Here is a 130,178-nt window from a genome sequence, read left to right on the forward strand (position 1 = left end):
GCGGCTGCTCCCCTTCCTGCCGGGCTCCGCACCCCTGCGTCCAGGCCTCGCCGGGCCGGGCGGCAGGGACGCGCTGCAGAGCGCTGGCCTTTGCCCTGCTGCTGTGGGGCCGGCAGGGCTCGTCAGAGCGGGCTCAGGTGCCTTCAGGCCGGGGGGGCCTCCAGGGGGTTGCAGGTCCCTGAGCTCGGCTCCCGAGCCCATAGGCTGGCTATGAAGGTTCGGCTTCGCTCTCGGGCAGGCCCCACTGTGAGCGTGGGGGACACGTTCCACACAGCCAGGCTTTGCACGGTCTGTCCCCCCAGCCAGCGGCACAGGGTCCGGGTGTGGGGCCCTGATTGCACTGTCTGCCGGGACGGGCACCATCGCTTGGCGCAGGGGCGTGTCCACGCCACGTGCCTGTCGGCCGCGATGTCTTCTCCTTGCCTCGGATTTCAGGGCAGTGGCAGCCCCCAGGGGTCTGCGTAGATCTTCGGAGCTAGGTTCAGGTGTCACGTTACTGGATTGTGAGGGAGCAGCCGGGTCACTGCTGCACCCATGGGGGTGTTGGCCCCAAAACTGGCACAAAGGGGGCCCGTGAGGGGTCAAACAAAAGCTACTTTCTACTGATTCTGTATCTGCTCTTCATAGACCTGTACAATGTCTGGGTGTGGAGTTAGGGATCTGTGATCTGTGTGGAGACTGGGAGTCTCTGCATGTGGCTGAGCAGTGGGCAGAGCCCGGCCTGTGGACATGCTAATCAGCAAGGCCCTGTGGGACAATTGCTCTCAATGGGCCAAGGACACACCTAAGAATGAGGCTGACACCTGAGGGCTGCCAGCAGGGAGCACAGGGATAGGCCGCTGGCCAGGTGACCTGCTGCAGCCAAGAAGAGACCAGGAAGGAGGGATAAATAGGCCATGTGGCTGACTCCATCTTGGTTCTCAGCTCAGCTCTTCATCCCAGAGGCAGCAGTGCAGGGATCCAAGGGCCAGAAAGACCTGTGGACCCATCCTGATCCTAGGATGCGCAACAAGGACTTTTAAACCAGCAGCTGTGACATCTCTGCTAGAGCCTGCAGCGAGAACTGGGAGATTCGGTGCATGTAACGTACTATCCTTTAACAACCTCACTCTCAGGCTTTTCTTTCTTGTGGTAATAAACCTTTAGTTGTTAGATGCTAAAGGATTGGCCCAGCGTGGTTTGTGGGTAAGGTCCAGAGGGTAAATTGACCAGGGATCTGTGGCTGGTTTCTTGGAACCGGACAGAACTTGTTCGGGGTAGGTGGGATTGGGTTCTAAGACCCCCCACCTGTGTATAGGCCCGGGGCCATCTGGGGCACGGATATTGCTGGGGTGCCGGAGGGGTTTTGCTCGGGAGGCTTCAGGCAGGCAGCTGCAGCGCTCTGGGGGCCTGGTGTGTGGCCTGTTTGGAGAGGTCGCCAGTCTGGGGGCTGTAAGGAGCCCCGGATTCGAGCGATTCGCCCTGAGCGGACGCCCTCAGCTGTGCCCAGACTCGGCCTGGTCGGTCACATCAGGCTTTTCAGGTGGCTCCTGCCTTTTGCTCTGGTGCATAACTCGTGCTGGGTGCTTTGCCTGCTGCACAGCCGTGTACTAGGGTGAAATCTGGCTGCCGCTGACGTCGTCTGTTAGCCGAGAATCCAGCCTGTCTCTGATATTTTGGGTTTTGCATCCCAAGTGGGCAGTTTTCAGTCCATGCATGCGGAGCCTTATAACACATTCAGCACCCCCTTGCCTCTTGCAGTCTCTGCTGAAAATTGGCTCTTTCACAACCCACATTTCTCAGAGGTACAAGGCGAAGCCAGAGCCCTCTCCTTGTGCTCTGTGACTGGCGCGCGGCGCTGCCTGCTCCCTGCAGCACACACGAAGGAGGATACCTGTATGTCTTTGCGGGTTTGTTTGCATGCGGAACTCGGGCAAGTCCTGCTCCCAGGCTGTCCGCAGGAGAGCTGCTCTGTGCTGCCCTTGTCTGGGGCATTGAAGAGGGGCGTGCTGAAGAGATACCGCTGGGATGGGCTGGATCACAGGGCTGTCTCTTGGTGGGCTGATCAAATCACGGAGCTCTGATCTCTCCCAGCCAAGGCCCTGGCTTGTGGTAACATCCCCCCCTGAGTCACACAGACACTGAACCAGCTCGGCTCTCGGGACTGGGCTGCACCAGGCACAGAGCCCTCTAAGGGGACCAAACCCCTGGAAATCTCTTACTCTGTAGCAAAGTCTTCCACGGAGAGAGCTCATAAGGAGGCTCCCCCTTTGCCAGTGAGGATGGTTGCTCCCCAGGTAACAGTTATGGACTCTGGGTTTGGCACTAAACAGAAGTGTTTGATTAGGTATAAAAAGCAGGGTGGAGGTGAGTGTGCGAGATAGCAGACAGATCAAAGTCAGTGCAGAAATAACGGAGCCCACACCCGCTAATTCCATCCTCGGACGCTTGCTCCAGGGAAATTCTTACCCTGCTGCGGCTCTGCTCATCTTTTCCCTCCTCGCTGGGGCCCCTCCTCCCGATCGGGGTTAGATCTTTCCAGCTGGCATCTTGGGGGAGGGCTGTTCCTGGCATCTAGCGACTGCCCCATGGTTTGGTTCCCCCTTGCCGAAGGCAGGAATTCTTTGTGCTCCGTTCACGGTTTTCTCACCCTGAGTGGAAAAGTTCCGGAGCCACGTGGGTTTCAGCGTCCGGTGGCCTGGCCACGCATCCTGGCAGGACCAAGCCCAGTTCCCGCTTGCAGGAGAAACAAGACTCTTCATGTGCTTGACTTGAGCCCTGGGCCAGTTTGTTCCCGGCGTATCACAGCTGGAGTTCTGACGGGGCCGCCCTGCGTGTGTCGAACTCCCCGGACACCGTGGTCCAGGCCCAGAAATCGAACGGACGCGCGCAGCAGATCGGAACTTCCCCGTTGATTTGTCACATGATGCATTTGGCCTGAAGGCCCCGCGGGCCAACGTTCAGACAGCGGGGCGGGGCACCAGGCGCGCTCCTCCGCGGTCCTCTCTGTGCCCGGCTCCGAGCCAGGCCCCGCTCCGGCCGGACCCCAGCGGTGTTCATCACGAGGGCTGATGGCTCCCTGGGCATGGGTGAGGGCGGCTCCCTCGTAGTGCCCCCAGTGGAACCAGCTCTGCATTGCATTATGGGATGTCCTGGGGAACCCCCCCCGCACTGCAGACGGGCCCCTGCCTCGTCCTGCTCCCTGGGGAATGGACCCGCCGTAAGACTCGACGTGCTGAGTTTGAGGGGGGACGTCCAGGAACTCTGGGCTTGCTCCAGCAGGGCTGGGCGTGGGGGCGCAGCACGTGGCCCCCGGCGGGCAGGGCTGCCTCTCCCCTGAGCGGCGAGGCGGGAGTGGGACACGGGGAGGGTGGGGCACCAGGATGGGGGCCCCCACTGGTACAGGTTCCCCTGTGGTGCAGGGACTGGCTCTGGCTGGTGGGACGAGGCACCTCGGGCAGCGCTGGGCTTGGCAGAAGCGCGGTGTCCCCGCGCCGGATCCCCGCAGGCCATGGCAGGGAGACGGTGCCGCTGCAGCGCTGGGCACAGCTGCCGGGGAGGCTGCAAGCTGGGGCTGGTGCCTGAGCCAGGGCCAACGGCATCGTGGCAGCCTGCTGCCCCTCGCAGTGCCAGCCCTGCTGGTGAGCATCGTTAGCCCGTAATTAGCCAGCAGGAAACCCAGCCCTGGCAGCTCTGAGCTGCTTGTGCTTCCCCGCCAGGCACGTCGGGGCTGGTGCCACTGGCAGAGCCTGGCGCTCGCTGGCACCTGATATCTGCCCTGGGACATAAACCCAGGGGCAGCGCCCAGCCGGCTCCTGCCTGCACCCCACATCCGGGCGTGCCAGTCCAGGGCCCAGCCGGCTCCTGCCTGCACCCCACATCCGGGCGCGCCAGTCCAGGGCCCAGCCGGCTCCTGCCTGCACCCCACATCCGGGCGCGCCAGTCCAGGGCCCAGCCGGCTCCTGCCTGCACCCCACATCCGGGCGCGCCAGTCCAGGGCCCAGCCGGCTCCTGCCTGCACCCCACATCCGGGCGCGCCAGTCCAGGGCCCAGCCGGCTCCTGCCTGCACCCCACATCCGGGCGCGCCAGTCCAGGGCCCAGCCGGCTCCTGCCTGCACCCCACATCCGGGCGCGCCAGTCCAGGGCCCAGCCGGCTCCTGCCTGCACCCCACATCCGGGCGCGCCAGTCCAGGGCCCAGCCGGCTCCTGCCTCCACCCCACATCCGGGCGCGCCAGTCCAGGGCCCAGCCGGCTCCTGCCTCCACCCCACATCCGGGCGCGCCAGTCCAGGGCCCAGCCGGCTCCTGCCTCCACCCCACATCCGGGCGCGCCAGTCCAGGGCCCAGCCGGCTCCTGCCTGCACCCCACATCCGGGCGCGCCAGTCCAGGGCCCAGCCGGCTCCTGCCTGCACCCCACATCCGGGCGCGCCAGTCCAGGGCCCAGCCGGCTCCTGCCTGCACCCCACATCCGGGCGCGCCAGTCCAGGGCCCAGCCGGCTCCTGCCTGCACCCCACATCCGGGCGCGCCAGTCCAGGGCCCAGCCGGCTCCTGCCTGCACCCCACATCCGGGCGCGCCAGTCCAGGGCCCAGCCGGCTCCTGCCTGCACCCCAAATCCGGGCGCGCCAGTCCCTGGAGCAGTGCCCAGTTGCACCGGGAGGGGTGTGTGTGCGGTGGCTGTCCAATCTGGGCTCGGCCCCTGGGTGCCCCCGCACCAGCATGGTGGCAGGAGGACCCAGCCTGCCCCCTGCCCCTCCCCTCAGGCCAAATGGGGAGCCAGGCTCTGGGCTCACAGGGTAGGGTGGGGGGGCAGAGGAAGATGCAAACCTGATGGCAGGTTGCCAAGGCCTGTGCTGCAAAGCATTCTGGGACACAGCCGTGCCGTGCAGCATCCAGATGGCTGGGACGTGTCAGCAGGAACAAACGAAAGACGACGCCAACGCGCCGCTCGCTCCAAGAGCTCTGAGGCTGGCACCCTCCCCAGCCGGCCCCTCGGGGCACACGACCCAGCTCCCTGCACCCTCCCCAGCCGGCCCCTCGGGGCGCACGACCCAGCTCCCTGCACCCTCCCCAGCCGGCCCCTCGGGGCGCACGACCCAGCTCCCTGCACCCTCCCCAGCCGGCCCCTCGGGGCGCACGACCCAGCTCCCTGCACCCTCCCCAGCCGGCCCCTCGGGGCGCACGACCCAGCTCCCTGCACCCTCCCCAGCCGGCCCCTCGGGGCGCACGACCCAGCTCCCTGCACCCTCCCCAGCCGGCCCCTCGGGGCGCACGACCCAGCTCCCTGCACCCTCCCCAGCCGGCCCCTCGGGGCGCACGACCCAGCTCCCTGCACCCTCCCCAGCCGGCCCCTCGGGGCGCACGACCCAGCTCCCTGCACCCTCCCCAGCCGGCCCCTCGGGGCCCACGACCCAGCTCCCTGCACCCTCCCCAGCCGGCCCCTCGGGGCGCACGACCCAGCTCCCTGCACCCTCCCCAGCCGGCCCCTCGGGGCGCACGACCCAGCTCCCTGCACCCTCCCCAGCCGGCCCCTCGGGGCGCACGACCCAGCTCCCTGCACCCTCCCCAGCCGGCCCCTCGGGGCGCACGACCCAGCTCCCTGCACCCTCCCCAGCCGGCCCCTCGGGGCGCACGACCCAGCTCCCTGCACCCTCCCCAGCCGGCCCCTCGGGGCGCACGACCCAGCTCCCTGCACCCTCCCCAGCCGGCCTCTCGGGGCGCACGACCCAGCTCCCTGCACCCTCCCCAGCCGGCCTCTCGGGGCGCACGACCCAGCTCCCTGCACCCTCCCCAGCCGGCCCCTCGGGGCGCACGACCCAGCTCCCTGCACCCTCCCCAGCCGGCCCCTCGGGGCCCACGACCCAGCTCCCTGCACCCTCCCCAGCCGGCCGCTCGGGGCGCACGACCCAGCTCCCTGCACCCTCCCCAGCCGGCCCCTCGGGGCGCACGACCCAGCTCCCTGCACCCTCCCCAGCCGGCCCCTCGGGGCGCACGACCCAGCTCCCTGCACCCTCCCCAGCCGGCCCCTCGGGGCGCACGACCCAGCTCCCTGCACCCTCCCCAGCCGGCCTCTCGGGGCGCACGACCCAGCTCCCTGCACCCTCCCCAGCCGGCCTCTCGGGGCGCACGACCCAGCTCCCTGCACCCTCCCCAGCCGGCCTCTCGGGGCGCACGACCCAGCTCCCTGCACCCTCCCCAGCCGGCCCCTTGGGGCGCACGACCCAGCTCCCTGCACCCTCCCCAGCCCCTCGGGGTGCACGACCCAGCTCCCTGCACCCTCCCCAGCTGGCCCCTCGGGGCGCACGACCCAGCTCCCTGCACCCTCCCCAGCCACTCGGGGTGCACGACCCAGCTCCCTGCACCCTCCCCAGCCCCAGCCAGCCCCTTGGGGTGCACGACCCAGCTCCCTGCACCCTCCCTGGCCCCAGCTGGCCCCTCGAGGCGCACGACCCAGCTCCCTGCATCTGCCCCGGCCCCAGCCGGCTCTTTGTGGTGCATGACCCAGCGCTGCACCCCTGAGCCCCTGTCTTTGCCAGATCATCTTGACACCAGCCCCCCACTCGCAGCCAAGACGGGCGCGGGGGCGGTGCACGGTGTCAGGGTGGTGCACAGTGCCAGGCCTCTGTGAGTGCCAGGGCAGTGCACGATGCCAGGGCGGTGCCAGGGCGGTGCACGGTGCCAGGGCGGTGCACGGTGCCAGGGCGGTGCCAGGGCTCTGTGAGTGCCAGGGCAGTGCACGGTGCCAGGGCAGTGCCAGGGTGGTGCATGGTGCCAGGGCGGTCCACGGTGCCAGGGCGGTGCCAGGGCGGTCCACGGTGCCAGGGCGGTGCCAGGGCGGTCCACGGTGCCAGGGCAGTGCCAGGGCAGTGCACGGTGCCAGGGCGGTGCCAGGGCGGTGCACGGTGCCAGGGTGGTGCACGGTGCCAGGGCTCTGTGAGTGCCAGGGCAGTGCACGATGCCAGGGCGGTGCATGGTGCCAGGTCGGTGCCAGGGCTCTGTGAGTGCCAGGGCGGTGCATGGTGCCAGGGCGGTGCATGGTGCCAGGGCGGTGCCAGGGTGGTGCATGGTGCCAGGGCGGTGCCAGGGCGGTGCACGGTGCCAGGGCGGTGCACGGTGCCAGGGCTCTGTGAGTGCATGCCCCAGGCCCCTGGGTTAATCGACTCATAAATGGCTCGTTTGGAAAAGCCTCTTAGCAGCATTAGGGTGAAGCAGGCTCATTTCTGCCTCTCACTTCCCGGGCTGCGCGTCCGCGTTGGCTTCCCACGGGCTGGCTCCGTCCCCAGGCACCTCGCAGCGCTAGGCCTGGTGAGGTCGCACCAGCAAGGAGAGGGAGAGAACGCTCGGCCATGCCAGGCTTGCCTGCAGGGCACGCCAGCCGTGAGTCATCTCTGCTGGCTGCCCAATACTCTGTGACACGGGGTGGGCACGTTTTCCTCCCTGCTCCCTCACACACATGCTTGAGTCACTCCCTGCATGACCAGGCCTCAAGGATATTCCAGCCCTTCCCTGGAGCCCTTGGGCATTGTCTTAGTGGCCAGGAATCCTGCAGCAGGGAGTTCCAGGGGTCTGAGGCATTGTCTGTCACCAGTTCTGCAGCTCAGAGCTGAGCAAGGCGGGCCCCTCCCAGCGAGATGCCTGGGCTGGCTGGTTCCCCATGCGTGGCCGGCGTCACTCAGAGGCCGCACCACGCCGCTTAGCCCTGCGCCGCGACCGCTCGCAGGGACGAATTAATTTTTAATTCCATCTTAATTACTCCGAGCAACAATCCCTGGCCAGCCGCCATGGTCACATGACCAACGCCCACGGAGGGCTGTGGGTCCGGGGAGGGCGCCGTGCCGGCCTGCGCAGCCCGTCCCCTCCTCCCCGGTTCGCCTGCGCCGCTCCAGCACCAAGGCCAGCGCAGGAAACGCCAGCCAGGCCTGGGCCTGGGGGCATCGGGGCCCGTGGCAGGGCTCCCCATAGACACACAGCTCTGTGGGGCCCCTCCGTCCTGACCCACAGCCCTGAGCAGCTCTTGCCATGTGTCTCCGCGCTGGACTGAACAGGAAATGCAGCGCCCCAGATTCTGTGCGGAGGGGCCAAGCGAGGTGCCCAGGGAAGCTGCTGCCTGTCTGGGCTGCCCGGGCTCGCGGGGTGGGCGACGTGCCAAGGATGGGCCCTGGCCTGGGTTTGACGCGTTCTCCGGCTGGGGCCCAGCGCCCACCCCATTGGGGGCAGTGCCCCAGGGCTGGCGGCGCTAACACCTCGCAGGGACGCCGGACACGCCCGAGGGACACGGCTGGGACCCGCCGGCCAGCCAGCGCCCAGGGCCCCTGTCCAAAGGGATGTGGGCAGCATAGTGAGCGTGCGACCGGCTCGCTTGGGAGGGAGCACAATGGGATTGGGAGGTGGGGGATGGGTTAGAACCTCTCCCCTGTGTAAGGGGGGGCTGGGGGGCACAGGGAGCACTGGGGTGTCTGAGGGAAGGTGGGGGATGGGTTATAACCTCTCCCCTGTATAAGGGGGGCTGGGGGGCACAGGGAGCACTGGGGTGTGTGAGGGAAGGTGGGGGATGGGTTAGAACCTCTCCCCTGTGTGAGGGGGGGCTGGGGGGCACAGGGAGCACTGGGGTGTGTGAGGGAAGGTGGGGGATGGGTTATAACCTCTCCCCTGTATAAGGGGGGCTGGGGGGCACAGGGAGCACTGGGGTGTGTGAGGGAAGGTGGGGGATGGGTTAGAACCTCTCCCCTGTGTAAGGGGGGCTGGGGGGCACAGGGAGCACTGGGGTGTGTGAGGGAAGGTGGGGGATGGGTTAGAACCTCTCCCCTGTGTAAGGGGGGCTGGGGGGCACAGGGAGCACTGGGGTGTGTGAGGGAAGGTGGGGGATGGGTTATAACCTTTCCCCTGTGTGGGGGGGCTGGGGGCACAGGGAGCACTGGGGTGTGTGAGGGGAGGTGGGGGATGGGTTATAACCTCTCCCCTGTGTAAGGGGGGCTGGTTGGGGTGCAGGGAGCACTGGGGGGGGGTCTGAGGGGAGGTGGGGGATTGGTTATAACCTCTCCCCTGTGTAAGGGGGGCTGGGTGGGGTGCAGAGAGCACTGGGGTGTGTGAGGGGAGGTGGGGGAGGGGTTATAAACTCTCCCCTGTGTAAGGGAGGAGCTGGGGGGCACAGAGAGCACTGGGGGGTCTGAGGGGAGGTGGGGGATGGGTTAGAACCTCTCCACTGTGTAAGGGGGGCTGGTCGGGGTGCAGGGAGCACTGGGGGGTCTGAGGGGAGGTGGGGGATGGGTTATAACCTCTCCCCTGTGTAAGGGAGGCTGGTCGGGGTGCAGGGAGCACTGGGGGGGGGGTCTGAGGGGATTTGTTTGTGCCACTTCTTGCTCTCCAGACGGCCGCTGACGTGCTCGGTGTGGGGTTGGTGCCTAAGGGTGTGTCCGCACTGGCTCCCTGGTTCGGACTAGGGTGGCTAATGTCGGCATTCGAACTTGCCAATGAAGCCTGGGATTGAAATATCCCGGGCTTCATTTGCATGTTCCCGGGCGCCGCCGTGTTTAAATGCCCTGGAGTTCGGACTCCCTGCCCACGGCTCCACGCGGCTCCACGCGGCTCCACGCGGCACGGGCTAGGGAGTTCGAACTAAAGCCCCTAATTCGGACTAGCCTTACTGCTCCTGCAAGGAGTATGGGCTTTAGTTCAAACTCCCTAGCCCGTGCCACGCTCCCCCCGGCCCCCCCGACCAGCCCTGCTTCCCGACGGCCGCCCATCCCCAATCTCCCCTGGCACTCCTCCCCCCGCCAGCCCTGCTCCCCCCAACCCCTCCATGCAGTCCTGCTTCCCGCCGGCCAGTCCTCCTCCTCCCGATCTCCCCCCGCCAGCCCCGCTCCCCCCAACCCCTCCATGCAGTCCTGCTTCCCGCCGGCCAGTCCTCCTCCTCCCGATCTCCCCCCGCCAGCCCCGCTCCCCCGAACCCCTCCATGCGGTCCTGCTTCCCGCCGGCCAGTCCTCCTCCTCCCGATCTCCCCCCGCCAGCCCCGCTCCCCCGAACCCCTCCATGCGGTCCTGCTTCCCGCCGGCCAGTCCTCCTCCTCCCGATCTCCCCCCGCCAGCCCCGCTCCCCCCAACCCCTCCATGCAGTCCTGCTTCCCGCCGGCCAGTCCTCCTCCTCCCGATCTCCCCCCGCCAGCCCCGCTCCCCCCAACCCCTCCATGCAGTCCTGCTTCCCGCCGGCCAGTCCTCCTCCTCCCAATCTCCCCCAGACAGCCCCGCTCCCCCCAACCCCTCCATGTGGTCCTGCTTCCCGACGGCCGCCCATCCCCAATCTCCCCTGGCACTCCTCCCCCCGCCAGCCCTGCTCCCCTCCCAGCCGGGCCCCCCCCCCCATCAAGTGTGTCTGGTATTTTTTCTGAGGCTCCCTGGTACCCGTGGGCGGGGGCTCTGGCGCTGCCGCGATGCACTTGCTAAACGCTAACAGGAACGCGGCGCTTAGCAGGAAGCAGGAGGGATCAGCCGGCTCTTGGCGCTGGGTGGCAAGAACATTCAGGCTGACAGCGAAAGGCTCAGGCTAATCCCAGCTCTAAGCTGCTGCTGCACAGCTCCCGGTGCTGCCTGGGCCAGGGGAACCCCCCGGGATTGTTCCGGGCCTTATTGGGCCTTCCTGTGCCGGCCCGGCCCTCCCGTTCCTCCTGTGCCGGCCCGGCCCTCCCGATCCTCCTGTGCCGGCCCCCGGCCCTCCCGATCCTCCTGTGCCGGCCCCCGGCCCTCCCGATCCTCCTGTGCCGGCCCCCGGCCCTCCCGATCCTCCTGTGCCGGCCCCCGGCCCTCCCGTTCCTCCTGTGCCGGCCCCCGGCCCTCCCGTTCCTCCTGTGCCGGCCCCGGCCCTCCCGTTCCTCCTGTGCCCCTGGGGCAGGGGCTGGGGGGAGCGACGCTGGGGATAGAGGGGCTCAGCTGTGGCGTCGGGAGACGCCAGGCGAGTTTCAGAGTCTTGCTCAGCAGAGCACCTGGGGTCCCCTGGGCTGGCGGGAAGGGCCAAGGGCCTCGGCACGGAGCCAGCACCAGCTAGTTCAGCCCGTGAAGCATCCAGGCACCGCGCCAGAGGCAGGGTGGGCGGCTGGGCGAGGCCTGCAGGGAGGCTGCCGGAAGGGAGGCACGAGTCTGGGTCCTGAGTGCCAAAGCCAGGCCAGGGGGCCCACGGCTGGCCGGTGCCTTGCCGCCTAACGGGAACGCTACGCAGGCCGCCCGCGCTCTCCGGCCACAGCGGCTCCCTGCCGGCTGCGCCCCTGCAGCGGGGAGCCCGTCGGTGCCCGTGGGGCGGGCGCCAGCTGCTGCACGGCGAGAGCCAGCTCCCCCACCCCGCAGCTCCTCAGCGAGAGGGAGAGGCAGCGCAATTGAAAGTGATCTCCCCAATCTGTATTAATTAGGCTCTATTAACTCGTCAGTGCGCCGGCCCCGCCGCCGGCTGCTTCCTGGCCAGGCACCTGGCAGCGCGGCTGCAGGGCGCAGCGAGAGGCAGGGCCATGCTGAGTGGTCTGGGTGGCACAGCCCCTTGCAAGGCCGCCCCCGCCCCGGCACTGCAGCCTGCAGGGTGGGCAGCGCCCCCCACCCGGCTCCCCCCTTCCTTCCACCAAGGGCTCAGCTGGTCCTGGCCTGCTCCATGCAAGAGCTGCAGCCAGGGCGGCGCTGGGGCAGGGTCCTCACGTGGGCACAGCAGTGTGGGTCTGCCGGGCAGGGGGAGGGGTTGGCTCAGAGGGGCAGGAAATTGCAGGGACCCAGCTGTCCCTACAGGGCCAGTGCCCGGCGCTAGTCCAGGGGGTGGGGGCTACTCCAGGGGCCAGCAGGCGGCCCAGCAGCCCCGTGGGGCTCAGGCCAGCGGTGGCTTTGCGGGTCTGGGGGTCGCAGTGTCAGAAGCTGGAGCTAGAACCCGGCGCCGGAGGAGAGAAAATTAAACTGGCGCAGGAAGCAGGTGAGTTTCCATCGCTCGGCAGCTGTAGCCCCTCCTGCCAGCCCCCCCAAACCCTGAGCAGCCGTAGCCCTGCCTGCCAGCCCCCCAAAACCCTGAGCAGCCGTAGCCCCGCCTGCCAGCCCCCCAAAACCCTGAGCAGCCGTAGCCCTGCCTGCCAGCCCCCCAAAACCCTGAGCAGCCGTAGCCCCGCCTGCCAGCCCCCCAAAACCCTGAGCAGCCGTAGCCCCTCCTGCCAGCCCCCCAAAACCCTGAGCAGCCGTAGCCCCGCCTGCCAGCCACCCAAACCCTGAGCAGCCGTAGCCCCGCCTGCCAGCCCCCCAAAACCCTGAGCAGCCGTAGCCCCGCCTGCCAGCCACCCAAAACCCTGAGCAGCCGTAGCCCCGCCTGCCAGCCCCCCAAAACCCTGAGCAGCCGTAGCCCCGCCTGCCAGCCCCCCAAAACCCTGAGCAGCCGTAGCCCCTCCTGCCAGCCCCCCAAAACCCTTAGCAACTGGAGCCCTGGCTGCCAGCCCCCCAAAACACTGAGCAGCCGTAGCCCCGCCTGCCAGCCCCCCAAAACACTGAGCAGCCGTAGCCTCTCCTGCCAGCCCCCCAAAACACTGAGCAACCGGAGCCCCACCTACCAGCCCCCCAAACCCTGAGCAGCCGTAGCCCCTCCTGCCAGCCCCCCAAAACCCTGAGCAGCCGTAGCCCCTCCTGCCATCCCCCCAAAACCCTGAGCAGCCGTAGCCCCTCCTGCCATCCCCCCAAAACCCTGAGCAGCCGTAGCCCCGCCTGCCATCCCCCCAAAACCCTGAGCAGCCGTAGCCCCTCCTGCCAACCCCCCAAAACCCTGAGCAGCCAGAGCCCCGCCTGCCAGCCCCCCAAAACCCTGAACTCTCTGGAGCCAGGCTGCGGTCACTGACCTCCCTGCCCCCACAGTGCTCCTGTGCCTGCATGGCCCCAAGGGGCACCACGGGGCCGGGGCAGAGGCAAACAGGGGGCAGGGGGCCTGGGCAGGGTAGAGCCCCTACCCCACGGTGCAGGCAGCTCTGGCTCCTTTCCCCAGGGGGCTGCTGGGGGCTGCCATTCGGCTGGAGGTCGGGCTAGAGCCAGGCTGGCTGCTCCGGACACCTCTCCCCTTCGCTGAGTGGACACTGGGGGGCACAGGCCGGGTGTGACGGCGCGTCGGGCTCCCCCGACCCTGCACCCCGGAGCAGCCAGAGCAGATTGCGCCAGCAGTAGAACAGGGGGGTTATTGCTCCTCCAGGATACAGCCCAGACGTGGGGTGATTACAGGGTTCGGGGCCAGGGTGGTTCAGACCCCTTGGGTTAGGGCCCATCACCCCTAGCCCCGGCCTCAGCAACTTCAGTCTGTCTCCCTCCTGGTTCCAGCCCCAGACTGCCCCTTCCCCCACCACACTCTTCCTTTGTCCAGCTTCTTCCCTTAACTTGTGGAACTGGTTTTAGCCACCGCCCTGGGGTGGTAGGGCGCCCCCTGCTGGGCCGTGCTACAGACAGCTGCCAGCGGGGGTCCCCCACAGCCCACGCATAGCGACCAGCAAGGTACTAACACTACACCGCACCTGGCTCCCTCAACACTGGCTGGCGGGCGCTGCAGGGTCCCCTGGGCGCAGTGGCTGGGTGGGACTGACTGGTGGGCACTGCAGGGTCCCCTGGTGTGACGTAGTGGGGGTACCTGGCTGGTTTCTATGCTGCTGGCTCTGGGGTAACCCCCACTGGCTGCCGTGGGTACCACGACCCAGCAAAACAGGATGAGTCACTATGCAAACCAGTATGGCCAGACACCCCCCATGGAGAGGAACAAAGGAAGGGGGATGCTGCCCTGGCTGGGGGGCAGGGCTGGAAGAGGGTTAGTGAGTGGTTGGCTGGAAGCATGGAGGAGACAGCCTAGGGAAGGGGCTGGAGTTTAGGGGCCCAGTCTCCCCCATCTCAAGGGGGCCTGAGGCATCCTAGCCCAGCTCTGTGACCAGATTCCATCTGTGCTGTGCTGTATCCTGGAGAGGCAATAAACTTCCTCTATTCCACCGGCTGGTGCAGTCTGTTTGTGCCATTTCGGGGTGCAGGAGACGGGGGACCCCAACGCGCCGTCACACCTGGGCGCAGTGGCTGGGTGGGGCTGGCTGGGAGGTGCTGCAGGGTCCCCTGGGCGCAGTGGATGGGTGGGGCTGGCTGGCGGGCGCTGCAGGGTCCCCTGGGCGCAGTGCATGGGTGGGGCTGGCTGGCGGGCGCTGCAGGGTCCCCTGGGCGCAGTGGCTGGGTGGGGCTGGCTGGGAGGTGCTGCAGGGTCCCCTGGGCGCAGTGGATGGGTGGGGCTGGCTGGCGGGCGCTGCAGGGTCCCCTGGGCGCAGTGTATGGGTGGGGCTGGCTGGCGGGCGCTGCAGGGTCCCCTGGGCGCAGTGCATGGGTGGGGCTGGCTGGGAGGTGCTGCAGGGTCCCCTGGGCGCAGTGGATGGGTGGGGCTGGCTGGCGGGCGCTGCAGGGTCCCCTGGGCGCAGTGGCTGGGTGGGGCTGGCTGGCGGGCGCTGCAGGGTCCCCTGGGCGCAGTGTATGGGTGGGGCTGGCTGGCGGGCGCTGCAGGGTCTCCTGGGCGCAGTGGCTGGGTGGGGCTGGCTGGCGGGCGCTGCAGGGTCCCCTGGGCGCAGTGTATGGGTGGGGCTGGCTGGCGGGCGCTGCAGGGTCTCCTGGGCGCAGTGGCTGGGTGGGGCTGGCTGGGAGGTGCTGCAGGGTCCCCTGGGCGCAGTGGATGGGTGGGGCTGGCTGGCGGGCGCTGCAGGGTCCCCTGGGCGCAGTGGCTGGGTGGGGCTGGCTGGCGGGCGCTGCAGGGTCCCCTGGGCGCAGTGGATGGGTGGGGCTGGCTGGGAGGTGCTGCAGGGTCCCCTGGGCGCAGTGGATGGGTGGGGCTGGCTGGCGGGCGCTGCAGGGTCCCCTGGGCGCAGTGTATGGGTGGGGCTGGCTGGCGGGCGCTGCAGGGTCCCCTGGGCGCAGTGGATGGGTGGGGCTGGCTGGCGGGCGCTGCAGGGTCTCCTGGGCGCAGTGGATGGGTGGGGCTGGCTGGCGGGCGCTGCAGGGTCCCCTGGGCGCAGTGGATGGGTGGGGCTGGCTGGCGGGCGCTGCAGGGTCTCCTGGGCGCAGTGGATGGGTGGGGCTGGCTGGCGGGCGCTGCAGGGTCTCCTGGGCGCAGTGGATGGGTGGGGCTGGCTGGCGGGCGCTGCAGGGTCTCCTGGGCGCAGTGGCTGGGTGGGGCTGGCTGGGAGGTGCTGCAGGGTCCCCTGGGCGCAGTGGATGGGTGGGGCTGGCTGGGAGGTGCTGCAGGGTCCCCTGGGCGCAGTGGATGGGTGGGGCTGGCTGGCGGGCGCTGCAGGGTCCCCTGGGCGCAGTGGCTGGGTGGGGCTGGCTGGCGGGCGCTGCAGGGTCCCCTGGGCGCAGTGGATGGGTGGGGCTGGCTGGCGGGCGCTGCAGGGTCCCCTGGGCGCAGTGGCTGGGTGGGGCTGGCTGGTGGGCGCTGCAGGGTCCCCTGGGCGCAGTGGCTGGGTGGGGCTGGCTGGCGGGCGCTGCAGGGTCTCCTGGGCGCAGTGTATGGGTGGGGCTGGCTGGCGGGCGCTGCAGGGTCTCCTGGGCGCAGTGTATGGGTGGGGCTGGCTGGCGGGCGCTGCAGGGTCTCCTGGGCGCAGTGTATGGGTGGGGCTGGCTGGCGGGCGCTGCAGGGTCTCCTGGGCGCAGTGGATGGGTGGGGCTGGCTGGGAGGTGCTGCAGGGTCCCCTGGGCGCAGTGGATGGGTGGGGCTGGCTGGCGGGCGCTGCAGGGTGCCCTGGGCGCAGTGGATGGGTGGGGCTGGCTGGCGGGCGCTGCAGGGTCCCCTGGGCGCAGTGGATGGGTGGGGCTGGCTGGCGGGCGCTGCAGGGTCCCTTGGGCGCAGTGGATGGGTGGGGCTGGCTGGCGGGCGCTGCAGGGTCCCCTGGGCGCAGTGGCTGGGTGGGGCTGGCTGGCGGGCGCTGCAGGGTCCCCTGGGCGCAGTGGCTGGGTGGGGCTGGCTGGCGGGTGCTGCAGGGTCCCCTGGGCGCAGTGGATGGGTGGGGCTGGCTGGCGGGCGCTGCAGGGTCCCCTGGGCGCAGTGGATGGGTGGGGCTGGCTGGCGGGCGCTGCAGGGTCCCCTGGGCGCAGTGGATGGGTGGGGCTGGCTGGCGGGTGCTGCAGGGTCCCCTGGGCGCAGTGGATGGGTGGGGCTGGCTGGCGGGCGCTGCAGGGTCCCCTGGGCGCAGTGGATGGGTGGGGCTGGCTGGCGGGCGCTGCAGGGTCCCCTGGGCGCAGTGGCTGGGTGGGGCTGGCTGGCGGGCGCTGCAGGGTCTCCTGGGCGCAGTGGATGGGTGGGGCTGGCTGGCGGGCGCTGCAGGGTCCCCTGGGCGCAGTGGATGGGTGGGGCTGGCTGGCGGGCGCTGCAGGGTCTCCTGGGCGCAGTGGATGGGTGGGGCTGGCTGGCGGGCGCTGCAGGGTCTCCTGGGCGCAGTGGATGGGTGGGGCTGGCTGGCGGGCGCTGCAGGGTCCCCTGGGCGCAGTGGATGGGTGGGGCTGGCTGGCGGGCGCTGCAGGGTCCCCTGGGCGCAGTGGCTGGGTGGGGCTGGCTGGCGGGCGCTGCAGGGTCCCCTGGGCGCAGTGGCTGGGTGGGGCTGGCTGGCGGGCGCTGCAGGGTCCCCTGGGCGCAGTGGATGGGTGGGGCTGGCTGGCGGGCGCTGCAGGGTCCCCTGGGCGCAGTGGATGGGTGGGGCTGGCTGGCGGGCGCTGCAGGGTCTCCTGGGCGCAGTGGATGGGTGGGGCTGGCTGGCGGGCGCTGCAGGGTGCCCTGGGCGCAGTGGATGGGTGGGGCTGGCTGGCGGGCGCTGCAGGGTCCCCTGGGCGCAGTGGATGGGTGGGGCTGGCTGGCGGGCGCTGCAGGGTCTCCTGGGCGCAGTGGATGGGTGGGGCTGGCTGGCGGGCGCTGCAGGGTCCCCTGGGCGCAGTGGATGGGTGGGGCTGGCTGGCGGGCGCTGCAGGGTCTCCTGGGCGCAGTGGATGGGTGGGGCTGGCTGGCGGGCGCTGCAGGGTCTCCTGGGCGCAGTGGATGGGTGGGGCTGGCTGGCGGGCGCTGCAGGGTCTCCTGGGCGCAGTGGATGGGTGGGGCTGGCTGGCGGGCGCTGCAGGGTCTCCTGGGCGCAGTGGATGGGTGGGGCTGGCTGGAGGGCGCTGCAGGGTCTCCTGGGCGCAGTGGATGGGTGGGGCTGGCTGGCGGGCGCTGCAGGGTCTCCTGGGCGCAGTGGCTGGGTGGGGCTGGCTGGCGGGCGCTGCAGGGTCTCCTGGGCGCAGTGGATGGGTGGGGCTGGCTGGCGGGCGCTGCAGGGTCTCCTGGGCGCAGTGGCTGGGTGGGGCTGGCTGGCGGGCGCTGCAGGGTCCCCTGGGCGCAGTGGATGGGTGGGGCTGGCTGGCGGGCGCTGCAGGGTCTCCTGGGCGCAGTGGATGGGTGGGGCTGGCTGGCGGGCGCTGCAGGGTGCCCTGGGCGCAGTGGATGGGTGGGGCTGGCTGGCGGGCGCTGCAGGGTCTCCTGGGCGCAGTGGATGGGTGGGGCTGGCTGGCGGGCGCTGCAGGGTCCCCTGGGCGCAGTGGATGGGTGGGGCTGGCTGGCGGGCGCTGCAGGGTCTCCTGGGCGCAGTGGATGGGTGGGGCTGGCTGGCGGGCGCTGCAGGGTCTCCTGGGCGCAGTGGATGGGTGGGGCTGGCTGGCGGGCGCTGCAGGGTCTCCTGGGCGCAGTGGATGGGTGGGGCTGGCTGGAGGGCGCTGCAGGGTCTCCTGGGCGCAGTGGATGGGTGGGGCTGGCTGGCGGGCGCTGCAGGGTCTCCTGGGCGCAGTGGGTTTTCCAGACCCGGAGCAGGCTGCAGCTGTTGGCACCTTGGCCAGGAGAGGCTGGTGAACAGCATGTGGGCAGGGCGCTGGGGGGGCTAGGAGCAGCTTTGTCTCATGCCAGCCTGTGCCGGGTGCTCCAGTCACTGTGCCGGGTTCCCCAGCTGCCAGGGCCCTGCCTGGACTCAGGCGCCGCTGTGAGGTCACACTGCTCACTAGTGAGCTCATTGGGGTTTCCACGGCAACCCTGGTGAGCTCACGCGCGGCACTTGTGACTTCAACAGGAGCAGATGGAGCCAAGAGAAGCAAAAACATCCTGTTTGTGCCAATGCTGATCAGTGCGGCAGGCACCCTCCCTCCCGCCGCCCACCCTGGCCTGCAGCAGAGGGGGGGGCTCCCGCGCCGGGGTCCAGCGCCCGGCCCCGCCGCCCACCCTGGCCTGCAGCAGAGGGGGGAGCTCCCGCGCCGGGGTCCAGCGCCCGGCCCCGCCGCCCACCCTGGCCTGCAGCAGAGTGGGGAGCTCCCGCGCCGGGGTCCAGCGCCCGGCCCCGCCGCCCACCCTGGCCTGCAGCAGAGGGGGGAGCTCCCGCGCCGGGGTCCAGCGCCCGGCCCCGCCGCCCACCCTGGCCTGCAGCAGAGGGGGGAGCTCCCGCGCCGGGGTCCAGCGCCCGGCCCCGCCGCCCACCCTGGCCTGCAGCAGAGGGGGGAGCTCCCGCGCCGGGGTCCAGCGCCCGGCCCCGCCGCCCACCCTGGCCTGCAGCAGAGGGGGGAGCTCCCGCGCCGGGGTCCAGCGCCCGGCCCCGCCGCCCACCCTGGCCTGCAGCAGAGGGGGGAGCTCCCGCGCCGGGGTCCAGCGCCCGGCCCCGCCGCCCACCCTGGCCTGCAGCAGAGGGGGGAGCTCCCGCGCCGGGGTCCAGCGCCCGGCCCCGCCGCCCACCCTGGCCTGTAGCAGAGCGGGGAGCTCCCGCGCCGGGGTCCAGCGCCCGGCCCCGCCGCCCACCCTGGCCTGCAGCAGAGGGGGGAGCTCCCGCGCCGGGGTCCAGCGCCCGGCCCCGCCGCCCACCCTGGCCTGCAGCAGAGGGGGGAGCTCCCGCGCCGGGGTCCAGCGCCCGGCCCCGCCGCCCACCCTGGCCTGCAGCAGAGGGGGGAGCTCCCGCGCCGGGGTCCAGCGCCCGGCCCCGCCGCCCACCCTGGCCTGCAGCAGAGCGGGGAGCTCCCGCGCCGGGGTCCAGCGCCCGGCCCCGCCGCCCACCCTGGCCTGCAGCAGAGGGGGGAGCTCCCGCGCCGGGGTCCAGCGCCCGGCCCCGCCGCCCACCCTGGCCTGCAGCAGAGGGGGGAGCTCCCGCGCCGGGGTCCAGCGCCCGGCCCCGCCGCCCACCCTGGCCTGCAGCAGAGGGGGGAGCTCCCGCGCCGGGGTCCAGCGCCCGGCCCCGCCGCCCACCCTGGCCTGCAGCAGAGGGGGGAGCTCCCGCGCCGGGGTCCAGCGCCCGGCCCCGCCGCCCACCCTGGCCTGCAGCAGAGCGGGGAGCTCCCGCGCCGGGGTCCAGCGCCCGGCCCCGCCGCCCACCCTGGCCTGCAGCAGAGGGGGGAGCTCCCGCGCCGGGGTCCAGCGCCCGGCCCCGCCGCCCACCCTGGCCTGCAGCAGAGGGGGGAGCTCCCGCGCCGGGGTCCAGCGCCCGGCCCCGCCGCCCACCCTGGCCTGCAGCAGAGGGGGGAGCTCCCGCGCCGGGGTCCAGCGCCCGGCCCCGCCGCCCACCCTGGCCTGCAGCAGAGGGGGGAGCTCCCGCGCCGGGGTCCAGCGCCCGGCTCCGCCGCCCACCCTGGCCTGCAGCAGAAGGGGGAGCTCCCACGCCGGGGTCCAGCGCCTGGTGCCTCGTTTACTTTCAAGGGCTCAGGGCAGCTGAGCCGCCTGCTGCTTCTGTGAGATTCTACTCAGATCCCGGTGTTACTACAGTCAGATACAGCCCGCCCGGCTCGGCGCGTCTGCTGCCCACCCAGCTCGGCCTGTCTCCTGGGGCTCAGGGGCTGCGGCGTTACCCGGCGGGGGCGGGGGCAGGGGGCGGGAGGCAGCTGGCAGCGCCCGCGAACACAGACTTTACTTCTCCCACTTAAGCTCTTCAAGGCATCGGAGCAGCTCGTTAATTGTTCATCCCCTGGCGCCACTAATGAAATTAACTCTGCCCAGCTCACAACAGGCTCCGCGGGGAGCACATCACAGCCTCTGCCCTCCCCCCAGTGCCCCGCCACGCGCACCCCTCCCCCCACAGTGCCCCCACCATGCGCACCCCTCCCCCCCAGTGCCCCGCCACGCGCACCCCTCCCCCCACAGTGCCCCCACCATGCGCACCCCTCCCCCCACAGTGCCCCCACCATGCGCACCCCTCCCCCGTGCCCCCTCCATGTGTGCCCCTCCCCCCAGTGCCTCCACCACGTGTGCCCCTCCCCCCACAGTGCCCCCACCACGCGCGCCTCTCCCCCCACAGTGCCCCCACCATGCGCACCCCTCCCCCGTGCCGCCTCCATGTGCGCCCCTCCCCCCACAGTGCCCCCACCACGCGCGCCTCTCCCCCCACAGTGCCCCCACCATGCGCACCCCTCCCCCCGTGCCCTCTCCATGTGCGCCCCTCCCCCCAGTGCCTCCACCACGTGTGCCCCTCCCCCCACAGTGCCCCCACCATGCGCACCCCTCCCCCACAGTGCCCCCACCACGCGTGCCTCTCCCCCACAGTGCCCCCACCATGTGTACCCCTCCCCCCACAGTGCCCCACCACACGCGCCCCTCCCCCCATGTACACCGCTCCCCCCAGAGTGCTCCACCACATGCACCCCTCCCCCCACAGTGCTCCCAGACTCACACATTGTCCATCCCTCCCCACAACCCTACACCCCCTGCCCCTCCTGTGCAGCACCCGCCCCCATCTCCACCGGCCCGAGCCTGTCCCATGCCCGCGCCCCCCATTCCTGCGTTGGCCAGCCCCCGGGCCCTGCTCCTCGGCGGGAGCCAGCCCAGGCAGGTGTCAGCGTCACCCCGACGGGACTGCCTGGCAGCAGCACCCCGGAACAAGCGCCAGCCCCCTGCGGCAGGGCGATCCCGGCACGTGCCCGGCTGCGGGGGGGGCTGGGGTACCAGGGGCTGCGGGGCACCAGTCCCAGCACAGGGCGGGGCTGGCAGTCAGAGGCTGCCACAGGCCAATGCCAGGTCAGGGGTCCCCTCCTGCACAGGGCCTGGCAGTGGGGCCCGCATGTGGGGAGCTCAGCTGCCCTGCCCCAGGAGACCAGGCCGGGGCCCAGCACCGCCCCATGGAGCAGGGAGCTGAGACCCAGTCCTGGGGTATCCCTTCCGGGTCGGGCGGCGGGGGGCTGCTGAACCCCCGCTCGGGTCATGGGGGCCAGGAAATGGGGGTTTCTATGGAAACCCCGACTTGGCTGACATCAGTGTTGCAGGCCCGCTGGCATGCCAAGTGGCCAGGTGAGGGACAGCCATGAGCAAGAGGAGGCAGCTGGGGGGCAGGAGGGGGCAGCCATGAGCAGGAGGGGGTAGCTGGGGGACAGCCAGGGGCAGGAGAGAGGCAACCAGGGGGCAGCTGGGGCAGGAGGGGATAGCTGGGGGCAGGAAGGGGCAGCCAGGGGCAGCTGGGGCAGGAGGGGGTAGCCAGGTGCAGCTGGGGCAGGAGGGGGTAGCTGGGGGCAGGAGGGGGCAGCCAGGGGCAGCTGGGGCAGGAGGGGGTAGCCGGGGGCAGGAAGGGGCAGCCAGGGGCAGCTGGGGCAGGAGGGGGTAGCTGGGGGCAGGAGGGGGTAGCCGGGGGCAGGAGGGGGCAGCTGGGGCAGGAGGGGGTAGCTGGGGGCAGGAGGGGGCAGCCAGGGACTGCTGGGGCAGGAGGGGGTAGCCAGGGGCAGGAAGGGGCAGCCAGGGGCAGCTGGGGCAGGAGGGGGTAGCCGGGGGCAGGAGGGGGCAGCTGGGGCAGGAGGGGGTAGCTGGGGGCAGGAGGGGGCAGCCAGGGGCAGCTGGGGCAGGAGGGGGTATCCGGGGGCAGGAGGGGGTAGCCGGGGGCAGCCAGGGGCAGCTGGGGCAGGAGGGGGCAGCTGGGGCAGGAGGGGGTATCCGGGGGCAGGAGGGGGCAGGAGGGGGTAGCCGGAGGCAGGAGGGGGCAGCTGGGGCCGGAGGGGGTAGCTGGGGGCCGGAGGGGGCAGCCAGGGGCAGCTGGGGCAGGAGGGGGTATCCGGGGGCAGGAGGGGGTAGCCGGGGGCAGCCAGGGGCAGCTGGGGCAGGAGGGGGCAGCTGGGGCAGGAGGGGGTATCCGGGGGCAGGAGGGGGCAGCCAGGGGCAGCTGGGGGCAGGAGGGGGTAGCCGGGGGCAGCTGGGGCAGGAGGGGGCAGGAGAGGCGCCTGCGGCTGGTGCTGGCGAGCAGGGCACCTGGCGTGTGGGTCCCTTCCTGCCACTGGCCGGTCCCCCTGACGCTCACAGAGCAGTGGCCTTGCCTTTCCTCTTTATGGCTGCTCCAGCAGGGCGGGAGAGCCTAGGGCTGGGGGCTCTCTCTGCCACAGGGGCCTGGCCTGGGGCCGCGAGGGGTGTCCCTGGGGGACCCCTGTGGGGCGGCTCATGGGGAAAGGGGCAGTGTGCTGTAGTGGGGGGTGTCTGCTCTGTGACCCGGGGCCCCCTGCGCTGGGCTGTGCGATTCCCACGGACTCACCCACATGTGGATCGGCCCAGACACCCCGTCCCGGCCTGGGCAGGGAACAAGGCTCTTCCCAGGGGGAGACAAAGGGGGAAGTGGGGACACCACCTGGCTGGGGGCAGGGGCAGTTGCTGGCTGGGAACCATGGAGGAAACAGCCTAAGCTGAGGGCCTAGGGGGCGATGGACCCCCCACCCCAGGGGGCTGAGGCTGCCTGGCCCTGACTCCTGTAGCCACACACACCTGTGCTGGGCTGTACCCGGAGCAGCAATAAACCCCCCTGTTCTACCGGCTGGTGGGGTCTGTTCTGGCTGCCCGGGGCTGCAGGACCGGGGGACCCCGACTCGCCGTCACAGGGAGCAGCAACCCCAAGGCAGGGATCTAGTGGCCTGAAAGGGAGCACATGGCGGGGGGGGGGGCTGTGTGTCTGTACCTGGGGGGTCTGTGTCTGTGTGATGTAGTGGGAGTGCTGTTACAGTCACTGCTGTAGTGTGTGTGTACCTCAGTTTCCCCCCTGCAGCGCTCTCTGTATGGGTCTGTCTACACTACAGCGCTAATTCAAACTAACTTAATTCGAATTAGTTAATTTGAACTAAGCTAATTTGAATTAGCACATCTAGACTTAAAACTAGTTCAAATTAGCATTTTGCTAATTCGAACTAGCATGTCCACATTGCGTGGACCCTGAACCGAGGTTAAGGATGGCCGGAAGCAGTGCTGGCAGGGCATCAGATTAGGACTTAGAGCGTGGAGCTGCTCTCTCAGGCTAGCCGAGGGCTGTGCTTAAAGGGACCCGACCCCCACCCCGGACAGACAGTTCTCAGGGGTTCCCCGCTCACTTGTCTATCAAAATGAGGGACAGCAAAGCAGTCGTGGCTTGGAGTGCCCTGAGTGGGCACGTGTGGTCAAAAATAGAAACTCTCTTTATTGAACAAAACTTGGGGAGACTGGGAAAAGGAGGTGGGAGAGGGGAAGAGAGAGGGTGGGAGAGGGGAGGGCAACTAACATGATCAGGGGTTGGGAACAGGTCCCATATGAAGAGAGGCTAAAGAGACTGGGACTGTTCAGCTTAGAAAAGAGGAGATGGAGGGGGGACAGGATAGAGGTCTCTAAAAGCAGGAGTTGGGTGGAGAGGGTGCATACAGAAAAGTTCTTCATTAGTTCCCATAAAGAAGGACTAGAGGGCACCAAAGGAGAGGAATGGGTAGCAGATTTCTAACTAATAACAGAAAATTGTTCTTCACAAAGCGAAGAGTCAACCTGTGGAACTCCTTGCTGCAGGAGACTGTGAAGGCTAGAACTAGAACAGAGTTTAAAGGGAAGTCATGGAGGTTGGGTCCATAGAGTGGTATTAGCCAGGGGGTAGGAGTGGTGTCCCTGCCCAGGTTTGTGGAAGGCTGGAGAGGGATGGCACGAGACAAATGGCTTGGTCACTGTCTTCGGTCCATCCCCTCCAGGGTCCCTAGGGTTGGCCGCTGTTGGCAGACAGGCTACTGGGCTAGATGGACCTTTGGTTTGACCCAGGACGGCCATTGTAAGCTCAGGGCTCAGGGTCGGGGGTCTCAGTGGACCCCCTTGATTTTCATGCACACCAGCTCCTGGGTGGCCAGGCTGGCAGCTCTCCTGTCCTAGCCGGCCACCTTCTTGTGCCTAGTGCGGAGGTCGTGGACGAGGTCCACGATGTCCGCACTAGCCCAGGCGGGTGCCCGCCTCTTGCGGTCCCGGGCAAGCTCCCGGGAGCCGCCAGCCTGGTCCCGGGAAGAGGGGGAGGGCTGGGGGGCATTCGGTGGGTGGCTCGATCCGTGCCAGGTGCAGGGTCTGCTAGCTGGGTGCTGGCAGGCTTGCACCTGGCACGGGCACCGTAGCCAGCCCGTGCCCCTTTAAGGGCTCCGGGGCCGGGAGGGGACAGACGAGTTTCCCTGGTGTTGGCCAGAGTGGCCACCAGGGAAAGCTGGGGAGGGCTAGCCTCCCACTAGTTCGAATTAAGGGGCTACACAGCCCTTAATTCGAACTAGTAAATTCGAACTAGGCTTAGTCCTCGTGGAATGAGGATTACCTAGTTCGAACTAAGCGCTCCGTTAGTTCGAATTAAATTCAAACTAGCGGAGCGCTAGTGTAGCGCCTAGGAAAGTTAGTTCGAACTAACTTTGTAGTGTAGACAGACCCTATGAGAGGGGAGAGGCCAGGCACGACTCCCTGTGGAAGCATGTGAGTGTCTCACCTCCTGGAGACCGGGTGACAAGATACACCCTGGCTACGTCTACATTGCAGACTTTTTGCACAAGAACGTGCAGAGCGTCTACACACGTTCTTGCACAAGTACATTGACAGTAAAGCGTGAGAACAGAGGGCTTCTTGCACAAGAGTGACTCCTCTCCCCGCGAGGAATAAGCCCTCTTGCACAAGCGGGCAGTGTGGACGGGCAGCAGGGGTTTCCAGTGCAAGCCTGTGCCGCAGTGGGGGGGAACTTGCTGGTTTCTATGGGTCTGGGGTAACCCCACTGGCTGCCGTGGGGACCGCGACCCAGGAGCACAGGCCATGAGTCATTATGCAAAGAGGGTCTCTCAACCTGTCTGACCCCCCCCATGGAGAGGGACAAAGGAAGGGGGATGCTGCCCTGGCTGGGGGCAGGGCTGGAGGAGAGTTAGCTAGTCTCTGTCTGGGAGCATGGAGGAAGGAGCCTCAGCAACAGGCTGGGGGGTTTAGAAGCCGAGACCCCCCCCATCTCAAGGGGGCTGAGGCATCCTAGGCCTGGCCTGTAACCAGATTCCATCTGTGCTGGGCTGTATCCTGGAGAGGCAATAAACTCCCTCGGTTCTACTGGCTGGGGGAGTCTGTTCGTGCCATTTTGGGGGTGCAGGAGGCGGGGGACCCCAACACGCCGTCACAAAGCCCTATGGCTAAAATGGCCAGCAGAGCTTTCTTGTGCAAGAGAGCACCCCCGCTGCCACGGACGCTCTTGTGCAAAAGCCCATGGCCGTGTGGACGTGCACTTGTGCAAAAAGCCTGCAGTGTAGACGTAGGGGAGCAGGACAGGGCAGCAGGCGGAGCTGCCGGGGGGCTCAGGGACCAGTTGCTGGGAGCTGGGGCAGGCTTGGCTGGGGGAAGCATGAAGGGAGCAGGACAGGGGGGCTCAGGGGCCTGTGAGCCCCCCCAGGAGGACTAAGGCTCTGCCCCGGCTCCGGTGTTAACATGGAGCCTGCGCTGCCCCGTGTCGGAGACCCAAGAAACCTTCCACTCGACTGGCCGCGGAGTCGCCTCTGGCTGCGGACGGGCCCGACGCGCCGTCAGTCTGTACGGGGTCTGTGCATCTGTACCGGGGAGCTGCGTAGGTGGCGTGAGGCTCTCTGCACCGTCTGTCAGGCGGGGAGCGGCCCCCCCGAGCCCGTCTGCCGGAGCAGCACCTGGGCACCTGCAGGGTTATGAACGTGCTGTCTGGGTGCAGGGCACTGGAGCAGGCAGGCCGGGGGCAGCGCTGCTGGGAGCAACGGCTCCGTCACCCCCAGGACAGAGAGTCGGCTCCGGGCCTCCCTCCACCCTGGCCGGCTCAGGTCTGTGCTATCCCTCTGGAGGGCCGGGCCAGGGATCAGTCCTGGCCCTCGGTTGCCCTTGGCAGCGCCGTCTGCCCAGCGGGTGCCAGGGCCTGGCAGGAGCTGTGACGGGGGCAATTCTGGCCCTGTGCACTCCTGGGAACCAGGCTGGGTGGGCCTAGGGCCCGGATCCAGAGGGCGGGGAGACCGGTGCCTGGCAGGGCAGTAGTGGGGAGGGGGAACAGTCCTGTTGCCCTGTGGGGCAGTAGCGGGGGGGGGCGGGCCCGTTGCCTGGCGGGGGGGGGGGCCTGTTGCCCAGATGGGGGTATGTGGTGCAGGGGACGGGCGGTTGCTGCTGGAGAGGTGGTAGAAGGGGGGGACGTTGCCGGGCTGGGGGGGTGGGCCCGTTGCGCGGCGGGGGGGGGGGTGGATACGGGCCCGTTGCACGGCGGGGGGATGGTGGCGGGGACGGGCCCGTTGCCCGGCGGGGGGGGAGGGACGCGGCGGCGCTGGGTTCGCCCCGCACCAGCTGTTGCTCGCTCCGCTCCGCGGCGGATCCAGTCCGCGTTTTGCGGCGCTGCCGGGCTCCCCTGCGCTGCGCCGGCACCGGGCTGGGCCAGTCGCTCCCGGCAGCTGGGGGCGCCGGGACCCGCCGCCGCCGCCGAGCCCGGCCATGGGCGCCCGCTGCGCGCCGGCCCCGCGCAGCCTGGGGCGCTGAGAGGGGCGGGGATGGCCGCGGCCGCGCTGTGCCGGGTCCTGCTGGCCGGATCGCTGCTCGCCAGCCGCCCGCCCGCCGGTGAGTGGAGCTAGACCCGCGCCAGATGCGCACCCGGGAGCGCAGCGCGGCCGGCTCTGCGCGCAACCGCCCCCGCGCAGCCCCCGGGCACCTCTGCGCGCCCTCCCCCCCCCCTCCTCCGCGTAACCCCCGGCCACCTCTGCGCGCCCTCCCCCCCCTCCTCCTCCGCGTAACCCCCGGCCACCTCTGCGCGCCCTCCCCCCTCCTCCTCCTCCGCGTAGCCCCCGGCCACCTCTGCGCGCAACCTCCCCTGGGCAGGCTCCGGACAGCTCTGCGCGTCCTCTCCCGCGCATCCGCCGACTAGATCTCCGCGCACTCCCCCCCCCCCCCCGGTCAGCTCTACGCCTCCCCCACCCCGCTCTGAGCCTCGCCTCCTCCAAGTAGCCCCCCTTCCCCCGGCGCAGCACCTGGCCAGCTTTCCAGCTTTGTTCTCCCCCACCTATGCGCGCAGCTCCCGGCCAGCTTTCCTCGTCCCCCCCGCCCCGGCCAGCTCTGCCCCCCCCCCCCCCCGCCCCGGCCAACTCTGCCCCCCCCCGCCCCGGCCAGCTCTGCCAGCCCCCCTCTCGGCGCAGGCCCCAGCCAGCTCTGCGCCCACCTTCCCCACTGCAGCTGCCAGTCCATCCCGGGGCACCAGGCTGGCAGCTGCACTCGGGTTTCTAGCCGGGTTGGTGCCCGGTTCTGGTCCGTGGTGCTGGGTCAGGTTCAGTTACTCTGTGGGGCCTGCCCATGGGGGCGGTGGGCTGGCACCGCGGCTGGCAGGGAGGAGCAGGGCCCCGTGTGTCCGTCCTGCAGGGCAGCCTGGAGCTGTCTGGCTTGGCCCCAAGCCCCACGGGGCAGGGCAGGGCAGGGCAGCCACGCACCTGGGAAGTCACAGGCTCTGCGGAATGGCCACGTGTGCCCCAGCCCAGGGACCCTGAACCCCCAGAACCGAGCTTCCGGCGCCTGCCCCCTGCCCAGCCAGAGCGGGGCACCTGGGGGCAGAACCCAGGGTCTGTACGGTCCATCCAGCCGCGTCCCTGCCCCTCGGCCGCTGCCGCGCCTGGGACCCATGGGTGGGAGTAAAGCAACCTTCCCCCAAACTGCTCTGCTGGTGCCCCTCACCCCCGACCCACAGCCCCTCCCCCAGCCCTGTCGGTGCCCCTCACCCCCGACCCACAGCCCCTACCCCCAGCCCTGTCGGTGCCCCTCACCCCCGACCCACAGCCCCTACCCCCAGCCCTGTCGGTGCCCCTCACCCCCGACCCACAGCCCCTACCCCCAGCCCTGTTGGTGCCCCTCACCCCCGACCCACAGCCCCTACCCCCAGCCCTGCCCCCCAGCCCTGTCGGTGCCCCTCACCCCGACCCACAGCCCCTACCCCCAGCCCTGCCCCCCAGCCCTGTCGGTGCCCCTCACCCCGACCCACAGCCCCTACCCCCAGCCCTGCCCCCCAGCCCTGTCGGTGCCCCTCACCCCCGACCCACAGCCCCTACCCCCAGCCCTGTCGGTGCCCCTCACCCCCGACCCACAGCCCCTACCCCCAGCCCTGCCCCCCAGCCCTGTCGGTGCCCCTCACCCCCGACCCACAGCCCCTACCCCCAGCCCTGTCAGTGCCCCTCACCCCTGACCCACAGCCCCTACCCCCAGCCCTGTCGGTGCCCCTCACCCCCGACCCACAGCCCCTACCCCCAGCCCTGTCGGTGCCCCTCACCCCCGACCCACAGCCCCTACCCCCAGCCCTGCCCCCCAGCCCTGTCGGTGCCCCTCACTCCCGACCCACAGTCCCCCTGCCCCCCAGCCCTGCCAGTGTCCCGCACCCCCGACCCTCAGTCCTGCCCCCCAGCCTTGCCCGTGCCCCTCACCTCAACCGCTCTGCCAGCCCAGCCTGCCCCCCAGCCCACTGGTGCCCCTCACCCCCGCCCCGCAGCCCCTGCTCTCTCACGTCCCCGGGGCTGTGCTGGTCCTGTGGATGGGAGGCGGGTGCGTCCCCAGGCCCAGAGCCAGGTGAGCGTGAGCCGTGGAGTCAGGGCTGGGCTGGGCTGGGGAAGGTCTCGACGGAGGCTACAGAGGCCTTTGCTCGGCCCGTTCAGTTCTGCTCAGGCTGGGCTGGACCTGGGTTCCCACGTGCGGTGGCCGCGCCGGAGCCTTTGCTGGCTGCTTGCTCAGCTGGCAGCGCCCACCTGCCTGGCACCGCAGGGAGCCGCAGCTCCGCCGCCCCCGCCCGAGCGGCCCGCAGTGCAGGGGGTGGGCGTGGGCGTGGGGGCGGGGGCGGGGGCGGGGGTAGCCCGCCCTGAGCACAGTAGCTGGGGGGGAGACTCCTCCGCCCGCCTGGCCGGGGCTGCCCCGCAGGCTGGCTTGGTGCAGGGCGGCACTTGGAGGCATCAGCTTCATCCAGCTACCTTGAGAGTTGCCCAGGCCTTAGGTGGGACCCAGGTGGGTCTCCCGGCGCCTGCGCTCGGTTCTCCCAGCCTGCTGCCCTCACCCCTCTGCCAGCGGGGAAACCGAGGCACCGAGCGGCCTGGCCGAGCCAGCCCAGGGAGTCAGTGGGGACAGGCCCAGGAGTCTGGCTCCGGTGCAGCCCTTCCAGCCCCAGGTCCATGCTGGCCCAGCTTGGTGGGAGGGAACGGCCCGTGGCCTGCGGGTGTTCGGGCCGGTGGCGCCTGGGCTGGAGCAGGCTCTGAGCCCCGGGGTGCTCGGGGCAGGGCGGGGGCCGGATCCCACTTGGGGAGCGAGCTGGCCGTGTGCGGAAGGGCTTGGCGGGACCATGCAGGCTCTTGCTGCTGCCCAGGCAGCGTGGTGCTCGCCAGGAGGGGAAGCTGCCGTCAGTGCGCGGGCTGTTTGTTCTGGAGCCGTGCCCGCGGGGCTGGCTCTGACCCAAAGCGCCGCGCTGGCAGGGGCTGGGGCACGGGGCCCTGCTGGCGCTGCCTGCCTGGCCCAGGACAGAGCCGCTCCCCCTGTGCCCAGCTGTGCCCACCCTGGCACCCTGCCCCGCCCGGCGGCTCCTTGGCTTGGTTCTGACCCTTGCAGCTCGGTCTGTCTCTGCTCCTGTTTGCTGTGGCCCCTCGCCTGCCTGGGGCCCCAGTGCCAAGCCACACACCCTGCTGCCAGCCAAGACCCCCCAGGGCGTCTTTGGAGTGCCACACCCCGAGTTTGCGGGAGGCTGCGCTGGGGGTGGGCCCTTGTGCTTGGGAAGGGCAGGAATAGGGGCACCGGGGGGCCCTGGTCCCAGAGCCGTGTGGGGAGGCCCCAGCCCCCTGCCCCCCTGTGACAGCGCATCAGGGAGCCCCCAACCCTGCCCCCGGCCGCAGCCAGCTGGGACTGTCGGGCAGCCCGTAGAGCAGGTTTACTGGGTCTCCGGGACGCGGGCGATGGCAGCAGGATGCCCTGGGGGTGGACAGCCCGATCCCTCCTGGGGGAGGGGTTCAAGGGCCCCTGACCCCCCCCCCCCCCCCGGCTTTAGTCTGCCCAGCTCATCCTCCTCCCCCAGCCCCACCCCTTCCGTTGTCCAAACGCCTTCCCGGGCCAGGTGTGACGCGCCGGGCCAGTGCCTACGAGTCTTGGCTCAGGGGCCCGCCCCCCGCTGGGCCCTGCACAGACACACACACACAGACAGACAGACACACACAGACACATGCACACAGACAGACACACAGACAGACACAGATACAGACACACAGACAGACACACACACAGACACAGAGACACACAGATAGACACATAGACAGACACACACACAGAGAGACACACAGACACACAGACACACACACAGACACACAGACACACAGATAGACACATAGACAGACACACACACACACAGAGACACAGACACACACAGACAGACACACACAGACACACACACAGACACACAGACACACAGATAGACACATAGACAGACACACACACACAGAGACACAGAGACACACAGACACACACACAGACAGACACACAGACACACAGATAGACACATAGACAGACACACACACACACAGAGACACAGACACACACAGACAGACACACACAGACACACAGACAGACACACAGACACACAGACAGACACAGACACACAGACACACAGATAGACAGAAACACACACACACACACACACACACACACACACACAGCCGCGAAGGCTCACAAAAGCAGACCCCCCCCCCTGCGTCACACCCCCTTGGAGCAGAGCCCAGCCCCACGGACAGGGCTGCCCCTTGGAAGCTGACCGGGTTGGGTTGGCACAAAGCTGGAGGCTCGGAGCTGGGGGCGGGGGGCTCGGGGCCCAGCAGGAGGCTGGCAGGCGGGTGCCAGCGCAGGGGTGAGGACAGGCCCTTGCCAGGGGCCCCGGGCTGGCCCCGCTGTGCATGCCCTGTCCAGGGCTCAGCCTGTCCCACGTGCAGCAGCGCCCCTCGCCCAGCCTGTGCCATCAGGAGCGCCCATCGGCAGGGGCCAGAGACTTCCACCTGGCCCCCCCCACCCCCATGCCCTGCTGCTCCGGGCGCTGCCCCCTGCAGGCCAGTTCTGGGAATACTTAATGTCTCCCCAGCTCTGAGCTGCTGCTCCCTGACCCTGCACCCCCAAGCCGGGCCCAGGTGCTGTAGCTGTGAGTGCTCCTGCCTGGGCGCATCAGGAGCCGGCCGAGGACAGGAGCTGGTCGGACGCTGGGCTGGGCACAGCCTGGGCAGGGTCGTACGGGCGCTGGGCTGGGCTGGGCTGGCAGGGCACAGGCTGGGCAGGGGGCCGTACGGGCGCTGGGCTGGGCTGGGCTGGGCTGGCAGGGCCGGGCACAGGCTGGGCAGGGGCCGTACAGGCTCTGGTCTGGGCTGGGCTGGCTGGGCTGGGCTGGCAGGGCCGGGCACAGGCTGGGCAGGGGCCGTACGGGCTCTGGTCTGGGCTGGGCTGGGCACAGCCTGGGCAGGGTCGTACGGGCGCTGGGCTGGGCTGGGCACAGCCTGGGCAGGGTCGTACGGGCGCTGGGCTGGGCTGGGCTGGGCTGGGCTGGGCACAGCCTGGGCAGGGTCGTACGGGCGCTGGGCTGGGCTGGGCTGGGCACAGCCTGGGCAGGGTCGTACGGGCGCTGGGCTGGGCTGGGCAGGGTCGTACGGGCTCTGGGCTGGGCTGGGCTGGGCACAGCCTGGGCAGGGTCGTACGGGCGCTGGGCTGGGCTGGGCAGGGTCGTACGGGCGCTGGGCTGGGCTGGGCAGGGTCGTACGGGCTCTGGGCTGGGCTGGGCTGGGCACAGCCTGGGCAGGGTCGTACGGGCGCTGGGCTGGGCTGGGCTGGCTGGGCTGGGCTGGGCTGGGCTGGGCACAGCCTGGGCAGGGTCGTACGGGCGCTGGGCTGGGCTGGGCTGGGCACAGCCTGGGCAGGGTCGTACGGGCGCTGGGCTGGGCTGGGCTGGGCAGGGTCGTACGGGCGCTGGGCTGGGCTGGGCTGGGCAGGGTCGTACGGGCTCTGGGCTGGGCTGGGCTGGGCACAGCCTCGGCAGGGTCGTATGGGCGCTGTAGCCAGCCCCACGCTGCAGCCGGTGGTGCCCAGCGGAGTCGGGCGCTGAGAGCTCCAGGCTGGGAGGGGCTGGGCCTGGCCCAGGATGGAAGCCCCGGTGGGGAGAGAGGGCTTCCCGGTGGGCTGCCTGCGGAGGCTCCTCCCCACTCTGCAGCCAAGGCCCCAGGGCTCAGGGTGACCTTGAGGCTTGGCAGGAGAGAGCTGGATCTTCGCTGTCAGTGACAGGACTCAGAATTCCTCCGCTTCCCACAGCCACAGCGCTGGGCCTGGCACGGGTGGGGGGGTGGCTGAGAGTCGGGGGGGCACTGTTGGGTGTTCTCGGTGCCCTAGGCTGGGGGTCGGGGGGGCACCGTTGGGTGTTCTAGGTGCCCTAGGCTGCGGGTCGGGGGCACCGTTGGGTGTTCTAGGTGCCCTGGGCTGGGGGTCGGGGGGGCACCGTTGGGTGTTCTAGGTGCCCTGGGCTGAGAGTCGGGGGGCAACGTTGGGTGTTCTAGGTGCCCTGGGCTCGGGGTCGGGGGGCACCGTTGGGTGTTCTAGGTGCCCTGGGCTGCGGGTCGGGGGGCACCGTTGGGTGTTCTAGGTGCCCTGGGCTGCGGGTCGGGGGGCACCGTTTGGTGTTCTAGGTGCCCTGGGCTGGGGGTCGGGGGCACCGTTGGGTGTTCTAGGTGCCCTGCGCCGCGGGTCGGGGGGCACCGTTGGGTGTTCTAGGTGCCCTGGGCTGCGGGTCGGGGGGCACCGTTGGGTGTTCTAGGTGCCCTGGGCTGCGGGTCGGGGGGCACCGTTGGGTGTTCTAGGTGCCCTGGGCTGAGAGTCGGGGGGCACCGTTGGGTGTTCTAGGTGCCCTGGGCTGCGGGTCGGGGGGCACCGTTGGGTGTTCTAGGTGCCCTGGGCTGCGGGTCGGGGGCACCGTTGGGTGTTCTAGGTGCCCTGGGTTGCGGGTTGGGGGGCACTGTTGGGTGTTCTAGGTGCCCTGGGCTGTGGGTTGGGGGGCACCGTTGGGGTGTTCTAGGTGCCCTGAGCTGGGGGTCAGGGGGGCACCGTTGGGTGTTCTAGGTGCCCTTGGCTGGGGGTCGGGGGCACCGTTGGGTGTTCTAGGTTCCCTGGGCTGGGGATCGGGGGGCACCATTGGGTGTTCTAGGTGCCCTAGGCTGGGGGTTGGGGGGCACCATTTGGGTGTTCTAGGTGCCCTAAGCTGGGGGTCGGGGGCACCGTTGGGTGTTCTAGGTGCCCTGGGCTGCGGGTCGGGGGCACCGTTGGGTGTTCTAGGTGCCCTGGGCTGCGGGTCGGGGGGCACCGTTGGGTGTTCTAGGTGCCCTGGGCTGGGGCTGCAGGTCGGGGGGCACCGTTGGGTGTTCTAGGTGCCCTGGGCTGGGGCTGCGGGTCGGGGGGGCACCGTTGGGTGTTCTAGGTGCCCTGGGCTGGGGCTGCGGGTCGGGGGGCACCGTTGGATGTTCTAGGTGCCCTGGGCTGCGGGTCGGGGGGCACCGTTGGGTGTTCTAGGTGCCCTGGGCTGCGGGTCGGGGGGCACCGTTGGGTGTTCTAGGTGCCCTGGGCTGGGGGTTGGGGGCACCGTTGAGGTGTTCTAGGTGCCCTGGGCTGCGGGTGGGGGGGCACTGTTGGGTGTTCTAGGTGCCCTGGGCTGCGGGTCGGGGGGCACCGTTGGGGTGTTCTAGGTGCCCTGGGCTGCGGGTCGGGGGCACCGTTGGGGTGTTCTAGGTGCCCTGGGCTGGGGGTCGGGGGGCACCGTTGGGTGTTCTAGGTGCCCTGGGCTGCGGGTGGGGGGGCACCGTTGGGTGTTCTGGGTGCCCTGGGCTGCGGGTGGGGGGGCACCGTTGGGTGTTCTAGGTGCCCTGGGCTGCGGGTCGGGGGGCACCGTTGGGGTGTTCTAGGTGCCCTGGGCTGCGGGTCGGGGGGCACCGTTGGGGTGTTCTAGGTGCCCTGGGCTGGGGGTCGGGGGGCACCGTTGGGGTGTTCTAGGTGCCCTGGGCTGCGGGTCGGGGGGCACCGTTGGGGTGTTCTAGGTGCCCTGGGCTGCGGGTCGGGGGGCACCGTTGGGTGTTCTAGGTGCCCTAGGCTGGGGGTCGGGGGGCACCGTTGGGTGTTCTAGGTGCCCTGGGCTGGGGCTGCGGGTCGGGGGGCACCGTTGGGTGTTCTAGGTGCCCGGGGCTGCGGGTCGGGGGGCACCGTTGGGTGTTCTAGGTGCCCTGGGCTGCGGGTCGGGGGCACCGTTGGGTGTTCTAGGTGCCCTGGGCTGCGGGTCGGGGGGCACCGTTGGGTGTTCTAGGTGCCCCGGGCTGAGAGTCGGGGGGCACCGTTGGGTGTTCTAGGTGCCCTGGGCTGGGGCTGCGGGTCAGGGGGCACCGTTGGGTGTTCTAGGTGCCCTGGGCTGGGGGTCAGGGGCACCGTTGGGGTGTTCTAGGTGCCCTGGGCTGCGGGTTGGGGGGCACCGTTGGGGTGTTCTAGGTGCCCTGGGCTGCGGGTCGGGGGCACCGTTGGGGTGTTCTAGGTGCCCTGGGCTGGGGGTCGGGGGGCACCGTTGGGTGTTCTAGGTGCCCTGGGCTGCGGGTGGGGGGGCACCGTTGGGTGTTCTAGGTGCCCTGGGCTGCGGGTGGGGGGGCACCGTTGGGTGTTCTAGGTGCCCTGGGCTGGGGCAGTGAGTGGGGCGTGGGGGGCACCAGCCTGTGGTCTTTGTCCTGGGTCAGTATTTGTGACTCTGCTCCCTGTGGGAGAGGGTGAGCTGGCTCCCCGTGGAGCAGGGGGACCCCGTGGTCCCAGTCTGGGGGACGCTGGGCGGGGGCAGCGGTTGTGGGGCTGGGGAGGTGGCTGGCGGGGCCCTGCTGGCAGCTCAGGGTCCCTGCCCTGCTCTCAGCTTTGCTAGGGCTCTTAGCGAGCGGGCGGGTGCCCGGAGGGGAGCCCCACGTCTGCCTCTTAGCCCCAGTGCCCCTCAGAGCCTGCTCTGCCCAGCGCCGGGGGCTGAGGGGGCCTGGGGCATTGGCTCTCCCCAGGGAGCGTCGGCCGAGAGGTGCTGGGGGCTGCGACCGGCCTGGCCCGCGGCAGGCGCTGCTGGGCGCTCCCTCGCCTCCCCCCGCCCTGCAGCGGGGGCGCCCTCCTCCCCCCAGCCGGGAGCCGTGCCAGCACATGCTAATTGGCTGTAATGGGGGAAGCGTTATCAACTGCAATACTTAATTAGCGCCGCTCCATTGTGATGCAAAACCCGCGCGGACTAATTCATTCATTCCAGCCGCTGACTTAATCAGCGCCCCGCCGCCGCCGGCGCAGCCCCGCCCACCCCGCCCACGAGGGGGCGCTGGCGCGGGGCACCGCTACTTGGTCCACCCCGGCCGGGGAGAGCGGGGCCCAGGGCGCTGTGGGTCTGGCTCGGCCCCAGCGCTGCCCCAGAGCCCAGACTCCGTTCCGCGGGGAGCAGCCCTTCTCTGGGGCGCCCGGCCTCCGGGTTTCTCTCCTGGCTCAGGGCGGGTAGTGGGCACCAGTGGTTAGAGCGGAGGATGGGCGTCCTGGCTGTGGCTCTGGGAAGGGAGCCCCACTGGGCCCTGCTCTGTGCCACGTGCCCCCGGTGCCCGCCCCGTTTGCTGCCAGCCTGAGCAGCGCAGCCGGGGGAGCTGCCTTGGCACAAGCCCTGGGGAGCTGGGCCAGCTGGCTGGGGAGCTCCACCCTCCCTGCTCCCCTCGTGCGCAGGCTGGGGCCTGGCCCCCGGCCCTGCCAGCGCCCAGTGCCAAGCCCTGGCAGCCCCTCCACAGCCCGCCCTGCCTGGCTTGGAGCCCTGCCTGGGCGGGCCTGGCACTCGCAGCCCCTGCCCTCTGGCATGGCCCCGCATGCCGAGCTGGTGCCAGCTCCCGGAGCAGAGAACAGGCCCGTGGGGCCGGGGGATTTCCCGGGATCAGCGGTTGCCCCAGGGCTGCGAGAGCGCAGGCTGCTGCAGCCGGTCACCACCCAGCCCTGCCCCCAGCCCAAGGGCTCCATGGCCACAGGCAGCCCCCGGGCGCAGCGCTGGGTGTGGGCGCTGGCAGGACCACGGTGCCAGCGCTCAGAGTGCCAGGGCTGGGGCCAGGAGGTGTCAGGCCCTAGCAGCTGTGAGGGGTGGGGAGGTGGAGTAGCCAGCGGGGACTGGGAGGTGGAGTGGCCCGGGGAGGAGGGAGTCAGGTGACAGGACAGACTAACCCAGCCGAGTGGTGGGGCAGGGGCTCCGTGCTCCCTGCTTGCTTGGCCTGGGCAGGTGGGTCAAGGGTGGGGGGGAGGCAGCACTGTGGGGGCAGAGGTGGGGGGAGGGCAGTGCTATGGGGGCAGAGGTGGGGGGAGGGCAGTGCTATGGGGGCAGAGGCAGGGGGGAGGCAGCACTGTGGGGGCAGAGGTGGGGGGAGGGCAGTGCTATGGGGGCAGAGGTGGGGGAGGCAGTGCTGTGGGGACAGAGGCAGGGGGGAGGCAGCGCTGTGGGGGCAGAGGTGGGGGGAGGGCAGTGCTGTGGGGGCAGAGGCAGGGGGGAGGCAGTGCTGTGGGGGCAGAGGTGGGGGGAGGCAGCGCTGTGGGGGCAGAGGTGGGGGGAGGGCAGTGCTGTGGGGGCAGAGGCAGGGGGGAGGCAGTGCTGTGGGGGCAGAGGTGGGGGGAGGCAGCGCTGTGGGGGCAGAGGTGGGGGGAGGGCAGTGCTGTGGGGGCAGAGGTGGGGGGAGGGCAGTGCTGTGGGGCAGAGGCAGGGGGGAGGCAGCGCTGTGGGGGCAGAGGTGGGGGGAGGGCAGTGCTGTGGGGCAGAGGCAGGGGAGAGGCAGTGCTGTGGGGGCAGAGGTGGGGGGAGGCAGCACTGTGGGGGCAGAGGTGGGGGGAGGGCAGTGCTGTGGGGGCAGAGGTGGGGGGCAGTGCTGTGGGGGCAGAGGTGGGGGGAGGCAGCACTGTGGGGGCAGAGGTGGGGGGAGGCAGCGCTGTGGGGGCAGAGGTGGGGGGGCAGAGGTGGGGAGCAGTGCTGTGGGGGCAGAGGTGGGGGGAGGCAGCGCTGTGGGGGCAGAGGTGGGGGGGCAGTGCTGTGGGGGCAGAGGTGGGGGGAGCAGCGCTGTGGGGGCAGAGGTGGGGGGCAGCGCTGTGGGGGCAGAGGTGGGGGGAGGCAGTGCTGTGGGGGCAGAGGTGGGGGGGGGGAGCGCTGTGGAGGCAGGGGGGAGCGTGAGGAGCTCCCAGCCACAAACACTGAGGCCACGTGAGCGTCCTGAGACACTCCCGGGCTGAGCCATCTGGGTGGGAGTGGGGTAGCCCCGGATCCCTACGTTCCCCTCCCGGGCATCACTGCACAAGGTCTCTCTCCATGGGATCCATAGGGCAGCACAATGGCCGTTCGTGTCGAGCGGCGCAGAACAAAACTCATTCCGCACATGGAGGTGAGAGGCAAACGGCCCTCTCCCTGCACCTGGCTTGGGGGGGAGCGGGCTGCAGAGAGCCCTCTCTGCCAGGTAGACCCTGCCCGGGGGCACGTGGGGGCTGGGCATGCCTGGTAGAGTGGGGTGCGACGGCAGATGGGTGAAGGTGCCTCCAGTCCTGGTGGGCGGGGCCAAGCATGACCTGGGTCCCGCGCCAACAGAGCCGAGCTGACGTGGCACAAGCCAGCCAGGCTGAAAGCAAGAGATTCCAGGGTGCGGCCAGGCAGGGCGGGAGGCAGAGGCTGGGCAGTGGCGGCCAGGCTGGGTAAGGCCGGGAGGTGGCAGCCAGGCATGGCCAGGAAGTGGTGGTCGGGCAGGGATGGGAGGTTTGACTGGGACGTGACGGCTGGGCAGGTCGGGAGGCAGAGGCTGGGCAGGGCTGGGAAGCGGCGGCAGGGCCGGGAGGCGGAGGCTCGACCGGGAGGTGGCGGCCGGGCAGGGCCGGGAAGCGGAGGCCAGGCAGAGGCCAGACCAGGAAGTGGCAGCCAGGCAGGGTCGGGAAGCGGAGGCCAGGCAGAGGCCAGACCGGGAAGCGGCAGCCAGGCAGGGTCGGGAGGCGGCGGCCGGGCAGGGCCGGGAAGCGGAGGCCGGGCAGAGGCCAGACCGGGAAGTGGCAGCCAGGCAGGGCCGGGAAGCGGCGGCTGGGCAGGGCCGGGAAGCGGAGGCCAGGCAGAGGCCAGACCAGGAAGTGGCAGCCAGGCAGGGCCGGGAAGCGGCGGCTGGGCAGGGCCGGGAAGCGGAGGCCGGGCAGAGGCTAGACCAGGAAGTGGCAGCCAGGCAGGGCCGGGAAGCGGAGGCCGGGCAGAGGCCAGACCGGGAAGCGGCAGCCAGGCAGGGTCGGGAGGCGGCGGCCGGGCAGGGCCGGGAAGCGGAGGCCGGGCAGAGGCCAGACCGGGAAGCGGCGGCCGGGCAGGGGTCGGGAGGCGGCAGCCGGGCAGAGGCCAGACCAGGAAGTGGCAGCCAGGCAGGGCGGGAAGCGGAGGCTGGGCAGAGGCCAGACCAGGAAGTGGCAGCCAGCAGGGCCGGGAAGCGGAGGCTGGGCAGAGGCCAGACCAGGAAGTGGCAGCCAGGCAGGGCCGGGAAGCGGAGGCTGGGCAGAGGCCAGACCAGGAAGTGGCGGCCGGGCAGGGCCGGGAAGCGGAGGCCGGGCAGAGGCCAGACCGGGAAGCGGCGGCCGGGCAGGGCCGGGAAGCGGAGGCTGGGCAGAGGCCAGACCAGGAAGTGGCAGCCAGGCAGGGCCGGGAAGCGGAGGCCGGGCAGAGGCCAGACCGGGAAGCGGCAGCCAGGCAGGGCCGGGAGGGCGGCAGCCGGGCAGGGTCGGGAGGCGGCGGCCGGGCAGAGGCCAGACCAGGAAGTGGCAGCCAGGCAGGGTCGGGAGGTGGCGGCCAGGCAGGGCCGGGAGGCGGCAGCCGGGCAGGGTCAGGAGGCGGCAGCCAGGCAGGGCAAGAGACCCGTGTTGGATGCTCTGTGGGGTGCCAGCTTTGATCTCCTGTGACAGCCGCTGCTGAGCGGGGCGGGAGCCGTCTGAAGAGCCAGGCCTCGCCCTGCCAGCCACACATCAGGGCCTGTCGCCTTGGGCATCAGTGCTCACACCACCATGGAATGTGCACACGCTGCCTGTGCGCCCCACCACATGCCATGCACTGGACGTGCCCAGTCTGCGCAACCCGGCACACGCTGAGTAAAATGCACATGCTCACTTTGCAGCTGGCATGTGCTGTGTAGCACACACAGTGTGTGCCCCCGGTACATGCTGTGTAGCACACACCTGCCCTATGTGCGACCTGACACACACCGTGTAATGAACATGCACCATCTGTGCAGCACAGAACACTGTGTAACACATACATGCTACATAGTGTGTGAACGTGCATGTGCAGTGTGCAGCCCTGCACACACTCACTGTGTAACTCATGTGCATCATACATGAGCCTGCATGCTCACTATGGGTATGTCTACACTACCCCGCTAGTTCGAACTAGCGGGGTAATGTAGGCATACCGCACTTGCTAATGAAGCCCGGGATTTGAATTTCCCGGGCTTCATTAGCATAAGCGGGGAGCCGCCATTTTTAAATCCCCGCTGCTTCGAACCCCGTGTAGCGCGGCTACACGGGGCTCGAACTAGGTAGTTCGGACTAGGGTCCTATTCCGAACTACCGTTACTCCTCGTGAAACGAGGAGTACCGGTAGTTCGGAATAGGCACCCTAGTCCGAACTACCTAGTTCGAGCCCCGTGTAGCCGCGCTGCACGGGGTTCGAAGCAGCGGGGATTTAAAAATGGCGGCTCCCCGCTTATGCTAATGAAGCCCGGGAAATTCAAATCCCGGGCTTCATTAGCAAGTGCGGTATGCCTACATTACCCTCCTAGTTCGAACTAGGAGGGTAGTGTAGACATACCCTATCTGTGGAAGCCTACACACACACACACACCCTGGACACAGACAGACGCACATGCACTGTCTGTAGTGTCCTGCACACAGACGCACACATGCTCTGTGACACACATGCCCTGTAGCAACCCCTGCCCCTGCGCTACTGCCCTGGCCCCCATGTGTCTGCTCCCCCAAACCCCCTTGGTCCCTCAGCCCCCCCGGCCCCCGTGTGTCTGCTCCCTCAGCCCCCCCGGCCCCCGTGTGTCTGCTCCCTCAGGCCCCCCGGCCCCCGTGCGTCTGCTCCCCCAACCTCCCTTGGTCCCCCAGCCCCCGTGCGTCTGCTCCCTTGGCTAGTTCATTTGCTACTGGAAGGGGCCTCATGAGCCAGGGTGGGAGCTGCCCCATGCCTCGCCCCTCCCCTGTCTGTCTGTCCCACAATCCGGGCAGCTGCCTGCTCTCCCCACCTCTCTTTGCCCCCCTCCCGGGAGCCCCACTGAGCGGGGCAGGGGCACATGGCTGGGCCCAGGTCATGTGCAGTGACACCTGTGGCCCCTCTGGGGGGTCTCTGCCCTACCCATGCCCCACGGGTCTGTTTTATCCAGAGGGTCCCGCTCAGCCCACTGGTGGCAGCCTCGTGTGGGCGTGATGCACGGCAGCAGCTTCCACCGGTGCCGGGTCCAGCCGTCTCGTGGCACCTTGCCCTGCCCCTGTGCCATGGGGTGGGGGCATCGCAGGGAGCGGGTGTAGGTGGTGCCCACATCCCACCAGAGTGGCCATGCCTCATGGCTGCCCGGATGCTGGGGAGGCCGGCCATAGGGCTCAGCACAGCTGGCTCAGAGCCCAGAGCAGCCCCGTTGTGCCAGCCCAGCTGTTGTACGGGGCCTGGCGTTGGGCGTCGCATAGTGCCAGCAGCCAGAGGACACGGCTCTCGCCGCCTGGCAGGGCCCCTGAGCGAGCCCCAGGCCTATGGCTGGTGCTGTCCTGCCCCGCTCCAGGCCTGGCTTTCCTCTGGGCACCAAACATGTGCCCACCTCCAGCTGGCAGGTCCGGCAGCTCACAGGGCTTCCTCCGCAGCCTCAGCACCATGGACAGTGCCTGGCTCACACTGCTGGGGGCCGCCAGTCCCCACTCCCTCCCCTGGGCACCGGCCACGGCTCCTGTGTCGGCCGTCTCCCTGGTGCCTGCTGCCAGCCCCCCGCTGTGGGAAACGGGTGAGGCTGCTCCCCCCACTAGCCTTCCCTGCCACCCCAGGCCCGTCTCCTTTGGCGCAGGCTGCTGGCACTCTCGCGTGGCCCCGGTGCCCGTGCAGCCGGCCCAACACGGAGAAATGGGGCCTGTCTGCCCTGGCGTACGGGGAGCTGCTGGCCTGGGGCAGGGCCCGGCAGCACCACAGCTGTGCTCCTGGGCCTGGCCGAGGCGGGCGGGCGGGCGAGGGGGCCATGGGGCTCGAGGCAGCGCTGGCCTGGCTGCGTGACAGCTGCCCACCGGGGAGGGGGCCCAGGCCATGCGCCTGCTGGGAACACGCCTGGCCGGGAGCATGAGCGACGCTCTGTGCAGGCAGGGGCCGTGCGTGGGGGGCGGGGGAGATGCGGGGAACAAGGCCTGGCACTGGGTGGGGGGCTGAGGGAGGCCACGGCGGGGGCAGGTGCCATGGGCGGGGAGCAGGACGCGGTCCCCTCCCCGTGGGCAGGGTGCCAAGAGCTGGGCTCCGAGTGGGGCTCCCGTCCCCCCGCGCCGTTAAGGCTGGAGTGGCCCTCGTTAGCCTGGCGGGGCCGAGAGCAGCTTCCGCCCCCAGATCGCCATGTGGCCGCCCGTGGGCACTGGAGCCAGCCCCGCCACCCGCTCCCCCCACGCGTGGCAGGGAACCTGGCTCCGAGCTATCGCCAAGGTGACATCATGAGCATCCAGCCTGTTCCCATGGCAACGCAGCAGCAGGTGAGCGGGGAGGAAGAGCGGCAGGGGCAAGTGGGGACCCAGGCAGGGCAGTGCCCAGCGCGTGGTGCCCTCCCCACGGGGGCTGCCCACCGGGAAGCGGGCCATGCTGGGACCCCCCGCCAGGGGCACTGGTTCTGCACGAGCTGGGGGGATGTTTTCTGGGTCTGTCTGGTATGAGCCACCCCAGGGTGCCAGGCGCCGCACCGACCACTGTGGCAGCACAGCCAGTGGTTCTCGCAGTGGCTAGAGGGCTGCTGGCCGGGTGCCTGTGGCAGGGTGGCGGTGGCAGGGTGGTGGTGGCTGTGGCCGGCAGAAGCTGGTCCAATAGGAGCTGCCCCTGCCCATGGTGGGGCCAGAGGGGCAGGGGGCTGGCGCTGTGCTGCAGGATTCCTCCGGCAAACGGATTTGCACCTGGCTGAATCACCCAGCTGTGGGGCCTGAGCAGGGCCACGTGTGGGCTCTGGCTGGGCAGTGCGGGGTGCGGGGAGCACACACGGGTTTGCATGTAGCGTGTGGGCTTTGCAACGTGCGGCTGCACGGGATGTACATCCTGGTGAGTTGGTGTGTACGGTGTGTGTGTGAGAGCCCTCTGTGGGTGTGAGACAGCAGTGCGTGCCTGTGTGTGTGGGTGAGACGTCTGTGTGTGTGTGACACCGCACTGTGCATATGTGTCGGGGTGAGGTGTTTCTGTGTATGCATGTGTATTGCAGTGAGGTGTGTGTGTGAGAGAGAGAGAGAGAGCGACCGCACTGTGCATGCATGTTGGGGTGAGATGGTTGTGTGGGTGTGTGTGTGAAAGACACTGCACTGTGCATGCGTGTCGAGGTGCGCTGTGTGTGTGTGTGTGTGTGTGTGTGAAAGACACTGCACTGTGCATGCGTGTCGAGGTGCGCTGTGTGTGTGTGTGTGTGTGTGTGTGAAAGACACTGCACTGTGCATGCGTGTCGAGGTGCGCTGTGTGTGTGTGTGTGAAAGACACTGCACTGTGCATGCGTGTCGAGGTGCGCTGTGTGTGTGTGTGTGTGTGTGTGAAAGACACTGCACTGTGCATGCGTGTCAGGGTGTGCTCTGTGTGTGTGTGTGTGTGTGTGAAAGACACTGCACTGTGCATGCGTGTTGGGGTGCGCTCTGTGTGTGTGTGTGTGTGTGTGTGTGAAAGACACTGCACTGTGCATGCGTGTCGGGGTGCGCTCTGTGTGTGTGTGCGAGACACTGCACTGTGCATGCGTGTCGGGGTGCGCTGTGTGTGTGTGTGTGACACTGCACTGTGCATGTGTATCGGGGTGCGCTCTGTGTGTGTGTGCGAGACACTGCACTGTGCATGCGTGTCGGGGTGCGCTCTGTGTGTGTGTGAGACACTGCACTGTGCATGCGTGTCGGGGTGCGCTCTGTGTGTGTGTGTGTGTGTGTGAAAGACACTGCACTGTGCATGCGTGTCAGGGTGCGCTCTGTGTGTGTGTGTGTGTGTGTGTGTGAAAGACACTGCACTGTGCATGCGTGTTGGGGTGCGCTGTGTGTGTGTGTGTGAAAGACACTGCACTGTGCATGGGTGTCGGGGTGCGCTGTGTGTGTGTGTGTGTGTGTGAGACACTGCACTGTGCATGCGTGTCGAGGTGCGCTGTGTGTGTGTGTGTGTGTGTGTGAAAGACACTGCACTGTGCATGCGTGTCGGGGTGCGCTCTGTGTGTGTGTGCGAGACACTGCACTGTGCATGCGTGTCGGGGTGCGCTGTGTGTGTGTGTGTGACACTGCACTGTGCATGTGTATCGGGGTGCGCTCTGTGTGTGTGTGCGAGACACTGCACTGTGCATGCGTGTCGGGGTGCGCTCTGTGTGTGTGTGAGACACTGCACTGTGCATGCGTGTCGGGGTGCGCTCTGTGTGTGTGTGTGACACTGCACTGTGCATGCATGTCGGGGTGTGCTCTGTGTGTGTGTGTGTGAGACACTGCACTGTGCATGCGTGTCGGGGTGCGCTCTGTGTGTGTGTGTGACACTGCACTGTGCATGCATGTCGGGGTGTGCTCTGTGTGTGTGTGTGTGAGACACTGCACTGTGCATGCGTGTCGGGGTGCGCTCTGTGTGTGTGTGAGACACTGCACTGTGCATGCGTGTCGGGGTGCGCTCTGTGTGTGTGTGTGACACTGCACTGTGCATGCGTGTCGGGGTGTGCTGTGTGTGTGTGTGTGAGACACTGCACTGTGCATGCGTGTCGGGGTGCGCTCTGTGTGTGTGTGAGACACTGCACTGTGCATGCGTGTCGGGGTGCGCTGTGTGTGTGTGTGTGTGTCGGGGTGAGGGCCATGTTACGAGGGCAGGTCCCTGGATGATCTGGGCACCGCTGGCTGGTTAAATCAGTGGGCTAGGAAATGTCGTTGTATGGGGGGGTAACTGCATGAATTGCCCCTAGGCTGGGGATTAGCAGCTTGGCTCGGCTGGTGCCGACTGCGGGGGAAGCCGGGGGTGGGGGCAGCTGCTGGCTCTGTTCCAGCGGTGCCCGCGCTGGTGGGCAGAGCTGTGCGGGGCTCTGTCCAGTCTCTCCGGCCAGCTCAGAAGTGCCACGGTGCCCGCAGGGCCGGATGCCCGGCTAGACCCGCCCCGCCCAGGCTGCTGCACAGCCCATGACCCCGAGCTGGAGCAGGGTCCCTGGATTCGCTTTTGCCCCCGATGGGCCACGTGGGGCTGGCCGGGCGTGGCCTGCGTGGCCCCTGGTGGCACCGAGCGCTCCCGGTGGCAGCAGGGTCAGTAACGGGTTTGCCCTTCCCAGAGGCGCCCTGTCCCCTCACTCAGCCGGCTGGGGCCAGGCCGGGTCGCGGCACCGTGTCCACTCACCCCTGCCAGGGACCCAGGGCCCGGGGCAGCGTGTCCGAGAGGGGCTCTGGGGCAGGGACGGAGGCCGAGGACTTCAGAGCCCCCCCGCAACCTGCCCCCCCCATGGGTCCCTGCAGGCCCCTTGTACCCAGGGGGCAAAAACAGAGACCACAGGGAAGCCTCCCTGTCTTGCCCCTGCGTGTCCCCCCCCGCTCCCCGCCATTCCCCCCCTGCTCCCAGCCTGCCTGTCCCCCCCTGCTCCCCGCCATTCCCCCCTGCTCCCAGCCTGCCTGTCCCCCCCGCTCCCCGCCATTCCCCCCCTGCTCCCAGCCTGCCTGTCCCCCCCCGCTCCCCGCCATTCCCCCCCTGCTCCCAGCCTGCCTGTCCCCCCCCGCTCCCCGCCATTCCCCCCCTGCTCCCAGCCTGCCTGTCCCCCCCGCTCCCCGCCATTCCCCCCTGCTCCCAGCCTGCCTGTCCCCCCCCGCTCCCCGCCATTCCCCCCCTGCTCCCAGCCTGCCTGCCCACCCCGCTCCCCGCCATTCCCCCCCTGCTCCCAGCCTGCCTGTCCACCCCGCTCCCCGCCATTCCCCCCTGCTCCCAGCCTGCCTGTCCCCCCCCGCTCCCCGCCATTCCCCCCCTGCTCCCAGCCTGTCTGCCCCCCCCGCTCCCCGCCATTCCCCCCTGCTCCCAGCCTGCCTGTCCCCCCCCGCTCCCCGCCATTCCCCCCCTGCTCCCAGCCTGTCTGCCCCCCCCGCTCCCCGCCATTCCCCCCTGCTCCCAGCCTGCCTGCCCACCCCGCTCCCCGCCATTCCCCCCCTGCTCCCAGCCTGCCTGCCCACCCCGCTCCCCGCCATTCCCCCCCTGCTCCCAGCCTGCCTGTCCCCCCCCGCTCCCCGCCATTCCCCCCCTGCTCCCAGCCTGTCTGTCCACCCCGCTCCCCGCCATTCCCCCCCTGCTCCCAGCCTGCCTGTCCACCCCGCTCCCCGCCATTCCCCCCTGCTCCCAGCCTGCCTGTCCCCCCCCGCTCCCCGCCATTCCCCCCCTGCTCCCAGCCTGCCTGTCCACCCCGCTCCCCGCCATTCCCCCCTGCTCCCAGCCTGCCTGTCCCCCCCCGCTCCCCGCCATTCCCCCCCTGCTCCCAGCCTGTCTGTCCCACCCTGCTCCCCGCCATTGCCCCCTGCTCCCAGCCTGTCTGCCCCCCCCACTCCCCGCCATTCCCCCCCTGCTCCCAGCCTGCCTGTCCCCCCCACTCCCCGCCATTCCCCCCTGCTCCCAGCCTGTCTGTCCCCCCCGCTCCCCGCCATTCCCCCCCTGCTCCCAGCCTGTCTGTCCCCCCCGCTCCCTGCCATTCCCCCCCTGCTCCCAACCTGTCTGTCCCCCCCACTCCCCGCCAGTGCCTCCCCCCACTCCCTGCCTGTCTGTACCCCCGCTCCCCGCCATTCCCTCCCCCACTCCCAGTCTGTCTGTCCCCCCCCACTCCCTGCCATTCCCTCCCCCACTCCCAGCCCGTCTGTCCCCCCCGCTCCCCGCCATTCCCTCCCCCACTCCCAGCCCGTCTGTCCCCCCCCACTCCCCGCCATTCCCCCCCTGCTCCCAGCCTGTCTGTCCCCCCCCACTCCCCGCCATTCCCCCCCTGCTCCCAGCCTGTCTGTCCCCCCCTGCTCCCCGCCATTCCCTCCCCCACTCCCAGCCCGTCTGTCCCCCCCCGCTCCCCGCCATTCCCCCCCTGCTCCCAGCCTGTCTGTCCCCCCCCACTCCCCGCCATTCCCTCCCCCACTCCCAGCCTGTCTGTCCCCCCCACTCCCCGCCATTCCCTCCCCCACTCCCAGCCTGTCTGTCCCCCCCCACTCCCCGCCATTCCCTCCCCCACTCCCAGCCTGTCTGTCCCCCCCCGCTCCCCACCATTCCCCCCTGCTCCCAGCCTGTCTGTCCCCCCCCACTCCCCGCCATTCCCCCCTGCTCCCAGCCTGTCTGTCCCCCCCGCTCCCCGCCATTCCCTCCCCCACTCCCAGCCTGTCTGTCCCCCCCCCGCTCCCCGCCATTCCCCCCTGCTCCCAGCCTGTCTGTCCCCCCCTGCTCCCCGCCATTCCCCCCTGCTCCCAGCCTGCCATTCCCCCCTGCTCCCAGCCTGTCTGTCCCCCCCCCGCTCCCCGCCATTCCCCCCTGCTCCCAGCCTGTCTGTCCCCCCCCGCTCCCCGCCATTCCCCCCCTGCTCCCAGACTGCCTGTCCCCCCCGCTCCCCGCCATTCCCCCCCTGCTCCCAGCCTGTCTGTCCCCCCGCACTCCCCGCCATTCCCCCCCTGCTCCCAGCCTGTCTGTCCCCCCCCACTCCCCGCCATTCCCCCCTGCTCCCAGCCTGTCTGTCCCCCCCCCGCTCCCCGCCATTCCCCCCCTGCTCCCAGCCTGTCTGTCCCCCCCGCTCCCCGCCATTCCCTCCCCCACTCCCAGCCTGTCTGTCCCCCCCCCGCTCCCCGCCATTCCCCCCTGCTCCCAGCCTGTCTGTCCCCCCCGCTCCCCGCCATTCCCCCCCTGCTCCCAGCCTGCCATTCCCCCCTGCTCCCAGCCTGTCTGTCCCCCCCCGCTCCCCACCATTCCCCCCTGCTCCCAGCCTGTCTGTCCCCCCCCGCTCCCCGCCATTCCCCCCCTGCTCCCAGCCTGCCTGTCCCCCCCGCTCCCCGCCATTCCCCCCTGCTCCCAGCCTGTCTGTCCCCCCCCACTCCCCGCCATTCCCCCCTGCTCCCAGCCTGTCTGTCCCCCCCCCGCTCCCCGCCATTCCCCCCTGCTCCCAGCCTGTCTGTCCCCCCCGCTCCCCGCCATTCCCCCCTGCTCCCAGCCTGCCATTCCCCCCTGCTCCCAGCCTGTCTGTCCCCCCCCGCTCCCCGCCATTCCCCCCCTGCTCCCAGACTGCCTGTCCCCCCCGCTCCCCGCCATTCCCCCCCTGCTCCCAGCCTGTCTGTCCCCCCCGCTCCCCGCCATTCCCCCCTGCTCCCAGCCTGTCTGTCCCCCCCCGCTCCCCGCCATTCCCTCCCCCACTCCCAGCCTGTCTGTCCCCCCCCCCGCTCCCCGCCATTCCCCCCTGCTCCCAGCCTGTCTGTCCCCCCCGCTCCCCGCCATTCCCCCCTGCTCCCAGCCTGCCATTCCCCCCTGCTCCCAGCCTGTCTGTCCCCCCCCGCTCCCCGCCATTCCCCCCCCTGCTCCCAGACTGCCTGTCCCCCCCGCTCCCCGCCATTCCCCCCCTGCTCCCAGCCTGTCTGTCCCCCCCCACTCCCCGCCATTCCCCCCCTGCTCCCAGCCTGTCTGTCCCCCCCGCTCCCCGCCATTCCCTCCCCCACTCCCAGCCTGTCTGTCCCCCCCCGCTCCCCGCCATTCCCCCCCTGCTCCCAGCCTGTCTGTGCCCCCCCCCGTGTTCCCCACTAGTGCCTCCCCCTGCTCCTGGCCTGTCTGTGCCCCCCCACCCCATATATGCTTGTCCTGCCCCACCCTGGCTCTGTGGGACCCCCTGCAGCCCAGACTGGTCCCCCTGGTGCCTGTGCAGCGCCCCAGGCCCTGCTGAGCCGCGGAGGGGGGGCTGGGGAGTGTGTGAGGAGGGTTAATTACTGCCCTGCTCCATGTAATTGCTGATTAAACCCGAACCAGCCAATTAGCAGCAGCAATTACAGCTCGGCACAATCGCTATTTTATCATTTGTTAATCAAACGCTTAGTTAGAGCCGGTTAGTCACTCGGCGGGGGGGGGGGGGGGGGGGGCAGGGCCAGGCTCCACGAAGGGGCGGGGCCTCAGGAAGAAGGGGGTGGGGCTGTGGAGGGGGGAGCCCAGGGCTCGGGCAGCAGGTTGGGTTTGCTTGGCACCAGCAGGGCTGTGTGTGCAGACTCCCTGGCCCGGGCAGTGTCACTGTGACACAGGTACACAGGTGCATGCGCACAGTCACACAGGCGCGCACACTCACACAACCACACAGGCACACACCCACACAGGCACACAGGCACACACGCACACATACACACAGGCACACATACACACAGGCGCGCACAGTCACACAGGCACACATTCACACAGGCGCGCACACTCACACAGGCACACATACACACAGGCGCGCACAGTCACACAGGCACACATACACACAGGCGCGCACACTCACACAGGCACACATTCACACAGGCGTGCACACTCACACAGGCACACAGGCACACAGGCGCGCACACTCACACAGGCACACAGGCACACAGGCACACATACACACAGGCGCGCACAGTCACACAACCACACAGGCACACAGGCGCGCACACTCACACAGGCACACAGGCACACATACACACCGGCGTGCACACTCACACAGGCACACAGGCGCGCACACTCACACAACCACGCAGGCACACACGCACACATACACACAGGTGCGCACACTCACACAACCACACAGGCACACACACACACAGGCACACATATGCACAGGCGTGCACACTCACACAACCACACAGGCACACAACCACACAGGCGTGCACACTCACAACCACACAGGCGCACACGCACACAGGCACACATACACACAGGCACGCACACTCACACAATCACACAGGCGCACACGCACAAAGGCACACATACACACAGGCGCTCACACTCACACAGGCACACAGGTGCACACAGGCACACAGGTGCACACACACACACAGGCACACACACACACACAGGCACACATACACACAGGCACACACACTCACACAACCACACAGACGCACAGGTGCACAGGGGCACATACACACAGGCGCACACTCACACAACCACATAGGCTCACAGGCACACACGCACACAGGTGCACACTCACACAACCACATAGGCACACAGGCAGACAGGCGCGCTCACTCACACAACCACACAGGCACACACGCACACAGGCACACATACACACAGGTGCGCACACTCACACAACCACACAGGCACACACAGGCACACATATGCACAGGCGTGCACACTCACACAACCACACAGGCACACAACCACACAGGCGTGCACACTCACACAGGCGCACACGCACACAGGCACACATACGCACAGGCGTGCACACTCACACAACCACACAGGCACACGACCACACAGGCGTGCACACTCACACAACCACACAGGCGCACACGCCCACAGGCACACATACACACAGGCACGCACACTCTCACAACCACACAGGCACACATACACACAGGCACGCACACTTACACAACCACACAGGCGCACAGGCACACATACACACAGGCGTGAACACTCACACAACCACACAGGCGCACGTGCACACAGGCACACATACACACAGGCATGCACACTCACACAATCACACAGGCGCACACGCACAAAGGCACACATACACACAGGCGCTCACACTCACACAGGCACACAGGTGCGCGCACACACACAGGCACGCACATTCACACAGGCACACACACTCACACAACCACACAGACGCACAGGTGCACAGGCGCACATACACACAGGCGCACACTCACACAGGCGCACACTCACACAGGCGCACAGGCACACTGGCGCACACTCACACAACCACATAGGCACACAGGCGCACACTCACACAGGTGCACACTCACACAACCGCACAGGCACACAGGCACACACGCACACAGGCGCACACTCACACAACCACATAGGCACACAGGCGCACACTCACACAGGCGCACAGGCACACAGGCGCACACTCACACAGGCGCATAGGCACACAGGAGCACAGGCGCACAGATGTACATGCGCACAGATGCACACGTGCACACACTCGCACGCACACACATGCACACAGACACTGAGGGGCTGTGGGAGAGGGCAGGGAACTAACGCAAATCAGGATGGGGGGGACAGCCCCGGCCACGCACCCTGGGTGGCTTTTCTCGTGCGCTGGCGGGGGGCCCGTTGCGTCACACACAGTGCCAGGCGATACCCGGGCAGGAAGTCACCAGGATCCAACGGGGGGGTCCCCTGGCTCAGAGTGGCCGGACCGGGGGCTTGGCACGGCAGGGCTGTGCTGGTGTCGCTGGCCCTGGGGGGGCCGGGGCTGGCTCTGCCTAGTGAACGTCGCTGTCAGTGGCATGGCAGGAAACAGCCACCCCGGGAAACCTGGTTGCTGGCTAGAGAGCAGAGGCCAGGGCAGTAATGATGGGGCCAGAGCACTGTCCGGTCTGGGGGTGCGGCCAGGGGCCCCGTGCACTGTCCGGTCTGGGGGTGCGGCCAGGGGCCCCGTGCACTGTCCGGTCTGGGGGTGTGTCCAGGGGCCCCGTGCACTGTCCGGTCTGGGGGTGCCGCCAGGGGCCCCGTGCACTGTCCGGTCTGGGGGTGCGGCCAGGGGCCCCGTGCACTGTCCGGTCTGGGGGTGCGGCCAGGGGCCCCGTGCACGGGGCAGAGGGTGCTGCTGGCACAGGTTGGCAGGTATCGCATGAGGAGATCGCGGGGGTGGCTGGGCCCTGGCGCGGTGGCACTACGTGGTGTGTGGCTGGTTGGGTCGCTGCAGGGCTTGGTTGCTGTCAGTTTTTTGACAGGGGGGAGTCTGTTGGGGGCTGAGGGTGCCTGGGCCTGAGGACTGGCCTGTCTCCCAGCTCTGTGGGGACGGGGCCGGTGGGCGCTGGACATCGCTTCAGGGCCAGGAATGGGGGCTGCACGGCAGGTGTGGGGAGCCGTGAGCACCCAGGGCCAGGCTGGGGCCCGGGGCCACGGGGCTTTCCTGGGCTGTGCCCGGCACGGGGCCATGGGTCAGGCCGGATGTTGGTAAATGGGCCGGGGTCCGAGAAGGGCCACGACCGACCAAGGGGCTGGAAGCTGCCGTCTGGCCAGAGAGCCGCGGCTGCGGGGATCCCTACGCGGGCTCGGGCCCTTCCCTCAGCCGGGCACCAGGGCCGGTGCTTAGCGGGGGCCCCGGGCCCATTTGGGCTGCTGTCCTAGGCCTGACCCTGGGCCGTCCCTGGCTGCACCGTCCTGCCGCAGCCTGGCTCCTGGCCCCACTCCGGCCTCCCTCCTGCCAGGTGCCCAGCAGAGCGCCACGGTGGCCAACCCCATGCCAGGGGCCGCGTCAGACCTGCTGCCCCACTTCCAGCTGGAGCCCCAGGACGTCTACATCGTCAAGAACAAGCCTGTGAGCCTGGCCTGCCGGGCCGCGCCCGCCACCCAGATCTACTTCAAGTGCAACGGAGAGTGGGTGCACCAGGGAGAGCACGTCACGCAGCGCAGCACGGACCCGGGCACCGGTAAGGGCGGGAGAGACCCGGGCACCGGTAAGGGCGGGAGAGACCCGGGCACCGGTAAGGGCGGGAGAGACCCGGGCACCGGTAAGGGCGGGAGGGACCCGGGCACCGGTAAGGGCGGGAGGGACCCGGGCACCGGTAAGGGCGGGAGGGATCCGGGCACCGGTAAGGGCGGGAGGGACCCGGGCACCGGTAAGGGCGGGAGGGACCCGGGCACCGGTAAGGGCGGGAGGGACCCGGGCACCGGTAAGGGCGGGAGGGATCCGGGCACCGGTAAGGGTGGGAGAGACCCGGGCACCGGTAAGGGCGGGAGGGACCCGGGCACCGGTAAGGGCGGGAGGGATCCGGGCACCGGTAAGGGCGGGAGGGATCCGGGCACCGGTAAGGGCGGGAGGGACCCGGGCACCGGTAAGGGCGGGAGAGACCCGGGCACCGGTAAGGGCGGGAGGGACCCGGGCACCGGTAAGGGCGGGAGGGATCCGGGCACCGGTAAGGGCGGGAGGGACCCGGGCACCGGTAAGGGCGGGAGAGACCCGGGCACCGGTAAGGGCGGGAGGGACCCGGGCACCGGTAAGGGCGGGAGGGACCCGGGCACCGGTAAGGGCGGGAGAGACCCGGGCACCGGTAAGGGCGGGAGAGACCCGGGCACCGGTAAGGGCGGGAGAGACCCAGGGCCTGGGCTGGCTGTGTATGTGGGCAGATGGGTAGCAGGTGGCTGCCAGGCTGGGGCTGCCACACTCAGAATCCCAGCTCCTCTGCATGTGCCCAGGATGAGGCCGGGGTGGTACCGCAGCTCTGCACACCCTCGCCGGGAGCCTGAGGGGCAGGTTCTGGGCTCAGAGGTGGCACCATCCCGGTACGTCACCCCTCCCTGACACTGCTCCCTCCCCAGGTCTGCCCCTCATGGACGTCCGCATCGATATCTCCCGGCAGCAGGTGGAGCGGGTCTTTGGGCTGGAGGAGTACTGGTGCCAGTGCGTCGCCTGGAGCGCCTCGGGGACCACCAAGAGCCAGAAGGCCTTCGTGCGCATTGCCTGTGAGTGTGGCGGGCACCAGCCATGCACCCCAAGCCAGACCCAGCACTGGCACCGGGGCCGTGCCCGTTGGGCGAGGGACGGGCTCCCCGCCAGACCCAGCACTGGCACCGGGGCCGTGCCCGTTGGGCGAGGGACGGGCTCCTTGGCTCGAGATCCTGAGCTGGCTGAGCCCTTGGGAGCAGATGCCCAGGGCTGTGCAGGGTTCCGCGTGTGCCATGCCGAGGGCCCAGTGCCGCAGGGCGGGGGATCTCATCTCAGCTGCCCCGCTCTGCCCCGCTCTGCAGACCTGAGGAAGAACTTTGAGGAGGAGCCGGTGGGCCAGGAGGTCTCCATCGAGCAGACGATCGTGCTGCGGTGCCAGCCCCCGGAGGGCGTCCCGCCGGCAGAGGTGAGTCCGGCCCCAGGCCTCCCACCAGCAGAAGTGTCGTGCTTATAAGAAGCACCTGGGGAAAAAGCAACAAGCCACATTTCTTGAGAATACCATAGAAACACGCACACGCATGCACACGCACACACATGCACACGCACACGCACACACATGCACACGCACACGCACACACATGCACGCACACGCACAGTCGTGATGCCGCTCGTGAGGGGAGAAGCGAGGGCGTCTCTCGGTCCAGACCGACGCGCCCATGTTGACGGTCGGAGACCCGGAGATGCGTGCGGGATGCTCCACCTTTGCCAGGAATTTCCCCCGTCAGGTCCGTGCGTTTGGCTCCGTCCGCTCTCAGGCAATCCCCGTCCGTTCTGCTTAGTGCCTGTTGTCTGGGGTTCTCCACTCCGACGTCGGAGGGCTGGTGTCCCCCCCCAGGGTTATTTCAAGGCTGTCCTGTGTGTGACAGGGCCCTTGCTTCTACACGGCCGCATGGCCTCCGGCCGCCTGCTTTGTATTGGGCCCGATTCATGGCACCTCGACGCCTCGGAGTCTTCCAGCCCCTCCCCTCTTCCACCCTCTGGCCTCCCAAACTGTTGGGCCTCCAAGTTGTTCTCTCCAAACGCTCCCCCCCCCAGGAGCGACACAATTGTCCAGACAAACGGGAGCTCTGGCTCCTCGCACCAAGCGCCTCGCGGTGCCGATTCGTTCCTTGTCTCTTCTGTGTAGCGCCCCAGAGCGGCGTGAGCCCCGACTCGCGAGGGTCCTGCGGGTCCCGGGCTCAGCGAGATGCAGACCCGGCGGATGGCTAGTAGGGGCTGGACGGCTCTTCCCCTCCCCAGAGGAGGAGGCCGGGAGAGTTGGGGTCTTTAACATTCACCCCCACTCAGCGCGTTGCACAAACCGTTCTAAAGCTGCTGTCCCCAGGAGGGGCTGGGCTCAGGGCCCCCTGGACCCTGAGCTCTGGCCCAGGAAGTCCCTGTGGGGCAGCGCTCCCGTGTCCTCCCCTCCCCCAGGCCGTAGGGCGAGTTGCAGGGGCCCTAGGTGCTCAGGCTAGGGGCTCGCTGCAGCCACGGGAACGGCCGCCCAGCCTGCAGCAGCCCAGCCGTGGCTGTAAACGGAGGCAGGGGGGTCCTGCCTCAAAAGCTGCTCTGTGACGTGAGCTAAGGGGCGTGAGCGGCCCCACCGGCACCCGCAGGACACGCAGCTGGGGACCGGGGGCTTTGCCGGGGAGCCAGAGGCCGAGGGGGAGGGGCTGGGCACACGGTGCATTCTTCAGACTCCTCAAAGTAGACCCAAGCCCCCCGGTTTCAGAGCTAGGCCCCGCGGCAGGCGAAGCACCGGGGTAGGCAGAGGCGCAGGCAGGAGCCGGGGGCAGGGGCAGGGGCTGTCCCGTTTATCGCACCCACCATCGCATGAGGGACCCGGCCCTTTGCCTCTCCCGACGCTAGAACCTCACTGGGCAGAGGGGACGAGAGCGCCTCGTGGCGAGGGGGAGATTAGAGAACAGGCGGCGCTGAAACGCGGGGGCGAGGACAGTCCAAGGGACGCAGTCACACCGGGGCACAAAGTCCATCGGCCGGCAGGTCGCGCCGGTGGGGCACGGGGCACAGACTCAATGAAGTCACAGTCGTGCAGGAACCAAGCTGCACCAAGCTGTTGCTGGGGGGGTGACGCCAGTCGGAGAATGACTGTAGCCTGCAAGGAAAAGGCGCAGCGAGAAAGGGAAAGTCCCGGCACGCTGCAGGGGCCTTTCCAGAGCCGCCGGAGCAGAGGCCCAGCTCAGCGCCCGCCCCGTAAGCCCGGAGCCCCCCCGAGCCTGCGCCACGAGGGCGAGCAGCCGGGAGGGGCCAGGTGCTCGTTTGAAAGCAGAGGCTAGATCCCAGTGCGGAAGGTAGAAAGGCCCCGCGCCTGGCGAAGGGCGCGCCCCAGGGTACCAGCAGGTCACCAGCGGAGGCGACGAGCAGCAGCCGAAGCCGCACACAGTAACGGCAACAGCACAAGCCTCTTCCATCCGCCCCACGCAGGGAGCCTGCGAAACAGCCCCCCTGCCAGAGCCCTGGGCAGGTGGGGGAGAGAAGTCTGGGTGAGGGAGGGGTCTGGGCGTTGGCCATTCTGGGCACCACCAAATTTCTGCCAACCTGCCACCCCGCCCATGCCCTCCCCTCCCCTCCCGTCTGCTGCAGCACCCCCATGACCCCCATCCCCCGTCTGCTACTGCACCCCCATGACCCCTCCCCGTCAGATACAGCACCCCCGTGTCCCCCTCCCCGTCTGCTACAGCACCCCCATAACCCCCCTCCCCGTCTGCTACTGCACCCCCATAACCCCTCCCCGTCGGATACAGCACCCCCGTGTCCCCCTCCCCGTCTGCTACAGCACCCCCATGACCCCCCTCCCCGTCTGCTACTGCACCCCCATAACCCCCTCCCCGTCGGATACAGCACCCCCGTGTCCCCCTCCCCGTCTGCTACAGCACCCCCATGACCCCCCTCCCCGTCGGATACAGCACCCCCGTGTCCCCCTCCCCGTCTGCTACTGCACCCCCATGACCCCCTCCCCATCTGCTACTGCACCCCCGTGTCCCCCTTCCCGTCTGCTACTGCACCCCCATGACCCCCCTCCCCATCTGCTACTGCACCCCCGTGTCCCCCTCCCCGTCTGCTACTGCACCCCCATGACCCCCCTCCCCATCTGCTACTGCACCCCCGTGTCCCCCTCCCCGTCTGCTACTGCACCCCCATGACCCCCCTCCCCATCTGCTACTGCACCCCCGTGTCTCCCTCCCCGTCTGCTACTGCACCCCCATGACCCCCCTCCCCGTCTGCTACTGCACCCCCATAACCCCCTCCCCGTCGGATACAGCACCCCCGTGTCCCCCTACCCGTCTGCTACAGCACCCCCATGACCCCCCTCCCCGTCGGATACAGCACCCCCGTGTCCCCCTTCCCGTCTGCTACTGCACCCCCATGACCCCCCTCCCCATCTGCTACTGCACCCCCATAACCCCCTCCCCCGTCTGCTACTGCACCCCCATGACCCCCCTCCCCATCTGCTACTGCACCCCCATGACTCCCCTCCCCATCTACTATTGCACCCCCATGACCCCCCTCCCCATCTGCTACTGCACCCCCCATAACTCCCTCCCCGTCTGATACAGCACCCCCATAACCCCCTCCCCGTCTGCTACTGCACCCCCATGATCCCCCTCCCCATCTGCTACTGCACCCCCATGACCCCCTCCCCGTCTGCTACTGCACCCCCATAACCCCTCCCCGTCGGATACAGCTCCCCCTTCCCGTCTGCTACTGCACCCCCATAACCCCCTCCCCGTCGGATACAGCACCCCCGTGTCCCCCTTCCCGTCTGCTACTGCACCCCCATAACCCCCTCCCCGTCGGATACAGCACCCCCATAACCCCCCTCCCCGTCTGCTACTGCACCCCCATAACCCCCCTCCCCATCTGCTACTGCACCCCCATGACCCCCCTCCCCGTCTGCTACTGCACCCCCATAACCCCTCCCCGTCTGCTACTGCACCCCCATGACCCCCCTCCCCATCTGCTACTGGACCCCCATAACCCCCTCCCCATCTGCTACTGCACCCCCATGACCCTCCTCCCCGTCTGCTACTGCACCCCCATAACCCCCTCCCCGTCGGATACAGCACCCCCGTGTCCCCCTCCCCGTCTGCTACTGCACCCCCATAACCCCCTCCCCATCTGCTACTGCACCCCCGTGTCCCCCTCCCCGTCTGCTACTGCACCCCCATGACCCCCCTCCCCATCTGCTACTGCACCCCCATAACCCCCTCCCCGTCTGATACAGCACCCCCGTGTCCCCCTCCCCGTCTGCTACAGCACCCCCATAACCGCCTCCCCATCTGCTACAGCATCCCCATGTACCCCCTCTCCTGCCTGCTGCAATGCCTCCATAACCCCCTCCTCCGCCTGCTGCAGCGCCCCATGTTCTCCCCTCCCCCGCCTGCTGCAGCGCCCCCATCTGCTCCCCTCCCCCATCTGCTGCAGTGCCCCATGCCCCCTGCCCGTGCCCTGCCGGGGGCCCGCCTGATGCCCGCTGCCTGCAGGTGGAGTGGCTGCGCAGCGAGGAGCTGGTGGACGCGGCGCTGGACGCGAACCTGCAGGTCACCCCGGAGCACAGCCTGGTGGTGCAACGGGCCCGCCTGGCCGACACGGGCAACTACACCTGCGTGGCCAAGAACATGGTGGCCCGTCGCCGCAGCGCCGCGGCCGCCGTCACCGTGTACGGTAAGGAGCCACGGGGACCACAGCCGCAACCCGCCCGTCCCCCTGTCTCTCCCCACAGCCCCCCCTCCCCGGGGCAGCCCCGCCCCCGCCCACCCGGTGCTGCGGCCCCGCTGACTGTCCCTCTCCCACCCCAGTGAACGGCGGCTGGTCGACGTGGGCAGACTGGTCGGCCTGCAGCACCAGCTGCGGACGGGGCTGGCAGAAGCGGAGCCGAAGCTGCACCAACCCGGCGCCCCTCAACGGGGGCACGTTCTGTGAGGGCCAGAATGTGCAGAAAAACGCCTGCACCACCCTGTGCCCAGGTACCCGCTCGGCACCACCGCGCCCGCGCTCTGCCAGCCCCGGCACGGCACCGCCTCGGCACCCGGCCGCGAGCCCACGGGGCAACCTGCCACAGCCCCGGCACGGCACCCGCCTCGGCACCCGGCCCCCAGCCCACGGGGCAACCTGTCACAGCCCCGGCACGGCACCGCCTCGGCGCCCGGCCGCGAGCCCACGGGGCAACCTGTCACAGCCCCGGCACGGCACCCGCCTCGGCACCCGGCCGCGAGCCCACGGGGCAACCTGCCACAGCCCCGGCACGGCACCCGCCTCGGCGCCCGGCCGCGAGCCCACAGGGCAACCTGCCACAGCCCCGGCACGGCACCCGCCTCGGCGCCCGGCCGCGAGCCCACGGGGCAACCTGCCACAGCCCCGGCACGGCACCCGCCTCAGCGCCCGGCCGCGAGCCCACGGGGCAACCTGCCACAGCCCCGGCACGGCACCCGCCTCGGCGCCCGGCCGCGAGCCCACGGGGCAACCTGCCACAGCCCCGGCACGGCACCCGCCTCGGCGCCCGGCCGCGAGCCCACGGGGCAACCTGCCACAGCCCCGGCACGGCACCGCCTCGGCGCCCGGCCGCGAGCCCACGGGGCAACCTGCCACAGCCCCGGCACGGCACCGCCTCAGCGCCCAGCCCCCAGCCCACGGGACAACCTGCCCCAGCCCCGGCACGGCACCCGCCTCGGCGCCCGGCCGCGAGCCCACGGGGCAACCTGCCACAGCCCCGGCACGGCACCCGCCTCAGCGCCCGGCCCCCAGCCCACGGGGCAACCTGCTACAGCCCCGGCACGGCACCCGCCTCAGCGCCCGGCCCCCAGCCCACGGGGCAACCTGCCACAGCCCCGGCACGGCACCCGCCTCAGCGCCCGGCCCCCAGCCCACGGGGCAACCTGCCACAGCCCCGGCACGGCACCCGCCTCGGCACCCAGCCCACAGCCCACGGGGCAACCTGCCACAGCCCCGCCAGCGCCCCTCGGCTCCCTGTTCCCCCTCCGGCGCCCCTCGCTCCGACTCTGCCCCCGTTCCCCTGCTCCCTGGCCCCCCGCCCCGCCGGCGCCCCTCGCTCCGCCCCGGCCCACCGCCCCGCCGGCGCCCCTCGCTCTAACCTGGCCCCCCGTTCCCCCGCCCCGCTGGCGCCCTCGCTCCGACCCAGCCCCACCCCCTGCCCTGCTGGCTCCCCACACTCCCGACCTGCTGTTCTACCCTGGGCCTTCCCTGGCTGAGCCTGACGCTGCGGGTGGCGGGTGCCCTGTGGAGGGCATTGCCTGGAGCCGTAGCTGTGGGCAGAGGCAGCACGTTCTTTCCTCTGTGAGCCCCCACCCTGTGCCCAGCCCTCCCTCCAGCTGTGTCCCCCCCCCCCCCGTGTGCGTGTTTGTTCTGTCCCACGTCACGGTCCTGGGGCGTGCCCGGCTGGGCATGGTGGGCGGGATTCCCACTTGCAAGCCCAGTGCCTGCTGCAGGGGGCTCACAGGCAGTTTCTGGGCCAGCTGGGGAAGGAGGCGGCTGGGTACACACTGAAGAGAGGTGCCCGCCCAGGGTGGCATGGGGCAGGCTGGGGCTGGGGGTTGCAGTGGGGCGGACACAGTGAGGTGCAGTGGGGAGGACACAGTGAGCTGGCAGGCGATGGGGGCCAAGGGGTGGGGGGGCAGCAGGGAGATGCAGTGAGGCACAGTGAGGCAGATGCAGTGAAGAAGATGCAGTGAGGCGCAGTGGGGAGGATGCAGTAATGTGGCAGGTGATGGAGGCCAAGGGATGGAGGGGCAGTGGAAAGGATGCAGTGAAGTGCAGTGAGGAGATGCAGTGAAGAAGATGCAGTGAAGTGCAGCGGGGAGGATGCAGTGAGGTGGCAGGCGACGGGGGCCAAGGGGGGGAGCAGCGGGGAGATGCAGTGAAGTGCAGTTGGGAGGATGCAGTGAGGTGGCAGGTGATGGGGGCCGAGGGGAGGAGGTAGTGGAGAGGATGCTGTGAAGTGCAGTGGGGAGGATGCAGTGAAGTGGCAGGTGATGGGGGCCGAGGGGAGGGGGCAGTGGAGAGGATGCTGTGAAGTGCAGCGGGGATGATGCAGTGAGGGGGCAGGCGATGGGGGCCGAGGGGAGGGGGCAGTGGAGCGGATGCTGTGAAGTGCAGTGGGGATGATGCAGTGAGGGGGCAGGTGACGGGGGCCAAGGAGGGAGCAGCAGGGAGATGCAGTGAGGCACAGTGAGGAGATGCAGTAAAGTGCAGTGGAGAGGATGCAGTGAGGTGGCAGGCGATGGGGGCCGAGGGGAGGGGGCAGTGGAGAGGATGCTGTGAAGTGCAGTGGGGAGGATTCAATGAGGGGGCAGGCGATGGGGGCCGAGGGGAGGGGGCAGTGGAGAGGATGCTGTGAAGTGCAGTGGGGAGGATTCAATGAGGGGGCAGGTGATGGGGGCCGAGGGGAGGGGGCAGTGGAGAGGATGCTGTGAAGTGCAGTGGGGAGGATTCAATGAGGGGGCAGGTGATGGGGGCCGAGGGGAGGGGGCAGTGGAGAGGATGCTGTGAAGTGCAGTGGGGAGGATGCAGTGAGGGGGCAGGCGATGGGGGCCGAGGGGAGGGGGTAGTGGAAAGGGTGCAGTGAAGTGCAGTGGGGAGGATGCAGTGAGGGGACAGGTGATGGGGGCCGAGGGGAGGGGTCAGTGGAGAGGATGCTGTGAAGTGCAGTGGGGAGGATGCAGTGAGGGGGCAGGCGATGGGGGCCGAGGGGAGGGGGCAGTGGAGAGGGTGCAGTGAAGTGCAGTGAGGCAGATGCAGTGGGGAGGACAGTGGGAGCCAGGGGGTGGAACGCTGGCCCCGGTCCTGCCCACTGACTGGCACCCGTGTGCAGTGGATGGCAGGTGGTCGGGCTGGAGCCGCTGGTCGCTGTGCGCTCTGGACTGCACACACTGGCGGAGCCGGGAGTGTTCGGAGCCGGCGCCTCGCAACGGGGGCCAGGAGTGCCAGGGAGCCGAGCTGGAGACCCGCAACTGCACTGCCGAGCTCTGCAGCCACCGTGAGTGTCTCCTCCCCGGGCCCCCCATCCCCAGTGGTGCCCCCCACCTACCCGCCATGGGGCCTGGAGAGCGGCGGCTCCGGAGCCTGGGGGGGCCCTGCAGCCGCTGGACGTGAGTGCAACACCCCAGGCCAGAGCTCATGGGCCCTGCGGGGAGTGTTCAGCCCATGAGCCCCCCAGGGCCCTGCCCCCTGCAGCCAGGGACAGGCGCACCGATAGGCGGCTGCAGCACCGCGCCGAGCAGAGCCTGTTGGCGCAGGGACATTCAGCGCTCCCTGTGCCCCCCAGCCCCCCTCACACACCCCAGTGCTCCCTCTGCCCCCCAGCCCCCCTCACACACTCCAGTGCTCCCTCTGCCCCCCAGCCCCCCTCACACACCCCAGTGCTCCCTGTGCGCCCAGCCCCCCTCACACACCCCAGTGCTCCCTGTGTGCCCAGCCCCCCCTCACACACCCCAGTGCTCCCTGTGCGCCCAGCCCCCCTCACACACCCCAGTGCTCCCTGTGCGCCCAGCCCCCCTCACACACCCCAGTGCTCCCTCTGCCCCCCAGCCCCCCTCACACACCCCAGTGCTCCCTCTGCCCCCCAGCCCCCCTCACACACCCCAGTGCTCCCTGTGCCCCCCAGCCCCCCCTTACACAGGGGAGAGGTTCTAACCCATCCCCCAACTCCCCCTCACACACCCCAGTGCTCCCTCTGCCCCCAGCCCCCCTCACACACCCCAGTGCTCCCTCTGCCCCCCAGCCCCCCTCACACACCCCAGTGCTCCCTGTGCCCCCCAGCCCCCCCTTACACAGGGGAGAGGTTCTAACCCATCCCCCACCTCCCCTCACACACCCCAGTGCTCCCTGTGCCCCCCAGCCCCCCCCACACAGGCCGCGTGAGCTGGCGCGTTGGGCCCCGTCCGCAGCCAGAGGCGACTCCGCGGCCAGTCGAGTGGAAGGTTTCTCGGGTCTCCGACACGGGGCAGCGCAGGCTCCATGTTAACACCGGAGCCGGGGCAGAGCCTTAGTCCTCCTGGGGGGGCTCACAGGCCCCTGAGCCCCCCCGTCCTGCACTTAGTCTGCTTCCCCCAGCCAAGCCGGCGGGTCCCCAGGCAGCCCCCCTCCTGCGTCCCCTCCTTCCCCGACCAGGTGTGAAGCAGCCGGGCCATTGTCAGTGGCTCAGGAGCCCCCCTCCCCCGCTGGGCCCTGCACACACAGCCCCCCACTGCGCCCCCCTCCCCCCTCCGGGAGCGACCTGAGCGGGGTCACTGCCTGTGGCCTGGGCAAGTCGGCCCCGCCGGCTCCAGCAGTGGCTGACATGGGCGCTCCCCTCGGCTCGGGCCGGCTCCGCCCTGTTCGGCTGCTGCCCGACGTTGAGGGGGGTGGGAAGCGGAGCTGGGGGGGGGCAGCCACTTGCCGCAGCCGGAGTCCAAGGGGCCACGCCCCGGCAGGCGCTCCCCCTAGTTGCTAGTAGAAGCCGGGTGGGGGTGGCTTCTGCACGTAGCCAAGGCTCCCAGCTGGGGGGCGGGGCCGCGATCGGCGCTGGGAGCCTCTGGTCGGGTGCAGAAGCTGGGCTGGGGGGGGTGTGGCTGGGAGTCCCAGCCCCCCCCGCCCCGCCCGGCCCTGCCCGGATTTTGCGTGCGACCACAGGGCTCCCAGCGCCAATCGCGGCCCCGCCCCCGCCAGGCGCCCGCCGAGAACACCGGCCATTGCGCAGTGCACACTGCACGTGTCGGGGGTTGTCCGAATTGTCCTACCGCATGCAGGGCGCGAATCCCGGACTGTCCAGTAGAAACCGGACACCTGGCAATTCTAGTTGGGGAGACCCTGGCAGACCCTCAGGGCACCTCCCTGTGCAGACAGCGGGGGGCAGGGACTCGTCCCAGTCCTGAGGGTGCCGGAGCATAAAGGTCTCCAGCATCTGCTTCAGGGTCCCCTGGAACCTCCCCACCAGCCCGCTGGGCCGGGCGCCCTACGCTGGGGTCCAGGGGAGCCGGGCCCCGTGCGTCTCCCACAAGCACCGGAGCGGGGCCGACGTGAAGTGGATCCCTGGTCCGTGAGGACTCCTGGGGGACCCCCCCCCACTGAAAAGGGCCAGCAGTGGGTCTGCCCCCGTGTCTGCTCGCTAGAGGGCAGGGCCAGGGCCTCGGGGCAGTGGGGAGCCGTATCCATGGCTACCAGGGTGTATTTGCTCCCCGTCCGGGTGGCCTGGCCGACAGGCCCCGCTATCTCTAATGCTGCCGTCTGGAAGGGCCCCTCTTCGGTGGGCTGGTCGGCAGGTCCCGGCCGGGTCCCTCGGGCGTGTGCCGCGTCCCCGCGAGCCGTTAGCGCCGCCCACTCTGGGGCACTGCCCTCGGCGGGGTGGGTGGCGCCCGCTGCAGGGCCCCAGCCGGAGAACACGTCAAACCCAGGCCAGGGCCCGTCCTCGGCACGTCGCCCACCCCGCGAGCCCGGACAGGCACAGAATCCGGGGAGCTGCATTTCCTGTTCAGTCCAGCGCCGGGAGGGAATCCGGCTGCTCTGCTGTGTCCCCAGCTGGCGCCTGCGGTCCCCGGGCCAGGCCTGGCTCAGCTTTGGGGGGGCTGCCAGGGCCACCTCCCAGGCTGGGGGTTTGGAGGAAAGTCCGGTCGGTGCCTCCCCGCTCCGCTGCCCGGTGAATGTCCCCAGGCGGCCCCTCCCAGCCAGGCCAGGCTCCCTAGGGGGCTCAGAGCCGCTCTGTGCGGGGCCAGGCAGCCAGGCCCCCCCAAAGGCCTGGCCCCGCCCCTGCACCTGTGGGGTGCTGCCGCCCAGGGCCCCACAGCTCCAGCCAGAGCCCAGCCTGGCTCAGCGCGTTCTACCCCAGCCGCCTCCGGCCCCGAGGACGTGGCGCTGTACGTGGGGCTTGTGGCCGTGGCCGTCTGCCTGGTGCTGCTGCTGCTCGTGGTGGCCCTGGTTTGCTGCCGTCGCAAGGGCGGCCTGGACCCCGACGTGCCCGACTCGTCCGTTCTCACCGCTGCCTTCCAGCCCGTCAGCAGCAAGGCAGCCAAGGCAGGTGTGTGTGGCCTGGCAGGCACAGCGGGGCGGGGCAAGGCAGGGCGGCACAGCAGGTGCAGTGGGGTGAGGGGGTGGGCAGCCCAGGGTGGGGGGCGGGGTGGCACAACAGCCCAGTGGGAGGGGCAGGGAATCACAGTGGGCGTGGCGGGGGTGTGGTGGGCATGACGGGGCGTGGCATCACAATGGGCGTGGCAGGGCACCCGTGGCAGGGGCGTGGCATCGCAGTGGGCGTGGCGGGGGCGTGGCATCACAGTGGGCGTGGCGGGGGCAGGCGTGGCAGGGGCGTGGCATCACAGTGGGCGTGGCGGGGACAGGCGTGGCGGGGGCGTGGCATCACAGTGGGCGTGGCGGGGGCAGGCGTGGCAGGAGCGTGGCATCACAAGGGCGTGGCGGGGGCAGGTGTGGCGGGGGCGTGGCATCACAGTGGGCATGGTGGGGTGGGACGGGCGTGACGGCGGGGCATCACAGTAGATACAGTAGGGCTGGGCGGAGGTGGGGCAGGGGACGGGACAGTACACTGGGCGTGGCGAGGGCGGGGCATCACAGCGGGCACAGCAGGGCCGGGAGGAAGTGGGGCGGGGCAGCGGGGGGCATCCCATCCTGCTGGCACAGGGCCGTGCTGAGGGGCAGGGGGACGCCCGGGGGCCCCAGGACCCTTCCCACTGGCCTGACAACGGGCCGGAGCCCTGCGCACGGGGACAGCTGTGCCCGGCTCACCCTCTGCCCGCTCACAGGGCCGTCCCACCTGCTCACCATCCAGCCCGACCTCAGCACGGCCACCATGACCTACCAGGGCTCCCTGTGCTCGCGCCAGGACGGGCCCGGCAAGTTCCCACTGGGCAACGGGCACCTGCTGAGCCCGCTGGGCGCCGGGCGCCACACCCTGCACCACAGCGCGCCCGCCGCCGAGGGCCTGGACTTCGTCTCCCGCTTCGCCGCCCAGAGCTGCTTCCGCTCCCTGCCCCGGGGCGCTGCCAACATGGCCTACGGCACCTTCAATTTCCTGGGGGGGCGCCTGCTGATCCCCAACACAGGTACGGCCGCCCCCAGCCGCGCTCCTGGGGCACGGGGCGGGGGGCGGGGGGGCCGTGCCAGGGCCGCCCGCTGAGCCGAGCTGTGCCGTGTGCCCTGCTGCAGGGATCAGCCTGCTCATCCCGCCCGACGCCATCCCCCGCGGCAAGGTCTACGAGGTTTACCTGACGCTGCACAAGCAGGAGGACGTGAGGTAGGTGCTGGGCCTGGGCCCGGGGCTCTGGCAGCCGGCGCCGCCCCGGTCTCACCCCCTCCCCCGTCTCTGTCAGGGTGCCCCTGGCCGGCTGCCAGACCCTGCTGAGCCCCATTGTCAGCTGCGGGCCGCCGGGGGTGCTGCTCTCGCGCCCCGCCATCCTGGCACTGGGGCACTGCGTGGAGGCTGGCGCCGCCCACTGGAGCATCCGCCTGAAGAAACAGTCGTGCGAGGGCACCTGGGAGGTGAGTGCCCAGGGCACGGGGGGCTGGTAGTCGGGGTGCCAAGGGGACACCTAAGGCACTAGAGAGCGGACGCCCCTCCCCCGATCCCACCTGGGAAAGAACCTAGCCAGGGCCGGGGCTGGGTCCCCGCGTGGCGCCCCCAGGGCCGGGTCCTGACACGGAGCCCCCAGGGCCGGGTCCTGACACGGAGCCCCCAGGGCCAGGTCCCCACACAGAGCCCCCTGGGCCAGATCCCCGCGCGGAGCCCCCAGGGCCAGATCCCTGCGCAGAGCCCCCTGGGCCAGATCCCCGCGCGGAGCCCCCAGGGCCAGATCCCTGCGCAGAGCCCCCTGGGCCAGATCCCCGCGCGGAGCCCCCAGGGCCGGGTCCTGACACGGAGCCCCCAGGGCCGGGTCCCCGCGCGGAGCCCCCAGGGCCAGATCCCCGCGCAGAGCCCCCAGGGCCAGATCCCCGCGCGGAGCCCCCAGGGCCAGGTCCCGACATGGAGCCCCCAGGGCCGGGTCCCCGCGCAGAGCCCCCAGGGCCGGGTCCCGACACGGAGCCCCCAGGGCCGGGTCCCCGCGCGGAGCCCCCAGGGCCGGGTCCTGACACAGAGCCCCCAGGGCCGGGTCCCCGCGCAGAGCCCCCAGGGCCGGGTCCCGACACGGAGCCCCCAGGGCCGGGTCCTGACACGGAGCCCCCAGGGCCGGGTCCCCGCGCGGAGCCCCCAGGGCCAGGTCCCGACATGGAGCCCCCAGGGCCGGGTCCCGACACGGAGCCCCCAGGACCGGGTCCCCGCGCGGAGCCCCCAGCCAGGTCCCGACATGGAGCCCCCAGGGCCGGGTCCCGACACGGAGCCCCCAGGGCCGGGTCCCCGCGCGGAGCCCCCAGGGCCGGGTCCTGACACAGAGCCCCCAGGGCCGGGTCCCCGCGCAGAGCCCCCAGGGCCGGGTCCCGACACGGAGCCCCCAGGGCCGGGTCCTGACACGGAGCCCCCAGGGCCGGGTCCCCGCGCGGAGCCCCCAGGGCCAGGTCCCGACATGGAGCCCCCAGGGCCGGGTCCCGACACGGAGCCCCCAGGACCGGGTCCCCGCGCGGAGCCCCCAGCCAGGTCCCGACATGGAGCCCCCAGGGCCGGGTCCCCGCGCAGAGCCCCCAGGGCCGGGTCCCGACACGGAGCCCCCAGGGCCGGGTCCTGACACGGAGCCCCCAGGGCCGGGTCCCCGCGCGGAGCCCCCAGGGCCAGGTCCCGACATGGAGCCCCCAGGGCCGGGTCCCGACACGGAGCCCCCAGGACCGGGTCCCCGCGCGGAGCCCCCAGCCAGGTCCCGACATGGAGCCCCCAGGGCCGGGTCCCGACACGGAGCCCCCAGGGCCGGGTCCCCGCGCAGAGCCCCCAGGACCGGGTCCCCGCGTGGAGCCCCCAGGGCCAGGTCCCAACACTGAGCCCCCCAGGGCCGGGTCCCCGCGCAGGGTACCAGCTCTTGGTAGGAGGCTGGGCTGAGGCAGGGGTGTGGCTCCGTGCCCAGCTCCGGGTTCTGTGCCACAGGAGGTGCTGCACGTCGGGGAGGAGCCGGCCTCAGGGCTCTATTACTGCCAGCTGGAGGCCCAGGCTGCCTACATCTTCACTGAGCAGCTGGGACGCTTCGCCCTGGTCGGGGAGTCGCTCAGCATGGCAGCCGCCAAGCGCCTCAACCTCCTGCTCTTCGCGCCAGCCTCCTGCAGCTCCCTGGAGTACAGCGTGCGCGTGTACTGCCTCCGCGACACCCCCGACGTGCTCAAGGTACCCACGGCCCGCGCCCTACCCTGCGCCCTGCCCTGTGCCCTGCCCCGGCCCTGTGCTGCCCCTGCCCTGCGCCCTGCCCCGGCCCTGTGCTGCCCCTGCCCTGCGCCCTGCCCTGCGCCCTGCCCCGGCCCTGTGCTGCCCCTGCCCTGCGCCCTACCCCGGCCCTGTGCTGCCCCTGCCCTGCGCCCTGCCCTGCGCCCTGCCCCGGCCCTGTGCTGCCCCTGCCCTGCGCCCTGCCCCGGCCCTGTGCTGCCCCTGCCCTGCGCCCTGCCCTGCGCCCTGCCCCGGCCCTGTGCTGCCCCTGCCCTGCGCCCTGCCCTGCGCCCTGCCCCGGCCCTGTGCTGCCCCTGCCCTGCGCCCTGCCCCGGCCCTGTGCTGCCCCTGGCCTGCGCCCTGCCCTGTGCCTTTGTGACGAGTCGGGGTCCCTCCGATCCTGCAGCCCCGTAGCAGCAAGAACAGACCCCACCAGCCGGTAGAACGGGGGGTTATTGCTGCTCCAGGACACGGCCCAGCACAGACAGGACGTGGCTACAGGAGTCAGGGCCAGGATGCCTCAGCCCCCTTGAGATGGGTCCCTGGGCCCCTCGATTCCAGCCCCCTCCTTAGACTGGTTCCTTCATGAATCCAGCCCCAGACTGCCCTTCCCCCAACACTCACTTCCTAGTTCCCCTGCTGCCCTCAACCGGTCAGACCGGTTGGGTCGTAGGCAGCCCACCTGCTGGGCAGTGCTCCGGACACCGGCCAGTAGGGGTCACCCACAGCCCCCAGCCTGCCAGCGGCCCTGCCCATTTCGGTCCAGCCAGCCTCCTCCCCTGGGCCGAGTCCCCTGCGGGGCGGGAAGTGCTGGGGGGGTTCTGGGGCCTCCCCACGAGGCTCGTCCGGCCAGTCGCATGGGGTCGCTCTTCTGAGCAGTCCAGCTTTCACCGCTGGGAGCAGGGCCCATGCCCCACACTGCCTAGACCTGCCGGCACCGCTCCCTCGCCCGGGCCACCTAGTCTGCCCTCCCGAGCCACTCCCGGGACCCAGGGATTCGCATCCTTCCACCCAGTGTCTCTGGTGCCTGCTAGAGCAACAGCCTCATCCCAGGCCCGGCACTCAAGTCGCCCGTCTTCCTAGACTCCTAGCACCTGGGCAGCAGCACTTCTAACCTCTGCCAGTATTTAGCTCTCTGCCTGCCTGGGATGGCACTGAACGGGACTGCTCCTCTTCACCTCCTGCCTGTTTAACCCCTAGCCTCTGGCCTTTCCTCCGGGGTGGATCTCCGACAGGGAGTCTGGGGTCTCTGTGGGTCTGTCTACACCACCCCCCTAGCTCGAACTAGGCTGGTTAATGTAGGCAACCGGAGTTGCAAATGAAGCCCAGGATTTGAATTTCCCAGGCTTCATTTGCATGTTCCACGAGGAGTAGCGGTAGTTCGGAATGGGAAGCCTAGTCCAAACGCCCTAGTCCGGCCGCGTGTAGCCGCGGGCACGGCGTCCAAACTAGCGGACGTTTAAAAATGGTGGCGCTTGGCAACATGCAAATGAAGCCCGGGAAATTCAAATCCTGGGCTTCATTTGCAACTCCGGTTGCCTACATTAACCAGCCTAGTTCGAACTGGGGGCTAGTGTAGACAGACCCTGTCTGGGCGCTGTGCTCCCCCCTCCGCCCCTGCCAGCCTCGCCCAGCGCCTGGCTTCAAACCCCTCCCCCACGCTGGACACGTGGCATGCCGGGAATCGGCCCCTTGTGGGCCAGGTGGAGCCCGTCCCTCCTGGAGAGATTCCCCAGTAACCCTGAACCCCCCTCGTCAGCCCCACGGCTCTGCCTGCCCCTGCCCCTGCCTTGTGGCTCTCCCGCAGCCCGGACGGGGCCTCCAGGACCTGCCTTCGTCCAAGGGGCTCCCGCAGCCGCATTGCCAGGGCAGGCTGGGGGACGGGGGGGGGGGCGCTCAGTGAGGAGGCACCTGCGGGCTCTTTTCGCCCCTCCCCCCACAAGGTTGTTGGGTACAGCCAGATCCAGGACCTGTGCTGGGTGAGGACTGGGGGCCGGGTCCCTCGCTGGGCGCCCCCCCCCGGCGCCGGGTCCCTCACTGGGCGCCCGCCCCCTGGCGCCGGGTCCCTCGCTGAGCGCTCCCCCCGGCACCGGGTCCCTCGCTGGGCGCCCCCCCCTGGCGCCGGGTCCCTCGCTGGGCGCCCCCCCCCGGCGCCGGGTCCCTCGCTGGGCGCCCCCCCCCGGCGCCGGGTCCCTCACTGGGCGCCCGCCCCCCCCTGGCGCTGGGTCCCTCACTGGGCGCCCCCCCGGCGCCGGGTCCCTCGCTGAGCGCCCCCCCCCCGGCGCCGGGTCCCTCGCTGAGCGCCCCCCCCCGGCGCCGGGTCCCTCGCTGAGCGCCCTCCCCCTGGTGCCGGGTCCCTCGCTGGGCGCCCTCCCCCTGGCGCTGGGTCCCTCACTGGGCGCCCCCCCGGCGCCGGGTCCCTTGCTGGGCGCCCCCCCCCGGCGCCGGGTCCCTCGCTGAGCGCCCCCCCCCGGCGCCGGGTCCCTCGCTGAGCGCCCTCCCCCTGGCGCCGGGTCCCTCGCTGGGCGCCCCCCCCCGGCGCCGGGTCCCTCGCTGGGCGCCCCCCCCCGGCGCCGGGTCCCTCGCTGGGCGCCCTCCCCCTGGCGCCGGGTCCCTCGCTGGGCGCCCTCCCCCTGGCGCCGGGTCCCTCGCTGGGCGCCCTCCCCCCGGCGCCGGGTCCCTCGCTGGGCGCCCCCCCCTGGCGCCGGGTCCCTCGCTGGGCGCCCTCCCCCCGGCGCCGGGTCCCTCGCTGAGCACCCTCCCCCTGGCGCCGGGTCCCTCGCTGAGCGCCCTCCCCCTGGCGCTGGGTCCCTCGCTGAGCGCCCTCCCCCCGGCGCCGGGTCCCTCGCTGGGCGCCCTCCCTCTGGCGCCAGGTCCCTCGCTGGGCGCCCTCCCCCTGGCGCTGGGTCCCTCGCTGGGCGCCCTCCCCCTGGCGCCAGGTCCCTCGCTGGGCGCCCTCCCCCTGGCGCCGGGTCCCTCGCTGGGCGCCCTCCCTCTGGCGCCAGGTCCCTCGCTGGGCGCCCTCCCCCTGGCGCTGGGTCCCTCGCTGGGCGCCCCCCCCCGGCGCCGGGTCCCTCACTGGGCGCCCGCCCCCCCCCCGGCGCTGGGTCCCTCACTGGGCGCCCCCCCGGCGCCGGGTCCCTCGCTGAGCGCCCCCCCCCCGGCGCCGGGTCCCTCGCTGAGCGCCCCCCCCCCGGCGCCGGGTCCCTCGCTGAGCGCCCTCCCCCTGGCGCCGGGTCCCTCGCTGGGCGCCCTCCCCCTGGCGCTGGGTCCCTCACTGGGCGCCCCCCCGGCGCCGGGTCCCTTGCTGGGCGCCCCCCCCCGGCGCCGGGTCCCTCGCTGGGCGCCCTCCCCCTGGCGCCGGGTCCCTCGCTGGGCGCCCTCCCCCCGGCGCCGGGTCCCTCGCTGGGCGCCCCCCCCTGGCGCCGGGTCCCTCGCTGGGCGCCCTCCCCCCGGCGCCGGGTCCCTCGCTGAGCACCCTCCCCCTGGCGCCGGGTCCCTCGCTGAGCGCCCTCCCCCTGGCGCTGGGTCCCTCGCTGAGCGCCCTCCCCCCGGCGCCGGGTCCCTCGCTGGGCGCCCTCCCTCTGGCGCCAGGTCCCTCGCTGGGCGCCCTCCCCCTGGCGCCGGGTCCCTCGCTGGGCGCCCTCCCCCTGGCGCCGGGTCCCTCGCTGGGCGCCCTCCCCCTGGCGCCGGGTCCTTCGCTGGGCGCCCTCCCCCCGGCGCCGGGTCCCTCGCTGGGCGCCCTCCCCCCGGCGCCGGGTCCCTCCCTGGGCGCCCTCCCCCTGGCGCCGGGTCCCTCCCTGGGCGCCCTCCCCCTGGCGCCGGATCCCTCCCTGGGCGCCCTCCCCCTGGCGCCGGATCCCTCCCTGGGCGCCCTCCCCCTGGCGCCGGGTCCCTCGCTGAGCGCCCCCCCCGGTGCCGGGTCCCTCGCTGGGCGCCCCCCCCTGGCGCCGGGTCCCTCGCTGAGCGCCCCCCCCCCGGCGCCGGGTCCCTCGCTGGGCGCCCTCCCCCTGGCGCCGGGTCCCTCGCTGAGCGCCCCCCCCCCGGTGCCGGGTCCCTCGCTGGGCGCCCCCCCCTGGCGCCGGGTCCCTCGCTGAGCGCCCCCCCCCCGGCGCCGGGTCCCTCGCTGAGCGCCCCCCCCGGCGCCGGGTCCCTCGCTGAGCGCCCGTCTGCTGGCAGGAGGTGATGCAGCTGGAGAAGCAGCTGGGGGGGCAGCTGATCGGCAACCCCCGTGTCCTGCACTTCAAGGACAGTTACCACAACCTGCGCCTCTCCATCCACGACATGCCCAGCTCGCTGTGGAAGAGCAAACTCCTCGCCAGCTACCAGGTAGGGGAGCCTGGGCCTGCCGGCCTGACTCCCCCCCCCAGGGCTCCAGGCCCAGCTCTGCCCCCGCACAGGGGCTGAGGCGGGCAGGAGGTCCAGGCTGAGCAGGCCCCAAGCCCCGGGCGGAGGGAGACGCCCTGGTCTGCCCTGGCCACTGCCCCAGGCCCTGCTGCTGGCTGGGCGGCAGTGACCCCGGCTCCCCCGCAGGAGATCCCCTTCTACCACCTCTGGAGCGGGCTGCAGCCCTACCTGCACTGCACCTTCACGCTGGAGCGCCTCAGCCCCGCCACCTGCCAGCTGGCCTGCAAGATCTGGGTGTGGCAGGTGGAGGGCGACGGGCAGAGCTTCCACCTCAACTTCAACATCGCCAAGGTGAGCGGGCGGGCGCGGGGGCGGGGCCTTTGGGGGCGGGGCCTGCGGGGGTGCCGGGCGGGCACGGGGGCGGGGCCTGCGGGGGTGCCGGATGTGGGGGCGGGGCCTGCGGGGGTGCCGGGCGGGCACGGGGGCGGGGCCTGTGGGGGGGGGCGGATGTGGGGGCGGGGCCTGCGGGGGTGCCAGGCGGGCGCGGGGGCGGGGCCTGCGGGGGTGCCGGGCGGGCGCGGGGGCGAGGCCTGCAAGGGGGCGGACGCAGGGGCGGGGCCTGCGGGGGTGCCGGGCGGGTGCGGGGGCGAGGCCTGCAGGGGGGGGCGGGCGCGGGGGTGGAGCCTGCGGGGGTGCCGGGTGAGCGCGGGGGCGGGGCCTGCGGGGGTGCCGGGTGAGCGCGGGGGCAGGGCCTGCGGGGGGCGGGCGCGGGGCCTTCGGGGGTGCCGGGTGGGGGCGGGGCCTGCGGGGGGGCCGGGCAGGCGCGGAGGCGGGGCCTGCGGGGGGTGCCAGGCCAGGGCTGGGGGCAGGTACCCGGCAAGGGAGGGGGCCCCGTGGCCCTGCATTGTGCTGCTGCTGTGCACTCGGTGCACGGATTGGAGCAGGCAGCAGCTGCCCGGGGGCCAGGCTGCAGCTTGGCAGGGTGCCCCGCCCTGCCGAACGCCCCCAGGAGCTGACAGCTGGGGGAGAGCCCTGGGGGTGCTGCCTCCCCTCCCCGGCTGGGGCACGGCTCGGGGCTCTTCTCACCCCGCTCCCTGCCGGACTCCTAGGACACGAGCTTCTCCGACTGGCTGGTGCCCGACAGCGAGGTCGGCTCCCCGGCCCTGGTGGGGCCCAGTGCCTTCAAGATCCCCTTCCTCATCCGCCAGAAAATCGTCAGCAGCCTGGACACGCCCTGCGCCCACGGGGCCGACTGGAGAACGCTGGCCCAGAAACTCCACCTGGACAGGTACGGGGCAGGGAGTGATCCTGGGGGCAGGGAGCGACCCCAGGGGCAGAAAGGGGGGCAGGGGGTGATCCTGGGGGCAGGGGGGTAAGGAGCGACCCTGGGGACAGGGAGTGGCCCCAGCCATGGTCTCTTTCAGGACTGTCACAGGCCCAGGGCAGCGTGCCGGGAGCGGGGGGGCCTGGTGGCCTTGCCCTGTTCTGCGCCCCCTGAAGCTGGCGGGGCTCCCGGAAGGGGGTGGTGGCCCAGCAGGGGGAGGTGCAGGCAGCAACCCCCCCTCTGGGAACGGGGCCCCACCCAGGCCTGCAGACCCACCTCCTGGGAGAGCAGGGGGGCCCCGGCCCTGGCAAGCCCCGGGCTGACGCCCCCTCCCCTCTCCCCACAGCCATGTCAGCTTCTATGCCTCGAAGGCCAGCCCCACGGCCATGATCCTGAACCTGTGGGAGGCACGCCACTTCCCCAGCGGGAACCTCCTGCAGCTGGCGGCCGCCGTGGCCGAGGTGGGCAAGCAGGACAGCGCCCTCTTCGCCGTCTCGGAGGCCGAGTGCTGAGGGGCCGGGCCACCCCGGCGAGCGTGGGCAGCAGAGGGCAGGGCTGGGCCGGCGGGGCAGGGGGCATAGGCCCCGTGGCAGCCCCAGAGCGGCAGCTCCGTCCCCACGGCCCCCTGCTGGGCTCCTGCCCCGGCTGCCCCGCTCGTGTCTCTGGCGCCCGCCGCCCGCACAGGGGCAGGACCTGGCTGCCCCCCACTGCAGCTCCCACCTCTGGGCGGGCCCAGGCTCCCCAGTGCTGGCACGGACAGTGAGTGTGGGGGCTGGGCCCCCTGCTGCCCCCGGCCTGGCGAGGGGCTGCCTGAGCCCAGAGCCAGGTGGCCCCCGGGGGCGTCTTGGAGCCAAAGAGGCGGCCGTGGCGGGGGCCCTGGGGCGGGGCCGTGTGGCTGCAGCCCCGCCCGCGCTGTGTGCGCAGGGGCGTTGTGCGTCGTGTGTGCTGTAACCGTGTGGGGCCGGCCGGGCCAGGCCCTGTCCCATGTTGTGTAAAGACCGGTTTTTAACTCTGTATTCAAGTGCATTCGCGTATTTACACTTGGCCTTATGTACATAGCAGGCACCGCGGGGCAGGGGGCTAGCGGGCACCGTGTAAATAAATTGGATCTATATTGCTAGCTGGGCTCCGGGCTCGCGCCGTGCACATGCCAGGCGCGGCCCCAGGGCGGGGTGTTCCCACCCACCGGGGGGACACGGCCCGAGGAAGGGCAGCGCTGGCTGCAGACGGGAGACGGTACCAGGGCCGCCAGCTGCTCCCCAGATGGGGCCCGGTCGTGTCCAGTGCTGGGCTGCAGGAGGCGCCGCTCTGCTGCTTGTGCAAAACGCTGGTTTATGCTGCACCCCCTGCCCGGACCAGCTGGACTTCAAAGCAACAAACGGTTGGGGAGCACTTGACAGAGCAACACAGGTGGCCGGGCTCAGCGCTGGCGGCGGGCCACACGACAGGCCACGGCTGGGCTCAGCGCTGGCGGCGGGCCACACGACAGGCCACGGCCGGGCTCAGCGCTGGTGGCGGCCCCCACGACAGGCCACGGCCGGGCTCAGCGCTGGCGGCGGCCCCCACGACAGGCCACGGCCGGGATCAGCGCTGGCGGCGGGCCACACGACAGGCCACGGCCGGGCTCAGCGCTGGTGGCGGCCCCCACGACAGGCCACGGCCGGGATCAGCGCTGGCGGCGGCCCCCACGACAGGCCACGGCCGGGATCAGCGCTGGTGGCAGCCCACACGACAGGCCACGGCCGGGATCAGCGCTGGCGGTGGCCCCCACGACAGGCCACGGCCGGGATCAGCGCTGGCGGCGGGCCACACGACAGGCCACGGCCGGGCTCAGCGCTGGCGGCGGCCCCCACGACAGGCCACGGCCGGGATCAGCGCTGGCGGCGGGCCACACGACAGGCCACGGCTGGGCTCAGCGCTGGCGGCGGGCCACACGACAGGCCACGGCTGGGCTCAGCGCTGGTGGCGGCCCCCACGACAGGCCACGGCCGGGCTCAGCGCTGGCGGCGGGCCACACGACAGGCCACGGCCGGGCTCAGCGCTGGCGGCGGCCCACACGACAGGCCACGGCCGGGATCAGCGCTGGTGGCAGCCCACACGACAGGCCACGGCCGGGCTCAGCGCTGGCGGCGGCCCACACGACAGGCCACGGCCGCGATGAGTGCAGCGCCCTTGCCAGAGCCGTCCTCCGACTGCAGGAAGGTGACGTGGCAGCGCGGGGCCAGGCACTTCACCGTCGCCTGGACCTGCTGCGCAAAGCTGCAGAGAGGGGGGCAGAGTGAGGCCGAGTGTCCTGCCCCCCTCCGAGCCCTGCTCCTCACCCCTCTTGCCGCCAGCCAGGCCTTGCCCCTCACCCTCCTTGCCACCAGCCCTGCCCTGAGCCCTGTCCCCCACCTCCCTTGCCGCCAGCTGGCCCTTGCCCCTCTCTCTGCCTGCTGGGCCCCGTGACCAGGCCTTGCGGTTCTCAGCGCTGGTGCACTTGCTGCAGCTCGCCCAGCCTGGGCCATTCCCTGTGCAGGGACAGGCAGCTGCTCTGCACCCGTCTCCGGGCACAGCCCTGGGGTGCTGCCCCGTGTGCCGGCAGGGCCCATCCCCCCACTCACTGGGGGTGCAGCTTGTAGAGCGTCCCGTCCACGCCCACCGTCACCGCCAGCTGCTCCAGGCCCCGGTTCTCCCGGATCTTCTCCACCACGGCGGCCACGCCCGCCCCGCACAGCTGGGCCGCCCGCCGGGCCACCACCTGGCACACCTCCCGCACCAGCAGGCTGTCCTCGCAGGTGACGTGCAGCCCCAGCGCCTCCAGGATGGCGCACACCTGCCGCAGGGCCAGGCCGTCGCTGTGGGCACCAGGGCACGGTCAGTGCGGCCCCGCCCTGCGCCCCACAGCTCCCCCCCCGCCTCCCCTCCCCCCCCTGCTTCCCCCCACGCTCCCCCTCCACAGCTCCCCCACGCCTCCCCTCCACACCTCCCCCCCATGCCCCCCGCCTCTCCCCATGCCCCCCCTCCACACCTCCCTCCCGCCTCCCCTCCACACTGCCTGCTCTCACCTCTCGATGGACGACAGGAACTTGGTCTGGAAGATGTCGGGGGTCTGGAGCTTGGGGGAGGGGCGGCCCCGGAACAGGAGGCCCTCGGCCGTGAGCTTCAGCAGGACGCGCCGGACGATCTCACCCAGATACATGCCGCTGATGAGCTTCTCGAACCTGCCCCGGCAGCAGAGACCCACCGGCCTCAGCACAGCCACAGGGTGCGGCCAGCCTGTCCCCCCCCACCCCCATCCGGACACGGCCAGCCCAGCCCCCCTGCCCCCTCCTTCCCCATCCAGCCCTGCCCGGCCTGGCTCCTGATCCCCCATCCCCATTCAGCCTGGCCTCCCGCCCCCCACATCCGGACACGGCCAGCCCTGCCCCCCCAACCCCATCCTGCCCTGCCCCCCCAGCCCATCCAGCCCCTGCCGGCCCTGCATTGCTCCTGCTTCGTCCCGCTCCCCCAGTACCCACCTCTGCTTGCCGGGGTTCAGCGAGGCCGCGTCCACCTGTGCGTCGAAGGGGGTGAAGAAGGCGTCCAGGCAGCCGTTGTCGCCGAACGCCCCCCACTCCATGTTGATGCACATCCGCCCCTCCTCCTCCCCCGCCAGGGCGCCCACGTTCCGCAGCTCCTCCATGTAGCAGGCGTTGGTGTCTGTGCCTGAGGGGGGACGGGGCGTCAGTGCGGCCCCCCCCCCGTCAGCCTGGCAGGGCCCAGCAGCGCAGCCCCCCGAGTGGGGCAAGGCCAAGGGCCAGCACTGGGGGGGGGGGTCCCAACAGGGCCAGGGGCTCAGGGGCACCGGCCTGGGATCGCACCCCAAACCCTCTGCGCCTACCCCGGGAGGTGAAGGCGGCCTTGGCGCAGCCTGCTCTCGACTTCCTGCAGACAGCCCTGCGAGATGGGTCCCCCCCCCCCACAGCAAGCCCTCCGGCCCTAGTTATGGGGCCCCTGTTCCGCGGGCCCCCCCCAGCTTCCCCACCCCTGCAGCCCCAGTCTGCTTCCGACGCGCGCCTAGGGCCCAGCTGCACACGCTCCTGCTCCCGCCCGGGGTCCTCTGCCCGGTGCCCCGTCCCGAGCCCCCCGTTTGAACCTCTGAGCGACACACCCCGACCCTTTCCTCAGCGTTTGTCCCCCAAATCCGTTGGGCCTGGGTCTAGTAGCCCCTTCCGCTGGGCTGGGGGAGGGGCTTTCCATGTGGGCGCCGCCCACTCCCGGGGGGGGGGTCGCCCCTTACCCACGATGAGCCCGACCTCACAGCTGGGGTCGTCGTAGCCACACGACATCATGGTTCCCACGGTGTCGTTCACTATGGCAACCACATCCAGCTCAAAGTGCTGGGAAGAATGAGACCCGTTACTAGGCAACGCTGTTCCCCGTCACCGCGGCAACGGTGCCCTGGCACGCTGCCCCTCCCGGCCCCTCCCGCTGCTGCCTCCAGGAGGGAGATGCCTGCACCCGCAGCTGCCCGGGGTGAGCACGGCCAGGGCGCCCTGTGGCCAGGGCCTGCTCCTCATGGCTGCTGCTCCCGGCACGAGGCTCTTCCTGGTCAGACCTCCTCCTGGCGTGATGCCCCCCCCCACCGGCACGAGGCCCCCCGGGCACGAGGCCCCCCCGGCATGACATCCCCCCCTGGCATGACATCCCCCCCGGCACGAGGCCCTGCCTGGCAAGACCCCCCCGTTCACATGCCCCCCCTGGCACGACATCCCCCCCCGGCATGACATCCCCCCCCAGGCACGAGGCCCCCCCAGGCACGAGGCCCCCCCAGCATGACATCCCTCCCAAGCACGAGGCCCTGCCTGGCAAGACCCCCCCTTCACACACCCCCCCCGGCACACCACGGTGGCACACGCCCCCCCCCGGCACACCACGGTGGCACACACCCCCCCCCGGCACACCACCATGGCACACGCCCCCCCCGGCACACCACGGTGGCACACATCCCCCCCCGGCACACCACAGTGGCACACATCCCCCTCCGGCACACCACGGTGGCACACCCCCCCCCGGCACACCACGGTGGCACACACCCCCCCCGGCACACCACGGTGGCACACCCCCCCGGCACACCACGGTGGCACCCCCCCCGGCACACCACGGTGGCACCCCCCCCGGCACACCACGCCCCTTGCCCAGGCCCCGCCGTACATGTTTGCGCGCCACGGCCTCCCGGAGCAGCTTCACCACGTCCTGCCCCTCGCAGCCCGAGGCCTTGAAGCCCTTGGTCCAGCTCAGCAGGATGCCCTGGGGGGTCAGAGTCCAGCGTCAACCGGCTGCCCCGTGCCCCCTGCCCTGCCGCCCGGGGAGGGGCTCACCTGGTCCAGGCCGGTCTGCTGGCAGGGGAAGGAGAAGGTGAACCCCAGGGGCAGCGTCCGCCCCACCAGGCCCTGCTTGGCCTGGAAGTCCGCGATGCACTCGACAATGTGGTCAAAGAGCTGCAGAGATTGAGCGGGGGAGGGGAGTCAGCGAGGGCTGCCCCTGCCCGGGGCCCTGCCCCCCACCTGGGGGCCCAGGGCTCAGCCCCAAGCCAGGCCCAGCCCAAGGGGCAGCTTTTCCAGCCCCCGCGCTGCCCCCCGGCCCCCAGAACCCACGTGCCCGCAGTACCTGGCTGCCTGGGCCCTGGGCCACCTGCGTGGGGATGGAGTACACCTCGCTGACGATCCGCACGCCCCCCTGCTCCCCGCCGCCCACCTGCACCAGCAGCACCCGGAAGTTGGTGCCGCCCAGGTCCAGAGCCAAGAAGTCGCCTCTCTCTGCAAAGGGCACCGGGGGGGGAGGGCGGGTCAGAGCCGGGCTCCGGACTGGGCCGTGGCACCAGCTCCCCACGCCAGGCAGCCGGCCCAGTGCTCCAGGGCCCCCCCTTCACACCCAGCCCTGTCTGCCCCCTCTAGGGCCCCCCTTCACACCCAGCCCATCCCTCTAGGGCCCCCCTCACACCCAGCCCTTCCCTCTAGGGGCCCCCCTTCACACCCAGCCCTGTCTGTCCCCTCTAGGGCCCCCCCTCACACCCAGCCCTGTCTGTCCCCTCTAGGGCCCCCCCTCACACCCAGCCCATCCCTCTAGGGGCCCCCTTCACACCCAGCCCTGTCTGCCCCCTCTAGGGCCCCCCCTCACACCCAGTCCTGCCCATCCCTCTAGGGCCCCCCCTTCACACCCAGCCCATCCCTCTAGGGCCCCCCCTTCACACCCAGCCCATCCCTCTAGGGCCCCCCCTCACCTGAGCCGTCGGGCGTGGCCCGGACGTAGGTTGGCAGCATGCGGACCGAGGGCCTCGCCTGCGTCTCCTTCAGCCCCAGCTCCATCTCCCGCCTCAGCAGACCCTGCACCGTCCCCAGGGCCTCGGGCAGGAGCCGCAGCGGGGCCAGGATTTCGTTCACCCGTTGGTGCTGGACTGGCAGCCTCGATGCCACGGCAGCCACCATGGCGATCCCCCTGCCACGGCCGTCCCTCGAGCGCACCCAGGAGACCTCGCACTCGGGGGCCAGCTGGCGCAGCCACTGCTCCAGCATCCGGAGGAACCTGGCAAGCGGCGGGAGAGGCTGGCAGGGCCGGTGACCAAGAGGGGGTGTGGGGGCTGCCAGCGGGGCGGGGGGGGCTCTCAGTGTCCCGGGGGGTACTGGTGTAACGGGTGCAGCACAGACCTGGCGCCCTGGTGCCCGGCGACCCAGCTCGGAGGCACGGACGGGTGTGGCCGGGGGAGGCCAATGGGCTGTGGGGAGGGACCCCGGTGCCCGGCCCAGCGGGTCCCAGCCGGGGGACAGGGGAGGGGCCCAGGTGACCCCACTACCTGGCCAACAGACACAGGCCAGGCAGGGCTGCTGGGGGAAGAAGGGGGCTGCAGGCAAGACTCACGTGCTGGCCTGGGGGAGGGCAGGCCAATAGGCCCGAGGGGTCTCAATAACCCCCCCCCCAGAGGTACTGGCTGGGAGCACAGGGCTGCTCTGTTGCCCCTGGGGCTGGGGCCCAGAACAAGGGGACTCCCCAAGGGGGCCCAGGGCAGAGCCAGTTGGCCTAGGGGCTCAGGGAGGTGCGGTCACAGGAGGAGGAGGGGTGTGGAACTGGAGGCCCCCCCCAAGAAGGGGCGTCGCACTAGAGGGCCCCCCTGTGACGTAGTGGGGGTAATTTTCTAGGGCTGTGGGCGACCTCTGCTGTCTGTAGCAAGACCCAGCAGGGAAGGGGGGAGTCATTATGCAAAGGGGGCTCCAAACTGGTCTGACCAGCCACCCCCCATGGGGAGAAAAAGAGGAAGGTGGATGCTGCCCTGGCTGGGGGCAGGGCTGGAGGAGTGGTAGTTAGTTCCTGGCTGGAAAGCAGGGGAGAAGGAGCTGGGGAGGGGGCTGGGACTCCCCTATCTCAAGGGGAGCACTGAGGCCTCTTAGCCCCAGTTCCTGGAACCAGATTACATCTGTGCTGTGCTGTATCCTGGAGAAGCAATAAACTACCTCCATTCTACTGGCTGGTGGAGTCTGTTGGTGCCATTTCGGGGTGCAGGAGACGGGGGACCCCCAACGCACCGTCACACTGGTGTCAGGGGTGGGATGCACTGCACCCCGTGGATGAAGCCTCCAGCGGCGAGCGACAAGGCGCAGTAGAAGCAAGAGCCCTGGAGCCAGGCGTGCTGGAGACAGAGCGAAGCGGTTCCTGGGAATCGTGGGGCGCTGCAGCCCTAGACTGGTGAGTCTGCACCAAGGGGACCAGCGGGCAGATGGCCTACGCCCGACTCTTGAAGGCAGAGCTGGTGGGGCTGTGCAGAGAGAGGGGCTTGCCTGTGCGGAAAGCAACCAAGGCCCAGCTGATTGCCCAGCTGGAAGAGAATGACCAGCCACAGGGCCAGGATCTTGTCCCCAGGGGAAGCAGCCAGACCCCTTCTGAGAGCGTGTCAGGCTATGAGAGGAGGCGGAGCACTGGAGCCTGCCGCAGAGATGAGACAGCTTCCCCCCGGAGGCCTGCAAGCCGTAGCCCATCTAGGGCAGGGGCCAGCCCAGTGGAGCTACGGCGGCTGGAGATCCAGCTTCGGATAAAGGAATTGGAAGCAGAGGACCGAGAGAGGGACCACCAGGACCGAGAGAAGGAGCGCCAAGATCGAGAAAGGGACCGCCAGGACCGAGAGAGGCAGCGACAGCATGAGTTGGCCATGGCAGAGCGGAGACCCGGCGGGGCCCCGGCTGCGCTGAATGTGGATGGGCCCCAGGGTCCCGGGGCTGCCAGACGCTTGGAGAGGCTCGTGGTGGCCCAATTGAAGGACATGGGCGACATAGACGGGTTCCTCAGCTCCTTTGAGAGGGCCTGTGGACTGCAACGGGTCCCCCCAGCTGACTGGCTGCAGGAGCTCATCCCCGCACTGAACCAGGAGGCGGCCGGAGTGCTCATTCAGCTGGAGGACCTACAGCCAGGGGATTACAACCGAGTCAAGGAGGCCCTGCTGCACAAGTTCGGGCTGATCCCCGAGATGTACAGGAAGAAGTTCCGGGGGGTACAGAAGGAGCCACGGGAGACCTATGTGGACCTGGCCTCCCGCCTGGCGCAATACTGCCGCAAGTGGGTGTCTGGAGTCGGAGCCCAGACAGCAGAGGAGCTGCTCAAGCTGGTCATGATGGAGCAGTTCTATGGAGCGTGCCCACCCAAACTGAGGCTGTGGCTCAAGGACCGGAGACCAGAGAACCCCCAGGAGGCTGGGAGGCTGGCGGATGAGTTCACGGAGAGCTGGTCCGGGTGTGAACGGGAGTCCCGGAGAGAAAGGGAACCGCGCAGAGACCGGGTCTCGGCTGAGCAACGGAGAGAGACACCTCCGAGGCGAGACCCAGGGACCAGGACCAGTCACCGATACCCCAGAAAACCAGCCAGGACCCGGGCAGAGCCGACCCGTCGCCCACAGAACCTAACTTGCCATCGCTGTGGGCAACGAGGCCACAAGAGGGCTCAATGCACCAGATGCAAGAACAGGTCGCATGACCTGGGACGTTCCAGGGTTAACTGGCTGGGGCGGGAGGAAGGGCCGGCTGCCCCAGAGGCAGGGGCTGGCAGGCAAACCTCACCTCAAGGTGGGGGGAAGGATGCTCAGTGCACCTCCTCTGGGAGGTCTGACCCTCGGAAGGTGGATTTCTCCGTGCACCGGGTGGGGGCAGGGTGGCCCCTGCGAAGGGACTGCCTCGTACCCCTGGAGGTGGATGGGAGGAAGGTGACGGGTTTCTGGGACACGGGGGCGGAGGTGACGCTGGCCCGGCCCGACATAGTGGCCCCAGACCGTATGCTACCCGACACTCAGCTGACACTGAGGGGCATAGACGGCACCCCCTTTAAGGTGCCCGTAGCCAGGGTGCATCTGAAATGGGAGGCCAAGGAGGGCCCCAAGGAAGTGGGGGTGCACCCACGCTTGCCCACCGAGGTGCTGATGGGGAGTGACCTAGAGGAGTGGCCAGATGGACCCCACGGGACGCTGGTCACCACCCGTAGCCAGAGCACGCGAGGGGCTGGCGGCCCGGAACTCGAGGAGGTTCCCCAACAGGGGGCCCAGGGCCCCGTCCCAGCAGACCTAGAGTTGGACTTAGGCAGTGGGGGGAACCACGGCCCTGTCCCAGCCCCAGCCGCTGAATTCCAGGCTGAGGTGCAGGCGGATCCCTCCCTGCAGGCCCTGAGGGACCGGGCTGACCTGGGTGCAGCTCAACCCCAGGAGGAGATTGCCAGGAGAAGTTCAGGTGGGAAAGGGGATTTCTGTACCGGGAATGGCTTTCCCCCGGGACGGTAGGCAAGTGGGGGCTCCAGCAGCAGCTGGTGGTTCCCCAAAGGTATCGCCGCAAGCTGCTACACCTGGCCCATGACATCCCGTTCTCGGGACACCAGGGGATCCGGCGCACGCGGCTGAGGCTGCTCCAAAACTTCTACTGGCCGGGGATGTTTGCAGCTGTCCAGCGGTACTGCCGGTCCTGCGACTCCTGCCAACGAGTGGGGAAGGCCCAAGACAGGAGGAAAGCTGCATTGAGACCCCTGCCCATCATAGAGGAGCCTTTCCAGAAGGTGGCAATGGATATTGTGGGGCCCTTCAACAGAGCGACCCGGACAGGGAAGAAATACATCCTGGTGGTGGTGGACTTTGCCACCCGCTACCCCGAGGCCGTGGCCCTGCCCTCTATCGAGGCAGACACGGTGGCAGACGCACTGCTGACCATTTTCAGCAGGGTGGGGTTTCCCCAGGAGGTTCTCACGGACCAGGGATCCAACTTCATGTCGGCCCTGCTCAGGTGCTTGTGGGAGAAGAGTGGGGTCCAGCACACCTGGGCCTCGGCTTATCACCCCCAGCCCAACGGATTGGTGGAGAGGTTCAATGGGACTCTGAAGCAGATGCTACGGACCTTTATGCACAAACACCCGCAGGACTGGGACAAGTACCTACCCCACCTGCTGTTTGCGTACAGGGAAGTGCCCCAGGAGTCCACGGGGTTCTCGCCGTTCGAGCTGTTATATGGGAGGTGAGTGAGGGGCCCCCTGGACTTATTGAAAGACGAGTGGGAGGGGAAGGTCTCCCCGGAGAGTGAGCCGGTCGTGGAATACGTCCTGACGTTCCGGGAAAGACTTGCCGAGCTCATGGTCCTGGCCAGAGAGAACCTGAGCAGGGCCCAGAGGAAGCAGAAGGTCTGGTATGACCGCAATGCCCGGGCCCGCGCCTACGCTACCGGGGACCAGGTGATGGTCCTGATCCCCGTGTGGAAGAACAAGCTGCAAGCCGCCTGGGACGGCCCCTTCAAGGTGGTTAAGCAGCTGAACGAGGTGACTACGTGGTGGAGCTGACGGGCCGGATGCGCGGCCAGCGGGTATATCATGTTAACATGATGAAGCCGTACTGGGGCAGGGAGAACTTGGTGCTGGCCGTGTGTAAGCCCTGGGAGGAGCAGGGGGAGGATCCCCTGGTGGGCCTGTTCCCTGGGACCAGAGAGGACTCTTCACTGGAGTCAATTTCCCTCTCGGACCAGCTCACCCCGGCCCAGCAGGCCGAGATCCGAGAGGTGCTGCGCTCCCGCCAGCAGCTGTTCTCCGACAAGCCTGGTCTCACCAGCCTGGCTGTCCACCGGGTGCAGACAGGCACTCACCCCCCAGTGTGCTGCTCCCCATTCAGAGTCACGGGGAAGACAGCCCAGGACCTGGAGAGAGAAGTCCAGGACATGTTGGCCCTGGGGGTGATCCAGCCGTCCTCCAGTTCCTGGGCCTCACCTGTGGTGCTGGTCCCCAAGAAGGACGGGTCGATCCGCTTCTGGGGGGACTACCGGAAGCTCAACGCCATCACGGTGTCCAACGCCTGCCCGATGCCAAGGCCTGACGAGCTCCTGGACAAGCTGGGGGGAGCTCGCTACCTCACCACCCTGGACCTCACCAAGGGCTACTGGCAGGTGCCGCTAGACCAGGAGGCCAGACTGAAGTCGGCTTTCATCACGCCACTGGGGCTCTATGAGTTCCTGGTCCTGCCCTTCGGCCTCAAAGGGGCGCCGGCCACCTTCCAGCACCTGGTGGACCAGCTGCTGCAGGGAATGGAGAACTGTGCCCTAGCGTACATCGATGACATCTGCGTCTTCAGCCAGTCCTGGGAGGACCACGTGGCCCAGGTCAGCCAGGTACTGGATCGGCTGAGGGAGGCCGGGTTGACCGTAAAGGCTGGGAAGTGCAAGGTTGGAATGGCCGAGGTGTCCTACCTGGGCCATAAGGTGGGGAGTGGCTGCTTGAAGCCAGAGCCGGCCAAAGTGGAGGCCATCCGGGACTGGCCTGTGCCCCAGACCAAGAAGCAGGTCCAGGCTTTCATTGGGATGGCGGGGTACTACCGGAGGTTTGTGCCCAACTTCAGCTCCATCGCTGCCCCAATCACAGAGCTGTGCAGGAAGGGGAGGCCCGACAGGGTGGTCTGGACGGAGCAGTGCCAGAGGGCTCTCTGTGCACTGAAGGGAGCCCTGGCCAAGGCCCCAGTGCTGGTAAACCCAGACTTCGACAAGCCCTTTATCATGTTTACGGACGCCTCGGACACTGGGCTGGGGGCGGTGCTGAGGCAGGCGGACGAGAAGGGGGAACGTCACCCCATCGTGTACCTGAGCAGGAAGCTGCTGCCCCGGGAGCGGAGCTACGCGACCGTAGAGAGGGAGTGCCTGGCCATGGTGTGGGCCCTGCAAAAGCTGCAGCCGTTCCTGTCTGGCCGGCGTTTCACGGTGTGACCGACCCCTGCCCCCGACCTGGCTGCACCAGATGAAAGGGACCAACGCCAAGGTGCTGCGGTGGAGCCTGCTGAAGCGTGGCCCCCGGGGGGTGCTGAACCAAAGCTCCCTCCTGTTGCCTTGGGGCCAACAGTGCCAGCCCCACCCCAGTCCCCACAGCCCCCTGGAGGGGCAGCTGGCACACAGGGAGCAGGCCCCACGGTCCCTGGCACCGTCCCGGGCGCCCTTACTTGGCACTGCCCCAGAACACGTCTCCATCCACGGCCACGCTGGTCTTCAGCCTGGGCAGCTCCCGGCTCCGGCGCATGTGGCTGAGGATGGCGGCCAGGCCGGCGGCACAGAGGCCGGCGGCGCGGGAGCAGACAGCACTGCACACCTGCTGCACAATGACGCAGTCCTGGTCACTCGCCTCCAGCCCCAGCTCCTGCAGCACCTGCTGCGCCACGGACAGTCCCACCTGCTCGCTGCGAAGGAGGCACAGAAACAGCCCATCAGCAGCGCGGGCCTGGCACCCCGGCAGCAGCGACCCCCCGGCAGCAGCAACCCCCCCGGCAGCAGCGAACCCCCGGCAGCAGCGACCCCCCGGCAGCAGCGCAGGCCTGGCACCCCGACAGCAGCGACCCCCCGGCAGCAGCGACCCCCCGGCAGCAGCGAACCCCCGGCAGCAGCGACCCCCCGGCAGCAGCGCAGGCCTGGCACCCCCGCGTATGGGGAGGGCACAGAGGACCCTTCCATCCTTATCCAGGACTGGCACCCTTGTAGTGCACAGAGGGGGTGCAGGGAGGGCACGGGGCACAGCTCTGCCATTGAGGCCCACGGCTGGGGGCACTTGCTTTCCACTGCAAAGGGGGCTCATGCCTCACTCGGCCTCAAGGGCCATGAGATTGTGGGGCACAGCGGCTGCTGGCTGCCAGGGTCTGGGCGCGGGGCAGGCACACCTGGCATCGGGGGTGCTGGTGAACCCCGCCAGGACTCCCCGGCTGCTGCAGGGGCTGGGACGGGCCCCACTTACTCGGTGATCTCCTGAACGTGCTGGGTGGGGATTGAGCCGGGCGTCAGGAGACAAGGGGTCGTGCGCCCGCGGAAGAGCCCGCCCTGAGAGGCCAGATCCACCACAGCGAGCCGGACGATCTCGCCCAGGTACAGGCTACTGATCATCTTCTCAAACCTGAGTGGGGAACGGGGTGAGCAGAGCGCTGAGCGGGCAGGGCTATGGGGCCACGGCTCCCCTGGCACAGCCACGCACAGCCCAGCCTGGCGGGGCCCTAGGACCGGAGAGCCCTGGACACGGGGGGGCCCTAGGACCGGAGAGCCCTGGGCACAGGGAGCCATAGGCCTGGAGAGCCCTGGGCACGGGGGCCTGGCTTAGCCACAGGGGAGCAGATGCCCCTCACGGGGAATCAGAAAAATGATGCTCTGTGCCCCCTCCCTGCCAGGGAAGCGCCCACCCCACAGCCCCATGTGAAGGTGAGTCGGGGGTCCCCGATCCTGCACCCCCAGAGCAGCCAGAACAGTCTCCCCCAGCCAGCAGAGCAGAGAGGGGTGTATTGATTTTCCAATATACAGCCCAGCACAGACGTGATGTGGCAACAGGAGGGGTAGGATGCCCCAGACACCTTAAGGCCGGGTACCTGAGGCCAGGGCTGGCCCGAGGTATTCTGGTGCCCTCGGTACAGGCGCACGGCACTGCCCCCGGGTGCATGGCGCATGTGTGGCCCAGCTACAGCTGCTGGCGTGCAGCCCGGGGCCCACCCCTAGAGCATACAGCGCAAGCGCAGCCCAGTCCGGCCCGGCTGTCGCTGCTGGTGCACGCGCCAGGCTGTGTATGGCCCCACGGCCATGGGGGGGAAGGGCGCTGCTGGCTGGCACCGTGGGGAGGCGGGCGGGGCCGGCGCTGTGGGAGCCGGGCGCATGGCACCTAATGGCAGCTGTAAGGGACGCCGCGTGCCCCTTACAGCTGCCATCAGGTGCCCCCATTGGTTGGCGCCCTGGGCAGCTGCCCGGCTCGCCCATGCCTCCGTCCGGCCTTGCCTGAGGCCCTAGCCTTCAAGCCCCCTCCCCAGGCTGTCTCCATCATTTTCCAGCCCCAAACTCCCTCTTCTTCTCTCCGGCAATGTCTACACTGGAGGCTTCTTGCACAAGAAAATGTCCACACTGCCACGTGCGAGCTGTGCTTTGCCCTCCTGCGCTAGAGGGCTGACACCTGTTAGAAAAAAGCGTAGCTCTTGCGCGAGACGCCCTCTCCCCACGCTGCGCTGTACGGGCGGGCCATGCGGCTGCTCTGGGGGTTCTGGCGCGAGGCGCCCTCTCCCCACGCTGCGCTGTACGGGCGGGCCGCGCGGCTGCTCTGCGGGTTCTGGCGCGAGACGCCCTCTCCCCACGCTGCGCTGTACGGGCGGGCCGTGCGGCTGCTCTGCGGGTTCTTGCGCGAGACGCCCTCTCCCCACGCTGCGCTGTACGGGCGGGCCGTGCGGCTGCTCTGCGGGTTCTGGCGCGAGACGCCCTCTCCCCACGCTGCGCTGTACGGGCGGGCCGCGCGGCTGCTCTGCGGGTTCTGGCGCGAGACGCCCTCTCCCCACGCTGCGCTGTACGGGCGGGCCGTGCGGCTGCTCTGCGGGTTCTGGCGCGAGACGCCCTCTCCCCACGCTGCGCTGTACGGGCGGGCCGTGCGGCTGCTCTGGGGGTTCTGGCGCGAGACGCCCTCTCCCCACGCTACGCTGTACGGGCGGGCCGCGCGGCTGCTCTGCGGGTTCTTGCGCGAGACGCCCTCTCCCCACGCTGCGCTGTACGGGCGGGCCGTGCGGCTGCTCTGCGGGTTCTTGCGCGAGACGCCCTCTCCCCACGCTGCGCTGTACGGGCGGGCCGTGCGGCTGCTCTGTGGGTTCTGGCGCGAGACGCCCTCTCCCCACGCTGCGCTGTACGGGCGGGCCGTGCGGCTGCTCTGCGGGTTCTGGCGCGAGACGCCCTCTCCCCACGCTACGCTGTACGGGCGGGCCGCGCGGCTGCTCTGCGGGTTCTGGCGCGAGACGCCCTCTCCCCACGCTGCGCTGTACGGGCGGGCCGTGCGGCTGCTCTGTGGGTTCTGGCGCGAGACGCCCTCTCCCCACGCTGCGCTGTACGGGCGGGCCGTGCGGCTGCTCTGCGGGTTCTGGCGCGAGACGCCCTCTCCCCACGCTACGCTGTACGGGCGGGCCGCGCGGCTGCTCTGCGGGTTCTGGCGCGAGACGCCCTCTCCCCACGCTGCGCTGTACGGGCGGGCCGTGCGGCTGCTCTGCGGGTTCTTGCGCGAGACGCCCTCTCCCCACGCTGCGCTGTACGGGCGGGCCGTGCGGCTGCTCTGCGGGTTCTGGCGCGAGACGCCCTCTCCCCACGCTGCGCTGTACGGGCGGGCCGTGCGGCTGCTCTGCGGGTTCTTGCGCGAGACGCCCTCTCCCCACGCTGCGCTGTACGGGCGGGCCGTGCGGCTGCTCTGCGGGTTCTTGCGCGAGACGCCCTCTCCCCACGCTGCGCTGTACGGACGGGCCGTGCGGCTGCTCTGCGGGTTCTTGCGCGAGACGCCCTCTCCCCACGCTGCGCTGTACGGGCGGGCCGCGCGGCTGCTCTGCGGGTTCTTGCGCGAGACGCCCTCTCCCCACGCTGCGCTGTACGGGCGGGCCGCGCGGCTGCTCTGCGGGTTCTGGCGCGAGACGCCCTCTCCCCACGCTACGCTGTACGGGCGGGCCGTGCGGCTGCTCTGCGGGTTCTTGCGCGAGACGCCCTCTCCCCGCGCTGCGCTGTACGGGCGGGCCGCGCGGCTGCTCTGCGGGTTCTGGCGCGAGACGCCCTCTCCCCGCGCTGCGCTGTACGGGCGGGCCGCGCGGCTGCTCTGCGGGTTCTGGCGCGAGACGCCCTCTCCCCGCGCTGCGCTGTACGGGCGGGCCGTGCGGCTGCTCTGCGGGTTCTTGCGCGAGACGCCCTCTCCCCACGCTGCGCTGTACGGGCGGGCCGTGCGGCTGCTCTGCGGGTTCTGGCGCGAGACGCCCTCTCCCCACGCTGCGCTGTACGGGCGGGCCGTGCGGCTGCTCTGCGGGTTCTGGCGCGAGACGCCCTCTCCCCGCGCTGCGCTGTACGGGCGGGCCGTGCGGCTGCTCTGCGGGTTCTTGCGCGAGACGCCCTCTCCCCACGCTGTGCTGTACGGGCGGGCCGTGCGGCTGCTCTGCGGGTTCTTGCGCGAGACGCCCTCTCCCCACGCTGCGCTGTACGGGCGGGCCGTGCGGCTGCTCTGCGGGTTCTGGCGCGAGACGCCCTCTCCCCACGCTGCGCTCTACGGGCGGGCCGTGCGGCTGCTCTGTGGGTTCTTGCGCGAGACGCCCTCTCCCCACGCTGCGCTGTACGGGCGGGCCGTGCGGCTGCTCTGCGGGTTCTTGCGCGAGACGCCCTCTCCCCACGCTGCGCTGTACGGGCGGGCCGTGCGGCTGCTCTGCGGGTTCTGGCGCGAGACGCCCTCTCCCCACGCTGCGCTGTACGGGCGGGCCGTGCGGCTGCTCTGAGGGTTCTGGCACGAGACGCCCTCTCCCCACGCTGCGCTGTACGGGCGGGCCGTGCGGCTGCTCTGCGGGTTCTGGCGCGAGACGCCCTCTCCCCGCGCTGCGCTCTACGGGCGGGCCGTGCGGCTGCTCTGGGGGTTCTGGCGCGAGACGCCCTCTCCCCACGCTGCGCTGTACGGGCGGGCCGTGCGGCTGCTCTGCGGGTTCTTTCGAGAGACGCCCTCTCCCCACGCTGCGCTGTACGGGCGGGCCGTGCGGCTGCTCTGCGGGTTCTGGCGCGAGACGCCCTCTCCCCACGCTGCGCTGTACGGGCGGGCCGTGCGGCTGCTCTGCGGGTTCTGGCGCGAGACGCCCTCTCCCCACGCTGCGCTGTACGGGCGGGCCGCGCGGCTGCTCTGCGGGTTCTGGCGCGAGACGCCCTCTCCCCACGCTGCGCTGTACGGGCGGGCCGTGCGGCTGCTCTGCGGGTTCTTGCGCGAGACGCCCTCTCCCCACGCTGCGCTGTACGGGCGGGCCGCGCGGCTGCTCTGCGGGTTCTGGCGCGAGACGCCCTCTCCCCACGCTGCGCTGTACAGGCGGGCCGCGCGGCTGCTCTGCGGGTTCTGGCGCGAGACGCCCTCTCCCCGCGCTGCGCTCTACGGGCGGGCCGTGCGGCTGCTCTGGGGGTTCTGGCGCGAGGCGCCCTCTCCCCGCGCTGCGCTGTACGGGCGGGCCGTGCGGCTGCTCTGCGGGTTCTGGCGCGAGACGCCCTCTCCCCACGCTGCGCTGTACGGGCGGGCCGTGCGGCTGCTCTGCGGGTTCTGGCGCGAGACGCCCTCTCCCCACGCTGCGCTGTACGGGCGGGCCGTGCGGCTGCTCTGGGGGTTCTGGCGCGAGACGCCCTCTCCCCACGCTGCGCTGTACGGGCGGGCCGTGCGGCTGCTCTGCGGGTTCTGGCGCGAGACGCCCTCTCCCCGCGCTGTACGGGCGGGCCGTGCGGCTGCTCTGCGGGTTCTGGCGCGAGACGCCCTCTCCCCACGCTGCGCTGTACGGGCGGGCCGTGCGGCTGCTCTGAGGGTTCTGGCACGAGACGCCCTCTCCCCACGCTGCGCTGTACGGGCGGGCCGTGCGGCTGCTCTGCGGGTTCTGGCGCGAGACGCCCTCTCCCCGCGCTGCGCTCTACGGGCGGGCCGTGCGGCTGCTCTGGGGGTTCTGGCGCGAGACGCCCTCTCCCCACGCTGCGCTGTACGGGCGGGCCGTGCGGCTGCTCTGCGGGTTCTTTCGAGAGACGCCCTCTCCCCACGCTGCGCTGTACGGGCGGGCCGTGCGGCTGCTCTGCGGGTTCTGGCGCGAGACGCCCTCTCCCCACGCTGCGCTGTACGGGCGGGCCGCGCGGCTGCTCTGCGGGTTCTTGCGCGAGACGCCCTCTCCCCACGCTACGCTGTACGGGCGGGCCGCGCGGCTGCTCTGCGGGTTCTGGCGCGAGACGCCCTCTCCCCACGCTACGCTGTACGGGCGGGCCGCGCGGCTGCTCTGCGGGTTCTGGCGCGAGACGCCCTCTCCCCACGCTGCGCTGTACGGGCGGGCCGCGCGGCTGCTCTGCGGGTTCTGGCGCGAGACGCCCTCTCCCCACGCTGCGCTGTACAGGCGGGCCGTGCGGCTGCTCTGCGGGTTCTTGCGCGAGACGCCCTCTCCCCACGCTGCGCTGTACGGACGGGCCGTGCGGCTGCTCTGCGGGTTCTTGCGCGAGACGCCCTCTCCCCACGCTGCGCTGTACGGGCGGGCCGCGCGGCTGCTCTGCGGGTTCTTGCGCGAGACGCCCTCTCCCCACGCTGCGCTGTACGGGCGGGCCGCGCGGCTGCTCTGCGGGTTCTGGCGCGAGACGCCCTCTCCCCACGCTACGCTGTACGGGCGGGCCGTGCGGCTGCTCTGCGGGTTCTTGCGCGAGACGCCCTCTCCCCGCGCTGCGCTGTACGGGCGGGCCGCGCGGCTGCTCTGCGGGTTCTGGCGCGAGACGCCCTCTCCCCGCGCTGCGCTGTACGGGCGGGCCGCGCGGCTGCTCTGCGGGTTCTGGCGCGAGACGCCCTCTCCCCGCGCTGCGCTGTACGGGCGGGCCGTGCGGCTGCTCTGCGGGTTCTTGCGCGAGACGCCCTCTCCCCACGCTGCGCTGTACGGGCGGGCCGTGCGGCTGCTCTGCGGGTTCTTGCGCGAGACGCCCTCTCCCCACGCTGCGCTGTACGGGCGGGCCGTGCGGCTGCTCTGCGGGTTCTGGCGCGAGACGCCCTCTCCCCACGCTGCGCTGTACGGGCGGGCCGTGCGGCTGCTCTGCGGGTTCTGGCGCGAGACGCCCTCTCCCCGCGCTGCGCTGTACGGGCGGGCCGTGCGGCTGCTCTGCGGGTTCTTGCGCGAGACGCCCTCTCCCCACGCTGTGCTGTACGGGCGGGCCGTGCGGCTGCTCTGCGGGTTCTTGCGCGAGACGCCCTCTCCCCACGCTGCGCTGTACGGGCGGGCCGTGCGGCTGCTCTGCGGGTTCTGGCGCGAGACGCCCTCTCCCCACGCTGCGCTCTACGGGCGGGCCGTGCGGCTGCTCTGTGGGTTCTTGCGCGAGACGCCCTCTCCCCACGCTGCGCTGTACGGGCGGGCCGTGCGGCTGCTCTGCGGGTTCTTGCGCGAGACGCCCTCTCCCCACGCTGCGCTGTACGGGCGGGCCGTGCGGCTGCTCTGCGGGTTCTGGCGCGAGACGCCCTCTCCCCACGCTGCGCTGTACGGGCGGGCCGTGCGGCTGCTCTGAGGGTTCTGGCACGAGACGCCCTCTCCCCACGCTGCGCTGTACGGGCGGGCCGTGCGGCTGCTCTGCGGGTTCTGGCGCGAGACGCCCTCTCCCCGCGCTGCGCTCTACGGGCGGGCCGTGCGGCTGCTCTGGGGGTTCTGGCGCGAGACGCCCTCTCCCCACGCTGCGCTGTACGGGCGGGCCGTGCGGCTGCTCTGCGGGTTCTTTCGAGAGACGCCCTCTCCCCACGCTGCGCTGTACGGGCGGGCCGTGCGGCTGCTCTGCGGGTTCTGGCGCGAGACGCCCTCTCCCCACGCTGCGCTGTACGGGCGGGCCGTGCGGCTGCTCTGCGGGTTCTGGCGCGAGACGCCCTCTCCCCACGCTGCGCTGTACGGGCGGGCCGCGCGGCTGCTCTGCGGGTTCTGGCGCGAGACGCCCTCTCCCCACGCTGCGCTGTACGGGCGGGCCGTGCGGCTGCTCTGCGGGTTCTTGCGCGAGACGCCCTCTCCCCACGCTGCGCTGTACGGGCGGGCCGCGCGGCTGCTCTGCGGGTTCTGGCGCGAGACGCCCTCTCCCCACGCTGCGCTGTACAGGCGGGCCGCGCGGCTGCTCTGCGGGTTCTGGCGCGAGACGCCCTCTCCCCGCGCTGCGCTCTACGGGCGGGCCGTGCGGCTGCTCTGGGGGTTCTGGCGCGAGGCGCCCTCTCCCCGCGCTGCGCTGTACGGGCGGGCCGTGCGGCTGCTCTGCGGGTTCTGGCGCGAGACGCCCTCTCCCCACGCTGCGCTGTACGGGCGGGCCGTGCGGCTGCTCTGCGGGTTCTGGCGCGAGACGCCCTCTCCCCACGCTGCGCTGTACGGGCGGGCCGTGCGGCTGCTCTGGGGGTTCTGGCGCGAGACGCCCTCTCCCCACGCTGCGCTGTACGGGCGGGCCGTGCGGCTGCTCTGCGGGTTCTGGCGCGAGACGCCCTCTCCCCGCGCTGTACGGGCGGGCCGTGCGGCTGCTCTGCGGGTTCTGGCGCGAGACGCCCTCTCCCCACGCTGCGCTGTACGGGCGGGCCGTGCGGCTGCTCTGAGGGTTCTGGCACGAGACGCCCTCTCCCCACGCTGCGCTGTACGGGCGGGCCGTGCGGCTGCTCTGCGGGTTCTGGCGCGAGACGCCCTCTCCCCGCGCTGCGCTCTACGGGCGGGCCGTGCGGCTGCTCTGGGGGTTCTGGCGCGAGACGCCCTCTCCCCACGCTGCGCTGTACGGGCGGGCCGTGCGGCTGCTCTGCGGGTTCTTTCGAGAGACGCCCTCTCCCCACGCTGCGCTGTACGGGCGGGCCGTGCGGCTGCTCTGCGGGTTCTGGCGCGAGACGCCCTCTCCCCACGCTGCGCTGTACGGGCGGGCCGCGCGGCTGCTCTGCGGGTTCTTGCGCGAGACGCCCTCTCCCCACGCTACGCTGTACGGGCGGGCCGCGCGGCTGCTCTGCGGGTTCTGGCGCGAGACGCCCTCTCCCCACGCTACGCTGTACGGGCGGGCCGCGCGGCTGCTCTGCGGGTTCTGGCGCGAGACGCCCTCTCCCCACGCTGCGCTGTACGGGCGGGCCGCGCGGCTGCTCTGCGGGTTCTGGCGCGAGACGCCCTCTCCCCACGCTGCGCTGTACAGGCGGGCCGTGCGGCTGCTCTGCGGGTTCTGGCGCGAGACGCCCTCTCCCCACGCTGCGCTGTACGGGCGGGCCGCGCGGCTGCTCTGCGGGTTCTGGCGCGAGACGCTCTCTCCCCACGCTACGCTGTACGGGCGGGCCGCGCGGCTGCTCTGCGGGTTCTGGCGCGAGACGCCCTCTCCCCACGCTGCGCTGTACGGGCGGGCCGTGCGGCTGCTCTGCGGGTTCTGGCGCGAGACGCCCTCTCCCCACGCTGCGCTGTACGGGCGGGCCGTGCGGCTGCTCTGCGGGTTCTGGCGCGAGACGCCCTCTCCCCACGCTGCGCTGTACGGGCGGGCCGCGCGGCTGCTCTGCGGGTTCTGGCGCGAGACGCCCTCTCCCCACGCTACGCTGTACGGGCGGGCCGCGCGGCTGCTCTGCGGGTTCTGGCGCGAGACGCCCTCTCCCCACGCTGCGCTGTACGGGCGGGCCGTGCGGCTGCTCTGCGGGTTCTTTCGAGAGACGCCCTCTCCCCACGCTGCGCTGTACGGGCGGGCCGTGCGGCTGCTCTGCGGGTTCTGGCGCGAGACGCCCTCTCCCCACGCTGCGCTGTACGGGCGGGCCGCGCGGCTGCTCTGCGGGTTCTTTCGAGAGACGCCCTCTCCCCACGCTGCGCTGTACGGGCGGGCCGCGCGGCTGCTCTGCGGGTTCTTTCGAGAGACGCCCTCTCCCCACGCTGCGCTGTACGGGCGGGCCGTGCGGCTGCTCTGCGGGTTCTGGCGCGAGACGCCCTCTCCCCACGCTGCGCTGTACGGGCGGGCCGCGCGGCTGCTCTGCGGGTTCTTTCGAGAGACGCCCTCTCCCCACGCTGCGCTGTACGGGCGGGCCGTGCGGCTGCTCTGCGGGTTCTGGCGCGAGACGCCCTCTCCCCACGCTGCGCTGTACGGGCGGGCCGTGCGGCTGCTCTGCGGGTTCTGGCGCGAGACGCCCTCTCCCCACGCTGCGCTGTACGGGCGGGCCGTGCGGCTGCTCTGAGGGTTCTGGCACGAGACGCCCTCTCCCCACGCTGCGCTGTACGGGCGGGCCGTGCGGCTGCTCTGCGGGTTCTGGCGCGAGACGCCCTCTCCCCGCGCTGCGCTCTACGGGCGGGCCGTGCGGCTGCTCTGGGGGTTCTGGCGCGAGACGCCCTCTCCCCACGCTGCGCTGTACGGGCGGGCCGTGCGGCTGCTCTGCGGGTTCTTTCGAGAGACGCCCTCTCCCCACGCTGCGCTGTACGGGCGGGCCGTGCGGCTGCTCTGCGGGTTCTGGCGCGAGACGCCCTCTCCCCACGCTGCGCTGTACGGGCGGGCCGTGCGGCTGCTCTGCGGGTTCTGGCGCGAGACGCCCTCTCCCCACGCTGCGCTGTACGGGCGGGCCGCGCGGCTGCTCTGCGGGTTCTGGCGCGAGACGCCCTCTCCCCACGCTGCGCTGTACGGGCGGGCCGTGCGGCTGCTCTGCGGGTTCTTGCGCGAGACGCCCTCTCCCCACGCTGCGCTGTACGGGCGGGCCGCGCGGCTGCTCTGCGGGTTCTGGCGCGAGACGCCCTCTCCCCACGCTGCGCTGTACAGGCGGGCCGCGCGGCTGCTCTGCGGGTTCTGGCGCGAGACGCCCTCTCCCCGCGCTGCGCTCTACGGGCGGGCCGTGCGGCTGCTCTGGGGGTTCTGGCGCGAGGCGCCCTCTCCCCGCGCTGCGCTGTACGGGCGGGCCGTGCGGCTGCTCTGCGGGTTCTGGCGCGAGACGCCCTCTCCCCACGCTGCGCTGTACGGGCGGGCCGTGCGGCTGCTCTGCGGGTTCTGGCGCGAGACGCCCTCTCCCCACGCTGCGCTGTACGGGCGGGCCGTGCGGCTGCTCTGGGGGTTCTGGCGCGAGACGCCCTCTCCCCACGCTGCGCTGTACGGGCGGGCCGTGCGGCTGCTCTGCGGGTTCTGGCGCGAGACGCCCTCTCCCCGCGCTGTACGGGCGGGCCGTGCGGCTGCTCTGCGGGTTCTGGCGCGAGACGCCCTCTCCCCACGCTGCGCTGTACGGGCGGGCCGTGCGGCTGCTCTGAGGGTTCTGGCACGAGACGCCCTCTCCCCACGCTGCGCTGTACGGGCGGGCCGTGCGGCTGCTCTGCGGGTTCTGGCGCGAGACGCCCTCTCCCCGCGCTGCGCTCTACGGGCGGGCCGTGCGGCTGCTCTGGGGGTTCTGGCGCGAGACGCCCTCTCCCCACGCTGCGCTGTACGGGCGGGCCGTGCGGCTGCTCTGCGGGTTCTTTCGAGAGACGCCCTCTCCCCACGCTGCGCTGTACGGGCGGGCCGTGCGGCTGCTCTGCGGGTTCTGGCGCGAGACGCCCTCTCCCCACGCTGCGCTGTACGGGCGGGCCGCGCGGCTGCTCTGCGGGTTCTTGCGCGAGACGCCCTCTCCCCACGCTACGCTGTACGGGCGGGCCGCGCGGCTGCTCTGCGGGTTCTTGCGCGAGACGCCCTCTCCCCACGCTACGCTGTACGGGCGGGCCGCGCGGCTGCTCTGCGGGTTCTGGCGCGAGACGCCCTCTCCCCACGCTGCGCTGTACGGGCGGGCCGCGCGGCTGCTCTGCGGGTTCTGGCGCGAGACGCCCTCTCCCCACGCTGCGCTGTACGGGCGGGCCGTGCGGCTGCTCTGCGGGTTCTGGCGCGAGACGCCCTCTCCCCACGCTGCGCTGTACGGGCGGGCCGCGCGGCTGCTCTGCGGGTTCTGGCGCGAGACGCTCTCTCCCCACGCTACGCTGTACGGGCGGGCCGCGCGGCTGCTCTGCGGGTTCTGGCGCGAGACGCCCTCTCCCCACGCTGCGCTGTACGGGCGGGCCGTGCGGCTGCTCTGCGGGTTCTGGCGCGAGACGCCCTCTCCCCACGCTGCGCTGTACGGGCGGGCCGTGCGGCTGCTCTGCGGGTTCTGGCGCGAGACGCCCTCTCCCCACGCTGCGCTGTACGGGCGGGCCGCGCGGCTGCTCTGCGGGTTCTGGCGCGAGACGCCCTCTCCCCACGCTACGCTGTACGGGCGGGCCGCGCGGCTGCTCTGCGGGTTCTGGCGCGAGACGCCCTCTCCCCACGCTGCGCTGTACGGGCGGGCCGTGCGGCTGCTCTGCGGGTTCTTTCGAGAGACGCCCTCTCCCCACGCTGCGCTGTACGGGCGGGCCGTGCGGCTGCTCTGCGGGTTCTGGCGCGAGACGCCCTCTCCCCACGCTGCGCTGTACGGGCGGGCCGTGCGGCTGCTCTGCGGGTTCTGGCGCGAGACGCCCTCTCCCCACGCTGCGCTGTACGGGCGGGCCGCGCGGCTGCTCTGCGGGTTCTGGCACGAGACGCCCTCTCCCCACGCTGCGCTGTACAGGCGGGCCGTGCGGCTGCTCTGCGGGTTCTGGCGCGAGGCGCCCTCTCCCCACGCTGCGCTGTACGGGCGGGCCGCGCGGCTGCTCTGAGGGTTCTGGCACGAGACGCCCTCTCCCCACGCTGCGCTGTACGGGCGGGCCGCGCGGCTGCTCTGCGGGTTCTTTCGAGAGACGCCCTCTCCCCACGCTGCGCTGTACGGGCGGGCCGTGCGGCTGCTCTGCGGGTTCTGGCGCGAGACGCCCTCTCCCCACGCTGCGCTGTACGGGCGGGCCGCGCGGCTGCTCTGCGGGTTCTTTCGAGAGACGCCCTCTCCCCACGCTGCGCTGTACGGGCGGGCCGTGCGGCTGCTCTGCGGGTTCTGGCGCGAGACGCCCTCTCCCCACGCTGCGCTGTACGGGCGGGCCGTGCGGCTGCTCTGCGGGTTCTGGCGCGAGACGCCCTCTCCCCACGCTGCGCTGTACGGGCGGGCCGTGCGGCTGCTCTGCGGGTTCTGGCGCGAGACGCCCTCTCCCCACGCTACGCTGTACGGGCGGGCCGTGCGGCTGCTCTGCGGGTTCTTTCGAGAGACGCCCTCTCCCCACGCTGCGCTGTACGGGCGGGCCGTGCGGCTGCTCTGCGGGTTCTGGCGCGAGACGCCCTCTCCCCACGCTGCGCTGTACGGGCGGGCCGCGCGGCTGCTCTGCGGGTTCTGGCGCGAGACGCCCTCTCCCCACGCTGCGCTGTACGGGCGGGCCGTGCGGCTGCTCTGCGGGTTCTGGCGCGAGACGCCCTCTCCCCACGCTGCGCTGTACGGGCGGGCCGTGCGGCTGCTCTGCGGGTTCTGGCGCGAGACGCCCTCTCCCCACGCTGCGCTGTACGGGCGGGCCACGCGGCTGCTCTGCGGGTTCTGGCGCGAGACGCCCTCTCCCCACGCTGCGCTGTACGGGCGGGCCGTGCGGCTGCTCTGCGGGTTCTTGCGCGAGACGCCCTCTCCCCGCGCTGCGCTGTACGGGCGGGCCGTGCGGCTGCTCTGCGGGTTCTGGCGCGAGACGCCCTCTCCCCACGCTACGCTGTACGGGCGGGCCGTGACCAGCAAGATGCCCCCCTCCATCACAGCCTGACCCACCTGCTCCTCCCCGGGTTCAGGGAGGTCTGGTCCACCTGCCGGTCGTAGTCACTCAGCACGTCGTGCAAGGCGCCGTCGTCCCCGAAGAAGCCCCACTCGGTGACCACGGCCATGCGGCCCTCGACCTCGTCCACCGTCTCCACGTGCCGCGCCTCCGCCATGAAGCAGCTGTTGGTGCCGGCGTCTGCCAGGCGGGCGGGAGAGCCGTGAGGGCCGGGACGCGCCGCACTCTGGGCCACGCAAGGTCCCCCCCCGCCTCCCCCGGCTCCCTCTGGCCGTGCCAGGCTCCCCGGGGCAGGGCCACTCACCCACGACCAGGCCGACCTCACACGGCTCACGCCCGGCGCCGCTGCTCATCATGGTGCCAACGGTGTCACTCACCACGGCGATCACCTTGATGCGGTAGCGCTGGTCGGGCAGAGAGGGGACAGGCTTAACGGCCACCTCCTAAGTGCTCCCTAGGGGGCCAGCCCCACACTGCCCCACTGCTCAATGGGAGGCCAGCCCCACACTGCCCCACTGCTCCCTGGGGGGCCCGCCCCACACTGCCCCAGTGCTCTCCGGGGGGGGGACTTCCCCACACTGCCCCACCGCTCCCGAGGGTAGGACTTCTCTTCACTACCCCACCGTTCCTCGGGGGGCCCGCCTCACACTACCCCTCTGCTCCGGGGGGGGGACCTTCCCCACCGCTACCCAGGGGGCCCGCCCCACACTGTCCCACCACTCCCCGGGGGACCCACCCCATACTGCCTCACCACTTCCAGGGGGCCCGGCCCACACTGCGCCACAGCTCCTCGGGGGGCCCGCCCCACACTGCCCCGCCGCTCCCCGGGGGGCCCGCCCCACACTGTCCCACCACCACCCAGAGAGCCCCTGTCCCACCCAGGACTGTCCTACACTTCCCTGGTCACCAGGAGGCTCCCCACAGCCCCCTCCAGGGGCAGCCCCACACCCTGCCCTGACGCTGCCCCATCGGGTGGAACCCCCTTTACGTCTTGCTCATCGATGGCGTTTTGCAGTAACCGCACCACGTCCTGCCCCTCCACGCCGGGGCACGTGAAACCCTTTGACCAGGAGATCAGGACGCTCTGTGGGGAGAAGCACAGGCACTGGGGTCAGCCAGCCCTGCCCCTGCCCCACGGCGCCCCCTGCTGGGAATCCCCTCCCCACGGCACCCAGCCAGCCCTGCCCCTGCCCCACGGCGCCCCCTGCTGGGAGTCCCCTCCCCACGGCACCCAGCCAGCCCTGCCCCTGCCCCACGGCGCCCCCTGCTGGGAGTCCCCTCCCCACGGCACCCAGCCAGCCCTGCCCCTGCCCCACGGCGCCCCCTGCTGGGAGTCCCCTCCCCAGGGCGCCCAGCCAGCCCTGCCCCGGCCCCACGGCGCCCCCTGCTGGGAGTCCCCTCCCCATGGCTCCCAGCCAGCCCTGCCCCGGCCCCACGGCGTCCCCTGCTGGGATTCCCCTCCCCACGGCGCCCAGCCAGCCCTGCCCCGGCCCCACAGCGTCCCCTGCTGGGAGTCCCCTCCCCACGGCGCCCAGCCAGCCCTGCCCCGGCCCCACGGCGCCCCCTGCTGGGAGTCCCCTCCCCACGGCGCCCAGCCAGCCCTGCCCCTGCCCCACGGCGCCTCCTGCTGGGAACCCCCTCCCCACAGCACCCAGCCAGCCCTGCCCTATAGCGCCCCCTGCTGGGAGCCCCCTCTCCGCAGTGCCCAGCCAGCCCTGGCCCGGCACCACGGTGCCCCCTGCAGCCCGAGCGCTGCGCTCACTTTGTCCAGCCGCGTCTGGCGGCAGGTGAAGGGGAAGGAGAGTCCCAGCTCGAAGTCTCTCTGTGGCGGGTGGCGCCCATCCAGGAACTGCCACAGGCATTTGGCCATGAAGGCAAAGAGCTGGGGAGCAAGGCCCAGAATTAGCAGGGCAGAGTCCCCCCGCCCCCTCCCCGTCCATGGCGGAGTCCCCCCGCCCCCTCCCCGTCCATGGCAGAGTCCCCCCGCCCCCTCCCCGTCCATGGCGGAGTCCCCCCGCCCCCTCCCCGTCCATGGCGGAGTCCCCCCGCCCCCTCCCCGTCCATGGCGGAGTCCCCCCGCTCCCTCCCCGTCCATGGCGGAGTCCCCCCGCCCCCTCCCCGTCCATGGCGGCACTGTGCTCCCAGCGCCCACCTGCCTGAGGCTGCCTGGCTCCTGGCATCCCCTGCTGGCTGGCGTGGAGCAGGCGCCGCCCCACCTCCTGCTCCCCCACAAGGCTGCCCATGCCCCTACCTGCTGGCCGGAGCCCCGGCGCAGTTCCTCTGACACGGGGAAGGTCTGGTCCTGCACCGCCACGGTCTGGCGCTCCTCACCCCTCAGCTCCACCAGCAGCACCCGCAGTCTGGTCTCTCCCAGGTCCAGCACCAGGAAGTCGCCTCTCTCTGCCCGAGACGCCGTGTCAGGGCCCGAGCACCCAGGGCACCGGAGCTGCTCCCCGCCGGCCTGCTGCAGGCCCCTGGTGCCCCGCAGCTCCAGGACCGGCCACCCCGACAGGCTCTGCAGCCGTGTCCCCCAGACTGGCCGGGCGGCGGCGCCGGGGACAGACGCCCATGGGCCCATGCCAGCTGCCTGCCTGTTCCTTGTGCCCCCGCCCCGGCCCAGCAGCCTGGGCACTGCTGACCCCACCCCCGGAGCCCAGGCCCTGCCGACCCTTACCGGTGCCGTCGGGGGTGGAGCGGATGAAGGCGGGCAGCATGCGCACTGTGGCCTGGTCGTGCGTCCGGTGGCTCAGGCCCCGCTCCATGGCCTCCAGCATACGCTCCATGACCGGGCGCAGCATCGCCAGGGACAGGCACAGGGGCTGCAGGGCGCGCTGCATCTGCGGGGGCAGGGCTGGTCAGGGAGCACCCAGGGGCGCTGGCAGCCGGCAGGGAGCAGCAAGGGGCCTTACCTGTGCGGCGAGGTGCCTGGCCTGGCTCTGGGGGGCCGCCGTTCACACAGAGCTCTGCATGCGCACAGTGCCGCCCCCGCTAGCTTTGTGCCCAGCTCCGTCAGCGCACCTGGCTCCTGGCGCACCCAGGCTGCCTTGGCACGTCTCTGCCCACTTGTGCCCAGGCCGGCGAGCTGCAGACGGGCACTGGTTCCCCCCAACACTCCCAGCGGGGGCGCTTCGGGGCCAGGCCTGGGCCGTGCTGCCTGCTCCATCCCCCCCCCCCGGCCCTGCGTCCTGGGCACGTCCCCGCCAGCCGGCTCACCCCGGCCAAGCCCAGCTCCGGCTCCACCCGCAGGCTAACGGCCTGGCAGGCAGCCACCTGCAGCTGGCCCGGCACCCCAGGGCACAGCCCGGCAGGCCCCCGACCGCGCCTCTCGCTGAGTCCCAAGGGGCGGTGGGGGCCAAGAGATTCCCCAGCCCTCCGAGCCGGCCTGCTCCTGGCCAAGGGGAGACAGCAGAGCTCCGGCAGGCCTGCGCCCTGTGATGGCGTGTTGGGGGTCCCCCGTCTCCTGCACCCCGAAATGGCACAAACAGACTGCACCAGCCGGTGGAATAGAGGAAGTTTATTGCCTCTCCAGGATAAAGCACAGCACAGATGGAATCTGGTCACAGAGCTGGGCTAGGATGCCTCAGGCCCCCTTGAGATGGGGGAGACTGGGCCCCTAAACTCCAGCCCCTTCCCCTAGGCTCTCCTCCATGCTCTCCCAGACAGCCAGCTAACTAACCCTCTTCCAGCCCTGCCCCCCAGCCAGGGCAGCATTCCACCTTCCTTCGTTCCTCTCCATGGGGGGTGTCTGGCCACTGGTTTGCATAGTGACTCATCCTGTTTTGCTGGGTCGTGGTACCCACGGCAGCCAGTGGGGGTTACCCCAGAGCCAGCAGCATAGAAACCAGCCAGGTACCCCCACTACGTCACAGTAGCCGAGGGGCCGGCCCAGCAGGGCGTCTGGCTCCCCAAGGTTCCCCCGTTCTTGCAGCAAGAAGAGACGCGGCCACGCGTGGAACAGAGAGGGGTTGATTGATCCCCCAGGGGCAGCCCAGCACAGACGGGACGTGGCTACAGGGCCCGGGGCCAGGATGCCTCAGAGCCCTTGGGGCAGGGGCCATCGCCCCTAGGCCCCAGCTTAGCCCCCTCTCTCCATGCTTCCCCGACAGCCACTGCCCCCCCCAGCCAGGCGCTGGTCTCCCCCTCCCCCCTTTGTCTCTCCCTGGGCGCTGAGCCTGGGTGTCTGGGTGGATCCACATTTGGGGGAGTCAGTGAGAATCTCCCCTCCCAGCGCAGGGCCCCAGTCGCAGAGCAGACACCCCCCCCCCCCCCCCCCCGCGCCACAGCAGGGAACAGAGACGGGAGCCCTTGTGTAATGGACCCAAAGGAAAACCAACCCCCCGGCAACGGGGGAGACGCCCGACGGCTCACGGAGCCCGTGTGCCCAGTGATGGGTCAGGCCAGCCTCCCTCTCCCTGCCACGCGTGGGCGCCAGCCACCCCACAGGGCGTGGAAGGTGAAAAAGACCAAACTGACGCCAGAACAGACTTCCCAGAGCTGCACCAGGGCCACGGCTGCCCAGCTGCTCCCGGCCACCGAATGGCGACTGACCAGCCGCCAGCGTTAATTCCTTTGTGCCTGATTTCATATTCAACCCGCATTGAAAGTCCTGCAGCTTGTTACCCGGCCCTCGTGCTAGTCTTGGGTCTGCCACCAGCGCCAGGGGAGCTACCGGGTGACAGGCACAGCCCACCCAGGGCACCAGACAAAACCCACCCCGCTCGCGACTGCAAGGCCTTAGCAGGAACCCAGCCAGATACCCCCCACATAACCCCAACCCCCAGCCCCACGTAACCCCAACCCCCAGGCCTGCCGACCCCAGCCTCAGGCACCCCCAGCCCCACGTAACCCCAAACCCCAGGCCCCGCCGACCCAGCCTCAGGCACCCCCATCCCCACGTAACCCCAACCCCCAGACCCCACCGACCCAGCCTCAGGCACCCCCAGCCCCACGTAACCCCAACCCCCAGCCCCACGTAACCTAAACCCCCAGGCCCCGCCGACCCAGCCTCAGGCACCCCCAGCCCCACGTAACCCCAACCCCCAGACCCCACCGACCCAGCCTCAGGCACCCCCAGCCCCACGTAACCCCAACCCCCAGACCCCACCGACCCAGCCTCAGGCACCCCCAGCCCCACGTAACCCCAACCCCCAGACCCCACCGACCCAGCCTCAGGCACCCCCAACCCCATGTAACCCCAACCCCCAGACCCCACCGACCCAGCCTCAGGCACCCCCCAGCCCCACGTAACCCCAACCCCCACCCCCACATAACCCCAACCCCCAGACCCCACCGACCCAGCCTCAGGCACCCCCAACCCCATGTAACCCCAACCCCCAGGCCCTACCGACCCAGCCTCAGGCACCCCCCAGCCCCACGTAACCCAAACCCCCAGCCCCACGTAACCCCAACCCCCAGACCCCACCGACCCAGCCTCAGGCACCCCCAACCCCATGTAACCCCAACCCCCAGACCCCACCGACCCAGCCTCAGGCACCCCCCAGCCCCACGTAACCCAAACCCCCAGCCCCACGTAACCCCAACCCCCAGACCCCACCGACCCAGCCTCAGGCACCCCCAACCCCATGTAACCCCAACCCCCAGACCCCACCGACCCAGCCTCAGGCACCCCCCAGCCCCACGTAACCCCAACCCCCACCCCCACATAACCCCAACCCCCAGACCCCACCGACCCAGCCTCAGGCACCCCCAACCCCATGTAACCCCAACCCCCAGGCCCTACCGACCCAGCCTCAGGCACCCCCCAGCCCCACGTAACCCAAACCCCCAGCCCCACGTAACCCCAACCCCCAGACCCCACCGACCCAGCCTCAGGCACCCCCAACCCCATGTAACCCCAACCCCCAGGCCCCGCCGACCCAGCCTCAGGCACCCCCCAGCCCCACGTAACCCAAACCCCCAGCCCCACCGACCCAGCCTCAGGCACCCCCAGCCCCACGTAACCCCAACCCCCAGACCCCACTGACCCAGCCTCAGGCACCCCCAGACCCATGTAACCCCAACCCCCAGACCCCGCCGACCCAGCCTCAGGCACCCCCAGCCCTACGTAACCCCAACCCCCAGACCCTGCCGACCCAGCCTCAGGCACCCCCAGCCCCACGTAACCCCAACCCCCAGGCCCCACCGACCCAGCCTCAGGCACCCCCAGACCCATGTAACCCCAACCCCCAGACCCCACTGACCCAGCCTCAGGCACCCCCAGACCCATGTAACCCCAACCCCCAGACCCCACTGACCCAGCCTCAGGCACCCCCAGCCCTACGTAACCCCAACCCCCAGACCCCGCCGACCCAGCCTCAGGCACCCCCAGCCCCACGTAACCCCGACCCCGCCGACCCAGCCTCAGGCACCCCCAGCCCCACATAACCCCAACCCCCAGGCCCCGCCGACCCCAGTCTCAGGCACCCCCAGCTCCACGTAACCCCAACCTCCAGGCCCTGCCGACCCAGCCTCAGGCACCCCCAGCCCTATGTAACCCAGACCCCCAGATCCCGCCAACCTCAGCCTCAGGCACCCCCAGCCCCACATAACCCAAACCCCCAGGCCCCGCCAACCCCAGCCTCAGGCACTCCCAGCCCCACGTAACCTAAACCCCCAGGCCCCGCCGACCCAGCCTCAGGCACCCCCAGCCCCACGTAACCCCAACCCCCAGGCCCCACTGACCCAGCCTCAGGCACCCCCAGTCCCACGTAACCCCAACCCCCAGGCCCCACCGACCCAGCCTCAGGCACCCTCAGCCCCACGTAACCCCAACCCCCAGGCCCCACCGACCCAGCCTCAGGCACCCCCAGCCCCACGTAACCCCAACCCCCAGGCCCCACCGACCCCAGTGTCACGTTACTGAATTTTAGGGAAGCAGCCAGGTCACTGCTACACCCATGGGGGGAGTGTTGGCCCCAAAAGTGGCACAAAGGGGGCTATGTGAGGTGTCAAATAGAAGCTCACTTTCTTCTGATTCCATATACGCTATTCATGTAATTATATCACATCTGCGTGTGAAGTTATAAGCATGGACTTTGTGTGGATACCAAATGTTTCTCTGTATGTGGTTGAACTATGGGCAAAGCAGCTCAGCCTATGGACATGACAATAGGCCAAGGACACACCACAAGAATGGGGGCTGATACCTAGGGGCTATCAGCAGGGAACACAGCGATTGGCCGCTGGCCAGGTGACCTGCTGCAGCCAAGAAGAGACCAGAAAGGAGGGCTATAGGGGCCACGTGGCTGACTCCATCTTGGTTCTCAGCTCAGCTCTTCATCCCAGAGGCAGCACTGCAGGGATCGAAGAGCCCGGAAGACCTGTGAACCCATCCTGATCGTAGGATGCGCAACAAGAACTTTTAAACCAGCAGCTGTGACATCTCTGCTAGAGCCTGCATCGAGGACTGGGAGATTCGGTGCATGTAACGTACTATCTTTTAACAACCTCACTCTCAGGCTTTTCTTTCTTGTGGTAATAAACCTTTAGATATAGATTCTAAAGGATTGGCCCAGCGTGATTTGCGGGTAAGATCCAGAGGGTAAATTGACCAGGGATCTGTTGCTGGTTTCTTGGAACCGGACAGGACTTGTTCGGGGTAGGTGGGATTGGGTGCTAGGACCCCCTCCCCCCCACCTGTGTATAGGCCCGGGGCCATCTGGGGCACGGATATTGCTGGGGTGTCGGAGGGGTTTTGCTCGTGAGGCTTCAGGCAGACAGCTGAAGCGCTTTGTGGGACTGGATTGTGGCCTGTTTGGGAAGTTCACCAGTCTGGGGGCTAGAGAGAGCCCCAAATGTGAGCAATTCGCCCTGAGTGGACACCCTCAGCTGTGCCCAGACCCGGCCCGGTCCGTCACAGTGGCGTAGTCAGCAGAATCCACAGATTTTGATCAACTGAGCTTTGCATCAGGACCCCACGCTGTCTAAATCTGATTTTTGGTGTTGAGAGTTGGGTTTAAAGAGCAGCTGCAATGAGCCAGCAATATATGAGAGTCTGGACAAAAGGGCTCTGAGACTTCTGTGCTGGGAGAGAGGCATTATCTTTAGAGAAAGAGCCTCTAAAGCAGAACTGGAATGTATGCTAGAAGCCGAAGACATGGCTGAAGGAGAGCAGAAGTGAGCTGAAAAACTTGCTGAACTGAGGCAGGAGATGGAGCGAGAGCAGGCAAGATATGCAGAGGAGATTGCGGCATGTGCAGAGAGAATGGCAGAGTTCGACAGACAAATCAGTCAAGGCCGGGGAAAAGCTGGAGGATTTGAACTTCAACCTAAGATAATAGAAGCACAAAAGGGACTGTGTCCTCCGGAAAGTTCGATTTATAACCGCGTGGGTGTGGGGTGTGATTATAATCGGTCTGACGTTGTAACATGTGTAGAGTTTGGGAAGGGGGTACAGGTGACTCTGGGAAGTTTTCTGGGGCTAGTCAATCTCATTCTAACTGAAAAAAAAGTGTCTCTAAGTGTTTGCCTGTGGTAGATAGCCGTGTGGCTGAGAGTGAGGCTTCTAAGGGCCTGTCTAGTGCCTCAAAGGTGAGGCTGAAATCAACACCAGGGCGGAAAAAGCCCAGAAATCAGGGAAGGGTTTCTCAGGGGCAGTCTGGAGTGGCTGGCCAGAGTGGAGTGTTAGCTAAGAAAAAAGATAAAGTTCTGGAGCGGGGTGACTCGGCTGGGGATGCTTGTGAAGCTACACTGGCACGAGCTGGAAGTGTGTTGTGGGAAGAAGCAAAGAAGCAAGGTGGCAATTTGGCTGGTGGAAGTAGCAATGGGGCGGTAAAGTGCACCCAGCCTTGTGCACCCCCAGCGCCACGTAACCCAAACCCCCAGGCCCCGCCGACCCAGCCTTGTGCACCCCCTTGTGCCACGTAACCCAAACCCCCAGACCCCGCCGACCCAGCCCCGTGCACCCCCAGCGCCACGTAACCCAAACCTCCAGGCCCCGCCGACCCAGCCCTGTGCACCCCCAGCGCCACGTAACCCAAACCCCCAGACCCCGCCGACCCAGCCCCGTGCACCCCCAGCGCCACGTAACCCAAACCTCCAGGCCCCGCCGACCCAGCCCCGTGCACCCCCAGCGCCACGTAACCCAAACCCCCAGACCCCGCCGACCCAGCCCCGTGCACCCCCAGCACCACGTAACCCAAACCCCCAGACCCCGCCGACCCAGCCCCGTGCACCCCCAGCGCCACGTAACCCAAACCCCCAGACCCCGCCGACCCAGCCCCGTGCACCCCCAGCGCCACGTAACCCAAACCCCCAGACCCCGCCGACCCAGCCCCGTGCACCCCCAGCGCCACGTAACCCAAACCCCCAGGCCCCGCCGACCCAGCCCCGTGCACCCCCAGCGCCACGTAACCCAAACCTCCAGGCCCCGCCGACCCAGCCCCGTGCACCCCCAGCGCCACGTAACCCAAACCCCCAGACCCCGCCGACCCAGCCCCGTGCACCCCCAGCGCCACGTAACCCAAACCCCCAGACCCCGCCAACCCAGCCCCGTGCACCCCCAGCGCCACGTAACCCAAACCTCCAGGCCCCGCCGACCCAGCCCCGTGCACCCCCAGCGCCACGTAACCCAAACCCCCAGGCCCCGCCGACCCAGCCCCGTGCACCCCCAGCGCCACGTAACCCAAACCCCCAGGCCCCGCCGACTCAGCCCCGTGCACCCCCAGCGCCACGTAACCCAAACCTCCAGGCCCCGCCGACCCAGCCCTGTGCACCCCCAGCGCCACGTAACCCAAACCTCCAGGCCCCGCCGACCCAGCCTTGTGCACCCCCAGCGCCACGTAACCCTAACCTCCAGGCCCCGCCAACCCAGCCTTGTGCACCCCCAGCGCCACGTAACCCAAACCTCCAGGCCCCGCCAACCCAGCCTTGTGCACCCCCAGCGCCACGTAACCCAAACCTCCAGGCCCCGCCAACCCAGCCTTGTGCACCCCCAGCGCCACGTAACCCAAACCTCCAGGCCCCGCCGACCCAGCCTTGTGCACCCCCAGCGCCACGTAACCCAAACCCCCAGGCCCCGCCGACCCAGCCTTGTGCACCCCCAGCGCCACGTAACCCTAACCTCCAGGCCCCGCCGACCCAGCCCCGTGCACCCCCAGCGCCACGTAACCCAAACCCCCAGACCCCGCCGACCCAGCCCCGTGCACCCCCAGCGCCACGTAACCCAAACCCTCAGACCCCGCCAACCCAGCCCCGTGCACCCCCAGCGCCACGTAACCCAAACCTCCAGGCCCCGCCGACCCAGCCCCGTGCACCCCCAGCGCCACGTAACCCAAACCCCCAGGCCCCGCCGACCCAGCCCCGTGCACCCCCAGCGCCACGTAACCCAAACCCCCAGGCCCCGCCGACTCAGCCCCGTGCACCCCCAGCGCCACGTAACCCAAACCTCCAGGCCCCGCCGACCCAGCCCTGTGCACCCCCAGCGCCACGTAACCCAAACCTCCAGGCCCCGCCGACCCAGCCTTGTGCACCCCCAGCGCCACGTAACCCTAACCTCCAGGCCCCGCCAACCCAGCCTTGTGCACCCCCAGCGCCACGTAACCCAAACCTCCAGGCCCCGCCAACCCAGCCTTGTGCACCCCCAGCGCCACGTAACCCAAACCTCCAGGCCCCGCCAACCCAGCCTTGTGCACCCCCAGCGCCACGTAACCCAAACCTCCAGGCCCCGCCAACCCAGCCTTGTGCACCCCCAGCGCCACGTAACCCAAACCCCCAGGCCCCGCCGACCCAGCCTTGTGCACCCCCAGCGCCACGTAACCCTAACCTCCAGGCCCCGCCAACCCAGCCTTGTGCACCCCCAGCGCCACGTAACCCAAACCCCCAGCCCCACCGACTCCTGCGGAGAGTAGGAGTTCGAAGTCCGGGCACGGCCTGCCAGACACACATTACGGGCTTGGGCAGGGGAGGTTTGGACTCACCATGGCCCACCCAGTGACTCAGTGGGTGGCAGCGGGCTCCAGCCGGGGAGGGGCGCTGCAGCCCGGGGCAGGCAGTTAGGGGCAGCAGGCAGGCCCAGTGGGGATGACGGTGCTCGGGACCCCTCACCTGCGCCAGGCAGGCCCACCCCCCGGACACGCCCACAGGGGCTGCAGCCCCCACCATGCCACGCCCCCAGCACCTGCCCCCACCCCAACGGGCGAGAGGCCACGGGGACCCCAGCACAGGCCTGGTGCGTGCCCTGGGGGCAGGGCCGTGGGGCGGCGTGTGGGGCGGGGGGAGGGGCTTGCCGCTGCTCCCTGCTGAGCTAGGACAGTTTATTTCCAGGCCGATTTGCATTTCCCCTCGTTGCAATTAGCGCTTGTAGATTCCAGCCCAGTGTTTTAATTAGCTCGGCTCGTACTTGTGCCATTAGCGAGGCAGCCACGTTAACGAGCCTCGCGGTGGGGCGGCTCGGCAGGGTGTGAGCAGCCCTGGGCTGTCAGACCCAACCCGCCCCCGCCAGCCCCGCCGCTGCCCCAGCCCCTCCCTTTGCAGAGGTCCCGGGTCCCGGCTGCGGGAGGAACCGGCCCGGCCCGGCCCGGCCCACGAGCTCTGCCCTGGGCTGGCTCAGGCCCCAGGTGGCCCCAGGGAACCGGGTCGGCCACTGCGACGTGGACCGACGGCTCCGCTCTGCTGGTGCCTCCCCGCGTGCCCGGGCAGCAGCTGGCACCGGCGCGCCGCAGGGCGCAGCAGGCAAAGAGCCGGCACCAGAACCAGCCCCGGCCCCGGCCCGATGGCGACAGCCTGCCCGGGGAGACCCCCCACCCGCCCGCCCCGACTCACCGGGCTGGGGGTTCGGGGTGCGGGGCTCCGGGCGCAGCGGGACGCTCGCTCCTCACGCCCAGAGGGGAGAACAAAAGTGAAAGCAGCCTGCCCTGAGCGGCCTGGCCCGCCCCTTCCCTCTGCCTGGAAACCCGCAGAGCCTGGGAGAGTCACCCCCCTCCTCCCTGCCCCACCCAGAGGTATATCACATCCACTGACTTTCCCACGTCCAGTTACCTCATCAAAGAAGCTAATCAGGTTGGTCAGGCACGACTTGCCCTTTGTGAATCCATGTGACTATTCCTGATCACTTTCCTCTCTTCTAAGTGCCTCAAAATGGATTCCTTGAGGATCCCTTCCATGATCCGCACACCCTCTCTGATCACCTTCTTCTTGTTAACATGCCTGTAGAAACCTTTCTTGTATCCTTCACATCCTTAGCCAGTCGCAATTCCATTTGCGCTTTCGCCTTCCTGATAACCCCCCGGCATTCTCCAGCTATACCTTTAAACTCCTCCCTGGTCATTTGTCCAAGTTTCCACTTTTTGTAAGCTTCCTTTTTGTGCTGAAGTTCACCAAGGATTTCCCCTGGAAGCCAGTCCGGTCTCCTGCCATGTTTGCCTCTTTTGCTACGCGTCGGGATGGTTTCTTTCTGTGCCTTCAATAAGGCTTCTTTAAAATACTGCCAGCTGTCCTGGACTCCTTTCCCCTTCATGTTAGCATCCCAGGGGATTCTGCTCATCAGGTCTCTGAGGGAGTCAAAATCTGCTTTTCTGAAGTCCAAGGTGTGTATTTTACTGCTCTCTTTTCTTCCTTTGGTCAGGATCCTGAAATCTACCATCTCATGATCACTGCTTCCCAGGTTGTCACCCACCTCCACTTCCCCTATTAGTTCCTCCCTGTTTGTGAGCAGCAGGTCTTTATACTGGAGTTCAGAGCAATCGTAGTGCTCTCTTACATATAGTGCAACTCCTCCTCCTTTTCTCCCCTGCCTGTTCTTCCTGAACAGTCTATACCCTTCCATGACAGCGCTCCAGTCATGCGAGTCATCCCACCAAGTCTGTGTTAGCCCAATTAAATCATACTTCTTGGTCTGGGCCAGGGCCTCCAGTTCTTCCTGTTTGTTTCCCAGGCTTCCAGCACCCTGGCATTTAATTTCAAAAAGGGGAATTACACAAAAATGAGGAGGTTAGTTAAACAGAAATTAAAAGGCACAGTGACTAGAGCCAAATCCCTGAAAGCTGCATGGAAACTTTTTAAAGACACCATAATAGAGGCCCAACTTAAATGTATACCCCAAATTAAAAAACATAGCAAGAGACCTAAAAAAGAGTCACCGTGGCTTTACCACCATGTAAAAGAAGCAGTGAGGGACAAAAAGGTATCTTTTAAGAATTGGAAGTCCAATCCTAGTGAGATAAATAGAAGAGAACATAAACACTGTCAGATCAAGTGTAAAAATGTAATAAGAAAAGCAAAAAAAGATTTTGAGGAACAGCTAGCCAAAAACTCAAAGAGAAATAACAAAATGTTTTTTAGTACATTAGAAGCAGGAAGCCTGCTAAAAAACCTGTGGGTCCCCTAGATGATCGAGCTATAAAAGGAGCAATCAAGGACGTTAAAGCCATTGCGAAGAAACTAAATGATTTCTTTGCTTCAGTCTTCACGGCTGAGGACGTTGGGGAGATTCCCGAATCTGCACCATCCTTTGTGGGTGATGAATCTGAGGAACTGTCCCATATTGAAGTGTCATTAGAGGAGGTTTTGGAACAAATAGAAAAACTTAATGTTAACAAATCACCAGGACTGGATGGCATTCATCCAAGGGTTCTAAAAGAACTCAAATGGGAAATTGCTGAGCTATTATCTGTGGTTTGTAACCTATCCTTTAAATCGGCTTCCGTACCTAATGACTGGAAGGTAGCCAACGTGACACCAATATTTAAAAAGGGCTCTAGAGGCGATCCTGACAATTACAGACCGGTAAGTCTAACTTCAGTACCGGGAAAATTAGTCAAAACAATAGTAAAGAATAAAATTGTGAAGCATGTAGAAGAACATAATTTGTTGGACAAAAGTCAACATGGTTTCTGTAAAGGGAAATCATGTCTTACTAATCTGTTAGAGTTCTTTGAAGGGGTTAACAAACATGCGGACAAGGGGGATCCAGTAGATATAGTATACTTGGATTTTCAGAAAGCTTTTGACAAGGTCCCTCACCAAAGGCTCTTGTGTAAATTACATGGCCATGGGATAAGAGGGAAGGTCCTTTCTTGGATTGCGAACTGGTTAAAAGACAGGAAACAAAGGGTAGGAATAAATGGTAAATTTTCAGATTGGAGAGGGGTAACTAGTGGTGTCCCCCAAGGGTCAGTCCTGGAACCAATCCTTTTCAACTTATTCATAAATGATCTGGAGAAAGGGGTAAGCAGTGAGGGTAGGTCTACACTACCCTCCTAGTTCGAACTAGGAGGGTAATGTAGGCATACCGCCCTTGCAAATGAAGCCTGGGATTTGAATTTCCCGGGCTTCATTTGCATAAGTGGGGAGCCGCCATTTTTAAAACACCGCTGGTTCGAACCCCATGCAGCGCGGCTACACATCATTTCACGAGGAGTAACAGTAGTTCGAACTAGGAAGCCTAGTTCGAACTACCTAGTTCGTGTCCCGTGTAGCCGCGCTGCACGGGGTTCGAACCAGCGGGGTTTTAAAAATGGCGGCTCCCCGCTTATGCAAATGAAGCCCGGGAAATTCAAATCCCGGGCTTCATTTGCAAGTGCGGTATGCCTACATTACCCCGCTAGTTCGAACTAGCGGGGTAGTGTAGACATACCCTGAGGTAGTAAAGTTTGCGGATGATACCAAACTGTTTAGGATAGTCAAGACAGAAGCAGACTATGAGGGACTCCAAGAAGATCTCACCAAACTCAGTGATTGGGCAGCAAAATGGCAAATGAAATTTAATGTGGATAAGTGTAAAGTAATGCACATTGGGAAAAATAACCCCAACTATACGTACAGTATGATGGGGGATAATTTGGCTACGACAAATCAGGAAAGAGATCTTGGAGTTATCGTGGACAGTTCTCTGAAAACTACCACACAGTGTGCTGTGGTGGTCAAAAAGGCAAATAGGTTGCTAGGAATTATTAAGAAAGGGATAGAAAATAAGACACAGAATATCTTACTGCCCCTGTATAAAACTATGGTACGCCCACATCTTGAATACTGTGTACAGATGTGGTCTCCTCACCTCAAAAAAGATATTTTGGCCTTGGACAGGGTTCAGAAAAGGGCAACTAAAATGATTAGGGGTTTGGAACGGGTCCCATATGAGGAGAGGTTAAAGCGACTGGGACTTTTCAGTTCAGAAAAGAGGAGACTGAGGGGGGATATGATAGAGGTCTATAAAATCATGAGTGGTGTGGAGAGGGCCGATAAAGAAAAGTTATTTATTAGTTCCCTAAATAGAAGAACTAGAGGACACCAAATGAAATTAATGGGGAGCAGGTTTAAAACTAATAAAAGAAAGTTCTTCTTCACACAGCGTGTAGTCAACCTGTGGAACTCCTTGCCAGAGGAGGCTGTGAAGGCTAGGACTATAACAGAGTTTAAAGAGAAGCTAGATAATTTCATGGAGGTTAGGTCCATAAAAGGCTATTAGCCAGGGGATAAAATGGTGTCCTTGGCCTCTGTTTGTCAGAGGCTGGAGAGGGATGGCAGGAGACAAATCGCTTGATCATTGTTTTCGGTCCACCCTCTCTGGGGCACCTGGTGCTGGCCACTGTCGGCAGACAGGACACTGGGCTAGAAGGACCTTTGCTCTGACCCAGTACGGCCGTTCTTATGTTCTTATGTTCTAGTGTACAAACACTTCAGGTAACCAGTTGATCACCCTATCTTCTCCATTCGAATCAGGGGTCCCCCTTTGTTGCTCATTCCTCTCTGCATTTCTTCCCGGTATCCGACTTTCCCACTCCCCTCAGGGTTTTGGTCACCATCCCCCAACGAACCTAGTTTAAAGCCCCCCTCACTAGGTTTGCAAGCCTGCCCGCGAAGATGCTCCTTCCTCTCTTCATGAGGTGGATCCCATCTCTTCCTAACGATCCTTGTGCCCGGAACAGAGTCCCATGGTCGATGAAACCAAAGCCCTCTCTGCGACACCACCTGCGCAACCACGCATTTACGTCCTCAATTCGACCATCCCTGCCCAATCCTTTCCCTTCAACAGGGAGGATGGAGGAGAACACCACTTGCGCTCCGAATTCTTGGATCCTTCTTCCCAGCGCTATGTAATCCGCAGTAACCCGCTGAAGGTCATTCTTGGCCGTATCATTCGTTCCCACGTGGAGAAGGTTTGATCAGCTTGCTAAGCCTCTCAGTGATATCCTGAATGCGAGCTCCCAGTAAGCAGCACGCCTCTCGAGATTCCAGGTCTGGACGGCGGTCCTTTTGGGGGTGGTGGCCGTGGAACCCCCATCCCTAGGACTACACATCCCATGCCTTCCAGTAGATGGTGTTCCCTTCCGGTTTCTTCCTTGTGAGGTCCCTTCCAGAGCTTTCAGCACTGCAGAGCCCGTGTAGAGAGCTTGAAAGCGATTGCTTACCTCTATAGCATCGGGGGATTCCCGTGCTGGCCTTTTTCCCCTTCTAGAAGTTACTGCCAGTTCTCTTCTTGGTCACGTACTGCCCTCTCTGGCTCCTCCGCCTGCCGTGCTTGAAGGATTAAACGCTGCCGTCTATCGAGGAGTCTTCATCCTCTCTGATCGAGCGTAGGGTCGACACTTGGGCCTCCAGTCCTCTAATTTTTTCTTCCAAAATGGCGACCAGCTTGCACTTGGTGCAGTTGAAATCCGTTCTTTCTTCCGGGAGGAAGACAAACATGGCACATGCTAACAACAGCAGACCCATCACCAACCATCGCTGCTGTCCTGGAGAAGGGATTTAAAAAGAAAAGGCAAGAGAACCTCCCGCCCTTCCCAACTCCCTCTCAAAACTCCCTGTTAGCACTCACCTGTTCTCAAGAAGAAGGGTGATGTCACGCCAGGGGCTACAACAGACCATCCACCCACCCACCCACCCAGGCTGAAGAGCGGGAGGCGGCTGTTTTTGAACAACTCATAAAATCATCCAAAGCCCAGGACTTGAGGGAGATGGGGGGGGGGACGGGGACTTCAACGCTCCAGATGTCTGCTGGGAAAATAACACACCGGGGCAGATTATCCAACTAGTTCTCAAAATGTATCGGAGCCCGTTTTGGATGCAGAATGTGGAGAAAGCTAGTAGGGGAGGGGGTGTTTTAGATGGGATATTGACAAATAGGGAGGAACTGGTTGAGAATTGGAAAGTGGAAAGCAGTTTGAGTGAAAGTGATCATGAAAATGATACAGCTTGTGAGCTTAAGGAACTAGGGGGGCAAGCAGCATGATAAAGACAATGGATTTCAAGGAGGCAGACCTGAGCAAACTCAGGGAGCTGGTAGGCAAGGCCCCATGGGAAGCAAGTATGAGGAAAAACAATTGAAGACACTTGGCAGGTTTTCAAAGCGACATTATTAAGAGCACAAGAGCAAACTATTCCGCTGTGTAGAAGAGATAGAAAGTTGTAATCTGATGGGTGCTGGGGCACCGCTGAGAGGGTCCAATCAGGGTGAATTACTCAGACCCGGCGCTTCTTACGGCCCAAGACTGCGATCCTTCTCCCTAAGGCACCAACCCAGCCACACCTCACACAGGGGAGAGGTTCTAACCCATCCCCCCCCTCCCCTCAGACACCCCAGTGTTCCCTGTGCCCCCCAGCCCCACCTTATACAGGGGAGAGGTTATAACCCATCCCCCCTCCCCTCAGAAACCCCAGTGTTCCCTGTGCCCCCCCCAGGCCCACCTTATACAGGGGAGAGGTTATAACCCATCCCCCCTCCCCTCACACACCCCAGTGCTCCCTGTGCCCCCCAGATCCCCCTCACACAGGGGAGAGGTTATAACCCATCCCCCACCTCCCCTCACACACCCCAGTGCTCCTTGTGCCCCCCCCCCAGCCCCACCTCACACAGGGGAGAGGTTATAACCCATCCCCCACCTCCCCTCACACACCCCAGTGCTCCCTGTGCCCCCCAGCCCCTCCTTACACAGGGGAGAGGTTATAACCCATCCCCCACCTCCCCTCAGACACCCCAGTGCTCCCTGTGCCCCCCAGCTCCCCTCACACAGGGGAGAGGTTCTAACCCATCCCCCACCTCCCCTCAGACATCCCAGCGCTCCCTGTGCTCCCCAACCTGCTTCACACAGGGGAGAGGTTACAATTGCCACATTATTAAATGTTAAAGGTCACTGGTGCACCCATGGGGGGAGGTTGCCCCAAAAGTTGGCACAAAGGGGCTATGTGAGGTGTCCCAAGAAAGCTTCTGTTCTACTGATTCTGTAGAGGCTATTCATGTACGTGAGATCTGTGTGTGGAGTTATAAACTTGGACTCTGGGTTGATGGTGGAAAATTCTCTGAGGCAGAGCAATGTGCCAGGAATGCTCGTTCAATGGCTATGCTAATTAGTGAGGGTCCATGGACAATGGATCGCTAAGTGCCAGAGACACACCTGAAGGAATGTGTCTGGCTACCTGCAACCAGCCAGGGCGTAATGGCTGCCAGCATGTGAAAGAAGGCTAGATCCCTGAACCAGGTGTGACGGCGCGTTGGGGGTTCCCCATCTCCTCCACCCCGAAATGGCACAAACAGACTGCACCAGCCAGTGGAATTGAGGGTGGTTTATTGCTCCTCCAGCACAGCGCAGCACAGATGTAATCTGGTTACAGGAACTGGGGCTAAGAGGCCGGGCTGGAAGGGGGTTAGTTAGTTCCTGGCTGGAAGGCAGGGAATAAGGAGCTGGGGAGGGGGCTGGGACTCCCCTATCTCAAGGGGGGGCACTGAGGCCTCTTAGCCCCAGTTCCTGTAACCAGATTACATCTGTGCTGCGCTGTGCTGGAGGAGCAATAAACCACCCTCAATTCCACTGGCTGGTGCAGTCTGTTTGTGCCATTTCGGGGTGCAGGAGACGGGGAACCCCCAACGCGCCGTCACACCAGGTGACCTGCTCTAGCCAGGGGCATGCCAGGAGAGGTATCTAAGTGCCATGTGGCAATCTCCATCTTGTCTGGAGTTCAGCTCCTGATCCCAGATGAAGCCTTGCAGGGAACAATGAGCCAGGAAAAACCGTGAATCCGTCCTGACATGGGATGTGACCAGAGACTTTTAAGCCAGCAGCTATAACATCTCTGCTAAGAGCCTGTGTCGAGAACTGGGGGATTCAATGCACGTAATGTATTCTCCGCAACAACCTCACTCTCATGATTTTCTTTATTTCATGCTACGTCTACACTGGCATGATTTTGCGCAAGAACTTTTTTCCGGAAGAGTTCTTGAGCAAAAACTCTTCCAGAAGAGAGCGTCTGCACTGGCATGTGCTTTTGTGCAAGAGCATCCTTGCCAGTGTAGACGCTCTCTTGCGCAAGAAAGCTCTGATGGGCATTTTAACCATCGGGCTTCCTTCATAGAATCATAGAATCATAGAATAATAGCACTGGAAGGGACCTCGAGAGGTCATCGAGTCCAGCCCCCTGCCCTCAAGGCAGGACCAAGCTCCGTCTACACCATCCCTGACAGATGTCTATCCAACCTGTTCTTAAATATCTCCAGCGAGGGAGATTCCACCACCTCCCTTGGCAATTTATTCCAATATTTGACCACCCTGACAGTTAGGAATTTTTTCCTAATGTCCAATCTAAACCTCCCCTGCTGCACTTTAAGCCCATTACTCCTTGTCCTGTCCTCAGAAACCAAGAGGAACAAATTTTCTCCTTCCTCCTTGTGACACCCTTTTAGATATTTGAAAACCGCTATCATGTCCCCCCTTAATCTTCTTTTTTCCAAACTAAACAAGCCCAGTTCATGAAGCCTGGCTTCATAGGTCATGTTCTCTAAACCTTTAATCATTCTTGTCGCTCTTCTCTGTACCCTTTCCAATTTCTCCACATCTTTCTTGAAATGTGGCGCCCAGAACTGGACACAGTTCTCCAGCTGAGGCCTAACTAGTGCAGAGTAGAGCGGCAGAATGACTTCACGAGTTTTGCTTACAACACACCTGTTGATACAACCTAGAATCATATTTGCTTTTTTTGCAACAGCATCACACTGTTGACTCATCTTCAACTTGTGGTCCACTATGACCCCTAGATCCCTTTCCACCATGCTCCTTCCTAGACAGTCGCTTCCCATCTTGTATGTATGGAACTGATTGTTCCTTCCTAAGTGGAGCACTTTGCATTTCTCTTTATTAAACCTCATCCTGTTTACCTCTGACCATTTCTCTAACTTGCTAAGGTCATTTTGAATTATGTCCCTATCCTCCAAAGAAGTCGCAACCCCACCCAGTTTGGTATCATCTGCAAACTTAATAAGAGTACTCTCTATCCCAATATCTACATCATTGATGAAGATATTGAACAGTACGGGTCCCAAAACAGACCCTTGAGGAACTCCACTTGTTATCCCTTTCCAGCAGGATTTAGAACCGTTAACAACAACTCTCTGACTACGGTTATCCAGCCAATTATGCACCCACCTTATCGTGGCCCTATATAAGTTATATTTGCCTAGTTTATCAATAAGAATCTCATGTGAGACCGTATCAAATGCCTTACTGAAGTCTAGGTATATGACATCCACCACTTCTCCCTTATCCACAAGGCTCGTTATCCTATCAAAGAAAGCTATCAGATTAGTTTGGCATGACTTGTTCTTCACAAACCCATGCTGGCTATTCCCTATCACTTGATTACCTTCCAAGTGTTTGCATATGATTTCCTTAATTACCTGCTCCATTATCTTCCCTGGGACAGACGTTAAACTGACCGGTCTGTAGTTTCCTGGGTTGTTCTTATTCCCCTTTTTATAGATGGGCACAATATTTGCCCTTTTCCAGTCTCCTGGAATCTCCCCTGTCTGCCATGATTTTTCAAAGATCATAGCTAAAGGCTCAGATACCTCCTCTATCAGCTCCTTGAGTATCCTGGGATGCATTTCACAGGACCTGGTGACTTGCTGACATCTAACTTTCCTAAGTGATTTTTAACTTGTTCTTTGTGTATCCTATCTTCTAAACTTACCCTCTCTCTGCTTGTATTCACTACGTTAGGCACACCTCCAGACTTCTCGGTGAAGACCGAAACAAAGAAGTCATTGAGCATCTCCGCCATTTCCAAGTTTCCTGTTACTGCTTCTCCCTCCTCACTAAGCAGTGGGCCTACCCTTGCGCAAGAAATTCATGTTGCCTGTCTACACTGGCCTCTTGCTTAAGAACAGTTGCGCAAAAGGGCTTATCCCTGAGCGGGAGCGTCAGAATTCTTGTGCAAGAAGCCCTGATTTCATACATTAGAACGTCAGTGTTCTTGCACAAGAACTCACGGCCAGTGTAGACAGGCAGCAAATTTTTGCGCAAAAGTGGCTGCTTTGGTGCAAGATCACGCCAATGTAGACACAGCCTTAGTGTAACCCTGCTGGGTAGGCCTGGCAGCAACCAGGGCCGGGTTCAATATCTTGGGGTCCATCTCACATAGAACCGGCTCGAGCCCCCACCCAGTAACCTGGGAAATTCACACACCCCTGGGCGCCTCTGAGAGGCAATGCTTCCCTGCTCGCAAGCACTGAGTCTGAGTGTAGGAAAGAAACATTTAATGAAACAGAGAGAGGTCATAAGGCATTAAATTGGGAAAATACCACAGAGTTCATAGCCCAAACCATGACCTATGCCCCCCCCCCAAGAATCACCCAAAGTCCCAAAGTCCGACACCCCAAAAGTCTCTGTACCTGGTCCATGCCACCCAGAGTCCAAAAGTTCACCCGCAGGGTTTCACCTCCCAACCTGGGTAGAAATGGGGAGGGGGGAATATATAGGAGGCACCTTACGAGCCACTCCGCCACGCTCCACCAGCTGTCTCATTCTATGCCACCGGACGGTCCGCTCCTCGCCTGCCACCGCTCCTACCAGCCACACCGCGCCACTGGTCACCGCTCCTCGCCTGCCACCGCTCCTACCAGCCACACCGCGCCACTGGTCACCGCTCCTCACCTGCCACCGCTCCTACCAGCCGCACCGTGCCGCTGGTCACCGCTCCTCACCTGCCACCGCTCCTACCAGCCGCACCGCGCCACTGGTCACCGCTCCTCACCTGCCACCGCTCCTACCAGCCGCACCGCGCCGCTGGTCACCGCTCCTCACCTGCCACCGCTCCTACCAGCCACACCGCACCACTGGTCACCGCTCCTCGCCTGCCACCACTCCTACCAGCCACACCGCGCCACTGGTCACCACTCCTCGCCTGCCACCACTCCTACCAGCCACACCGCACCACTGGTCACCGCTCCTCACCTGCCACCGCTCCTACCAGCCACACCGCACCACTGGTCACCGCTCCTCGCCTGCCACCGCTCCTACTAGCCGCACCGCGCTGCTGGTCACCGCTCCTCGCCTGCCACCGCTCCTACCAGCCACACCGCACCACTGGTCACCGCTCCTCGCCTGCCACCACTCCTACCAGCCACACCGCACCACTGGTCACCGCTCCTCGCCTGCCACCGCTCCTACCAGCCACACCGCACCACTGGTCACCGCTCCTCGCCTGCCACCGCTCCTACCAGCCGCACCACGCCGCTGGTCACCACTCCTCACCTGCCACCGCTCCTACCAGCCGTGCCACGTCGCTGGTTACCTCTCCTTGCCTGCCACCACTCCTACCAGCCGTGCCACGCTGCTACTCCTCCCGGCCAAGTCACACCACCGGCCAGTGATTCCCACCAGCCACTCTGCTGGCCACTGCTGCTTTGCTGGCTGCAATGGGTCTGGCTCCCAGCCAAACCAGTGATTTCAGCTCTTAGGCTACGTCTCCACTGGCACGTTCTCACGCAAAAACTCTTTTTTTTCCTTTCAAAAACTATTTCATTCTGCAAAAGCTCTTCCAGAAGTGAGCGTCAACACTGGCATGTGCTTTTGCACAAGAGATGTGCTTTTGCACAAAAGCATCCATGCCAGTGTAGACACTCTCTTGTGCAGGAAAGCTCCAATGGCCATTTTAGCCATCGGGCTTTCTTGCGCAAGAAATTGATGTTGCCTGTCTACACTGGCCTCTTGCACAAGAACAGTTGCACAAGAGGGCTTATTCCTGAGCGGGAGCATCATAGTTCTTGTGCAAGAAGCCCTGATTTCACACATTAGAACATCCGTGTTCTTGTGCAAGAACTCCCCGACAGTGTAGACAGGTGGCAAGTTTTTGCACTAAAGCAGCCGCTTTTGCACAAAAACTTGCCAATATAGACACAGCCTTAGTGATTTCAACTCTTTAGTCACTACTTGGACTGGCACAGGATTCCAGCTTCCACTGGACTAGCAAAAAGACTTCTCATGCGCTGTGTCTACATTGGCATGATTTTGCACAAAAGCAGCCGTTTTCGTGCAAAAACATGCTACGTGTCTACACTGTCGGGGAGTTCTTGCGCAAGAACACTGACGTTCTAATGTGTGAAATCAGGGCTTCTTGCGCAAGAGCTATGACTCTCCCGCTCAGGAAAAAGCCCTCTTGTGCAAGAGTTCTTGTGCAAGAGGCCAGTGTAGACAGGCAACATGAATTTCTTGTGCAAGAAAGCCCGATGGTTAAAATGGCCATCAGAGCTTTCTTGCGCAAGAGAGCGTCTACACTGGCACGGATGCTCTTGAGCAAAAGCACATCTCTTCCACAAAAGCACATGCCAGAGTAGATGCTCTCTTGCGCAAATATTCTAATGCAAAAATTCTTGAGTTAAAAGTATTTGTGCAAAATCTTGCCGATATAGACGTAGCCTTGTGGTGGGCACACCCACCCCAGGGCAGCTCTCTCCTTTTAGCTGGCTGATAGCAAGCAGCAGTTCAGCCCCTGCTTACATCAGTAATAAACCTTTGGATGTTAGATTCTAAAGCAGTGGTTCCCAGTGCGGTGCCTGCAGGTGCCATGGCGCCCGCTGGGCCATTTCTGTGCACCCGCCAAGTGATCAGGGCCGGCCCTGGGCACGCAGTGCATAGGCAGTGCCGGCTCCGGGCGCACAGCGCATGGGTGGTGCCGGCCCCAGGTGCATGGCATTTGGGCGGCCCTGCCCCTGGGTGCGCGGTGCAAGGGCTGTGCTGGGCTCTGGGCGCGTGGCGTGTGGGTGTCCCCACCCCGGGCATGTGGCACAGGAGCGGTGCTGGCCCTGGGCACACAGCACATGAGCAGTGGCAGCCCCACCCCTAGGTGGGCAGTGCACATGCAGCCCCAGCCCTGGGCGTGCGGCACAGAAGCAGCGTCGACCTGGGGAGTGCAGCACATGGGTGGTGCAGGCACTGGGCACGCAGCGTACGGGTGGCCCTGCCCTCGGGCACATGTGTGGCCCCAGCCCCAGATGCCCAGCGCATGAGCGGCCCCGCCCCTGGGTGCCTGGCAGCCCCAAAAGCTTGGGGACCACTGTTCTAAAGGACTGGCCCAGCATGATCTTGTGGGTAAGATCCAGAGGGTACATTGACCTGAGACCTGTGGCTGGTTTCTTGGGGCCGGGAGGACCCGTTGGGGTAGGTGCGATCGGGTTCTAACCCCTCCCCTGTGTTAGGCCCGGGGCTGACTGGGGCACCGAGAGCGCTGGGGTATCTGAGAGCTGGGGTAGACCTACTGCTCAATGAAGAGGGAAAAATTAGAAGAGAAAATGTGGAAATGGGCACCATGTCCTGCAGTCTCACCAGGTGCCCTTGACGATCGTGATGTCAGAGCCCGTGTCCCGCCAGCCCCTGTATCCAACTCCACTGACCTTCGCCTCCCCCATAAACGTCTCACTGCCCTTCCCCGCCTCCGCCCTACCATACCGGGTGAGCTCACTGCCCCCCTCACTCCCCCATAGGTTACAGTGTTAACGTTGGCCACTGCAGTGCTCACACCTGGACTCAGGGTGGCGCCAGAGGCCTTGCTGGGGTCCGAGAGCCCGGCTTGTGTGCGCACTGGAATTGAATTGGCGCTTACAGAGTGGCCTGGAGCTGCTGGCCTCGGGCCATTCTTTAGGTCTGGACACTCAGGCCTCATATGGCCAGATCTGCCACAGGGATAGCACTTGGCCTGCTTATCCCTGGGGAGGGCACCCTGCTCTCGGGGCTCCTCTGCGTCCCCTCGATGGACTCAGGGCTGGGTCTGCTCCTGAACCCCTCCCTCCGTTTAGACTGGGGGACCAGGTGCTGAGTCCTCCCCAGGGGTCTGTGCCCATCCCGCGCCCTGTTCTGGGTATGGGCATCTGCAATCTCTGCAGCCCATAGGACCGACTCGGGCTCCCGATCACACACAGCCGCCCTGGCCGGGTCAGGCACCACATTCAGAAACTGCTCCAGGGTGAGCAAATCCAGCAGCTTCTCATAACTCCCATTTGCTTTTGCCCCCATCACCCACCTTGTAACAAAGCCCATCAGCTTATGGGCACATTCCATATAGGAACAATCATTGGACATCTTAAAAATCTACCGTCCAGACCTGGAATCTCGAGAGGTGTGCTGCTTACCCGGAGCTCGCATTCAGGATGTCACTGAGAGGCTTAGCAAGCTGATCAAACCTTCGGATCGCTGCCCCTTCCTGCTTCTCCACGTGGGAACGAATGATATGGCCAAGAATGACCTTCAGCGTGTTACTGCAGATTATGTAGCCCTAGGAAGAAGGATCCAAGAACTCAGAGCGCAAGTGGTGTTCTCCTCCATCCTCCCTGTTGAAGGGAAAGGACTGGGCAGGGATGGTCGAATTGAGGACGTAAATGCGTGGTTGCGCAGGTGGTGTCGCAGAGAGGGCTTTGGTTTCTTCGACCATGGGACTCTGTTCCGGGCACAGGGATTGTTAGGAAGAGATGGGATCCACCTAACGAAGAGAGGAAGGAGCATCTTCGCGGGCAGGCTTGCAAACCTAGTGAGGAGGGCTTTAAACTAGGTTCGTCGGGGGACGGTGACCAAAACCCTGAGGGGAGTGGGAAAGTCGGATACCGGGAAGAAATGCAGAGAGGAAGGAGCAAGAAAGGAGGACCCATGTTTCGAATGGAGAAGATAGGACGATCAACTGGTTACCTGAAGTGTTTGTACACTAATGCGAGAAGCCTGGGCAACAAACAGGAAGAACTGGAGGCCCTGGCCCAGTCCAAGAACTACGATTTGTTTGGGATAACAGAGACTTGGTGGGATGACTGGCATGACTGGAGCGCTGTCATGGAAGGCTATAGACTGTTCAGGAAGAACAGGCAGGGGAGAAAAGGAGGAGGAGTTGCACTATATGTAAGAGAGCACTATGATTGCTCTGAACTCCAGTATAAAGAGGGAGAAAAACCTGTTGAGAGTTTATGGGGGTATGTCTACACTACCCCGCTAGTTCGAACTAGGAGGGTAATGTAGGCATACCGCACTTGCAAATGAAGCCCGGGATTTGAATTTCCTGGGCTTCATTTGCATAAGCGGGGAGCCACCATTTTTAAATCCCCGCTGGTTCGAACCCCGTGCAGCACGGCTACACGGGGCTCGAACTAGGTAGTTCGGACTAGGGTGCCTATTCCGAACTACCGTTACTCCTCGTGAAACGAGGTGTACCGGTAGTTCGGAATAGGCACCCTAGTCCGAACTACCTAGTTCGAGCCCCGTGTAGCCGCGCTGCACGGGGTTCGAACCAGTGGGGATTTAAAAATGGCGGCTCCCCGCTTATGCAAATGAAGCCCGGGAAATTCAAATCCCGGGCTTCATTTGCAAGTGCGGTATGCCTACATTACCCCGCTAGTTCGAACTAGCGGGGTAGTGTAGACATACCCTGGGTTAGGTTTAAAGGAGCAAACAACAGCAGTGATGTTGTGGTTGGTGTCTGCTATAGGCCACCGAATCAGGTGGATGAGGTAGATGAGGCTTTCTTCGGACAACTGAGCGAAGCTTCCAGATCGCAGGCCCTGGTTCTCGTGGGGGACTTTAATCACCCTGACATCTGTTGGGAAACCAATACGGCAGTACACAGGCAATCCAGGAAGTTTTTGGAGAATGTTGGGGATAACTTCTTAACACAAGTGCTGAAGGATCCGACCAGGGGCCATGCACAGCTTGACCTTCTGCTTACAAACAGGGAGGAACTAATAGGGGAAGTGGAGGTGGGTGACAACCTGGGAAGCAGTGATCATGAGATGGTAGATTTCAGGATCCTGACCAAAGGAAGAAAAGAGGGTAGTAAAATACACACCTTGGACATCAAAAAAAGCAGATTTTTGACTCCCTCAGAGACCTGATGGGCAGAATCCCCTGGGATGTTAACATGAAGGGGAAAGGAGTCCAAGACAGCTGGCAGTATTTTAAAGAAGCCTTATTGAAGGCACAGAAAGAAACCATCCCGACGCGTAGCAAGAGAGGCAAACCTGGTAGGAGACCGGACTGGCTTACAGGGGAAATCCTTGGTGAACTTCAGCACAAAAAGGAAGCTTACAAAGAGTGGAAACTTGGACAAATGACCAGGGAGGAGTTTAAAGGTATAGCTGGAGAATGCCGGGGGGTTATCAGGAAGGCGAAAGCGCAAATGGAATTGCGACTGGCTAAGGATGTGAAGGATACAAGAAAGGTTTCTACAGGCATGTTAACAAGAAGAAGGTGATCAGAGAGGGGGTTGGCCCCTGCTGGATGAAGGAGGTAACCTAGTGACAGATGATGTGGGGAAAGCTGAAGTACTCAATGCTTTCTTTGCCTCTGTCTTCACGGACAAGGTCGGCTCCTGGACTCCTGCGCTAAGTGACACAAGATGGGATGAAGATGGACAGCCCGTGGTGGGTAAAGAACAGGTTAGGAACTATTTTAAAAAGCTAAACGTACACAAATCCATGGGTCCGGACTTAATGCATCCGAGGGTTCTGAGGGAGTTGGCAAATGTCATTGAGGAGCCTTTGGCCATTATCTCTGGAAAGTCGTGGCGATTGGGAGAGATCCCGGATGACTGGAAAAAGGCAAATGTAGTGCCCATCTTCAAAAAAGGGAAGAAGGACGATCCAGGGAACTATAGGCCGGTCAGTCTTACCTCGGTTCCTGGAAAAATCATGGAAGGGATCTTTAAGGAATCCATTCTGAGGCACTTGGATGAGAGGAAAGTGATCAGGAATAGTCAGCATGGACTCACAAAGGGCAAGTCGTGCCTGACCAATCTGATTAGCTTCTATGATGAGGTAACTGGCTCGGTGGACATGGGGAAGTCAGTGGATGTGATAGACCTTGACTTTAGCAAGGCTTTTGATACGGTCCCCTACAATTTTCTTGCCAGCAAGGTAAGGGAATGTGGGGCTGGGGGCTTTAGAAGCCGAGACCCCCTCCCCCATATCAAGGGGGGCTGAGGCATCCTAGGCCTGCCCTGTAACCTAGTGACATCTGTGCTGTGCTGTATCCTGGAGAAGCAATAAACCACCTCTATTCTACCAGCTGGTGGAGTCTGTTCATGCCATTTTGGGGTGCAGGAGGCGGGGGACCCCCAATGCGCCGTCACACTGGTGTCAGAAGTTGGATGCACTGCACAAGGCGCAGTAGAAGCAAGAGCCCTGGAGCCAGGCGTGCTGGAGACAGAGCGAAGCGGTTCCTGGGAATCGTGGGGCGCTGCAGCACTAGACTGGTGAGTCTGCACCGAGGGGCCCAGCGGGCAGATGGCCTACGCCCGACTCTTGAAGGCAGAGCTGGTGGGGCTGTGCAGAGAGAGGGGCTTGCCTGTGCGGAAAGCAACCAAGGCCCAGCTAATTGCCCAGCTGGAAGATAATGACCAGCCACAGGGCCAGGATCCTGTCCCCAGGGGGAGCAGTCAGACCCCCCCGGAAGCGTGTCAGGCGCTGAGGGTGGGCAGAGCACTGGAGTCTGCCAGAGAGATGGGACAGCTTCCCCCGGGAGGCCTGCAAGCCGTAGCCCACCTAGAGCAGGGGCCAGCTCAGCAGAACTGCGGCAGCTGGAGATCCAGCTGTGGATCAAGGAATTGGACGTGGAGGACCGAGAGAGGAACCGCCAGGACCGAGAGAGGCAGCGACAGCATGAGTTGGCCATGGCAGAGCGGAGACCCGGCTGTGCTGAATATGGATGGGCCCCAGGGTCCTGGGACTGCCAGACACTTGGAGAGGCTCGTGGTAGCCCAATTGAAGGACATGGGCGACATAGACGGGTTCCTCAGCTCCTTTGAGAGGGCCTGTGGACTGCAGTGGGTCCCCCTAGCTGACTGGCTGCAGGAGCTCGTCCCCGCACTGAGCCAGGAAGCGGCCGGAGTGCTCAGTCAGCTGGAGGACCTAGAGCCAGGAAATTACAACCGAGTCAAGGAGGCCCTGCTGCACAAGTTCGGGCTGACCCCCGAGATGTACAGGTTCCGGAGGGTACAGAAAGGGCCACGGGAGACCTATGTGGACCTGGCCTCCCGCCTGGCGCAATACGGCCGCAAGTGGGTGTCTGGAGTTGGAGCCCAGACCGCAGAGGAGCTGCTCAAGCTGGTCAGGATGGAGCAGCTCTATGAAGCGTGCCCACCCAAACTGAGGCTGTGGCTCAAGGAGGTCTGACCCTGGGGAGGCGGATTTCCCCGTGTACCGGGTGAGGGCAAGGCGGCCCCGGCGGAGCGAGTGCCTCGTACCCCTGGAGGTGGATGGTAGGAAGGTGATGGGTTTCTAGGACACGGGGGTGGAAGTGACGCTGGCCCAGCCTGACATAGTGGCCCCAGACCGTATGCTACCCGACACTCAACTGACACTGAGGGGCATAGGCGGCACCCCCTTTAAGGTGCCCGTAGCCAGGGTGCATCTGAAATGGGAGGCCAAGGAGGGCCCCAAGGAAGTGGGGGTGCACCTGCACTTGCCCACCGAGGTGCTGATGGGGAGTGACCTAGAGGAGTGGCCAGACGGACCCCACAGGACGCTGGTCACCACCCGTAGCCAGAGTATGCGAGGGGCTGGCAACCCGGAACTCGAGGAGGTTCCCCAATAGGGCGCCCAGGGCCCCGTCCCAGCAGACCTAGAGCTGGACCTAGGCAGTGGGGGGAACCACGGCCCTGTCCCAGCCCCAGCTGCTGAATTCCAGGCGGAGGTGCGAGCGGATCCCTCCTTGCAGGCCCTGAGGGACCGGGCTGACCTGGGTGCAGCTCAACCCTTAGGAGGAGATTGCCAGGAGAAGTTCAGGTGGGAAAGGGGATTTCTGTACCAGGAATGGCTTCCCCCCGGGAAGATAGGGGAGTGGGGGCTCCAGCGGGAGCTGGTGGTCCCCCAAAGGTATTGCCGCAAGTTGCTACACCTGGCCCACAACATCCCGTTCTCGGGACACCAGGGGATCCGGCGCACGCGGCTGAGGCTGCTCCAAAACTTCTACTGGCCGGGGATGTTTGCAGCTGTCCAGCGGTACTGCCGGTCCTGCGACTCCTGCCAACGAGTGGGGAAGGCCCAAGACAGGAGGAAAGCTGCATTGAGACCCCTGCCCATCATAGAGGAGCCTTTCCAGAAGGTGGCGATGGATATTGTGGGGCCCTTCAACAGAGCGACCCGGACAGGGAAGAAATACATCCTGGTGGTGGTGGACTTTGCCACCCGCTACCCCGAGGCCGTGGCCCTGCCCTCCATCGAGGCAGACACGGTGGCAGATGCCCTGCTGACCATTTTCAGCAGGGTGGGGTTTCCTCAGGAGGTTCTCACGGACCAGGGATCCAACTTCATGTCGGCCCTGCTCCGGTGCTTGTGGGAGAAGAGTGGGGTGCAACACACCTGGGCCTCGGCGTATCACCCCCAGCCCAACGGGTTGGTGGAGAGGTTCAATGGGACTCTGTAGCAGATGCTACGGACCTTTATGCACAAACACCCACAGGACTGGGACAAGTACCTACCCCACCTGCTGTTTGCGTACAGGGAAGTGCCCCAGGAGTCCACGGGGTTCTCGCCGTTCGAGCTGTTATATGGGAGGTGAGCTGGGGGGGCAGCTAATTGGCAACCCCCGTGTCCTGCACTTCAAGGACAGTTACCACAACCTGCGCCTCTCCATCCACGACATGCCCAGCTCGCTGTGGAAGAGCAAACTCCTCGCCAGCTACCAGGTAGGGGAGCCTGGGCCTGCCGGCCTGACTCCCCCCCCCAGGGCTCCAGGCCCAGCTCTGCCCCCGCACAGGGGCTGAGGCGGGCAGGAGGTCCAGGCTGAGCAGGCCCCAAGCCCCGGGCGGGGGGGAGACGCCCTGGTCTGCCCTGGCCACTGCCCCAGGCCCTGCTGCTGGCTGGGCGGCAGTGACCCCGGCTCCCCCGCAGGAGATCCCCTTCTACCACCTGTGGAGCGGGCTGCAGCCCTACCTGCACTGCACCTTCACGCTGGAGCGCCTCAGCCCCGCCACCTGCCAGCTGGCCTGCAAGATCTGGGTGTGGCAGGTGGAGGGCGACGGGCAGAGCTTCCACCTCAACTTCAACATCGCCAAGGTGAGCGGGCGGGCGCGGGGGCGGGGCCTGCAGGGGGGGGGCGGATGTGGGGGCGGGGCCTGCAGGGTGCCAGGCGGGCGCGGGGGCGGGGCCTGCGGGGGTGCCGGGCGGGTGCGGGGGCGAGGCCTGCAAGGGGGCGGACGCAGGGGCGGGGCCTGCGGGGGTGCCGGGCGGGTGCGGGGCCTGCGGGGGGGTGAGCGTGGGGGCGGGGCCTGCGGGGGTGCCGGGCGGGCGCGGGGGGCGAGGCCTGCAAGGGGGCGGGCGTGGGGGTGGGGTCTGCGGGGGTGCCGGGCGGGCGGGGCGGGGCCTGTGGGGCAGGTGCCCGGCAAGGGAGGGGGCCCCGTGGCCC

The 130,178-nt window shown here is 67.8% G+C and overlaps 2 protein-coding genes across 5 annotated transcripts; one reads left to right on the top strand and one right to left on the bottom strand.

Annotated features, from left to right (window-relative positions):
* The first annotated feature begins 26,475 nt into the window (after positions 1 to 26,475).
* UNC5A (unc-5 netrin receptor A) lies at positions 26,476 to 74,112 on the top strand. Of its 4 annotated transcripts, none has more exons than XM_075900717.1 (16): positions 26,477 to 26,788; positions 51,806 to 52,027; positions 52,917 to 53,060; positions 53,346 to 53,449; positions 57,528 to 57,708; positions 57,843 to 58,010; positions 60,872 to 61,036; positions 63,863 to 64,051; positions 64,788 to 65,087; positions 65,191 to 65,278; positions 65,355 to 65,523; positions 67,052 to 67,285; positions 71,501 to 71,650; positions 71,855 to 72,019; positions 72,778 to 72,956; positions 73,339 to 74,112. In XM_075900717.1, the coding sequence occupies exons 1-16, from the start codon at positions 26,722 to 26,724 to the stop codon at positions 73,502 to 73,504; spliced, it is 2,691 nt and encodes an 896-aa protein (XP_075756832.1). In that variant the 5' UTR covers positions 26,477 to 26,721; the 3' UTR covers positions 73,505 to 74,112. The 4 variants fall into 4 exon arrangements, with proteins under 4 accessions (XP_075756833.1, XP_075756832.1, XP_075756834.1 ...); XM_075900719.1 differs by lacking the exon at positions 26,477 to 26,788 and adding an exon at positions 42,142 to 42,160; XM_075900721.1 differs by lacking the exon at positions 26,477 to 26,788 and adding an exon at positions 42,296 to 42,542.
* On the bottom strand, positions 73,993 to 101,765 carry HK3 (hexokinase 3). The gene is made up of 17 exons (XM_075900722.1): positions 101,273 to 101,765; positions 100,850 to 100,998; positions 100,361 to 100,480; positions 99,587 to 99,682; positions 98,903 to 99,002; positions 98,595 to 98,778; positions 86,223 to 86,378; positions 85,441 to 85,674; positions 79,237 to 79,538; positions 78,624 to 78,772; positions 78,335 to 78,454; positions 78,168 to 78,263; positions 77,254 to 77,353; positions 76,493 to 76,679; positions 76,040 to 76,195; positions 75,596 to 75,829; positions 73,993 to 75,251 (listed from the first exon to the last, which is right to left on the bottom strand). Exons 1-17 carry the CDS (start codon positions 101,433 to 101,435, stop codon positions 75,110 to 75,112), a joined length of 2,688 nt encoding a protein of 895 aa, XP_075756837.1. The 5' UTR covers positions 101,436 to 101,765; the 3' UTR covers positions 73,993 to 75,109.
* Positions 101,766 to 130,178: the final 28,413 nt, after the last annotated feature.

The sequence above is a fragment of the Pelodiscus sinensis genome, chromosome 17, assembly GCF_049634645.1.
Source record: "Pelodiscus sinensis isolate JC-2024 chromosome 17, ASM4963464v1, whole genome shotgun sequence".
NCBI classification, from domain to species: domain Eukaryota; kingdom Metazoa; phylum Chordata; order Testudines; family Trionychidae; genus Pelodiscus; species Pelodiscus sinensis.

Coding starts and splice junctions, on each gene's coding strand:
- UNC5A (XM_075900717.1), top strand. CDS start 26,722: ATGGCCGCGGCCGCGCTGTGCCGGGTCCTGCTGGCCGGATCGCTGCTC. Junction 52,028..52,916: donor CAGCACGGACCCGGGCACCG/GTAAGGGCGGGA, acceptor CTCCCTCCCCAG/GTCTGCCCCTCATGGACGTC. Junction 71,651..71,854: donor AACTCCTCGCCAGCTACCAG/GTAGGGGAGCCT, acceptor GCTCCCCCGCAG/GAGATCCCCTTCTACCACCT.
- HK3 (XM_075900722.1), bottom strand. CDS start 101,435: ATGCAGCGCGCCCTGCAGCCCCTGTGCCTGTCCCTGGCGATGCTGCGC. Junction 79,539..85,440: donor GTGTTCTGGGGCAGTGCCAA/GTAAGGGCGCCC, acceptor GCCGCTTGCCAG/GTTCCTCCGGATGCTGGAGC. Junction 76,196..76,492: donor CTGAACCCCGGCAAGCAGAG/GTGGGTACTGGG, acceptor CTGCCGGGGCAG/GTTCGAGAAGCTCATCAGCG.